This window comes from Hibiscus syriacus, unplaced genomic scaffold (assembly GCF_006381635.1).
Source record: "Hibiscus syriacus cultivar Baekdansim isolate YM2019G1 unplaced genomic scaffold, ASM638163v2 tig00117056_pilon, whole genome shotgun sequence".
Lineage (NCBI taxonomy): Eukaryota > Viridiplantae > Streptophyta > Magnoliopsida > Malvales > Malvaceae > Hibiscus > Hibiscus syriacus.
The window spans coordinates 5,823,055-5,967,233 of record NW_024063539.1 but is presented as its reverse complement, the minus strand read 5'-3'; the positions used below and the strand labels follow the sequence as shown (position 1 = coordinate 5,967,233).

General features: G+C 35.0%; 5 protein-coding genes and 1 pseudogene across 10 annotated transcripts; 4 read left to right on the top strand and 2 right to left on the bottom strand.

Moving 5' to 3' along the window:
• Nucleotides 1-2,370: 2,370 nt before the first annotated feature.
• On the bottom strand, nucleotides 2,371-59,836 carry LOC120198301 (nuclear-pore anchor-like). 3 transcript variants are annotated; one of them, XM_039199637.1, is made up of 48 exons: nucleotides 59,404-59,836; nucleotides 59,138-59,284; nucleotides 58,939-59,037; nucleotides 58,682-58,810; nucleotides 58,508-58,600; nucleotides 58,345-58,410; nucleotides 57,543-57,632; nucleotides 57,379-57,456; nucleotides 57,034-57,143; nucleotides 56,310-56,430; nucleotides 56,132-56,224; nucleotides 40,724-40,772; nucleotides 40,222-40,325; nucleotides 40,070-40,138; nucleotides 38,849-38,986; nucleotides 38,613-38,717; nucleotides 38,082-38,195; nucleotides 37,899-37,977; nucleotides 36,880-36,923; nucleotides 36,061-36,134; nucleotides 34,872-34,974; nucleotides 32,051-32,185; nucleotides 31,834-31,932; nucleotides 23,822-23,871; nucleotides 23,673-23,718; nucleotides 23,315-23,494; nucleotides 22,900-22,941; nucleotides 22,290-22,337; nucleotides 19,183-19,263; nucleotides 19,025-19,099; nucleotides 18,724-18,908; nucleotides 18,534-18,636; nucleotides 18,201-18,317; nucleotides 17,570-17,662; nucleotides 16,856-16,990; nucleotides 16,720-16,773; nucleotides 16,155-16,268; nucleotides 15,836-15,913; nucleotides 15,542-15,691; nucleotides 15,397-15,468; nucleotides 5,910-6,065; nucleotides 5,763-5,816; nucleotides 5,543-5,630; nucleotides 5,397-5,473; nucleotides 5,185-5,313; nucleotides 4,752-4,856; nucleotides 3,946-4,120; nucleotides 2,371-3,869 (listed from the first exon to the last, which is right to left on the bottom strand). In XM_039199637.1, exons 1-48 carry the CDS (start codon nucleotides 59,707-59,709, stop codon nucleotides 2,491-2,493), a joined length of 6,231 nt encoding a protein of 2,076 aa, XP_039055568.1. In that variant the 5' UTR covers nucleotides 59,710-59,836; the 3' UTR covers nucleotides 2,371-2,490. The 3 variants fall into 3 exon arrangements, with proteins under 3 accessions (XP_039055568.1, XP_039055567.1, XP_039055569.1); XM_039199636.1 differs by having other exon boundaries at nucleotides 23,673-23,726; nucleotides 23,830-23,871; XM_039199638.1 differs by having other exon boundaries at nucleotides 5,397-5,470; nucleotides 23,673-23,726; nucleotides 23,830-23,871; nucleotides 59,404-59,835.
• Nucleotides 59,837-82,710: 22,874 nt separating this feature from the next.
• Nucleotides 82,711-83,569, top strand: LOC120198450 (annotated as a pseudogene).
• Nucleotides 83,570-85,912: 2,343 nt separating this feature from the next.
• LOC120197973 lies at nucleotides 85,913-87,675 on the top strand. The gene is made up of 5 exons (XM_039199374.1): nucleotides 85,913-86,632; nucleotides 86,711-86,852; nucleotides 86,947-87,082; nucleotides 87,169-87,441; nucleotides 87,477-87,675. Exons 1-5 carry the CDS (start codon nucleotides 85,975-85,977, stop codon nucleotides 87,573-87,575), a joined length of 1,308 nt encoding a protein of 435 aa, XP_039055305.1. The 5' UTR covers nucleotides 85,913-85,974; the 3' UTR covers nucleotides 87,576-87,675.
• A 1,714-nt stretch (nucleotides 87,676-89,389) lies between these two features.
• On the top strand, nucleotides 89,390-93,678 carry LOC120197974 (THO complex subunit 4D-like). The gene is made up of 6 exons (XM_039199376.1): nucleotides 89,390-89,606; nucleotides 90,170-90,313; nucleotides 90,391-90,459; nucleotides 91,368-91,555; nucleotides 92,295-92,345; nucleotides 93,505-93,678. The coding sequence occupies exons 1-6, from the start codon at nucleotides 89,391-89,393 to the stop codon at nucleotides 93,650-93,652; spliced, it is 816 nt and encodes a 271-aa protein (XP_039055307.1). The 5' UTR covers nucleotide 89,390; the 3' UTR covers nucleotides 93,653-93,678.
• Nucleotides 93,679-94,750: 1,072 nt separating this feature from the next.
• On the top strand, nucleotides 94,751-98,246 carry LOC120197972 (uncharacterized protein At1g76660-like). 2 transcript variants are annotated; one of them, XM_039199372.1, is made up of 3 exons: nucleotides 94,751-95,020; nucleotides 96,198-97,380; nucleotides 97,754-98,246. In XM_039199372.1, the coding sequence occupies exons 1-3, from the start codon at nucleotides 94,982-94,984 to the stop codon at nucleotides 97,966-97,968; spliced, it is 1,437 nt and encodes a 478-aa protein (XP_039055303.1). In that variant the 5' UTR covers nucleotides 94,751-94,981; the 3' UTR covers nucleotides 97,969-98,246. The 2 variants fall into 2 exon arrangements, with proteins under 2 accessions (XP_039055303.1, XP_039055304.1); XM_039199373.1 differs by lacking the exon at nucleotides 94,751-95,020 and adding an exon at nucleotides 95,244-95,273.
• A 12,207-nt stretch (nucleotides 98,247-110,453) lies between these two features.
• LOC120197971 (stromal processing peptidase, chloroplastic-like) lies at nucleotides 110,454-122,542 on the bottom strand. Of its 3 annotated transcripts, none has more exons than XM_039199370.1 (24): nucleotides 122,187-122,540; nucleotides 121,729-122,023; nucleotides 121,368-121,609; nucleotides 120,741-120,939; nucleotides 120,365-120,412; nucleotides 120,061-120,168; nucleotides 119,780-119,968; nucleotides 119,378-119,677; nucleotides 118,715-118,816; nucleotides 117,532-117,666; nucleotides 117,068-117,292; nucleotides 116,298-116,501; nucleotides 116,015-116,185; nucleotides 115,329-115,478; nucleotides 114,827-114,964; nucleotides 114,415-114,642; nucleotides 114,168-114,320; nucleotides 113,888-113,999; nucleotides 112,466-112,583; nucleotides 112,031-112,151; nucleotides 111,851-111,931; nucleotides 111,586-111,687; nucleotides 111,243-111,393; nucleotides 110,454-110,894 (listed from the first exon to the last, which is right to left on the bottom strand). In XM_039199370.1, the coding sequence occupies exons 1-24, from the start codon at nucleotides 122,363-122,365 to the stop codon at nucleotides 110,803-110,805; spliced, it is 3,843 nt and encodes a 1,280-aa protein (XP_039055301.1). In that variant the 5' UTR covers nucleotides 122,366-122,540; the 3' UTR covers nucleotides 110,454-110,802. The 3 variants fall into 3 exon arrangements, with proteins under 3 accessions (XP_039055301.1, XP_039055300.1, XP_039055302.1); XM_039199369.1 differs by having other exon boundaries at nucleotides 112,466-112,585; nucleotides 113,872-113,999; nucleotides 122,187-122,365; XM_039199371.1 differs by lacking the exons at nucleotides 110,454-110,894; nucleotides 111,243-111,393; nucleotides 111,586-111,687; nucleotides 111,851-111,931 and having other exon boundaries at nucleotides 112,466-112,597; nucleotides 113,963-113,999; nucleotides 122,187-122,542.
• Between the last annotated feature and the right edge of the window lie 21,637 nt (nucleotides 122,543-144,179).

Below are 144,179 nucleotides of genomic sequence, written 5' to 3'. Positions count from 1 at the left end.
CTTCCTATGAAAAGCTTTTTGGTCTTTGACGAATCAAATATGCCAAGTTTAACAACGGAAGCAATTACTCTTTCACACTTGGACCTACCTGATCACACATCATTCGAATCATAATAGAATTAGGATCAAACATTGTTATATTGGTTTTATAAAGAAAACAACGATTTATTAATATCTAGGTTTAAAATTTAGGATGAACAAAGATATTATTTTATTAATATTTAAATTAAATATACCTAAAAATATCAGAAGATTCATGCATATGAGGATTAAATTAAATTATAATTGTTTGAGCTTATGATTATATAGCTTTTTAATAGGATTAAAATAGAATTCTAACATCTATTAGGGAGAGACAAGACAATTTTGTCATTGCTTTAATTTTACAACTTAATATTTTAAAGGGACTAAAAAGGGGATTCTACCTTTGAATTGTACACATGGATGACTAGTAAGTGATGACAAATACGACAGGATAAAGCCAAAACGTCATCAACTACATGTACTTCATTAAAATATATTTTGGGGTATTGATTTTAGGTTTTTTTAATTGAAATAACGAGTATTATACATTATCCCTCACTTTGGTTACATGTTGCACCCTTGATGATGATGTCGTTTTATAGGGTTGGGCTGTTTTTTGCTTTTGGTAGTTGGGACTTGGAAAGGTCAGTTACCTGCAGTTTAAAATATAAAAAAAAAGAAAGTAAAATTAAAATCACTAAATTCTAATGCCAATCTTAAAACCCTAACCATAAATCTCAATGGACCCCCATAGCACTGAACCCTCAAAGACCACCCAAACCTTAAACCTCAAACCTACATCATTATTTCCATCACAAACCTTAAAATCCTTGATGAAAACCCTAGCCTTAAAGTTTCCTAGATCTAGTACATCCAAATCTACAGTCGTAATTTTCAAAGGTCAAAACAAGATATGTCCAATAAAGAGTAATATATCTCAACCATATAACAATCAGATGATGAAAGAGGAATAAATTGAGATGTTTTGATTTGAACTTTAATTTAGTTTTCATGACTTTTGAGTTGATTTCACGGAGATCCAAACTGAAGGATTGAAAAGGGAGAGAAAAATGTTTTCATTTAGTATGGGTATCAACGTAAATGGTATACAGAGTATGACCACAAACGACAACAATAATATCAATGCTAGACTTGTGGTATTCAGGTTGCTTCCCAAAACGAATAATATATTTATGTTTAGAAGGTTCAAATGAGTTTAATAGAATAGTTGGAGATTTATCAACTTTTGTCCTCTAATAACAATGATCGACGTTAGCTAGAACGACAACCAACACGATAACCAGATTCTGAGTTGATTTAGGTTGAGAGAGAGAAAAAGGAGGAATGAGAAGGAGAAGAAGAAATAATAAAATAAGATTTTATAGAAACTTGTTTTAAACTAATTGAATTTTATGTAAGGATCTAAAATGATCTAACCTTAATTAGGTTATCATGTAATAAAAACGTTATTTTTTTTAATGGTGAGAAGGCAAAAAATAAAACTTTTAAAGTTCGGTAATTCAATTGAAAATTTTTAAACTTCAATTATAAAAGTAAAAGTGAAATAATTGAAATGAAAAATAGAAAAATAATTGAATGATGAAAAGTAAATTAGTAGAGAGCATTGAATAAGTTTTACGATAATGAAATCAACTTCAGTGCTACAACAGTTTATACGTTAAATGAGCTTCAATCTATATGCATAACATATCTTAGTACTTTACAATTTGCTTTTTTCTTTTTTCAACAACAGATTAAGAAATTAAGTGATTTGAATAGTTAGAACAAAAATCTTCTCTGTTCGGAAAGCTTTTTCTAGTATAACAGAGATGAACAATGGATATGGCTTTTTCTGGCCCATTAAAATTCTCTTTTATATTTTAAAATTATTGTATTTAAAATGTCTTATTAAAAAATTAACAAATAATAATACTTATATTTTTTTTACTCTTATATGTCAAATTTTTATATAATATCAAAACAAATCTATCGATCATTTTTTAAAAATAATTTTATCACTCCTCTCATATTATATTAACTTAAGATATCCTCAAATTTATTTCCTAAAACTACGTACAAGATCAAGAGGCAAAATCAATGGGGCGAAAGAAGTAATTCGCTTCGTACCAACTACCGGTATAATATCCGTCAAAACATAACATAAAGCATCTTATGACGTCCCACGGAGGGCATTTCATAATTTGGAGGTCTCCTACGGAAGCTGCTCTCAACCTGATGTTGGGGGCAGCCTACTATCTTACCTCCCCCTTACCCCATACATATGGGAAAAAAGGGACAGCCATTTATGACGTTAAAAACTTTTACGAGAACACATCTCCCAACGTCTTTCCCCCAAAAAAAATATTTTTAAAAGATTCAAAAAGGGAAGAATAAAAAAGCAGAGTGCATTCTCTAATCTCATTCTCCCTTTCTCACCTCTCCAGTCTCCAGCATAATAAAAATAGTTCACTGTTGATCAGGATTTTGTGTCCCTGCTCCGCCCACCCGTCCACCACGCACACTTCGTCCCCTGGTACCTCCTCGACCACGAACTGCAACCCTTCCACGACCTCTACTTGAAGTGGTAGAAGAACCGACTACTCCTGCCTGTCTTAGCATGGCTCTTTCCCTGGCTCTCTCTTGAAGATTTACCAATGTTGAGGCTCCACTAGTTGCACTCCCACTCCCACTTATAGGAGACGTCTGTTTCACATCCTCTGCTTCGGCTGCAGCTGTACCGCTTGAACTACCTGTGTTTTTTGAGACCTCACCCTCTGGTGGCCCGCTTGTTGCACCACTCTCATTAGTGCCAGAGGTAACAACAGCAGCAGTGGCAGCTTCAGGCGTTGGATCTGTCTCTCCTGCACTCTGCTCATTACCATCATTGGACTTTTCAAATCCTTCACTAATAGTCTCTTCACCTATGTCACCTTCATCATTCTTATCATAAGTTACAGCGTCAGGAGAGTTATCGCATTCTGCTGCAGTCACTAGAGATTCATCTTCAACCCTTGAAGGTGAAGCCAGAGGAGATGAAACTAGCTCTGTCCCACCAACCTCAGAGGATCCAACTACATTATGAACATCAGTACCTCCTTCAGTATCAGCTGCTACCCCAGGGTCCAGTTCGCCTTCTTCCTTCTCACTCTCAATTTCTAGCATGGGCTGTTGGCTTTCTTGCACAGCTAGATTCTTTGGTTCTTCATCAGTTATCATCTCGTTTCCGCTTGGCTTATCCAAGACCTCGTCTGACAAGTTTTTATTTTCCTGCAATCCAGCTTCACTCGTCCCATCTACCTGGGGTTCTTTTGACTCTTCTAAGTTTTCTTCCATTGTGTCAGCCTCTTCCTTCTCCACATCAACAACCTCTTCATTTGAACCTAGAGTTATATCACCAACAGTCTCGTCAGGTTCTTCGGTTACTTGAGGAGCACCAAGATTTTCAGAGTGTGCGGCAGCTTGACCTTCAGCAGCCTCTTGTCCAGAATCTGGACCCTTCGATTTTTTAAGAACAGGTGCAACAACATCCACGCTAGTCTCCCCAGGAACTGGTAAATCCTCACTCAACTCAGTTGTGGCAGAAGCCTGACGTTTGCGAGCTGATTGTTGAGTCCCTTGAGCATCAACATCATGTGACGTAGCTTCTGACATCTCCACATCACCTTTCCGTTCTTCAGCTTTCACAAAACGTGGGCGGACAAGCTTCCTCCCCGTTTTACGAGTTTCAATATTGGTTTTAGGTACAATAGATCTCCTCTCTTCAAATGCTTTAGCTAGTTGATGCTGACTTGTTACAGGTAGAGTTGAGGATGTAGTAACAGGACCGTGATCCGGAACTGTTGTGCCTGAGAAAGAAACGAGCTTATCACACCAAGGGAAGAAAGAAAGAAAGAAGAAAAGCCATGATTTCAGAAGAGACACCTGTTAAGACGGCAGCAGAACTGTCTACTGAAGGAACATCTCCAGAACTGGCGCCAGTTCCAAGCTCATTTAGAATTGAACGTGCTACTCTCTCAAAATCCTCTGCAGCAGACAGATACGGGGAAGCATGATCATCAGAGATGGTGCCAGAAAGAAGCTGAACCACCGAGGTACCCTGTAAAATATAAATCCAGTAAGAAACATGAATTATAATTCACAAGATCAATGCCGGAAAGTACTTAATACAAGTAGGCATGAAAGAGGTGGTATTCGTCCCTATTTCTTTTTCTAAACCAACTTCAAGACACGAAAATACCAGTCATACAAAAGTGCTAATATCATAGGAGCAAGGGAAAGATAGGTTTTTGCCTTTACCTCTTTTTAAAAAGCAATTAACAGATTGACACGAGCAAAGAAAAACAAATAACAGATGAATCTCTAATTTGAAATTAATAATGGGGGAAATGGGGAAGAAAAAGAAAAGTACTGATAATTAGTGATAAATCTCTTGCTTCTGTGTGTATGCGAGTTATCTTTCCTCTTGACAAAAGAAAGTACTTTTTTTCATTTTTGCGATGTTAGGAAATAAAAGTACATGGAGTAAAATTGACATGTCAAAATGACCAACAGAAGGAACCAGACCCTTTTACTTTTTTTTTTATAAGAATAGGAGGTCTCATTAAAAACACCCTTCATAATTGTCAATATACCATAAAGGTAGACCGACAAAAAGCGGAAGGAAGACCCTTTTACTCAGAAACAAATTGAGAAAACTAATAATTGATAAACCCTGCAACTTCTATTACCTGAGGAAGATTGCCCTCGGCATGTTTGAGCTTTTCTAGTTCTTCTGAGATACGCTTCAAAGCCAGTTGGTACTTCTCAAGCTCACCTAAAACTGTTGCTTTTCCCTGTAAAACATTAAGAGGAAACCACACAGAAAACAACATAAACAAGAACGAAATTAAGGGCAAAAGTATGTTACTAATCTTAAAACGGTGAAATTCACAGCACAATACTTTCTGCTTAGGGGAACATAGCTCAAACTAATATTTTTCTAGCTTCTGTTCAACTCAAGAAAGGACATGTTTTCTTATCTCATTCAATTATGCTCGGTAGCTCAAGCTCAAGCATTGCGTGACAGTGACCAAATTGGCTTCAAATATCTAATAAGTATACTAACCACTGGCAACCCTTGCATTACATGAGGCAAATATGCTCCAAGAAAAATAAACAAACCTTTTCACTTTTCCTGACTGCTTCCATAATAGTCCGTTCACACTTGATACGTTTTGTTTTCTCATTCTGATGTTCATCCTTTTCTTTCTTCAACTCTTCTCTTTGTCTCTCAACAGTTTTCTCCAGAATCTGTGCAAGTATTGTGGAATAAAAATATTAGTCAAACAAGGAAAACAACAGGAGGAAAATAGAAGAAAAATCAGCTTAAGCACCTGTATTCTAGTGTCTTTCTCCTCTTTTTCCTTCATGACTTGATCACCAGTAATATCACTACCAGGCTTTCTACCTACTTCGAAGAATTCAAATGTTAACAACAAGATGCCTAGATAATATTAAATAATTGTAGGAGAACTTCTACCTTGTTTCAATTCCTCCACCAGTTTCGAAAGAGCTTGATTTTCTTTGCTCATTTGATCCTTTTCTTTTGCGAAATTCTCAGCTCTCCTCTGGGAGAATTAAAAAAAACTGTTAGGCAAAACTACTAACCAGAATCCAAAATGTGAAATTCAAAACTCTAGTTTTTAAAGCATTGTAGTCAGAATCAGCAAGAAGATGCATATAAGTAATGCTTTAACCACCTTAAATTGAAGAACAAGCTTCTTCTGCTTCTCCATATCCGACTTTAGATTAGCCTACACAAGACATAATACAGTGAAATACTTTCTACACCTAAAATGAAGCCCAAAATCTGATGGCTTAAAATACAGAGAAGAGGACAATTGTACCTCAAACTGCAAAATATCATTCAACTTTTTATCCTTCTCATTGAGCTCCGACTTGCTGATTGCAAGATCTTGTTCCAATTTTGATATTATATCCTGCTTCTTAGACAGAAGGTTTGTTATCTCTTCTATCTGAGCATCCTTTTCTTTCAGCTTTTCCTGGAGGAAAATAATATACACATCTGAAATCAAATATAAAAATCGACATGGGCTACTAGAAAATTACAACCACTGTCTATTACAGATCAATAGATTAGCTGATAAAAAAGAAACCTTAAAATCAACATACCAGTTCCAATATCGTTCACTTTTTAACATAGAATTGAATTCTTAGAGCATGTTGTTTTCAGCATAAATTTCCAGTGCTGTCGAAAGCACAAAACGCTCTCTAAGTGCTAAAATCCTTTATATTGCTAGATATACAAGATGAAAAGAAAAGATTTGCCTAAGTGAAGGAACAATAGCTGTATGTGTTTCTGTATAAAATAAGCTTAAGATATATAATTTTGATAATGATACCAAACACTTCCCTATTTTAGAACAAGATGAGTGAGAGAGAGAAAAACGTAGAGAGAGAGAATTTGAAAGGAAAGTCAGTTCCGGTTGAGTGTTGGTCGGTGTTTATCGATAATCTTAGTAAAAGGGTCTCCCATCGTACGCTTAGGGAATTATTCTTAGTTCATGGTCCTGTTACGAGAGTTTTTATTCCCAGTCAGACTAGAAATCCAAAATACAGGTTCTCTACTTTTGCCTTTGTTCATTTTAAGAGGGAGGAGGATCTGAAGAGGGCTGTTGAGGAGTTAAACGGGATTGTGATTGATGGAAGGAAGATCTCAGTTAGTCCTGCCAGATTTAAGGATGAACGTTCAAGGTCAAGGGTGTTGCTTTCTTCTTCAAACAATGATGTTGGTCAGTTTAGTGCAGAATCTTCAAAATCAAGAGATAGAGATAATATTAATAGAAGTAGGAGGGATGATAGATCTTATAGGGATGCTCTGTTGTCTAATGGGAATAGAAGGGGGAACAATGGTCTAATGTCTGAGGATATCCAGAGGAGGACTGTCAAGGGAAATATATTTGAGATGCATATCCCAACAGACAGCGCCAACTGGGTGAAGAGGTCGTTAACAGGGATTATCAAATACTCCTTTCAAGCGGAGTTCATTCGGACGGCATTATTAAAAGAAGGCCACGATGTTCAAATTGCGAGATGGGGCTATGTCTGGAATTCTTGTGTGATAATCCTCAAATCTCATGAGGAGATGCTGGAGTTATGGAGTAAGAAGGAAGAAGTTTTAAAACAGTGGTTCGAGCGGGTGGAACCTCTACTGAATGAAGCTGGGAAACCAATTGCCTTCTGCATGGTGGAATTAAAAGGTGTTCCTTTGCTGTGTTGGAATGAACCCTTCTTCGAGAAGTTGGCTGGTAGATGGGGCAGTGTGGTAGATATCCATGATAGTACAAGGAAAAGAGAAGATCTCACCATGGCAAGAATCTTATTGAAGGTGGAAAGTCCTTTTGATGTTCCAGAGGTTATTACTCTTGGATCGTATGGAAGATCATACAAAGTAAGTATCAAGATTGGATCAGCAAGTGAATACTCTAGTTCGTTTTTCAGTAATTTTCCGGTGGAGGATTCCGGTGAGATATTTTTGAAGAGAGGATGTCTGAGAAGGATGAAGACAGATTGTTGTCAGTTCATGGGGAAGGTGAGACTTGCGCAGCAGGGGAAAATCGTTTGTCAGTGGACAATTGGGTTGACCAGGGAGTGTTTCATGTTTCTGGAGGAGCTAGTGAGGACAGACAGCTAGCAAGACTTTCCTTAGATAGGAAAGATATTAAATGTGGTCTGTCAGAAAGTCAGACTGTTGGAAAGTTTAAAGTTGGTGAGTATGCAGGTTTGGGGATTAGAAGTCAAAATTTTTCGGCTGATGGATCTCAGGCCCATTCTGAAGAATCTGGGCAGACTGGGTCAAAATACTTTTCGGGTTTTATTTCTGGGCCAGCATATACAATTAATAAGTTTGGGGAATTTATTGAAAACATCCATTTATCAGGAAAATGCAGGGGAGTGTCCAAGGGAATGGAATCGAGTCCAATTGTAGAGAAGCCATTCAGTGTGGAGATAGACCCCGAAGAAGAAAACTTAAGACCATCGGAACAGGTTTTAAATAACAACTCTAGGGGGAGGCAGTTAATTCGGTCTAGAAGGGAGTTTACAACAGAGAGTAATGTGCTGGAAACTAGAAGTCTGAGCAATTGTAAAAGGGTTTACAACAGGTCGAGGGAAAGAAGATACTGGTATGGGGATTTGTTGAACATCTCGTCTGAAACAGGGGATGCCGTAGTTAAGCAGAGGGAGTTAGATGTTGATTCCAGTACGAATATTCAGCTCTGTTTATCAGCAGAGAACATTGCTGAGGGGAGTCTTGATCCTTATCTTGACAAAGGATATGGGGGTGGGAGTGTAGGAAGGGAGATTGAAGGTTACTTTTCAGAAGGTGGTGGCCTAAAGTCCAAATCTGGTTTGCTGATTAGAAGGAAGAGAAGAACTAAAAGGATCCTGTATCGTGAAGCCCTTGACAAGGTGAGCATTGATACAGCATCCTCCTCAGCTTTTTCGATTCTGTTGAAAGAAGCGGTGGAAACTTGGGAGGTTAGCAAGCTTTTGGGTGTGTCTTTTAAGGAAGGGAAAGAAGCCTTTTTGGATAAAATCATAGCTTTAGAGAAAGGCGTAAATGGGGTTAATAAAGGATTGGTTGTTTGAGGAGTGTGTCTGCACCTATTTCCTTTTTGATGATGACAAAGCTAGTAATATGTTCATGGAATGTTAGGGGTTTGGGGAAAAACGAGAAAAGGAGGGCTGTTCAGAATTTAGTCTCCAACTTTAACCCTACTTTTCTTTGGCTGCAAGAAACTAAGACTGAGAAATTTAGGAAGTCTTTTTTTAGGAGAAGTGGAATTTATAAACTTAAAGGAATTTTGGAATCTCCTTCAGTTGGATCAGCGGGGGGCCTGTTGTGTTGTTGGGATGATAATGTTTTTGAGCTGGAGAATCAGTTTGTTAGCAGGAGATTCATTGCTACTTTCGGTAAATTTCGGAGTATTGATTCCGGGTGTGGTTTCATCAATGTCTACGGTCCATCAGTGGAGGAGGAGAAATCTGGTTTTTTTGAAGAATTAAGCAGTTTTCTTAGTGGGCAGACTTATCCCATTTGTGTCGGAGGGGATTTCAATGTATATTTACAAGAAGATGAGAAATTGGGAAGGGGTCAAAGTAGGAGTTCAATGGAGATCTTTAATGAGTTCATTCTCCATACGGGTCTGATTGATCTTCCTTTGAACGGGGGTAGGTTCACTTGGTGTAACAACCAAGATAATCCCACTTTTGTTAGATTGGACCGTTTTTTGGTTGATTGTCGCTTCCTAGAGCTGTTTCCGGGCGTTGTGCAGTCGCTTCTACCAAGATCCTTGTCAGATCATAATGCTATAGTTCTGGAGAATAAAGGGGTGGACTGGGGCAGAAAACCCTTTAGATTATTCAATTATTTGATGGATGAGGAGGGTTTTGAGGATCTGGTTGTTTCTTCTTTTCAGAGTGGTAAGGGTAGTCAGAACGAGGCAGGCGTTTTTAGTCTGATGAGGAACACCAAACATGCAATTAAGAAGTGGTCTGGGAACAGAGTGAAATATCCAGGTGCTTTGATTTCTGAGTTAGAGAAGAAAATTTCGTTGATAGAGGATGATATTCAACAGAAGCAAGGAACGGTTGACAGTGAGGTATTAGTTGAATTGAAGAATCTAAGAGCAGAATTGTGGAAGCTTTACAGGATTCAGGAGCAGATCTGGTTTCAGTACTCGAGAACTAAATGGATTGTTGATGGGGATCGCAATACTAAATACTTCCACACTTGTGCTACGATTAGGAATAAAAGGAATGCTCTACTTGCTTTAAACTTCAAAGGGGAAACAGTGGAAGACCCAAAGGCAATTAAGGCCATAGTTAAAGAGTATTTTTTAAGATCTATAATGAACGAACTACTCTAGAGCTTGATGATTTGAATCTGGATTTTCCCAGAATTTTTTTGGAGCAGAAGCAGTTCTTAGAACAGGAGTTTTCTGAGGAGGAAGTGTGGGAAGTGGTGAAATCTTGTGGCAGCAACAAAGCTCCGGGTCCTGATGGCTTTAATTTGGGATTTTTTAAGAGGTTTTGGCAGGTCCTGAAGGTAGATATTATGAAATTCTTTCATGATTTTTACTTGGGGAAGGAATGGGAACATGGTGTAAATCACACTTTCATCACTCTTATTCCTAAGATTTCTAACATTGGTGGACTGGACGATTTTAGACCTATAAGCCTTGTTGGTGGATTGTATAAGATACTATCGAAATGTCTGTCAAGAAGACTTAGGAGCTGCATTTCAGATTTGATCAGTCCAAGTCAATTCGCTTTTATCCCCGGTCGGCAAATCCTGGACTGTTCTCTTATAGCAAATGAAGGGATTGACTTTTGGAGGAAGAATGGTTTGAAAGGTGTGTTTTTAAGGCTGATTTCAAGAAGGCATATGATACTCTTGACTGGCCTATTTTGTTCAGAATAATGAAGGAAATGGGCTTTGGTTCTAGATGGATAGGTTGGATTTCGAAATGTGTCACTTCAGCGACTGTTTCAGTTTTGGTGAACGGAGTCCCAACTGAGGAAATTCCTATGGCGAGGGGTCTTCGGCAGGGCTGTTCCTTGTCTCCATTGTTGTTCAATATAGTTGGGGAACTATTGAATCTTTTAATAGCGAAGGCTGTTTCACGAGGGCTCTTTTCGGGTCTGGTCATTAGAAAGGAGGAGAGGAATTTTAATTTAACCCATTTGCAATTTGCTGACGACCTTATTATGTTCTGTGGGGCGTCGAAAAAACAGATCTTGAATGTAAAGAGGGTTCTTCGGGTGTTTGAGATTATTTCTGGTCTACAGCTGAATTTAAAGAAGTGTAAATTATTTGGAGTGAACTTAAAGGAAGAGGAAATTAAGGGTTGGGCATCTATGATTGGATGTTCAGTGGGCTCTTTTCCCTCAGAATATTTGGGACTCCCTCTAGGTCCACATAGGAACTCCAACATCCTATGGGATCCAGTGGTTCAAAGCTTTAATAAGAGGCTGGCGGGATGGAAAGGCTCCTCTCTGTCACTGGCAGGCAGGCTAGTTCTAATTAAATCAGTGCTATGCTCACTCCCTATTTACTTTTTGTCAATGTTCAAGGTTCCAGCATCAGTTTACAAGACTCTAAATTCTATCATGTCAAATTTTTTGTGGGGAGGTGGTGATGGGAGAAAGAGGATACATTGGGTAAGCTGGTCCGATGTTTGTAAACCTAAAATTGAAGGAGGATTGGGGGTTCCTAATTTAAAGGTGGTGAATAGGGCACTCATGGAAAAATGGGCTTGGAGGTTTGCTATTGAGAGGGAGGCGGTTTGGAGGGAATTGCTCTGCATCAAATATAAATTGGATCCTTCCTTGATGCAGTTTGACAGTAAAGTCTCTCCTAAACTATCCTGGATGTGGAGAGATATGGTGAGAAACCATTATAATGCTGATTCGTTGGGCTGTAGTATCAGAGGTAAATATAGCTTTAAAATTGGCAATGGGAGGAGCATTCGGTTTTGGCAAGACAATTGGACTATGGATCATCCGTTGATGGTATTGTTCCCTAGAATATTTTCTATTGCAGTAAATAAAGAAGGAAGATTAACTCAGTTTGGGGAGTTCAGTTCAAGGGGTTGGATTTGGAACGTTCAGTTGAGGAGAGAGTTGAATGACTGGGAATTTGAGCAATGGGCAAATTTGATGGTTGTGATCTCTGATTTCTCTATTTCTGCTGATGCCACTGATGGATTGTTTTGGAAGGGGAATGGGGAAGGGGTTTATACAGTGAAATCATGTGTCAACCTATCTTATTCGGGTTCTCCCGATTCAGAGGAAGCTAAATTTTGGAAGTCTAATGTTTGGAGGGGTCTGTTGCCTCCAAGAGTTGAGACTTTTCTTTGGCAAGTTATATTAAAGAAGTTGGCGGTCAAGACAGCTCTGGTTAAGAGAGGTGTTCAGGGCATAAATGATACTTTGTGTTCTTTCTGTAATCTTGAAGAGGAGTCTTCATCGCATTTATTTTTTTCATGTTCGTTTGTTTGGCCAATTTGGATGAAATTCTTGGGATATTGGAATTTTCAATCGGTTTTTCATACAGAGGCTAAAAGATTCCTATTGGCTTGGAATGACTTGAAGTCCAACTCTCTTATCTGGCCATTCATTCCTGGAGCTGTTCTATGGACAATTTGGAAGACCAGGAATTTTATTGTGTTTGAAGGAGGGAAGCTTGATCGAGCAGAGATTTTCTTTCTTGCAAGGTGCAGGCTTGCTTCATGGTTTCTAGCTAAGGAAACTCATGTTAGTATTTCCAAGGATGATATTATTGCTGACCCGTCCATAGTGGATTCCTACTCATCCCATTCTTATCGGGTTTCAACCGTGTTTCCTTGGTCCCCACCTCCAAAAGGTTTTGTTAAACTTAATGTGGATGCGGCTACCTCGAGTGATTGGAAGAGGAGTGGCTTAGGTGGTATTTTGAAAGACATGTCTAGTTCGATTCTTGGTTCCTTCAAAGAGCCGGCTGGTCCGGGGCCCCCAACTTTAATGGAATTGAAGGCTATCCTAAAGGGTTTAGATTTTTTTGAATCTATTCGTCATAGGGTTAAAGATAGACTGATTATTGAGAGTGATAGTCAGGTGGCAGTTGACTGGATTAAGGATGTGGTCTCTTGTCCTGTTGTTTATGTTCAAATAGTTAAAGACATTATTCAAAAGCTTAGTGTTTTTGAAGGTTTTATTAGGTGGGTTAGTAGGACAGCCAATATAGAGGCGGATGTCCTAGCTAAGGCGGGTATTGGGTGATTTATGCTCTGTTAAGGACTGTTTCTTTTTGGTTTTATCTCTCTTGAGGGAGATGGGTTGTATACTTTGTTTTATTTGAATTTATTGAATCCTAGGGCACTCCTTTCCTCCTTGTGTGGGTCAAGGAACTATTTTTAAGTTCCGTTAACCACCAAGGGGGTTTTTTGGAGGCCTTTTATTCCTATCAAAAAAAAATATAATTTTGATAATGAACCCTAAAATTGTCCATTTATTTCTTACAAAACATGCAAAATCTTGTTTTTCATACACATACATACGAAAACACATATAGATAAAAAACCTAAAGTTTTTTTTATGAGAAGAGGAGGCCTAGTTAAAAACACCCTTCATGATTAATGGAAATAATAAACCTAAAGTTGTCCATTTCTTTCTGATAAAACATGCAAAATTATAAAGGGGTTATCAATAATTGTGTGAAGAACAATAATTTTGGGGAGTGTTTCCGAAACCACCTCCAAATTCGAGTTGGGAATGGAAATATGTTTCCTTTTGGAATGACATATGGCTGGGCGAATCTCTTCTCATTTCCTAGGTTGTTTGTTCTTACAGACAACAATGAGGGCAAGATTGCTGAGTTCGGCAGATATGGGTTGGAGGGATGGTCATGGTTTGTCTTACTGAGAAGGAATCTATGCGATTGGGAACTTGCGCAATGGGTCAAGTTAATGTCTATCCTCAACAATGTCTATGCGATTGGGCAAGATTGCTGAGTTCGGCAGTTATGGGTTGGAGGGATGGTCATGGTTTGTCTTAATGAGAAGGAATCTATGCAATTGGGAACTTGCGCAATGGATCGAGTTAATGTCTATGCTCAATGCAGCAGAGACTGATAATTTAGTATGGACGGAGAATGGGGATGGCTACTATTCGGGAAAATCATGTAGAAGACTATTGTCACGATCGGAGGAAGAAATTAGTACTTGAGCAGATTGTGCCTGGATGAGGCTGGTTCCTCCTAGGATTGAAACTTTCTTATGGCAAGTTGACCATCAGAAGTTAGCTGTTAGGGTGGAACTAATTAAACGTGGAGTCCCGGGGGTGGTTGAGGCTATGTGTCCTATGTGCAATGAAGATCCGGAAACCATGGCACACCTTTTTCTACATTGCAGGTTTATTTGGACACTATAGAATCAGTTTCTGCAGGTTTGGAAATTATCTGCTGCTATTCCCCCTCTTCTGAGTTCTATGCTACATGGCTGGGCTGATCTTATGCCCTTCTTCTCAATGTGGAGGTTTATTCCGGGGGTTGTGTTATGGACAATTTGGAAGGTTAGGAATTCTGTTGTCTTCGAAGGAATGAAGCCTGACTCCATTCAATTGTTCTTCCTTACCAGATTCATGCTGGCCTCGTGGTTCATGGCTTGTGGTTCATGTGACAGTATCATTAGGAGAAAACCAGCCTCTTTTGGCTGGTCTCCTTCCCCTGAAGGCTATTTTAAGCTAAATGTGGATGGAGCGGTTAATAAAGATTGGAAAGCGGGTGGCATTGGGGGTTTATTGAGGGATTCAAGCAGCAAGAAGTTAGGGTCATTCTCACTGCCTTGTGGTTCAGGACCTCCTGCTCTGGCTGAATTAAAGGCAATCAGAGAGGGTCTTCGGTTTTTCTACTCGTCAGCTTGGGGGTCCATAGGTTGATTAATCTTGGAAACTGACTGCAGTGAGTGGATTAAGAATTCTGATTCGTGTCCATCCTGTTTTGAAGCTATTGTTAAGGATTGTGTCCTATGTTACTTCTAGAGAGGTGCTGGTGAGACGCAAATCGGGAGGCGGATGAGTTAGCTAAGGGGATTGGGTGATGTAGGGGTCCTTAGAGACTGTTTGGACTGTTGTCTTGTTTTGGTTGTATTGCTTGGCTGTTTTGGTTGTACTAAACTGGGTTATTTTATATTTCTACTTAATAAAACTTGAGGTACTCTTTTCCTCCTGCTGCTGGTTGCTAGGACTTCATCCCGACACATAAAGGTTCCATTTCCAGAAAGAGCATTCTACATGTTTTTTGTAAGCAGGACCAATCATGTTGTTCAATATTCTGGCCTTATAACAAACAACATATAGTGAAACCTTTACAACATAAATGACTCAAAAGGGTTAAAAATAGACCAACTGTTAATAGCAATAAGCAAAAGGCGAAAAAAGGAATAACTCATGATTAACTCAGAATTAAAAGAACGTGCTAGTACCCTTTTAGTCTACCAACGTTTTACTCAGGAAAATAAAAGAAAGTGCTAGTACCCTATTTCCATGTTTTCTAGTTAGGAGGTCATGCCACCAATATCCCATTCCAGCAGATTAGGAGGACATGCCTCAACTTTTTCCTGTCATTCCTTGTTTTAAGGGTGGTTTACCCACCAACCAGTATTTAAGGTTATTTGAATTCAATAAAAGTTACGCAGAAAAATATTCCAGATTTTGGATACTTCAACTCAAAAGACTGGAAGGTTCTCTGTTAACAAATCGACATAGGTCTGTTAACAAATTGCATTTCAATTATTTATAACAAAGTTATGTGTTCATAAAAGTTCATCTTACCTCATTCTGCTGAACATCATTTTTCAGACGATCATACTCTTCCACATCAATGTTTCTACATCTCTCAAGTAACTTCACAGAAGAAGTAAATGTTAAAATGGTGCAAGAAAGAAAAAAATAGCCATCTACGCTTTTAACCTCTTACCTCAGAGACCCTCTTTTCCAAGATCTCTCTCTCTGCCTGATGCTTTTCAAATTCCCTTTTACAAGTTTCAAGCTCAAATTGCTTCTCCATCAGCCGACTCTCTAGAGCTTCTGATTCAATCTTACTTTTATGAGCCACCTCACGTAATTTCTATGAGCAAAAAAGGTAAGCTTGTAAAATGAAAAATATAATAAATAAATATAAAATGCTTTGCTTATTTCATAAAGCAGCTAAATTAATTTTTCCCCAAAATGATCCTAGGTCTAGCGTGCCAGGTTTCCTCCGAAGACATACTTGGCATTCCTCAAAATTGTGCTTGTTCTCCTCTCTAAGCTGCATGTTGCTTTCCCGGAGTAAATTCATTTCCCTAATCTGCAAAGATTACATAACCATCAGGTCTTTTGGAACAAAACTATTACATAAGGGCAATATTAAAAGAAATAGGGAACATTATTATACCAGGATAAACTAATAAATGCTAGGTCTCTGAAAGGGTACTAAAATTGACATGATATCAACAAATTTTGGAGGAAAAGAAAACTATATAAAGGGGGGAAAGCATGGGAAAAAAGCCGAATGACCCTAACGTCACTGTTTTGGCTAGAAGACGAACCTGGTGTTGTAAAGACTTGATCTCATCCTCAGTCATCAAAACTGCTCTTGAATTGGAACGCTCAGCATTAAGTGTGGCTTTGGCATTTGCTTCTGCCTTAAGAGCATTCTCAAGCTACAAAATAAATGCAAGGAAACTTGGCACATTTAGACAATTCCATGATAAAACAGAACTGCTACTCTGTTATGAAACCAACACTATATTATATACAAAGTCGTCGCACAAACCTCTTTTGAGCAAACAATAAATTTGAACCAACCACATCTACATTGTAGTTGTGATCAAAGGCAATTAAACTAGAGTTTTCAAGTAAAAAATAAAATAAAACAAATTTGTTATGCCGTCAAGTAGGGGAGAATATCTTTTTTTGATAGAATAAGGCCTCATTAAGTAGGGGAGAATATCTTTAAAAGAATAATTGGAAAACAACCTGAAAATTTCTTTGCTGCCGAACCAAGGACAAAAACACAATAGGAAGATAGGAAACTAAAATTGACTAAAACATAACATGCCACAGAACATCGAATATGCAATTCAGTTAATATTATGGAAAGGAATTACTAACTTGTGATTGCAACCGTAACTTCTCCTGCTTCAATAAAGATATCTCAGTCTCTGCCTAAATCACAGAAAATCAGAAAATAAAAGGCAGCAAGAGAAAGACAAAAAGAGGAAGTCCAAAAAAGAAGAAGATAACTTACTATTTCTTTCGTCCGTCTGAGGTAATTAATTACATTCTGCAAACCATAATCACCATGTGAATCCGGAATAGAACCGCGATCTTTCTCAGCCAACTGAATATGCATAGCTTCAATTCGACTGTGCAATATTTTGTTCTGAAGAACACAAGATAGAGGATCATATCAACAGACACACAACATCATTTTCTAGCCTTTTGCATTAAAATGAAAATACAAAATATATTCTAGAGTAGGAAAAAAGAGAGGATGTATTCAAATATATTATTTTATTTTGGGCAAAATAATAGCATAAAACTAAAATACACATCTCATGGTTGAATTTTTTTTACTAGAATGACCTATGCTCAAGGAAAAATAAATTCCAAGTGCCAAACAATGCCACTCACAATCTCACATTGATTACAACAATCGAACAGATAATTCGAGGTAGTACACAACAACATTAGAAACCAATGATTAGAATCTGAATTAACATCTGAGAGCCTAACATGCAATTGGTGTGACTGTATTAACATATTGTTCAAATTAGAACAAAAAAATTATTATACTAAACGCATTATGCTCTAATATATAATGTTGGGAATAATGATTAATGAGGAAAAGAACTATGTTTCATGAGTTGAATTATACAACCTGGTGAAAGGAATAAGTACAGAGAAAGGACTAAGGACCAAGAACAAAACGAAATAAACAATTGATCAGACCAACACTGACCTGTTCATTAAGTTCATCATATTTCTTCTCAGCTTCTTTCCTGGATTCCTCAAGAATTGATTTCTCCATCTCCCACTTAGCCTTAAGTTCAGTCTGGAAAGAGCATATTCAAGTAATCAAGTCATATCAATGAATTTAGCAACATATAATTTTCAACCAAAAAATAGAAAACTCTAAATCATAAAACCACTTCATGAAGCTTAAAATCTGTATGTTAGTGAACTGTACATGTAACATGAAAACGGAAGGAAAATAATTTCAAATCCCAAACTTAAAAGACTACATTAAATCATTAAAATTTGAAATACATGTTTACAAGTATATGCAGCATCTTTCAATGGTGTGCAAAAAGCTTCATGTTAAGCGTGGATTCATTATACAAAGTCATGGTTTTTGCATTTAACTCATGGGCTTTTCTGTTTCTGTTTCAGTTGAGCTTGAACTAAACATTCAAACCACTTAAACCCAAACAAGTTCAAGCTCTAGCCTCTAACTACTAAGACAGCATGAGCCACAACAGTCAATCTTAACAAAGGTGCGCTCATTTCCAACCCAAAAAAAAGCAGGCAAAAATTTTCAACATGCAAAAAGAAAAGGAAAAAACGGAAAGAACGGAAGACACATAACATACATTTTCACTTCTATGGACATCAGCCACTTTACGCAACTCAGATGCTTCCTCTTTCAGTAAAGCCAATTCTTGTGAAGTTTTAGTCAACTCCTGAATGGTCTCTGATTGTAGAATAACCTGTTCAAAAAGGATATCATCAACGCAAGAAAGATCCTTCATTTCAAGCACATGATTCAATACGAGGTCCTTTATTACTCGGCTCAAAAAATTAGCTATGACAGAGCTTGAGTAAAGGAAAATTAGGCTTGACCCAATTCTTTTACACCCCTACAACACGAGTTCGATTAACAAAGTAGATATTAGCGTAGCCAATTTTGTGTGCATTGAGCAAACCTGTCTTTCATAATTGGCTTGAGCTGCACGCCACTTTTCATGTTCATTATCCAGGTTTTCTTTGATAGAAGAAATTTGAGTCTCCAGAGCCATAATTTGAGAACTATATGCAAAGCTCAAAATATCAGAAATCAATTCATAGATATAACTAAAATAAGTAACCATGTAACGTACAGCAGAAAATTTCGACCTTTTAGCTGCAGTTTCCTCGTTTAAACTTGTAATTTCTGCTAATGCAGAAGAAAGAACTTCTTCCTTTCCTGCAGTTGCAGAGGCTACTTCCTCTGATTTCAAAGAAGATTCATTCTCAAGTTCAGAAACCCTCTGTCTAAGTGAAACAAGCTCTGCTTCTAAAGATTTCTTCAACTTTTCAGCCTGCAAATTAATTAAAACGAATATTTAATATTATAGTCACATATATATAGCATACTGCATACCAGCTAACCAGTCTCAAAGCATTCATCTGCAAAACGATAAAATACTGCAAATACCTCAATCTTAAAATTTTCATGTGCCAGTTCAATTTGCTTCAACGCATCTTCATTGGCTTGTGCTATGTTCTTATACTGCAAGTGCAAGCAACATGTCATGCTATGACATAAATTCTACCACACACTAAAAACTGAAATACTAAAATTTAGACAAAAACCTGCAACATGTGACCCCTGTTAGCTTTTGCCTCCTCCTTTAGTTTCTGCATCTCTTCTTTTGTCATTGGCAAGTCTGCCACCTGCAGACATTTATCCAAACCAGGGAAACCAACATTAGAACAAAATATTCAATTCATCAGCATAAAAACTCGGGAGAAAAAGTGAACAGAACTGCAAATCACACAAGACTTAATCAAATGCAGTCACAATTTAAATGAAAAAAAAATTAACACAGAATTCAGATGAACTCAATCTGTTTCTTAGAAACAGAAAAGTATATTCTATATAACTGTGAAACAATATTTAACGCAGTCAAGTGAATAAGCATGCACTCTTCCAGATTTTATCAATGAAGTCCAGATTCCATGAATAAATTCACGCAAAGTTTTGAGTAGCTTTTGTTTGGTATTAGTTCTTCAAGTTTCAGATTGCATCAGAGGCATGAATCAACCTTCAGCTTTTTTCATCTCAAGTTCTATGTAACATACTTGGTTGTAACATGGCAACACTTAAATATGCAATCCATAAAAAGAACTGAGGTGGAAAGCTTCTTGTCTTTCGTTGGCTGACAGGACAGTTTTATTGAAGTCTGTGTTATCTGCCCTGCCAATTTTTTTCCTATCATTCTTTAAAATGCCTTGCAAAGTTGGGAAGAAATTAAATTCTTTAATGGCCAGATTTTTGTGGGGAGACTGTGGAAAAGGGGAAGATTCACTGGGTTAGCTGGAGTACAGTTTGTAAACCTTTGAACAGCGGTGGCCTTGGGGTTCTTGACTTGAATCTTTCTAATCGAGCATTATTGGGGAAATGGGTGTGGAAGTTTGCAAACGAAAAGAATTCCCTATGGAAAAGAGAGTTATGTAGCAAACAAAATGTTAGTTGCAACACTATGTCTATTAGTAAGGTCATCTCTCCAAAATCTTCTTGGAATTTTAGAAGTATTGCTAATAATTTTTTGAAGAATGATTCGGGGGTGAGTGTCTTAGATCATTTTCGAAGTTGCAAGTAGGCAATGGAAAGTCCATATCATTTTGGATTGATCAATGGGTGGATGAGGTTCCTTTAAAAAATCTTTTCCCTAGAATTTTTGCACTCTCTACTAACAAATGGGGTAAGGTTGCTGAATTTGGAAGTTTTGAGTTGAGTGGTTGGGTGTGGAACATTCTTGCTAGGAGGAATTTGTAGGATTGGGAATTGGATCAATGGATGGATTTGATGTGAAATTAAAGGATATAAAACTCACAGATTCGGTTGAAGATTTTCTCTCTTGGTCTGCAAGTGGTGATGGGTTATTCTCAGTAAAATCGCGCAGGAAAGCTCTTGGAAGGGAATCTGGGGGTAACGATTTGTGGTCAAAAGGGGTGTGGTTGGGTTTGTCTCCGCCTCGTGTTGAAGCTTTCCTTTGGCAGTTAGCTCATCAGAAAGTTGCAGTTAAAGTGGAGTTAGCGAAAAGAGGAATGTCCTTAGAAGAAGATATCCTTTGTTCGTTTTGCAAGGAACTTGAGGAATCAGTGCAACACTTGTTTATTACGTGTTTTGTAGTGTGGGAATTATGGAATAAAGTGGTAAGATTCTGGGATTTATCTATAGTGTTACCACAAGACCCTGCTTCTTTACTTAACTCGTGGGGGAGTTTGAGGGTGAATTCATTGATTTGGAAGTATATTGCGGGAGTCGTTTTTTGGTCTATTTGGAAAACAAGGAATGCGATTGTGTTTGAAGGATTAAACCTTGATAGGTTGTCTCTCTTTTTCCTTGTGAGATTTAGGCTATCTAAATGGTTCCTAGCAAAGTATCCTAAATTCCACTTACAGGAGGATCTGCTTATTGGGGATCCATCACTTGCTGATGGTATTTCCGTTCCTAAACCTAAGGATTATTTTGTGATTTGCTGGCTCCCTCCCACTGTTGATTTCTTGAAGATGAATGTTGATGGAGCTGTGAGGTTAAATGACTCGATTGGAGGTATTGGAGGCATTTTAAGGGACTGGAATAACTGCACTCTTCTGACTTTTTCAGAGAATATTGGTCAAGGTCCCCCACCAGTTGCTAAATTAAAGGCTATTAAAAGAGGCATTGAAATTTTTTTGGCATCACGTTGGTCTGCTGTCAGTAGGTTGGTAGTTGAGAGCGATTGTAAGTCAGCAGTGGAGTGGATCCATTCCCCGTCTTTGGCTCCAATTTTCATCTTGCCTCTAGTTAAAGAAATTTTGTTGATCATGTCTGAAAAGGTGGTGTTAATTAGGATGATTCCAAGGGCTTGTAATGGGGAGGCAGATAGTTTAGCAAAGAAGGGAATTGGTTGATTATATGATTTTAGTTGTATGTTTCATTCTATGGTCAGTAGGATTTTGAAGTAGGTGAAGTTGTTAAGTCTTATGTAATCTCTTCTGGTGTAATTGTTAAGGCTTATGTAATTCCGGTATAGTAATAAAATGAGGCACTCTTTTCCTCCCTCCACTACTTGATCCTTTCTGTTAGGAAAGGGTTATCTATGAGGGAGGTTTTTAACGAGGCCTCCTATTTCTATAAAAAAAAAGAAGAATTGAGGCTCTACAATATGGAAGCTTTAAGCAAAATGAGTCAGATTTTAAATCCAAAAATGACAATGCTACATGGAATGCATATTTCAAAAGTTTAAGTGGACATGAGAAGGCACAAGAATATGTCTCAAGAATGAAAACTTCTCCCATATTGTTTCGATTTAAGAAAAACTTGATAACAAACTATATGACACCGGAATCTTAGCCTTGTTTTACTGAGAAAAAGAATCTGCAATTCATTTTGGTTCCGAGGAGAGGCATGCAACTAAGTCCAAAGTAGCATGCACAAAGAGAGTCAAAACCATTCACGAAATAGTTTCATGAGTTGCCCATAAATAGTTGTACTTCCTTTCAATTTGTTCCCTTAATTTTCCTCTGGACTACCAAAGCTTGGTTATTCTAACAATTCACAAAATACTGCAAAGAGTGTCTGGAAAATATCAAATGCCAGAATGGCCATACTAAACGTTGCAAGCAGGGAGCACTGAAGACAAAACATAATACTTACACTTTTAGTGAGAGTATCATTAAAGGCAATCAAACTGACAACTGAAAATACTAACCGCATCTGTTGAAATAGTGGATGGTGTACCACCATCTATTGTCAAACTCTGCATCAGAGTACCAGAAAATAGTCGACAAGAAATCCAAATCAGATATGAAGGGAAAATACTAAATAATGCAAAAAGGTAAAAAAGAGGATGAAGCAAAAGCAGCAAAAAACAGTGAGGGGAAGAATAAAAAAGTAACCCTTTATACCAATATCCAAATAATGTACATTAACAATGAGAGATCAAGATTATATTGCAGAGGAATTTAAAACTAATTAGAGTTAATTTCCATGGCCTCATTTGAGTTCATGTCCTAGCAACAAGAGAGTTTTATCTCAACATTATAAATTTGAAATCTATATTAGGTCATAATGATATGAATAGAAAGAGACTTTACCCAACATTATAAAGATATGGAAGGCCAATTTCGGTAAACGGTCAAAGCAAAGTGTTTGGAGGCTAAAAACCCTAAAGATATCTCTAAACAACAATGCTACCGACGGGAAAAAACCCTACCAATGGGAAATTTATAAATACACGGAAGAAAGAATATAAAAGAAATTCTTCATAGGAAAAAGTGATAAATGGTGCTAAACTAACAAAAGAGTATAGTGAACATTACCTCAGAAGATTTAAGCTTTTTCTCCATATCAGCAAGTTTGGCCTGATAAAAATATTTTAACGTCAGAGATTAGTTACCTAAGTTAAGAAGATTGAGTTGGATTTGTAAATATTCTATTTAGTTAGTATCCCTAAATCTAAGGGATTCTTTTTATTACTAGAATTAGTCTCTTACCTCGTTTAGAAGTTACCTAAGATAAGGCCTAGGCTTGTATATATAATTGTAAGTTTCATACACGTTTAATAAGAGCGAATTACAGTAAAATTCATGGTTTTTGTAATTTAATAAAAACATTATATTAAAAACTCTACTAGAAAAAAATTCCAATGACTGCAAAAGTAAAGTACATATAACTCGGTGTAAATAAGAACATAGGAGTTAAGTAATTCAAATTGAGTTTAAAAGATGATCTTACCTCAGAAACGGCCGCCCTCACCTCCGCAGAGGCACAAGCATGCAAAGCATTAGCCAATTCTTTTCCCATATCTTCAACTTGTTTCATGGCATTTTTCAGAGTCTGCTCACGGTCAGATATGAGAGTACGAACGTTATCCCTCTCTTCTTGTACCTGTTTCTTAGCTTCAGCCCATTCTTTCTACAAATTTTGGATGTCCCAAAAAGTTGGTCATGAAAAGCAGTGTGTCATCATTTATTTCAAAGTAGAAAAGATTTCATAAAACAGAAAAATGGTAGTTGACCATTCATCAAATGATGCATCCGCGGCCCAATTTTTCACAAGATATCTTTAATAATGCAAAATAAACCAGACACACCTCTATTTGTTTAACATACTCCTCTTGCTTTCTTCTCTCCAAAACTCTCGTTTTCTAGAAAGCGATTAGACAAGGAGATAAAATCAAAATACTTGTATAGTACGTTCCAATGAAGGAACAAATGTATACTCATAATAATACTATTAAACCTTGTTACCTCACGAACTTCCTCTGCACTCTGTATAGTGTCCAAACTAGCCTGCATATAATTATAGAACTTTTGTTGGTACCAACCAAATGTGAAAGAAAAGAAACTTTGGGTTTTCGATTTTGGAAGCAAAAACAAAAATCCTGTTCTAATAGAAAACACAAACAATACATAATTTTCCGGGGGGGTCACGATTTGACTTCTGTGTAGAACCATTATTAGTGGTGTTCAGTTTTCGGTTTTAACCGAATTAACCGACCCAACCAAATTAGTTCGGTTAATTTGGTCGGCCACCGAATTAGTTCGGTTGGGGAACGGTTAATAAATTTTTTAGAATTCGGTTAATGATTAATTCGGTTCCAAATCGATTAATTAACCAAATTAACCGAAATTAAATTTTAAATATTAAATATATTATATATAACATATGGGTTCAGCCCAAACCATTTAAAACCCAATTAATAATTTAAGATCCAATAACTTTTAAACCTAAATCAATATTAATTAATTATTTTTTTTGATAGGAATAGTAGGACTCCTTAGGAACCTCCCTCATAGTTTACATTTGATGTAAACTGATTGAGGGAGGAAAAGAGCACCTCATTTTATTGAAAAACCAGAATTACATAAGATACACAAAACATCCTGATCCTGAGAAACACAGGATAAACATAACACTCTAACCCTCGAAAATACACCATGACCTTAATACAAAAAGCGATGGGAAAAAAACACCCATCGGCCTAACCCCACACCAACACTATCGTAACGAACAACACTAAGCCTTCAACACTCATCCGATTCCCTGCTTAGCTAACCTATCTGCCTCCATATTGCAACTCCTAGAAACCCATCTCAGAACAACACCCTTTGTAGAAACAAGAACTCCTATTTCCTCCACCAACTCACTGAAAATAGTAGGGGAAGGACTCCGTTTTAAAATCCAATCTACTGCATATTTGTTATCACTTTCCAAAATAAGTCTTCCCTTGTTAGCCCAATCGGATGAAAAGAAGAAGAGCAATCCTTTCTTAATCGCTTTCAGTTCAGATAGAATAGGGGGACCAGGGCCCACTGCGGAAGAAAAACTAGCTAAAGTGCAGCTGCAGGAGTCTCTCAAAACCCCACCAATACCACCCTGCATCCCATCTCCAGTCACTGCCCCGTCGACATTGAGTTTGAACATATCAGATGGAGGAGGAGTCCAGCAACTAATCTTCTTAGAACTCGAATTAGAGGGAAATAAATCCGCCCGCGTAGGATCCCCTACTAGAAGGTCTGTCAGAATCCGAACCCCCGGGTATTTAGCCAAGAACCATTTAGCCAATCTAAATCTAGTAATGAAGAACAGAACAGTAGAGTCACATATGCCATTTTCAAATACAATCTCGTTTCTGGCCTTCCAAATAGACCAAAATATGACAGCCGGAATAAACCTCCAAATAAGGGAATTATTCCTAAGGTTCGACCACGAACACAAAATTGAAGGGTCTTGAGGCATCACCGTAGAGATATTCCATAACCTTAGAAATTTACTCCACAATTCCGAGGCAATAGGGCACGTTAGGAACAGGTGTGCAACAGTTTCATCCTGATCATGACACATAGGACAAAGAACATCCGAAATCTGAAGTCCTCTTCTCTTCAATTCCACTCTCACTGCCACTTTCTGATGACAGATCTGCCATAATAAAGTTTGAACTCTTGGAGGCGCCAATCCATCCCAAACCCACTTCTTCCATACAAAACTCCCTTCAGACCTATCTTGTAACGATAATCGACAAGATTTGACCGAGAAAATGCCATCCCCCTTTCCTGACCAGCCCAAAAAATCATCCACACATCGTGACAGCGACGACTTGTCAATCAAAGACATAAATGCAATCCACTGGTCCAATTCCCAATCACACAACATTCTTCTAAGTTGTATATTCCACACCCAAACCTCATCTTCATACTCACCAAACTCAGAGATCATCCCCCATTTGTTTGTCGACAAAGCATAAATTCTTGGGAATTGTCTTTTTAAAGGCAGATTAGTAATCCAAATATCATTCCAAAAAGCAATCGACCGCCCATTCCCTACAATGACCTTTGAATTATTTCTCAAACATCCACCAATCTTATCATTCTTATTATAGTTACTGAGAATACCTCTCCATATCCAGGAATCAAAAGGTGTAGACGCTTCTGAAATTGAGAGAGACAAAGTGCTAACGTTGGATTTGCTGCAAATCAGATTCTTCCACTGACTATATTTTTCATTAGCAAATTTCCAAACCCATTTACCTAGAAGGACCCTATTAATCACCCTTAAATCCAGTATACCCAGACCACCCTCTTCGATTGGTTGACAAACCGACTTCCAATTCACCCAGTGGATTCGTTTTTTCTCAAGATCATATCCCCAAAGGAAGTTGGCCATCAGCGAGTTCAACTTCTGAGACACTTTGTGTGGAATCTTGAAAATCGATAGGTAAAAAATTGGCAAAGATGAAAGCACCGATTTAACCAAAACAAGCCTGCCCGCCAACGACAGTGAATTTACTTTCCACCCAGCTAACTTCTTATTAAAATTCTGGACAACCGGTTCCCACAAACCCACTGAATTTTTCCTAGATCCAATCGGTAAACCAAGATAAGACATTGGAAAATACCCCACTCCACATCTTGCTTTCCTAGCACAATCCTGAACCCTATCAGCATCCATATTAACCCCAAATACAGTACACTTTGACAGATTTAAATGCACCCCAGACATCACACCGAAGACCCTCAACACTCTTCTCAAGTTTAGAAATTGCATTGTTGAATCGCTGCAGAAGAGTATTAAATCATCAGCAAACTGCAGATGAGTCAACTGGAAGGAATTGCCAATCCTACCAATGCTAAACCCTTGAAACAGCCCTTTATCAACTGCCTTAATCAACATAAGATTTAATAATTCCCCCACTAAATTGAATAGGAGAGGGGAAAGGCTGCACCCTTGTCTCAACCCTTTACTAATATTGAATTCCTCGGTAGGGGAACCATTAACTAACACCGAAATAGATGCCGTTGAAACACAACATTTAATCCATGAGATCCATTTATCCCCAAAACCCATGTCCTTCAATATCCTGAATAAGATAGGCCACTCAACCGAATCATAGGCCCTACGGAAGTCAGCTTTAAAGACAATTCCTTTCCTCCCTTGTTTTCTCCAATATTCGATTCCTTCATTTGCCAAAAGTGCACAATCTAGCAACTGCCTACCCGGAATAAATGAGAATTGTGAAGGGCTAACCAAACCTTGAATAACAGAGACTAGTCTTTTCGAGAGTATTTTAGAAATAATCTTGTAGAGACTGCCAACGAGACTAATGGGTCTGAAATCTTCAATTCCCTGTGGGTTAACCTTCTTTGGAATTAACGTAATGAAGGAATGATTCACTCCCTTTTCCCATAATTTCCCTCTTTGAAAATCTTGAACAAACTGCATGACAAGGTCTTTCAATATAGTCCAGTATTTTTTAAAGAAACCCATAGTAAATCCATCCGGACCAGGTGCCTTAGCACTGTCCGCCTTAAAAACAGCATCCCACACTTCCTGTTCAGTGATAGTAACCTCTAATCCAGCCTTTTGTTCCACGGTCAATTTGGCAAAATTCAGATTACATTCCTCCACCTCCAGAGATGATATCTCATTGTAATTTACTTTAAAGTAATCAAAAATAGCCGATTTAATCATGTTGGGATCAGAAATATCAATCCCAGCCACTTTCAAAGACGAAATAGCATTCATTCTGCTCCTATTCAGAGCGCAAATGTGATAAAATCTGGTATTTCTATCCCCATCCTTGATCCATTTATTACGTGATTTTTGGAACCAAATACTCTCCTCCTTCCTATGCAGACCCCACAATTCATTCCTCCAAGCTACTAGTTGACCCCATTCTTGTGTTGAAATTCCCCGACCCTGAGACTTTAATTCCAAGTCGTTTATCCTATTTTCGAGCTCTGAAATCTTTTCTGACATCCCCATATTATTGTTGTATGGCCACTTCTTAATGGCTTTCTTCGTTCCATGAAGAATACTCAACATACCCCTTCCTGCATTCTCCCTCTTTAAATCACCCACAGCATCATGAACCAACCCATCAAACCCTTCATCCTCTAGTAAATAGTTAAAAAACCGGAAAGGTTTAGGGCCCCAATTGTTGTGGTCATCTTCCAGCATTATAGGGTTATGATCATATAAGGATTTCGGCAACAATTTCTGGATAACTTTTGGAAATATCTGGAAAAAAGCACCACTTAATAGAAACCGATCTAATCTAATCCACGTTGAAGCTTCTCTATTGTTGCACCAAGTAAATCTCCCTCCAACTAAAGGAAGATCCATAAGGTTAAGATTAAATACAAAGTTGGAAAATAACTCCATAGAATGCCAATTCTGTTGGACTCCAATTTTCTCCTCGAGATCTAGATAAGCATTGAAATCCCCCCCTAAGCATACAGGCAAATCAAGCTGTTGTGTAAAACACATTAGCTCACTTAAAAACTCCTCTTTATCAGACTCAACCGACGGCCCATACACATTAATAACCACACAATCAAAGTTAACAGTCTTAACCTTTCCTGATAAAGCAAGGAACCTATTATGCTTAAACTCCCTGCTCACTTCAAACAGATTTTCGTTCCACAGACAGATTAGACCCCCTGCAGAACCAGTAGATGGCTGAAAGCTAGACCCTTTTAGGAAATTTCCCCCTATTTTCCTCAACAATCCCTTTCGACATTTGTTCAACTTAGTTTCCTGGAGAAACAGAATCATCGGTTTGATTTTTGAAACTAATCTAGCAACAGCTCTTGATTTTTCCTTTTTTCCAAGCCCTCTCACATTCCATGAAATCAATTTGATTTGTGACATAATTAATAAAAGCAACAACCTTTACTATCATGAAAAAATCAGTCAATAGCTTCTACTATTCTCACTAAGCTCCATCTTCAAGATCTCCTTTTCCAGAATTTGATTACCCCCTTTGAAAGAGATCCCCAACATATCACAAACATCTCTAGAAGCAGCAGCCTCCAGTCTTGCTTCAATACATTTGTTTGGGGGCGCTGAATTAACACTGGTTCGATCCAAACTTTCCCTATCCAGACCTCTATCAAGTCTTTCATAAACTCGATCATGAAAACTAAATGACACTTCACCCTCCAAACCAGAACTATCAGACCTCGTTGGAGCAATCCTTAACTTCTTTTTCTTTATAATCCGCCCCTGGAAACCAGTTAGTATAACTGGATTCTCAACCCTTTCCACCTCTGTTCCGTCCGCATTACCCCCTCCTTTATCCCGAATTACTCTTTCCTCCATCAAGACCTCATTAGAAACAATATTCTGTAAACTGACTTTCGTACCATCCTTAAGCAAAAATGGTACGCAAAGCGGCGTAGCTCTATCCCGACCCTGCCTATTTGAGTAATCCATCTCCTTTTGCTGTAAGTCTCCAAGTTCCACCACCCCAGATTCTATTAGATTACCACAGCCCAGCTGCTTTAAAATAACAACTGGACCAGCCGTTGAAAGTCTAATGGGCTCACTCAAGTCCTCTGATTGGGCCTTATCATTTTCATTAGAAAAAATATTCCTAATCCCAATACCCTGATAATTCCCTCTCAAATTCAAATCCTCTGCTGGAAAGTCTGACACCTTTACTCCACTAGATTGACCTTCTCCCTCCTTCCACAGTAAATTCTGACCTGCTTCATCGCCTACTAAAGCTGAACTTCCATCCCCTACTAACCATCTGTCTACTCTGTCCCTAGTATCCTCAACTGGCAGGTCTGGTCTACCACCCCCAACAGCGCACTGTTCTTCTTCATCCTCTGAAAATTCATCATCTCTGAACGATCTCCCATACGAGCCCAGCGTAACAGACTCCTGAACATCATAGGGACTGGCCACCCTCAGTAAGGCCCTGGCCACCGCCATGTCCTCTCTTTTCACCGTCGAATCGTGGATACAGACTAGCTTCCCCCACTTTGAGACAAGTTTCTCCATAAAGAGGACATTCCAGCATAATAACGGGATACCAATTAACTCTACTGAACAGAAAGCCATCGGTACCCCGTCATCATTCAGAAGGATATCAATCCAATCAAGCCAGAAGGACAATTCCACTAATCTGCTCGACCACGCCTCCTTAAAATCTTCCTCCGAATCAAAGGTTAATATGCAAGAGTTCCACGCATAACCCCAACTAGCTCCCTTAACCTTGAACCCATCACTTGCCAATCCCTTCAGCACTAACTCCAGATCAAAGTGAGGTTTGATAATCCCTGTCAATGCTCTCTTCACCCAATCCCTTTCATCAGAGGGAATTTGCATCTCCCAAAGATTTCTAATTCCATTATCTTTACAAGGGTGACCCTCCCTACCCTTTACATCAACCGGGACTTTCCTCATCCCATCAGACGAGGTTAAAGCAACCATATATGACCTCTCATCCCTAAACCGACTAAAAGACTCAGATCCCGCTCTACTCCTCTGTTTCGCATCCTTAGTCGACTTATCTTCATCTTTTCTGGACTTACTTCCACCAACTTGCAAGGACCTCTGCCTCCGATATTTAGCTACACATACCGAAACTCTCTTCCTGTCAATCCAAGTACCATTGACCTTCTCTATCGCCTCCAGCATTTCTTTTTCCTTCGCAAACTGAACAAACGCAAATGAATGATCTCTATAATTTGGTTTGTTAGAACTATTCGGGATATAAACTCTCAAAACACTCCCATGGTGACTAAAAATTTCCTTTAATGATTTCCAAGTGACTCTTTTGCTAAGATAATCAACAAACACTGTCCACTCCTCGCCAGAGTGCGGACCTCCTAAGACTCTCTCTCTCATTCTGCTTTTTTGTTTCTTGATGAATTTCTGTCACTCTTGAATAATATGTTCTGTAATATTAATTAATTATAAAAATCCATATAAAATTTTTATTTTATAATTATATATTATTTAAATTAATTGTAAATTGTTTTTCTTTTAATTAAAAGAATGTTGATGGGGCTGTCAACTTTGACTGGAAAAAGAGTGGTATTGGTGGAGTTCTTAAAGATGCTGGTAATAACAAGTTGGTTTCCTTCTCTACAGCCTTAGGACCTTGTTCTCCTATTCTTGCAGAGATTTATGCAATCAAAACCGGGGTAGATGTGTTTTTTGATTCAGTTTGGAGGGACAAAGGAAATCTTATTTTAGAAAGTGACTCGCTTCTTGCAGTTAAGTGGATCAACAGCCCGGATCTTTGCCCGGTTCACCTTGTTGATTTTATTTCAGAAATTCAGAAGTCAGTGGTGCTTTATAATGTTATTATTAAGCATATCAGCAGAGGTATGAATGTGGAAGCTGATTGTCTAGCTAAGTCAGGAATTGGTTAGTGACTGTGGAGGATATTGTTAGGAGCTGTGCTTTTGGTTTCTTTGGTTGTTTCTTTGAATTGGCAATTATTTGTAATGTTTGGTTCTTATGTAATTGTTGGTTATTAATATACTAAGGCACTCTTTTCCTCCTTCTGCTACTTGTCTCCTTAATAGAGACAACTATGAGGGAGGTTTTTAATGAGGCCTTCTATTCCTATCAAAAAACAAATATATATAAATTAGAAAATTTTAAAAAATTTCGGTTAATTCGAAAATTAACCGAATTAACCAAAATTTATTCAATTCGGTTAATATTTTCAAAAAAAAAGTTCTATTCAGTTAACGGTTAAAGGGAAAAAAAGTTCGGTTAATTCGGTTAATGGTAATTCGGTTCATGGTAATTCGGTTCGGTCGGCCACTGTTTTAACCGAATGAACACCCCTAGCCATTATGTAAAACTTGGTATTTCATTTTAGTCATTTGTTCTTTCTTAGTCAATTATGTTGTTTTCTATCATTTGCTTTAGCTTTATAGCAATTTTTAAAGTGAAATCCAGTTTAAAAGCAACAAGGAAATAAAGCCCAAATCAGACACACTATAAACCTGCAGACGATAAACTCTCTCTGACAAGCTGCGAACTTCATCACATGCTCTCTTTTCGGCATTTGCTAACATCTCTTTTTCTTGTTTCAATATAGATACCTATTAAGAACAAAATGGTATAAACAGCAACATCCACAACAGTCAGAACAAAGCTTGCCAAACACAAAATATAAATCAGCAAGACATAATGACAAAGGTTGTCAAACAGAACAGTTACCTCCATTGTCAATTTCCGAGAACACTCCTCAGCAACATTTAAAGATTCAGAACTTTCGCGTAGCTTCTTTTGGTAGTTAATAATCAATTGTGAGAACTCCACATTTCTTGCCAGAACACCATTGATTTTATCCCTCTATGATGTTCCAAATGTAATAAAGAAACAGAACATCAAATTTTTTTTTTTTGATAGGAATAGGAGGTCTCATTAAAAACCTCCCTCATAGTTGACTCTTGATAAGTGGCAACTAATTGAGGGAGGAAAAGAGTACCTCAATTTATTAATAGACCAGAATTACATAATATACACAATACATTCTAACCCTGAATAACATAAGATAGACATAACACTCTAACCCTCGATAATAAAACATAACATTAATACAAATAGCAATGGGAAACAAAGACCCCTCAGCCTAACCCATCCTCAGCTAGTTCATCAGACTCAACAGAAAGCCTGCAACACTCAACTGATCCCCTGCTTAGCTAACCTGTCAGCCTCCATATTGCAACTCCTAGGAACCCATCTAAGAACGAAGCCCTTAGCAGTAACAAGAACTCCAATTTCCTCCACCAAATCACTGAAAAAAGTAGGAGCAGGTTGTAGCTTTAAAATCCATTCCACTGCACATTTGCTATCACTTTCCAAAATATGTCTACCCTTGTTAGCCCAATTGGAAGAAAAGAAAAAGACCAATCCATTCTTAATAGCTATTAGTTCAGTCACTATAGGGAGACCCGGCCCTACTGCAGAAGAAAAATTAGCTAAAGAGCAACTAAAGGAGTCTCCCAAAACACCACCAATACCACCCTGCATCCCATCTCCAGTTACTGCCCCATCAACATTAAGTTTGAACATATCCGATAGTGGAGGAGTCCAGCCAATAACCTTCTTAGTATTCGAACTAGGGAGGAGTTTATCAGCCCACGTAGGATCCCCTACTAGAAGGTCAGTCTGAATCCGAACCCCAGGGTATTTAGCTAAGAACCATTTCGCCAATCTAAATCTAGTGATAAAGAACCGAACATTAGAGTCACACTTGCCGTTTTCAAAAACAACCAAATTTCTTGCCTTCCAAATAGACCAGAAGATGACAGCCGGAATAAACCTCCAAATAAGTGAATTATGCCTTAGGTTCGACCACGAGCACAGAATAGCAGAAGGGTCTTGAGGCAACACCGAAGAGATATTCCATAACCTTAGGAATTTGCTCCACAAATCCGAGGCAACAGTGCACGATAGGAATAGGTGTGCAATAGACTCATCCTTAGAAAGACATAATGGACACAAAACCTCCGAAATCTGAATCCCTCTTTTCTTCAATTCCACTCTAACTACTAATTTCTGATGACAGATCTGCCATAAAAAAGTTTGTACTCTAGGAGGTGCCAATCCATCCCAAACCCACTTCTTCCACTCATAACTCTCTTCCAACCCACCTTGTAACAACTGTCTACAGGATTTGACCAAAAACATGCCATCCCCCTTTCCTGACCATCCCATGAAGTCATCCACAGATTGTTCCAACGAAATTTTGTCGATCAATGACATTAAAGCGATCCACTGGTCCAATTCCCAATCACACAAATTTCTTCTAAGTTGAATGTTCCAAACCCAGACATCATCTTCATACTCCCCAAACTCAGAAACCATCCCCCATTTATTCGTCGACAAAGCAAATATTCTGGGGAAATGGTTTTTTAAAGGCAGATTAGTAATCCAAACAACACTCCAAAAAGCAATCGACCGACCATTTCCCAGATTCATCTTTGAATTCTGTCTCAAACAATCACCAATCTGATCATTCTTAGCATAGTTACTGAGGATACCTCTCCATATCCAGGAGTCTAAAGGTGAAGCCGCATTTGAAATTGAAAGAGACATACTGCTAACGTTGTTTTTGTAGCAAATCATATTCTTCCACACTATTTTTCATTAGCAAATTTCCAAACCCAATTCCCAAGTAGGACCCTATTAATCAACCTTAAGTCAAGAATTCCCAGACCACCCTCTTCGATTGGTTTACTAACCGATTTCCAATTCACCCAGTGAATTCGTTTTTTATCAAGATCTTCACCCCAAAGGAAGTTAGCCATCAACGAGTTCAACTTTTGAGTCACTTTTAGAGGGATCTTGAAAATAGATAGAAAAAAGATTGGCAAGGATGATAATACGGATTTAACCAAAACAAGTTTGCCCGCCAGCGACAACGATTTAGCTTTCCACCCAGCTAATCTCTTATTAAAATTCTGGACAACCGATTCCCACATACCCTCTGAATTTTTCCTAGTTCCAATCGGTAAACCAAGATAAGACATTGGAAAAGACCCCACTCCACAGCTCGCTTTCATAGCCCAATCTTTAGCCCTGTCAGCTTCCATATTAACCCCAAATAATGAACACTTAGACAAGTTTAAGTGTAACCCAGACATAGCACTGAAAACCCTCAATGCTCTCCTAATATTTAGAATTTGCATTGAAGAATCTCTGTAAAAAAGGATTAAATCATCTGCAAACTGTAGGTGTGACAACTGAAAGGAATTACCAACCCTACCAATGCTGAACCCTTGAAATAGACCTATATCAGCAGCCTTAATCAACATAAGATTTAATAATTCCCCCACTAAATTGAACAGGAGAGGGGAAAGACTGCACCCTTGTCTCAACCCTTTGCTAATATTTAATTCCTCAGTAGGTGAACCATTAACTAACACCGAAATAGAGGCAGTAGACATAAACTAAAGAAATACTAAAACAGAATTACAAATAGTAGAAATGTTTCATTAAATGGGGAAATAAAGGGCATGCTGAAACTAATCACCTCATGCGCAGCTTCTTTCATGACGCTTTCAAGTTTTTCTTTTGCAAAATTTGCTTCAAGAGCCAACTTGTCACGCTCTGACCGTAAACATATAATCTCACCCCTATCAGTCAAAGACAACACAGAAGTTAACAATCAGACGTTTCAACAAGAAAAAAGGGAATTAGAAAAGGATACTTTTGCAGTATATTCAATCAAAAGTTTACAACCTAAATAACCTAACACTGAATTTTGCTACAAGAATTTGCAGCAATTCTGTAACACTACAATGATGCAAAGGTACAGAAGTTGCCATAGACAAGCAGCTATTAAACTTACTAGCTGCAAAAGAAAGAGTATGGTCCAATGCGATTCCATTAATACCATAGCAAAGAAAGGATAGGAACTTCAAGAGAGAGCCTTTCAAAATTAAGCAATCCAAAAGAATGTATTTAGCTGATACATTTAATAGGAACTTCAAGAGAATAACCTTTCAAAACTAATTAAATCAAATAATGTATTTTACTGATACGTTTAAACAAGATAATTAGCTTTATACTAAAGTTAAAAGAAAATGAATTGTCTGCTTCTTTGAACTAACACAAAATTTACATTACACGAGTGCAATAATGCCATAGACTAACATACATACTGATCCCCCACTTCAAGAGAGTAACAAATATCAAACAAATTAAGAGGCCAATTGACACATGATAACTAGGATGCTATGATTTGTGGCTATTCTAATATGGATACGCAATGAAGTAGGAATTAAGATACAGAAAAGGGGAAAAGACAAATATAAATTCTAAGCTTCAACCTAGGGTTCTCTAGGACTCACATCTAAGGTTAATTGTTTGTGTCGTACAATCATAAAGAAATATGCTGGAAATTATCTACTGTAGTTAACTATATCTTGGTAAGAAAATCTAGTCCCGAAAAAATATAACAATAAAGTACCTGGCTAAGTCAGGAATTGGTTAGTGACTGTGGAGGATATTGTTAGGAGCTGTGCTTTTGGTTTCTTTGGTTGTTTCTTTGAATTGGCAATTATTTGTAATGTTTGGTTCTTATGTAATTGTTGGTTATTAATATACTAAGGCACTCTTTTCTTCCTTCCGCTACTTGTCTCCTTAATAGAGACAACTATGAGGGAGGTTTTTAATGAGGCCTTTTATTCCTATAAAAAAAAAATATAACAATAACGTACCTGGCCTTAGCTAGATCCTCTTCAAGGCATCTTAAACGTTCAGTAGCTTTCTCTTGAGCTTTCTTACTAGCTTCCTGTTTTATGAAACATGATACAAAATGTGAGCGACTTAACAGAAACTAAAAACAAAAAAGGCATACTCATCCTCCCAACAAGACGGGTAGGTTAGGAAGCATGGACAAAGAAACGGGACACAGGTATGACAAAACAAATATGAAAGATTAATTTTTTAAAAGGCCTAAGCATGAGGCGGAAATTTTATTATTTTTGAATAAAAATTATCAATATATATTAAAATACATATAATTTACTTTTAACAATACTTTTAATTAAAATTTCCAGGTAATTTTATACTTGTATTGGATATTATCACCCAGTAATCTAATAAACTCAAAGGTTGTTACCAATAAACAGAAAGACCATCCAATCAAAAACCCATCTCACCCAACCCATGTTATAATCAAATTCCATCCACTTCATAAACATTGTCTTCCCAAGGCTGAAATTTCTTGATGGAGTCTCACACACCTAACCGCCCTCCCCCTCTCTTCTATGATAATATTGGAAAACAGAAAGAACCAGATACGGGCTTTGTATGTTGGAGACCAAGCCCAGACCATATTTTGATTGAGCTTAATTTTTTTTTCCGAGCCTAATATTTTTGTTCAAACCCTCTTAGATGTCAGGAAAGACTTCGGACTTGGGCAGATAGCCCAGCCCTTGGATGGGTCTATGTCACACATATCCGACACAAATACACAAGGTATGAAGCTGTATCCATTCTTTGCAGCACGGCAGAAATAGAGCCAAGACTGATACCTGAGAACCTTCAAGAAGAAGCAAGAGATCCCTCCTTCCAGTATCTGCAATAATGTATTTATTTCTAAATGTTATGTATAAAAAAACAAATCTTCAAAGAGAAGAAAAACAGTCGAGCATTTGACCATTGAAAAATAGTGCAAAGTAAAAAAGAATGCAAAAAAAAAAGCAAAACAATAACTCTACCAAGTCAATCTGACCATTAGATTATTATATAAGCAAACAAGTTTGCCACAGTAAAAGCATATATCCTTCAATTTTATTATTTCTCCTCTTGCTACAAGCCTAACAATTAATTTAAGATGCTGCATGTTTAGCATGTGCAATAGAAACATAATAGAAACCACTGATTCTAGATTTCAATAAATTCAAGTGTACCTTGTACACACAGTCCAGTAATATAACCCTCAAATGGCAGAATATGAAAGTTTTTTTTTTTTTGATAGGAATTGTAGGCCTCATTAAAAACCCCCTTCTTGAATAAGGAACTTATAATGAGTTCCTTCATCAGAGGAAGGAGGAAAAGAGTGCCTTAAACTTCATTAATGAAAGTTGTATAGCAGTTTTGTCATATTAACCACTGCAGCAAGTTATACCTACAGAAGATACTACATACAAATTCAAAATCCAAGTCTATAGACAGGCCACAAGCCCCTTCTACAAGAGAATGCATCACTGAGGGTTTTTTGTTTCCAATGAAGAAAAATGAAAATTAACAACAAAAGAGAACTAAGTTTAACCAATTAACCAAGTTCTGATTAGGGAAACTAATACCACTAGCAAGCATATAACCAACTTGTTCATCTACAAAGTTAACAGATATCCATCATCCATAACATAAACTCCTCTTAGGCAATTGAGATTAACTGAAACATCAACTACTAGATAAACCGCCATCATTCTGACTACAAATCTCCTATTATTGTTCACTCACGCACTAAATACAATTCAAACAGCAATCTCAGTCAAAAAATAGCCCAACTGTATAAAAAACATTAAAAGATGGACAGAAACAGAACCTGGAGCTGCTTCTGCAGCAGGGAAATAAGAATGATGAAGCTTATGTTCCTCCTCATATAGCTTCTTGTACATTGCAACCTATGCAATAGAAAAATGATTGAAAAACAAGCAGTAAAAAGAAAAACTAGAGATACTCTCAAGAAGAAAAGGATCAGAGAATAAAAGGCCATAAAGAGACTCACAGAAGTATGCAGTGATTCAATCATGCACCCCTGCTCTTCAGCTCTCTGCAACACTGCTGCAACTTTAGATGCAGCTTCATCAGCTTGTTTTTTGAGCTCCAATTCCAGTTTTTCCTGCAGTCCCATATATTCAACCACAGCTACTTATCAAATAGTTGTTTTTTGTCTGTGAACCAAAGATGGATAATAACTTTTGACTTATTATCTTTTTTAGGGTTATTTTGGTATTCATGTAATTTTAGGTTCTAAATACAGCTTACCAGTACAATGATATTCAAGGTTTTGATTAGGACCTCGATGGTGGATATTTGACCAAGAAACATTTAAGTACCATTATTTTTCTATATCTATCACTTCTTTCTCATTTCTCCCCTATGCCTTCTCTTATTCTATTTTTTCCTTGATTCAGTCTAATTCCTTCTATCTCTGATGTCCCCTTGAAACTTTCATATTATATCTCTCTTTACCCGACCACTGTGTATCAACTAAACAAACCGATATCTCTGCAGAATGATAAGAAAATTTAATTACCTTGAACTCCATCTCTTTACTTTCTATCTGGTCAGAAAGATCGCGGACAAGGCTCCTAAGTTGGGCATTCTGCTCGACTAACCCATTTATATCCTTGAATGTCAACTATAAAAGAAAAAAACAAATAGATAGATATAAGATAGCACAATTTTTTGGTTTGGGGAGAGCATATTGAGGAGGAGAAGATATTCTAAAATAGGAAGAGAATTCAGCTAAAGTTTCAAGTTGATATTCACTTCTGATATAACTTTGTCAGCATTGGGCTGCAGTCTCATATCAGAAGAAGCAACAGTTGCATCATCACCAGGAAAATCATGTCCAACAGGTCCACATCGTAGTTGTATGTCACGACATTCCTTAAGAAGAACTGTCACCTAGAGTATTATCATCCAGTAAAAAGGAGATTAGTAGGTCAAGAGATCCATATTGACATCCCTAGACCTTTCTTGACACAACTACATGTCACATACACAAACAAAGATTGCATCTTTCATCATAGACATAATCCCAAGCCGACATTGTGTTTTGAAAATTTAGACACAAAAAATGCTGTGTGCGTCGAACAGACAGCCAACACTGAATACACACATCAAGAATGTGTAAAAATTTATAACACATCAAACACACAATCAATCCAAAAATATATAGTAGTTGCAAATTTTCAACCTCTAGAATATAGTTTTGTAGACAAATAGAAGTGAATACTGGGAATAAAATATCAAGAAAGAAAAGAAAACAGAGGAAAAATAGGTGTGGAAGAGGTGATAGAAGAGAAAAAAAGAAAAGAAAACTCGGGACAAAAGAGAGAAAAAGAAAACAGGTGTTATGAATAAGACTTCAATCCTATTAGTAAGTACTCCCTCCGTCCCACTAAATGTCTCTCTTTTTGCTTTTAAAATTGTCCCATTCAAAATGTCCTATTAGAAAAGTCAACAAACAACAACACTTATATTTCCTTTTTTACCCTTGTATGTCCCACTCTTTTACACCTATCAAAATAAATCTATCAATCACTTTTTAAGGATAATTTTGTCATTTCCATTGGTCAAATATATCTCCTAAAACAATGTGCATAGTCAATATAAGACAAATTATGGGATGGAGGGAGTATGAGATTTCGTTATAGGGTTTATATAGACCTAGGCTCACCCAACCTAATAGACATTTGCAGTATAATTGTCCAAAGGTCCATATTCAATAGGGGAAAATAAAAGATAATTTAAAAAAAAAGACGGAAGAAATCCCCTTTATCATATAGAAATTTCATCTTAACTGTTGCAAAGAAGATCAATTGCCAGTTAGGCATTAAAAAATGGACACTTTTCCCTTAAAGAGGGGAAAACCATTTTTTGGAGAAGAGAATAAATCCTCCTTATGAATACTAATTTCCATCTTAAATGTTGAAGAGAAAATTAACTGCAGCTTAAGCTTCAAAATAAGGGCATTTTTTCCTTTACCTGCCTTTGAAGATCAGCAATCTCCTTTTGAGCCAGGGAATTGTCTCTTTCACGCCTCCTCAAATCAGCCTGAACATGCCATCTATAATAATGACAAAAACAGGCAAAAAATGAAGGCATATATGTCCTTGGAAGGGGGGAAATTCACATACCTTTAGTTCCTGTATTGTTTTCTCTAGATTTGAGCGTTCTGATGTAAAATTCTGCAATTTCTGGTTGATTAAAGTATATGCCTCAAGCATTCTTTCATGTTCCGCTACACAAAAAATCAACGCAAATCAACTCCTTTATGGAAATGACATTTAAAAACTTTTATCATAGATTGCAGGATGTTGCCATGACTCATCCATAGACTGCATGCATTGTCATGACTTAGCTTGAAAAAATATATTAGCCTAGACTCATCCATAGACTGCATGTATTGTAAGTAACATGTGGCCCAGAAACAACATTAGCTACGTGCAAGGAGAGATTCAAATCTAGAATGCAGAATTTTATATTTCAGTGCTACCATCTCCATCTTCATAACTAACCTAGATAATCCAGCACATTGCCAAATGAAAAGGGAACAGCTAGAGCAAATTCCATAATCTGATAGAACCGCTCATTGCCAAATTATAAATACTAATCATCAACCAAGAATTAGCATTTTACCTCTTTCATCCATAATGACAACTGCTTTCTCTTCTATTTCACGTAGCACCTGTAATAGCATCGTGAAAATTGTTATTACATTTCTGTTCAAAGAAAATTGAAGCAAAACATAAAAGAAAACATCCAAAAGTAAAGCTTATCCATCTCCAACAATTTTCCAAACAAAAAAACAATTTTTTTTTATAGGAATTGAAGGCCTCGTTAAAAACCTCATTCATGATTAAAGGAGTTTATAGAGAAGCTCCTTAATCAGCGGAAGAAGGAAAAGAGTGCCTTAGGATTTTATTAACCATAGAAAATACACGATACAACCAGGGAGCCACCCCCAATATAAACAAAACACCAAAAACAGCCACAAACAATCCTACCAGAACCAGCTTAATCCAACAAAGCAACAACAACAGCCTAAAAAACAGACTGGCCAAACTAAAAACCTAAACGTGGCCCGATAGACTCCCAATCAAACAAAACAACCATAATAAAAGCCAAGGGACATCTGACTAAACCCATATAAGCCAACTTATAACTCAAAAGCCACGGGGCTTTCACATGATAAAAATACAAAAAAACACGCACATAGCCACCTTTCCACCACATCAACTCGTCTTGTCGGCTAAGACCATCCGAACTTCCAGCTCCAAACAAAAAGCATTATGCAGATCACCTGAAACTTCTACTCCTTCCCCCGCCATAGTCTTCCGACATCATATACACTACTGAGCCATTAGACTCACAACCCAATTCTTTCCCAAAAGGCAAGGAATTGATCATATCCTTCTGTTGAGACTGCCCCAATGCTGGAAAATCAGATTCATATATGAATGTGCCATCAATAACAGACACCTCTTCCTCCCACTGCACCTTACTCTGATGGCTCTTACTTCGGTAACCCCTAAACTTTCTTTTGGGAGCTGTAAAATTCCCTTGAAAAAATTGTTTAGATCTATATTTGTTGCCAAAACCCACCTTAGGTCTCATGTACTGCCTTGCGTTACCCTTTGGATTTATGTATGCGCAGTTGTAAGAAAAACCCTCGTGTATCCCATCCTCCACCTCCCTTGACTCAACCCGACCATCCAACATGGGGAAATCATTAAAATAATCCTTTGAGCCTACAAAAGCACATGCAGGCTCACTACTTTTCCTGAAGGCAACTTCTTTCTCCCTCTCCTCGTGAACCAACAGATCCACTTTATCCTTTAGGCTCACATCTTCCAATTCCCTTGACACTAAGAGACCATCCAGGATGGGAGAATTAATTAAAAAATCCTTACTCCCTTCATAACCATGTGCAGGCAAGCAAGTGTCCTTAAAGACATCCACTACTTCTCTCTCCGCATGCACCAGCAATGTCTCGTGTTCCCCCACTCCCTCCAGTTGCGAAAGAATCATCCTCTGACCCACAACGGCACTCCTCGGACCCATCATCAATGCCTCGCCTATGTTCCTGTCCTCCACACCCTCACCCGACAAGAGGCTGCCTCTAGCACTAGTCCCCAAACAGCAGAAAATTTTTTCTTCTTTCTCAGAACATCTCTCGACCGACTGCACCTCCGAAGAGTGCACGGATCTTCCTGCTTCTTCAGAACCCCCTTCCAGCTCTGGAAACTTAACTGGAGAGACACCAACGAGCTCCCTCACCTTGGATAACGGGGATGCGACTGCCTCTTCAAAAGAAGACGACTCTACCCACTTAATAAAAATTCTACACCATCCTACCAAGCTGTCTTTGAGAGTTGAGAGCTTACTCTCGTCAACAGAACCAACAATGGGAGCCTCCGTATGACTAACATCCTTCACTACACTGTTTCCCTCGACTGAATAAGGACCAGAGAACTTCTTCCTCCAGAAAACATCACGAGGATGATATCTCGCCATGAAGACTCTAACTTTGTTACCTTGAATACAAGATCTATCAACACAATTGATAGCCTTCCTCGCATCCTCCAGTCTGGTGAAACGAACAAAACCAAACCTACTTCTTCCCTTGCTTCTTTTATTAGGGATGAAAGAATCAACCACCTCGTCATATTTATCGAAAAATAACCAAAGCCCTTGGTGATGAAAACTCTCTGGAATGTTGAAAATGATCACTGTGACATAGTTTTTCCTAACTGGAACTCTCATCTTACTCGCCATCAAGAGAAATGAAAAGGAATAAAAACAGAAAAACTTACCTAAAACACCTGATTTTTAGAGAGAATGAGGAGCTTCTCTCAAACAAAAAAACAATCAACTTACATCCTTTAAAAATGGAAGGCAGCTGTGTGGGTGGATAAATCAAGCCTAGCTAACATAACTGACTAAGATGAGGCATCTTATTAAAGATTTATCACAGGGTAGCCACGCTAACAACCCCATCACAATCAAAGGGGAATCTGGCATGATCTTTTAGATTTACTAATGGCTAGACTAAGAATGAAACTAAATAACAAGAAAACTAAAGTCCTTTGCCTATTGCAGAACTAAGAAACTTGATATCCGCAATGGATAGGACAAACAATTGCCACAAGCCACGGACTAGTATGCAATTGAAGAGCCGAAAGAAATCGTTTGACAACTAAAGCAATAATATTACTGTCTAAGAAGTTCATAAGGAAGGTGACAACAATATAATGAAAATCAAGCAACCTAAAAGCCTGCATTTCAAAATATTGTAAAGAAAAGATGAGGAAGTAATTTACGTAGGCTGACTGAAGAATGGAACAGAACCAAAATTTTCATTCACTAAAAACAAAATAACACATCATTTAGTAGTACATATCTTTTTTTTATAGGAATAGGATGAGGTTTCATTAAAAACCTCCCTCATAGTTGCCTCTTGATAAGAGACGACTAGCGGAAGGAGGAAAAGAGTACATATCTAACTTAACCTTCATACTAGTGTTGGTTTAAAAAGATACATAAATTGTTAACTTCATGCCATCTTTTAGGTTTTAGTCACTTGGTTAGAGATCAATGGGAGTAAACTAGTCATTAACCTGTAAGATGATTAACACTAACAATGACCTAACAGTTGGGATATAAGGTCAAGGAGGCACTAGATCTGGAAAGGCAAGCAGAGAGAGTGACAAGGGGAAGAATGCAACAACTTATGCAGCACAAGTTATGGTTCCGGTATTTTTTCATGCTGGTAGCAAGACAAATTCAGTGGTTTCGCTACGGTGGAATAGAGTATTACTCGCATGCCTGACTGTAGAAACAAGAGGAAGTTGTCTGATTTGAAGAACCCTTATGTGGCACCAACTAATTGTAATAGTTCTTCGAAGGTCTTGGCAGTAGTTCCTTTCTCTGCTGTAGGGTCAGGAAGGTCTAAAAGAAGGGAGAGAAGAGTTTTAACAAGGGAAGCAGTTGATATGGTTAATTCTCCTTTTGTTTTTACTCCTCAGTTCTCGAAGGCGGTTGAGGAAGCGATGGTTACATGGGAAGTATGTAAAGTTCTAGGAATTTCTTTCAAAGATGGGAAGAAGGCTTTTTTGGACAAAATTATCAACCTTGAAGAGGGTTCGGCTGAGAGTAGGGAACATGGGAAGTCAGGGGTTTAGTCTCTATTTCTCTGTTGACTAGCTATAAGGATTTGGTGTAGATCTTCTTGTTATGATAAATGTCAACATTATTTCTTGGAATGTAAGGGGTCTTGGAAAAAAGGAAAAGTCAAGAGTTGTAGCTAATTTGGTGAAGAAGAATAAGCCGAACTTGATTCTAATTCAAGAAACAAAACTAGAAACTGTTTCTTTGGCTCTTAGAAGAAGGATAGGGGGGAGATTCCTTAGAGGAGGGATTGTTGCGCCAGCAGTGGGATCTGCTGGTGGATTGATGATTATGTGGAATGAAAATGATTTTGAAGTTTCGAACAGCCATCTTAATGGCAGATTCATAGCAGTCTTTGGGAAGTTCAGAAATTCAAGTGAAGAGTGTCTGATTATCAATGTATACGGTCCATCAATTGAAGCAGAAAAGGAAGATTTTTTCAGGGAATTGTTGGAGTTTGTTTCGACTCAAAATATGTTAGTGTGTATTGGGGGAGATTTTAATGTGTATCTTGATCCGGACGAGAAGTTGGGAAAATCACAAAACTGGCATTCTATTGATTTATTTAGAAACTTCTTACAGCAATCACATTTAATTGATCTACCTTTGGTGGGAGGAAGGTATACTTGGTGCAATAATAGAGAAGACTCGACTTGGGAAAGACTAGACAGGTTCTTAATCTCTGGGACGTTTATGTCATGTTTTCCAAATGTAGTGCAAAGTCTCTTGCCTAAATCCCTATCTGATCATAATCCAGTCTCATTAGAGGACAAAGCTGTTAATTGGGGACCGAAACCATTCAGGTTTTTTAATTATTTACTAGAGGATGAAGGATTTGAGGAATTGGTTAAATCTTCAATGCTTGCTATGAGGGGGAGAAATAATAAAAGGGGTATTTTCAGTATCTTAAAAGGTACTAAAAATTCAATCAGAAATTGGTCCAGCAGTAAATTTATTGGGATCCCTGAGTCGATTTCTGATTTAGAGAGGAATATTAATGAATTGGATCTTAAAGCTCAAGGTGGAATTCTTTCGAAGCAGGAGTGGGATCAGTTGAGGCTGTGTAGGACAAATCTATGGAGGTTGTATAGGACAGAAGAAAGCATCTGGTTTCAGAAGTCAAGGGCGAGATGGATCAAGGAGGGGGATAGGAACACAAGGTTTTTTCATCTGTCTGCTCTGAACAGAAGCAAAAGAAATGAAATCTTAAGCTTGAAGATAAATGGGAGTGTGGTTTCAGATCCTCAACAATTAAAGGTACATATTTCAGAATTTTTCAAGGCAGCCTATAATTCCAATTCAACATTGGAAACGGAGGATTTACTACTGGATTTTGCTAAGCTATCAGGGGATCAGTCTAAGAAGCTTGAAGAGCACTTCTTAGAACAGGAAATTTGGCAAGCTATAGTTTCATCAGACAGCTCTAAAGCTCCAGGACCAGATGGTTTCACCATGAGTTTCTTTAAAAACTGCTGGCCGATTTTAAAGGAGCACGTGTTGAAATTTTTTGAAGATTTCTATTTTGGAAGGAAATGGGAGCACGGTATAAACCATGCTTTTATCACACTTATTCCGAAGAAGCTTAATCCGGACAGTGTAGAGGAATTTAGACCAATCAGCCTTGTAGGCAGCTTATACAAGATACTTTCTAAAGTTCTATCGAAGAGACTGAGTTGTTGTGTTGGTGATATTATTAGTCACTCTCAGTTTGCGTTTATACCAGGGAGACAGTTGCTGGATTGTGCTTTTATAGCAAACGAAGGGATTGATTACTGGAGGAAAAAAGGGTTAAAAGGGGTTGCCTTCAAAGTAGATTTTTGTAGAGCTTATGATTCCGTGGAATGGCCAATTTTAATCAGAGTAATGTCAGAGATGGGTTTTGGTAAGAGATGGTTGTCGTGGATATCTCAGTGTATTTCAACAGCTTCAATCTCAGTTCTCGTAAACGGGTCTCCATCGGAAGAGTTCCACATGGCTAAAGGACTTAGGCAAGGGTGCAGTTTATCTCCGCTACTGTTTAACATTGTAGGTGAGCTGCTTAATTTGATGATATCTAAAGCAGTGGAGAGGGGTCTGTTTCAAGGCTTTGTTATTGGGGAATCTGAAAATTCTGTTCGATTGACACATCTACAATTTGCAGATGACTTGATCATCTTCTGTCAAGCATCTCTCTCCCAGATTAAAAATGTCAAGAGAGTATTGAGGATTTTTAGTGTTATGACAGGGTTGCATCTTAATCTAGCTAAGAGTAAGCTATTTGGTATTAATGTGGAAGAGGAAGTTTTATCAGAATGGGCATCTTCGGTGGGCTGTTCTATTGATTCTCTTCCAACAGATTACTTGGGACTTCCTCTAGGTGCTAAGAAAAACTCAGAAGCCTTATGGGATCCAGTTTTCAAGAATTTTAGTTCCAAACTAGCCGGCTGGAAAGCTAATTGTCTCTCATTGGCGGGCAGGACAGTTTTATTAAAGTCGGTGTTAACATCCCTACCAATATTCTTTTTATTTCTTTTTAGAATGCCTTGTAAAATTGGTAAGAAGCTTAATTCTTTAATGGCCAGTTTCCTATGGGGGGATAATGAGGACAAAAGGAAGATACACTGGGTTAATTGGAAATCAGTCTGCACGCCTCTATATTGTGGTGGCCTTGGTGTTCTTGATGTGAACCTATCTAATCGGGCTCTTTTGGGAAAATGGGTGTGGAAGTTCGCCAATGAAAAAAATACTTTGTGGAAAAGTGTGTTATGTTGCAGGCACAAGGTAAGTAGTAATTCCATGTCTATTTGTAAGGTTTTTTCGCCCAAATCTTCTTGGATTTGGAGAGGGATTGCCAACAATTTCTTGAAGAACGACTCGGAGGGTGAACGTATCAGATCTAACTCCAAGTTGAAACTGGGAAATGGAAAGTCTATTGCATTTTGGACGGATTCATGGGCTGATGAGTCTCCTTTAAAAAATCTTTTCCCTAGAATGTATGCGTTGTCAACAAATAAATGGGGTATGGTCGCTAAGTTTGGAAGTTCAGATTCGAACGGTTGGGTGTGGAACATCGATACCAGAAGGAATTTGTGTGACTGGGAGTTGGATCAGTGGCTGGATTTAATGACAAAACTGAAGGACTTTAAACTGACTGATTCAGTTGAAGACTTTCTTTCTTGGTCTGCAAGCGGGGGATGGACTGTTTTCAGTGAAATCTTGTAGAAAGGAACTCGGCAAGGTGTCTGGGGAGTCTGATTTATGGGTAAAAGGGGTGTGGCAGGGTTTATCTCCTCCTCGTGTTGAAGTCTTCCTGTGACAGCTAGCTCATCAGAAAGTGGCAGTGAGAGAGGAGTTGGTGAAAAGAGGTTTGCAGCTAGGGGATGAAATTCTTTGTCCGTTTTGTAAAAAACAGGTGGAATCAGTTCAGCATTTATTTATTTCGTGTGATGTTGTTTGGGAACTTTGGAACAAGATAGCAAGCTATTGGGATATAGCCTTAGTCCTTCCAAAGGATCCACCTTCTTTGCTATGTTCTTGGGGTGAGCTGAGGGGGAAATCGTTGATTTGGAAATTTATCCCGGGAGTAGTATTTTGGTCGATATGGAAAGCTAGGAATGCAATGGTGTTCGAAGGTTCCCCCTTGGATAGGATGTCTCTGTTTTTTATTGCTAGATTCAGGTTATCTAAATGGTTTCTAGCCAAGTATCCTAAGTGTCCTATTCAGGAGGATGTGCTGATTGGTGATCCATCTCTTGCATATGGTATTAAAGCTCTCAACATTTACAATTTTCAGGTTTCTCGCTGGATTCCACCCCCTATGGATTTTTTGAAGATGAATGTCGATGGAGCTGTTAGACTTGATGGCTCAAATGGAGGTATAGGAGGTATTTTGAGAGATTGGAATAGCAACTCCCTTCTGACTTTTTCAGAAAATGTAGGTCAGGGTCCTCCACCGGTTGCTGAGTTAAAGGCTATTAAGAGAGGCATTGAAATCTATATGTCTCCTTGTTGGGTTAAGGTTGGAAGGTTGATTGTGGAAAGTGACTGTAAGTCGGCTGTGGAATGGGTCTATACCCCAGCTTTGGCCCCTGTTTTTATCCTCCCATTAGTTAAAGAGATTTCATCTTTTATCTCGGATAGGGTGCACTCAATTAGACTGATTCCAAGGGTGTGCAATGGGGAGGCTGATAGTTTAGCAAAGATGGGAATTGGTTGATGTTTAGTCGTTTCCAGTGCGTTTTATCGTTTGAGTTTAGGTTTTTGGTTCTGTTGAGTAGCTTAGTCTGTTGTGTTTTTTCAGTATGGTGTTTATGTTAAATCTTATGTAATTTCGGAGGAGTAATAAAGTTTCTAAGGCACTCTTTTCCTCCTCTTTTGATCAAGAAGGAGGTTTTTAAGGAGGCCTGTCATTCTTATCAAAAAAAAAGAAGGGGAATATACAAACATGTTTATTCAAGATCTAGGTCGAGGGGAACTAGGAGCTGTTTAGGTACAAGCTCGGATTATGTATATAGCAATGAGGAGGAGGAGGGGACAGAGGCTTTAGAGAGCTGGAATGTTAGTAAATTGTTGGGGGTCACATTTAGAGGGGGGAAAAAAGCTTTTATGAACAGAGCAATTCCATTGATTAAGGAGAGAGAAGTACATGGGGGAAATTAACGGGTGATGGTTTACAAGGTTTTGATAGGATATAGATGATTAGTTGGAATTTACTGACTTGGAATGTTAGAGGTTTGGGTAGGAGGATAAAGGCTAGAGCTGTAAGGAGGATTGTTGATAAGATAAAGCCTTTAATTTTTTTCATTCAGGAATCGAAAAAGGAAGTGTTGACCCCGTTGGTTGTGAGGAAAATGGGAGGTAATTTGTTGACAGCATAGGTAATTTCAGCATCTGAAGGTTCTGCTGGAGGTTTGATTACTTTGTGGAATGAGGTAGAGTGTAAGGTTATAGAGGAGGTCATCCATAGGAGATATGTAGCAGTTAAGGGTATTATTGATGAGGCACAAGGAGCATGTTGGTTCATAAATGTGTATGGTCCTAGTGTTGATTCAGAAAAGGAGGCGTTTTTTGGGGAGCTTTTATCATTCTTAGAGAATATAGACTGTCCAATGTGTCTCGGAGGAGATTTCAATGTGGTAATGTCACAGGAAGAGAAGATCGGAGGTGCAGTTAACTTAGCTACAATGTTTGCTTTTAAAGATTTTGTGAGCAAAGCTAATCTTCTGGATTTGCCTATGGTTGGAGGCAGATCTACATGGTGCAACAATAGAGATATCCCAACTTATGAGCGGCTAGATCGATTCCTAGTGGACCAAAGATTTTTATCTTTGTTTCCTATGATCTCTCAAAGACTCCTAGAAAGGTCTGTTTCTGACCATAACAGCATCTTGCTGGAAAATAGGGGCTGGAATTGGGGCCCTAAACCGTTCAAATTGTTTAATTATGTCTTGGAAGAGGATGGGTTTTGTAAGATGATGGAAGGAGAACTTGTCAAGCTTTGTGATGTGGAGAATAGGCAACCAATCTCTAGTGTACTAAAAGGAGTGCAGGGAGCAGTGAAGAAATGGTCTGGGAAGGGCTATCTTGAGATTCCTGGGAAAATAAATAGGTTGGAAAAAGAAATACAGGTGATGGAACTTAATTTGCAACAAGGTATCTCCATGGTGTCTATGAAGAACCTAGTGGTAGCAAAGAAAGAGCTGTGGGACTTGTATAAAAAAGATGAACTGATTTGGTTTCAAAAGTCAAGGTTGAAGTGGAATTTGAATGGGGATAAAAACACCAGATTTTTCCATCAGTGTGCAAGAGGTAGAGGGAGGAGAAACAACATCAAATCCATCAAAGTTGATAACGAAGACATTTCAAATCCAAAACTAATTAAAGATTCAGTGGTTCACTTTTTCAAGGGGCTGTTAAACCAGGACAATACATTGGAAGTTGAAGAACTGGACTTGGATTTTTTAAAGCTTTCGGAACAGCAGAGTATGGCCCTCGAGAAGCCTTTCTCTGAAGAGGAAATTTGGGGTGTAATAGCTAATTCGGATAGTAACAAAGCACCTGGTCCTGATGGACTGAATTTAGGCTTTTTTAAGAAGTTTTGGCCAAATCTGAAGGAAGTTTTGCTGCTGTTTTTTAAGGAATTTTATGACGGTAAAGAATGGGACATGGAAACAAACCACTCTTTCCTCTCTCTTATTCCAAAGAGGGACAATCCGGAGGGGCTTGAAGACTTTAGGCCTATTAGTCTTGTTGGGGGTTTCTACAAAATTCTTTCAAAAGTTCTAGCTAGAAGGTTAAGCTTGTGTATTAATGATGTTATTAGTCCATCACAATTCGCATTTATTCCGGGGAGACATATTTTAGATTGTGCGTTTATAGCAAATGAAGGCATTGATTGTTGGAGGAAAAAAGGATTGAAGGGAGTTGTCTTTAAGGTGGACTTCAAAAGAGCTTTTGATTCGGTTGATTGGAAGATCTTGTTGAAAATAATGAGAAATGGGATTTGGAGCTAGATGGAGTTCTTGGATGTATAAATGTGTTTCAACAGCTTCCATTTCAGTCCTGGTAAATGGCACTCCTACGGAGAAAATCAACATTACTAGAGGTCTAAGGCAGGGCTGCTCGTTATCCCCTTTGTTGTTTAATTTGGGAGGGGAATTGCTACATTTAATGCTGGTGAAAGCAGTGAACAAGGGGCTTTTCTCGGGTTTTGAATTAGGCTCTAATGACCGTTCTTTCATGTTATCTCATTTGCAATTCGCGGATGACTTAATAATTTTTAGTAAGGCTTCTAGTCATGATTTGGTGAATATTAGGAGGGTGCTTCTAATTTATGAACTGCTGGTGGGTTTGAAGTTGAATTTGTCCAAGAGTAGAATTTTTGGAATTAACGTGGGAGAGGAGGAGTTAGTTACATGGGCAAAGGAAATAGGGTGTGTAAAGGGAGTTTTTCCATCGGAGTATTTAGGTCTTCCATTGGGGGCCAAGAGGAATTCCTTTTCCATTTGAGAACCGGTAGTTCAAAAATTTTATAAGAGTTTGGCTGGTTGGAAGGCCAAGTCTTTATCTCTGGCTGGAAGGGCTATCTTGGTCAAATCCGTTTTGTGCTCTCTTCCAATATACTACCTTTCTATTTTTCGGATCCCTAGTAGCGTTCTCAACAAATTAAACTCTATCATGGCATCGTTTTTATGGGGGGGAGCATCAGAGAAAAAGAACATTCATTGGATTAAGTGGGATTTGGTGTGTAAGCCTAAGAAGTTGGGGGGTTTAGGGATCCCGAATCTGTTGTTATTAAACAGGGCTCTTTTGGGGAAATGGGTGTGGAAATTTGCTGCAGAGAAAAACTCTTGGTGGAAATCTGTTTTGTGCTGTGTCTACAATTTGGATCCTAATTCTTTGATGATTCGGAATTTTTGGACAGCTCGTACTTCTTGGATTTGGAGAGGAGTTGTTAAGAATTTCTTTTCATGTGATGCATTTGGGGACTGTTTTTGGAGAAATTTGTGTGTTAGAGCAGGAAATGGAGAAACAGTTAAGTTTTGGCATGATGTTTGGTTGGGTTCGGTTCCTCTTAAAGATAGGTTTCCAAGGTTATTTGCTCTCTCGAATAATAAAGAGGGTAAGGTTGCAGAATTCAGATTGCATTCTGATGCGGGTTGGGTTTGGGATATTCAAACGAGAAGGAATTTGGTAGATTGGGAGGTTGAACAGTGGCTGCAAATTATTTCTCTGTTGAACAACTCTTCTTTGTCCCTAGTTGAGGAAGATTGTTGGATTTGGTTGGGAAATGGAGAGGGCTGTTTTACAGCAAAATCATGTGTGAATGCTTATTTTGATAGAGAGGGTAATGTTGAATTAGAAAGCAATTGGGAAAGATATGTTTGGAAAGGAGTAGCTCCACCACGTGTGGAATCTTTCGTTTGGCAACTTGCTCATCATAGAGTTGCGGTGAAAGAGGAACTGCTGAAGAGAGGAGTTACTGGGGTTGAAGACTCTGTCTGCCCTATGTGCAGGAAGTATAATGAGTCGGTCGCTCATCTGTTTCTTCACTGCGAAGTGGTATGGGTCTTGTGGGCTAAGTTTTTAAAATTATGGAATGTTTTCTTTGTGGTTCTTGGTTCGTTGATGGATTTCTTTATGGCCTGGGATGATCTAGTGCCACGATCTCTCATATGGAAGTTTATTCCAAGAGCGGTATTGTGGTCTGTTTGGAAATGTAGGAATGAGGTGATTTTTCAGAATGGGAAGGTTGATCCGGTGTTGTTGTTCTTCATTACACGTTTCAGAACTGTTTCTTGGTTCGAAACATCAGTTAAGGATGTTCACTTTCATTTCGATTCTTTGATGGGTGATTTAAAACTTGCAGATCAACTTGGCAATTCGCATAAGAAGAATCTTCCTTCTTCCAGGTGGAGTCCTCCTCCGGAAGGGTTTTTAAAAGTAAACGTTGATGGTGCAATGGTTAAAGATTGGGATAAGGGTGGTATAGGTGGCTTGATTAGGGATGGCAGCGGGTTGGTGCTTGGGTCATTTTCAGAGAAGGTTGGGGGAGGTCCTCTTTTACTCGCGGAGCTTTTGGCTATTAATAGAGGGTTGATTCTTATTGAGGAAGTTGAAACCGATTTCTTTTCAAAACAGAGGATTATTTTGGAATCAGACTCTTCTAATGCTCTGAAGTGGATTAATAATCCGATCCTTAGTCCTACTTTGTTCCAATCCTTGATAACGGATATAGCTTCTACTGTGGAGAGGAAGGGTATTATCATAAGGCACATCTCGAGAGCAACTAATTGGGAAGCTGATGAATTAGCTAAAGCTGGCATAGGCTGATTTTAGTTGTGTAACTGTTAAGGTGTTGTCTTGGTTGTTACTATTAAAAGTGTATTAGGGTGTTTTATGCTTTCAGAATTATGGTTGTTTTGTTGTGTAAGAAGTTGTAGAGATGTGGAGGTGTATTATTGTTCCTATTAATAAAAGTTAGAGGCACTCTTTCCCTCCTTCCAATGTCCTTCATGTTATGTTTGTAACATGGAGGATAAGAAGGGGGGTTTTAATGAGGCCTTATTCTATCAAAAAAAAAAAATTGGTGGAAGAAAGGTCATACAAATGTTAGGAATGGGTACAAAAGTGGATGTTTCACGTTATTCATTGAAAACTTACCAAAGAAGATCCATTGAAAGAGACTTGGATCTTTATTCTATGATCACGGTCATGTAATTGATGCCTTCATTCCTAACAAAAGGAATTCCATAGGGGCTCGTTTTGGGTTCATTCGCTTCGCAACAATTGAAGAAACAAGAAAGGCGATTTCAAATATGAATGGTTCTCATTTATGGCAACAAAATTAGGGTCTGTTTGGCCAAATATAATCCTCGACAATCTTATTGGAGAAAGTCCTCGACAGTTGTTCAACGTAAGTCTGGGATGGAAGTTGCTTCCTAGGATTAATCACTGTGAAGTTGAGGGTGTTGTGAACGAAGATAAACTTCAAGTGTTGAGTAACTGTATGGCAGGTTGATACAAGAGCTTTATCAAAATTGGTGATCTTGCTAGCCAAATTCAAACCAAAGGACTCGCTGGTTTCACGTTAATGAGAGCTGCTGGAAATGTACTTCTAATGGTTTTTGAAGACTATGCTTCGTTGAGAGTCATGAATAATGAAAAATTAGAGACTCTTGCACAATGATTTTCCAGAGTTGAAGCTTGGTCAGAGAGTCTGGTGATGGAGTGTCGTCGAATGTGGTTAGTTTGCTAAGGGATTCTTTTTCACGCTTGGAATTGGGATACTTTCAAAAACATTGCAGCTAAGTGGGGCAAATTATTAGCAATCGACGACAGTTGCGAGTTTCCATCATCTTTTGATCGGGCTAAAATTCAATTACTCACAAAGTCTCAGGTGAGAATTGATGAGTCGTTGGAGTTGAAGGTCAGTCCTATTTCCTTCAGAATCAGGGTGCATGAAATTGATCCTTCCTTCAAACCAAATTCTTGGGTCCCTGAAGTTCGCGATGATTCATTAGAACTGGTTCCTTCAATTGGATCGTAACTTTTCAAAGCTCTATGCAGAGGCGTTTAGTTCAGTTTTCATTGTTGACAGTGTTGGTTTTCTATTATGATATGATCTTTTGCGTTGGTTTTTTCATTTTGTTTGAGGTGTATTTTAGAAATAGGATTATTGTCTTTGGGGCTTTGTGGTTGACGATGGTAGATTCTTAGGTGATATGGTTTTTGTAATGGTGTATATCCCCGTATGTGGGTATTTGGTGTTTTCACATGTAATGGGTGTTATATTTAATAAAATATGAGGTACTCTTTTCTTCCTTCCAATGTTCTTCAACAGACTTCTTAGAATACGAAGGGAGTTTTTAACGAGACCTCCAACTTTTATAAAAAAAAAGATAAATACATCAACTTATTTTCATATTGTCTAAAGGTAGTCAATTGGTCTCCTCCTCCAATTGGTTATGTTAAATTGAATGTAGACGGTGCTATGGACAGGTGGTGGTCGAAGGGAGGAATTGGTGGCCTTATCATAGATGAGAAAGGAGTGATGTTGGGTTCATTCTCAAAATAAGTAGGATTCGGTCCTCTGGTCCTCCTATTATGGCAGAATTGATAGCAGTTAGAAGAGGCTTGAACCTATTCCTGGATTCGGATTTGTTGGGAAATCGAAGGCTTATTTTGGTGTCCGATAGTGCGATGGCAGTGAAGTGGATAAAAAATCCACCAAGCTCCACTCCAATGTTTTTATCAATTGTTAAAGATATAGAAGACATTGTGGTCAATAAAGGGGTTATTGTCCGTCATGTGCCTAAAGCAGCTAATTGTGAAGCAGATGAATTTGCCAAACAAGGGATTGGTTAAATGATGGGGAGTTAATTAGGTTGTTGTTTGTCTATTAGTGGTATATCGGGAGCTTTAGGGAATGATATTTGTTTGTAATTGGTTGATTAACCTATGAGGTTGTTTTGTTGTAGGGTATAAACTTATTTATGTAGGTAGTGTTGTTTTGCACTGTGTTAAGTGGACTACCATTGTTTTTGGGTGGTTGTGTGATCTTATTGTACTTGGTTATTATGCAATAAAACTTCAAAGGCATTCTTTTCCTCCTTCCAATGCCTGTTGAATCTTTGTTGCTCGACGGTTACAAAGGGGGTTTTTAACGAGGCCTTCCTTTTTATCAAAAAAAATATTGTCTAAACATTCTTATCAAAAAAAATATTATCTAAACATAATTGTTTGATGTTATGTAAACATAAAATGGTGCTACGTTCATATTGGCAAAAGAGGACTGAAAATTTAAACAAATCAAAATTTCATTGATAGAATTGAACAAAAGTTGAAGTCCATGTATCAAATTGCACGGTGGTCAAAAGTTCACATGTAGTTTAGAGATTTATCCCCAAAAAAATGAGCGTAATGTTTACCATATCACAAAGAGTCAAAAGTTGACCAAAAAGTATTGAAAACTATAGAACAGGAAGATTGGAGGTGTGGCTCTTTGAGAACTCATGTTCATTGTCACAACAAAGTGCTTGACACAATGAACTCAAAAGCTGCCTATATGCCTTCTATTCCTTCTTGCCATCAAAGAATCAAAGAGGCTACTGTTTCTAAACAAGTTTACAGACTCCAATCATGCAGCAAGATGCTAATGAATATCTATTCAAAAAGCAAGTGAAGTTAGAGCATGCAGGAGAATTTGGGGTCAAGTGGTTGGCTAAAGCAGCAATTATTGGATTGTTTGAGTTAAAAACCCTTATTATAAATAGTAGATATGGCAAAACCTTTTTTAAGGAATAGAACACCGTGTGCCAAAGCATAACCATACAAAAAAGACACAGAAAAAACACAAGTATCTTCTAAATAAAATCATAAAAGGTAAGGTAACAGTACCCTTTGCAATATGGATTCAGATTCCTTTCTTCCCAATTGCTCATGTCGAAGAGCATCAACGGCCTCTTGATATTTTGCGTACATTTTGGCCAGCTAAAGACTCAAAGGAACAAAAGATAAACAAAACAAGCAAAGAAGAAATGAACAAGCGAAATATTAGAAGTACAAGGAAACTCACACTCCAGCCATCACGGAGAAGAAAAGCAGCTAATGCCGTTCCAGAAACCCCAGCCGGGATCTTTGGGACAAGTGCATGATTATCCTCAACCAAGTCATTAGCCTCATTTGAATTAATCCATCTGCATTTTAGGAATATTTTTAATCAGTAATTTAAGTAAAACGGCAACTGTAAATTCAAGTGAATTCCAGCAACAGTCATATGATTCAAAGTTCAAACCAAATTACCATTTAGTCTAACAACAATCACAGTAATCTTTATTAGTTCATTCCTAAACCCTGATAAAAAAAAAAGCTAACATCTATTCTAGTTTAATTTACACCTCAGTCCATTATTACACTCAGAAACCATAATTTCAAGTAAATTCCAACAGGATGTATGGTTCAAACAAAATTACCATTTAGGCAAATAAACAATAACAAAAGTCTTTGTTAGTTCATTCCTAAAACCCTGATAAATAGATCAGACTTAAATATTTTTATCTCCATTATTGCACGTAGAAACCATAATTTACCCACTATTTATCACTTGATGTAACTTCCTGCCTTGCTCTCAACAAAAAGAATCCAATCATCTATGACCTCGGTTTCCATACTCCTGTAGTAGTATCTAGGAGTATTCTCTGATTCAATCAAGTACGCATGCATTACTACACTAATGCTCCTGTAGTTTAAGTCTTCCTTTTCACTGAATAATAATAACAACAAAAATAATAATAACATACGTTTTTGTTGTAAAAGTGCCAAATGGAAGCAGATTCAACTCATTCTCTTTCCTACCAGCTTCAATTTCAGCTTTGCACTTCTCAAGTTCCTCTTTCAGATCAACCATCTCCTATAAGTGTCAATAGAAAACGGTACTTAGAACCGAATAGAAGAAAATGATTGATTACCAAATAAACCTAGTATTACGTCTCAGCCGAAAGGAAGAAATAGATGGCTAAATATTGATTCATGTGCAGAAACCATAAATATGTAGCATTGTTCTGAGATGCTTTTATAGGTCAAAAAATGGTTATAGCTAAACACACAGATATAGATCACCAGAAAATGACAAAAAAGTAGCATACCTTTTCAACCTGTTTCTTTGCAGATGCTTCCTTCTCAAGTCTATCTTTGTATTCATCTTGAACTTGGCCAAGGTGCATCTGTTTTGTGATAACAATAAACTAAAAAATGGAACAACAAAACCCTATATGTGAATATTAATATACTAAATTTACAGAAATCTTACTTCTAAAGCTTTTATGGCTCCCTCGAGCTCCCCAGCCTTTTTGGACCATTCCCCTGAACTTTCTTTATATAAGTCAACTAGCTTATTTGCCTACAAAGCATTTTATATTAGAATAAGCAAATTAGTGCCAACAAAGACAACAAAAGAGAAAATATTGTAGATATACCCTTGGAATATTTATAAAGCAAAATACAAGCTAAGCAATCACCGTCTCCTTTACAATAATCAAAGAACTAGAGAGAAAAAAGAAATAAAACCCTAAAGAAAGCTTAACCAGCTGAAGTCATTTAATTTGCTTGAATATATTTAAAATAGAACTTAAAACCTCATAATAACATATGAATTTCACCAAAGATTAAACTAATAATTAAGCAATTGGAAAGATAAATAAGCACTGTCTCCTAGGGAGTCATCCAGATGAATTTCTAACAGCTGGAGTTCCCTAATCAGTTTCAACTTACCTTCTAGACCAATTACATGTTAGCAGATTGTCAATAGTTATGGGAATCCAGTAATAGCTACTAACACCTTGGCTCAACAGTCACAGTCTAAACATAATAAAACTAGAATGCTTTTACGCACTAGTCAATAACTATCTACCCAAAATCAAAAATCATAACCTCGCTGGAAAATATAAGTTGTTCATATCATGATTAAACATCAAGTTAGAGAATAAATTAGAAATGAAGTATCCTCGGCAAAAACAAAGTTCTCCATATCATGAATAATATCATGTTAGATTTTCAATAGTCATATGTTGCAGGTGATTCAAGTATAAAAATATAAATCTTGTGGTACTCACAATTGATAGTTCAGAAGAGAATCTTTCCTCATTGGATGTGGCAACCTCTTTTGATGAACACAATTCCTTCACAAGTTTAAAAAAATAGGGTCATTATCAGCTCATACTAGAGATATGATATGAATAACAATTTAGAAGGCAAATAAAACATAGTCTAAAAGACCTCCTGTAGAGATGTCAGCTTAGTTTCTAGTTCCTTTGTTCTTTCCTTGTACCAATTTAGGGAGCTGGAGCATTCATTGTATTGCTTTTCAACCTGAAAGAATTAAAAGAACAAGTAAGTAGAAAGATGAAGAGCAGAAAACATTTTTTGAATGACGTTCTTATAAACAATTACATCAGCAAGCTTAGCAGACATATCGGCATCAAGTTCAGCATGTGTTCTACGAATCTCAATAAGATTGTCGACTTTGGTAGTTAACTCCTCGTTAAGCCATGTATTGTGCCTCTCAATAAGCTCCTTTTCCTGTTCACATCCAAATTTTATTTTTCATTTCCCCTCGAATCACAGGAAAAATGGAAAGAAAAAAAGACACCCTTGAATGTATATAAAACTTGCAAAGGAAAATCCAATCGGAAGTTTTCTTTAAGGACCTGAGAAAGACGTGTGCAAGTAGTCTGTACTCTAACCAACTCAGCCTCAGTTTCACTTAATCGAGACTCCTTTTGGGAAGCATTGTCGGTCAAGTTAACCTTTGATATTGTTATTGAAATCACAAAAGCCAGCCATTAGTTTTCTAGCAAAACTAAATTGATTCAGATGCAAAAGTTTCAAATAGAAATAGAAAATTACAATCTTATCGAGATAGGCCTTAATAGTAGCGTTCTTGTCAGCAATCTCCGAATCTTTCTGCTCGATCATCTCCAGCAACTGCCTCTTCGACTTATGTAGCTCCGACACCTCCGTTGTTAACCTCTCAATCTCTCCATCTTTTCCAATCTAATAAAAAATACAATTTTTTACTTCATTTAATATTTCTAGAAAAGAAAAAAGGAGGGAAATCCATCTATAACTTATACAAATAATACAAAACTCGGGACTAGAAGTAAAATTCTTACGGATTGGAGGTGGAGCTGATGCTTCTCGGCTTGAACCTGGGCTAGCTCGGCGAGTTTGACATCCCGAGATGATTGAAGTTGTGCGTTCTGAGACTGGAGGTCCGACAACTCACCGGAGATGGAGAGGAACTTCTGCTCGAGAAGAGAGCAGTTTTGCTCGGCAGTGATGACGGCGGCATCAGCCTTGGCCTTCGCCGTCTCCAGCTCTCGGTTTAGCTCCCTAATGAAGGCATCGGCCCTCTCCGCCACCGCGGCGCCATCGTCGGAGAGCAGCGACAGTTCATCGAGGGAAATGAAAAGGGGCATATCAAGGCGAGATTGCTGAGGTCAATGAGGTGATGGAATGGGTGATGAGAGAAAATTAGTTCTGATGCTTATGGAAAGAAGAAGAAATGGGGAGTTTCTTTTGAATTTTGGGGAACCCTATGTCTTTCTTCGATTTTATTTTTCACCGTCTAGTTCTTAATGTATTGCCGCTCGATCAAAGTACTAAATAAAATTGGTAACATTTTTAATATTAGTCTTTATACTTTATGTAATTTATGAATTTAGTCTCATTTTTTATATTTTTAAATTGTGGTCCTAACTTAAACTATAATTATAAAAGTTTGGGTGATTTTGATAACAAACAGGTCATATTGTTGGGATTGTCTAAGGAAAGGCGGGTTAATATACGGCTAATATACGGCGTTACCGGATACATTGAAAGATATTTAACAAATTTGGTTTAGCGCTACCGGAAATGTTGACTAATAATAATGTAGTAGGTCTAAGTCATGAAGAAATATTAAAAAATTGTGCAACCGGCAAACTTAACTTGTCGGTTCGTGTCGATCCAAATTAAAAATGTGTCGATCCAAAACAATATAACATGTAAAACTATGATAAAACCGGTAAAGCGCTACCGGATACATTTAAAGTGTCGGTACTTTAATAAAAGAATCGACACTTCGTGAATTTAAAAGAGAAGCAGTTTTAAATCCTATAAAGTGTCGATACTTTTAAAAAATGTATCGATCCAAAACGATATACCAAGTAAAAATATGATAAAACCAGTATCAAAATGATAAAATCGGTAAAACGTTACCGGATATATTGAAAGTGTCGATACTTTATATAAGGATCGACACTTTGTGATTTTAAAAGAGAAGTAGTTTTAGCGCCTATAATGTGTCGATACTTTAAAAAAATATATCGATCCACAACGATATAACAGGTAAAAATATGATAAAACCGGTATCAAAATGATAAAACCGGTAAAACGATATCGGATATATTGAAAGTGTCGATACTTTCGTAAGTACGTGTAATAAATTATCGACACTTTCAAAGAAATAGGTAATTATCCTTTCGAAAATATCGACACCTGACATAAAAGTAGCGACACTTTTGTTTTTGTATCGATTAAATATAAATAACATATCCGATGAAAATATAAATGCCATATCTAAATATCCTCTGAAAATCGATAGAACAGACGAGTTTTTGAAATCGAAGCGTAATTGTTGCTGCATTTCAGAAGGCGTTTCTAAAGCGATGTTTGTTTGTTTGTTGATGCAGTCGAATCGAAAAGTATATTATCGAAACCCTAGTTTTTTATTATTACAGTAATCGCGAATAGGGTTTTTATGTGTTGTTTGGGGTTTTGGAGTAAAGAAGCATTTGGGACCGATTGCAGGTAGAAAGTGATATTGAAGGTAAAATATAAATGTCGATACTTTTATTAAATATTTTAGGTAGAAAATGATATTATAGGTTGTATAAATGTGCCGACACATTTTGTAGTGGCCATTCAAATTCTTTTGAAGAAAACCGTTTTACCACAAGAGTAGTTATCTATATTTGTATATTGAATAAAGTGTATGTAAAAAAATAATTTGATTTGCGTAAACTGATATATGAAGGAAAAATGGAGTCAATGGGTTGGAAAATTTTTGGTGGCGCAGATGACTTTGAAATTGAGGCCGAGACTCGAAAGCAACCAAAGGGTGGATATATGTACTTCTAGTAAGTATCAATGTCTTTTTGTTATTATTGTTGAAATGGTAATTGGATTAAAGTATCGATAAACTTTAAATTGATTACAAATTTTAAATGTTGACAGTATGGCCGAATGCAAAAGGATGAAGGAAGATGGCACACAGAGCGGTTCGGTATGTAAAATGAAATTGACATTGAGTAGTATTTAGTGTTAATGTATTGATTAAGAAACGTTTATGTTTAATATTAGGTGACAAAAGATGTGAGGTCACTACAGCAATATTGACCTATTGCGGCGTTTTTTTAGTCCTATAGCGGCGTTTTTAAGCGCCGCTAAAAACACTCGCGGCGATAGTAAAAACGTCGCAAGAAGCGCCGGCGAAACCAGTGCCGCTAAAGTTAACGGCGTTTGTGAACAAAAAATGCCGCAATAGGTCGAGATCTATAACGGCGTTTTTAGGACAAACGCCGCAATAGGTCGAGATCTATAGCGGCGTTTTTGGGACAAACGCCGCAATAGGTCGAGATCTATAGCAGCGTTTTTGGGACAAACGCCTCAATAGGTCGAGATCTATAGCAGCGTTTTTGGGACAAACGCCTCAATAGGTCGAGATCTATAGCGGCGTTTTTGGGACAAACGCCTCAATAGGTCGAGATCTATAGCGGCGTTTTTGGGACAAACACCGCAATAGGTCGAGATCTATAGCGACGTTTTTGGAACAAACGCCACAAAAGGTTAGATCTATAGCGCCGTTTTTTGATACAAACGCCGCTAATGACCGTTCTTTAGGTAATATTAATTGATTTTGCATATTCCATTTTTGCTATACATCACCTAAATTTAATATCATGTAATCCAATTAACAACGACCATCAATTTTAATTAAGATACAAATTATGCCGAAAAATACTTAACAACAAAATAAATTAAAATTTATAAACACTAAAATTAAATGTAATGTAGTTTGACATTGTTCTCTAGAATTTAATCAAGGTTCTTTCACTTTAAATTAAAAAAACAGTTTTCCTTGTTTGATGAAGCATCGTTAGGTTTTTCCTCCCTGTAAACTGTATATGGAGAACATCTTCATCCATTTCACCAAATAAATCCCCTAGCTCCGGTTCACCAAGAAGACTCCTTGCACGCTTAAATGCTTCACTTGAAACAGATAACGACCTTCCACCTACAATATGTAACTTGATTGGATGTGGCTTGGGAATTGAATCAAACAGTAAACAAAAAAATCAAAGTAAAAAAGAGAAGTGTTTACTTGGAGTAACAGTAGAGGCACCGTCTTCTTCATCGAGGATAGTTAATGCTTTTGCAATTGAAGATTCTTTCAACGCCATAGATTTCCCCAATCCGGTTCTAAACATCGGGTATTTATCCACTTCTCTATCATCGTTCTCAATAATCTTTGAACATCCTGCGTACGATCTATAAAATTTGAGAGTACAAAATAAAAATATAGCGGCGGAAAAATTCAGAGATTATTACCTTGAAGTAGGAGATCGACCATGGAAGGGTATGGAGCAATAGGAGTTCCTTTCGGGTCATCATAGGGTTTCGACGGCAAGAACATACTGGAATCCTCCCAACGATAATTTGATCCGGCGTCAGAGCAAATACGCCACGTGGACATTCTGACGATTTTGCTTAGGGATTTTGGATTAAATTTTCTAAAGTTTTATCCACAATCAATTTCTCTTACTCTGTCCATACATATGGGTGATCGAGTTTATAAATCTTCTCTTATATACCTCATTGTTTCAGTTAAAGAGCAGCACAAAAAACGCGCATTTCAAATGAAGTAAACAAAGGAAATAAAGTAACTCAGAGGATATATATCCTTAGTTAAGGCTACTTTAACTAATCACTTAAAGTAACAAGTAATATTGGTAGTATAAAAAAAAACAAATTTGATGTTAAGAAACATAAATAGACTAATGATCTCACTTAGACTCCAAGTCTTAACATTGCGGAAAACCAACAAGATGGAGAGATGCAAATAAAATATCCTGTTTTCAAGGAATAATAATTCTGTTTGACAGGAAAAGTGAGTGCAGCGTACCTTGGTGCCTGCTAATTGTTCTTTAAAACTGTATGTGAATTGAAAGACCACTTTGCAGGCTGAAATATAAAGAATGCAAAATACAAAATAAAGGGGGATTATTAATAAAATATTGCAAAGAGAAATAATTTCCTTCTATCAATATGTTCAAATTGACCTTCCATTTTATGAAACAACGTAAAACAAGTCTATGAAACTCGAACATACATGCTTAAGTTACATTTCACATCAAGTTGCGAATATAAATGGTTGATCATAATACATACAGGTGCCAAATAAAGATTCAAACATTGTATGTCATACTCAGGTGAATAGGGACTGTTTGCGATATCCCTCAGAGTTTTGACCAAACCTTCAATACAATTCTGCATTGATGATAAAAGAAGCTATTATCTTTTCACATGTATAGAAAATAATAATATAATATTATCAGGAAGCGAGGAAATCAATATTCAAAAGAAATTCTACTCATTACAGCTTCTTTTCATAGTCACAACTCTTGTTAGGTAGAGAGTTACATTGAACTGAAAAAAATGTTAAAAAAGCCATAAACAATTACCTCTCTAAAATATTCAAGGGCTTCAGAACTGACTTTGCAAAGATTTGTACAAAGTTGAACTCCAGTTACTAGGACTCCATGATGTTTTTCTTTAAGTAGTGAAGTAGATATATAAAGTTTTCAGCCAGGTCCGAAACTTTCTTTATGATCCGTATGGAAAAAAGTGCTGCCTACAGAGAACAGTTAGTCAAATATTGCAGTCAGAGTGCTAAGAAATTAGAGAACCAAAAACCTAGGTGCATACTGAGAATCCATAAAAAAAGGCCAATTGACAGGAGGGAGAGAGAAAAGAACAGTATGAAACCTGCTTAATCAAACCAATACAACAACAGAAATGTGAGTAATTTTAGATGAACCAATTTAGTACGTTATAAAAATGACTTCACAAAATGGCTGGCACCAAGCAATAAATGTATTTCCCTCAAATCATTAAACAAGAAAGAGTTTAGACTCACGGGTTATCATATGTTGCCTTTTTTCCCTTGAGTGATTACATGCAGTAAAATCTTCTAGATAAGATAAATGGTCAAAAAAATATCCAGATTTCATAAAAGTGCAAGCCATTCGAAAATCGAGGAACATCATTAAATAAAATATCACACATTCATGAATTTGGAAAATAATTACATGTTACAACTCAGGTCTCAGTCATGAGACATGCAGTACATCCATAATGGGTTCACGAGGTGATTTTAACTTTTGTATTGACAAATTAAAAGGCACTATCAATTTCTATAAACAAAACTGAGTGCTCAAAACCCATATAATGCTCCATCAAATTATCAGAATCTAACGACTGATATCCTTTTCAAAAGACGGTGAAAGTTTGGTCAGGATTCAAGAAATGTTCCACAAAAAGCACATCTTATTCGAAGTAATTATGATGAAGTTATTGTAAGCTGTTATAACTAAATTCTGATTTCATTCCAAAAACTGAGTGTGGTGAAACTCATCGTGATAGGTACTGAAACCTGTATGAATTAGAAAACCATCATTCTTTAGTTTCAGAAGGTACAACACTTCTAACATGATGAAATACTCTCACAAACAGTAAGAAGAACACAGTCCAAACAGTATGATCCCCAAATTCCAATGTGTAGATGCCAATAATAAAAACTAGAAAACACAACATAATCACTCACAAATCATAATGATTCATTATGATTACTTTTCTGCAAAACTAAAGGCATAAACCAATTATATAGGAATAGTGGAAATACAAGGAAAACAAACATATCATAGAAACATAACACTAAGAACATAATAACTGTGAAAAAAAGGGGGGGAAACAATTTGAATGAACATTGTCAGCTATATGTAAAATAATTATAAACTAAGAAAAAAAACATTCTGCAACACACAGAACAGATGCAGAAAATAACTGGGATTTGTACTGTAACAATAAAAATATACCCAAAAAAGAAAGGAAGCTCTGTAAACCAGATTGAAGAAAAAAATAGATTGAACGACCAAAAACCAAATTGAAACAGAAAGCAAAAACCAGAAATCGCAGATATTGACAATGCTTTTGGTAATAATGACATTAGGAAAGATTATAAGATATTGCCGATGGTTAAAAGATTATAAAAATGAATTAAACTAAACCTATTATATTATATAAAATAATAAGGTATGTGCATGTCATGGATTAGATGGAGCACCGCTAAAAACGCCGCTACATGTCAGTTTTGCTGTAGTGAGTAAACAAAATTTCTTAGTCAATAAATTTTATCATGCTATTAATAATGAAATATTAACTAAATTTCAAATGGAAGTCCTTTATATTTATAACTAGTGTTAACTCCTTTATATTTTGAAAGTACTAGTGTTAACTCCTTTATAACTAATGTTAACTGCAGAAATTTTTACCACTAAAAACCACATTATAGAATAACAATAACGTAAAAGATGAAGCTGAGACATTAACAAGAGTAAGAGGAACTTGGAATTTTAACTACGGATATATTCGATAAACAAACGATCAATGTCTTAAAGGATAGCAATAATTCATAATCAGATATCAAAGATGGAATTATATAACACTTGCAGAAAAACCTAAAAATTTACCACGTTTAGCTGAACTTAATAGAAAACGGAATAGAGTGATAGAACAGCTCCTTTTGGTCCAAAAGCTGCATTTCTTTATCAATGAAACATTCTAGTGATGCCTAACAGTTAGGAAAACAACATAAAAATTGCATATTTTTATCACGAAAAGGAATAGCATGAGGCACAAGTAAAAAGAGGGCAAACTCGTACCAGAATTCAACATTTGGTTGGCCTTTGTTAAAATGACATTGCAACATGTTTCAAAGCAAGAAAATTATCTCTATATGGTTATCCCTACTTCACGATTAATTGAGAATAGAAATAGGACTTTAACAGCATTGAGAAAGTGATGAGAATTACAATAAAAACATTTGTTCAGAAACCATCCTTAGAAAATATTAAAGCATTTGAAAGCCTACTTATTAATCAAAGATATATCTTTTGGGAAGACAAATCAGAACAGGACATTACATTTCATGGAGCTATACAGTTTGGTCCTCAAGATACCAAAATAATTAACTTTACCAGGTTTTTCAAGAACTAGATAACATAAGACTAAATATATGGATGAAATACGTGAAACCCATAAGAATGGGTCAAAATGAGCAAAACCATAATGGATAAAATTCCTATATGCTCCTATATATAAGCAATCAAAACTGTTCAAAATAAAACACCATAACAGGAAAATGTCTGCTTTCATTCCTGCATCATTTAGTTCAATATTCTAAAAAATTAAACCATTACCATAATTGTAAACACTAATGCTATGTTTGGTGACATAAGTAAGAATACAAGGAACAGTTTAACTATTTCATGAGTTGTTAAAATAGCAGTTTTCAGTAATTACCTCGGAAAGGGCTCATACGGTTCCAAATTCTCAAACAATTTAATAAAGCACGACAATGAAGAAATTGAAAAATAGTATAAAAACCATAAAATATCTTGAATTTAGATTCCAACACACCCTAATAACATTCGGTACGACGGCGGTTGATTAACAGAAGAGTACGACGGCAGCGAGATGCTACGCTGATGGTGGATTTTGGGCTATGGTGGTTGTGCGGGGCTAGGGTTTGGAGATTTGGGTGAAATGAGAGCTGAATGAACGAGATGTTACGTTGAAGGTCGAGGCTTGCGTGTTGCGTTTTGGGTAAAGCAGAAGGTAAGAACAAAAGTTCCCAAAACACATCGTTTTGAATGGATCAAGACGACCTTTAGCGGCGTTTTTTAAAAATGCCACTAAAGTACGTGTAATTAGCGGCGTTTGTGCATAAAATGCCACAAAATTACGTGTAATTAGTGGCATTTGTGCTTAAAACGCCACTAAAGTGCGACCATTAGCGGCGTTTTTATAAAAACGCCACTAAAGTATAGTATTTCTCGGCATTTATATAAAAATGCAACTAGAGTATGTGTAATTAGTGGCGTTTGTGTATAAAACGCCACTAAAGAACATGTAATTAGCGGCGTTTTTGCTTAAAACGGCACTAAAGTACGACCTTTAGCGGCGTTTGTATAAAATCACCACTAAAGTACAGTATTTATCAGTGTTTATATAAAAACGCCATTATAGTGCGTGTAATTAGCAGCGTTTGTGCGTAAAATACCACTAAAATACGTGTAATTAGCGGCGTTTGTGCTTAAAACGCCACTAAAGTACGACCTTTAGCGGCGTTTGTATAAAAATGCCACTAAAGTACATTATTTTCCGGCGTTTTCTCATAAAACGCTGCTAAATATGCCGCTAAAACCCCATTTTGCTGTAGTGGGTCCAAATGGAATTCAATGAAAGATGCTGAAAAGGAACCTTACATCACACAGTCAAGGAATGATAGTAAAGAATACAAAGAACGGAGGAAAGCACATGAAAATAAGGTATTCATTAAACTTGTAAATACGTTGATACAAAATATATAAGAACTATAACATTATATATTGTTAAAAAATGTAGGAAGTGTCGACAAGATGCAGCATTAAAAGGGTGAATTCATTAATTAAACACCTTAAGGAGAAGGGTCAGTTGAATGTGCTGGGAGAAATAGGTTTTGGATCGTTGGTAGGAGTAAGGGATCGACCTATTCGGAGGAAATTGTGTCGATCCTTGATGACGCAATTTGATGTCAGACAATGTATTGCTAAGTATGGTGATTTTTCATTTCCTCTCGGGATCCCATGTGCTGCAGCCGTATTGGGGGTAGAAAATGAAGGCAAAAGTGTTGTAGAAGTATGTAAGAGTAAGGACTGGAAAGCACTTGCCTCCAAATATGGTTTGAAGCAGAAGGTGACATATGCTGAAATTGAAGAGGAAATAAAAAGTGGATCTTACGTTGAGCATGAGCTGAAGGCCAGAGTTCTATTATACATTGTCGGTATCTTTCTTTGTCCAACGGGTCATACGTCAACGAACAAGGAACATATGAAGCTCATTTGCGATGAAGGCTTGAAGGGTGAATTCAATTGGGCTGAATATATCCATTCGATATTGATTGAATCAATAATCACCTTTAAAAAGGGCAGCCAGAGATACCTCAAAGGGTGCATAGCAATCTTAGAGGTAAATGAGTTGAAGAACTTTTTTGTGTTTTTATATAAAAATATAAATTTTATTATAAATACAGGTTGCACTGTTCGATTTTTGGTCGGGCTGTGAGGCAGTGCCGGCTTATGAAAGAACCGGAGTGGCACACATCCGTGCATGGGGAAAGGAAGAGGTGGTTAGAGTGATGGTGAAGTTGAAGTTGGATAGAGCGAAGAAGCAAGAAAGGGTAATAAATGTAATTAAATAATATTAAGAATATAATCAATGTCTTAATATTGTAATTTAATTTTGAAGGTTATTTGCAAGGATGTAGAGGAGGCAGTGGAGGCAGAGGAGAAGAAATGAGAGATGGTTGTATTGGGGGATGACGGTGAATGGGACGACTGTGAGGGAAAACATAGTAACTTCGACATTTTGATGTCTGAATTGGCTGATATCAAAAAAATCCAATTTGATATCATGCAAAGACAATCAAGAGTCAAAGAGAAACTTGATAGAGTCGAAGAGAAACTTGAGAGAGTCGAAGATACACTTGAGAGACACAAGGGGGTAGTGGAAGGAAAAATAGATGGAGTGGTGAAAGAAGTAGAGGTGTTGAGGGGTGAAGTGGTGAAAGAAGTTGGGGTGTTAAGGGGTGATATTAAGATGGTGACGGGTGAAAAATTTGAGGGAGTGGTGAAGGAGGTTGTGGAATTGAGGAGTGAACTTACGGGGGTGAAGGGGGTGGTTGATAAATACTTGGATGAAGGAGATCAATTGAAGGGTGAAATAAAAGAGATGAAGAGCTATGTAGAAAAAAAATACGATGAACTGAAAAAATATGAAGAAGAAAAGAGGGAGGAGGAAGAAGAAGAGATGGAAGAAATGAGGAGGAAGGAAGTCGATGTCATTTATACACCGGAGAGTGTTATAGCAGCATATTTGGATTCGGAATGTCCTGCACCCCAGAAGAAGAAGCAGAAGGTAAGTTGAATAAAAGAAAACTTAATTTGATTTTTATTATGTTGTTGTGACAAAAATTTGTATGCAAAATTGTAGGTTGAAAAAGCGGATATTCCAAGCGGAATTGATGACATCGAAGCTGCAATTTGTGATTATTTATGGAATAGTGAGTTAGAATCGGAGTAAGTGAAATATATGGCTTTGTGAGTTATATTTAAATATTTAATGACAACAAATTAATCCTAATGATTCATACAGATATTCTGTAATCTCAATGGGAAATCAATTCGCTAGCGTATACGACGTTGCAACGTTGAAGCCTACGGAATGGGTTGGCGGTGTGGTAAGTAGAAAGTAGAAAATGTTAAAACTTATTGAATATGTTCTGATTGTGTAATTAATTTTGTTAGGTTATTGATTTGCTCGCCTGGACAGTATGCTACGATTCTCAGAAGTCACTCCGGAGGATTGGCTACCTTCCATACCACTTAGCGGTGAGTTAAATTAATAAATGGAGATAAGTAGTGTTATAGACGGTAAATTAATAATGTTTGTTGCGTAATTGCAGCAGCAGGAGTTGGATTCCAACAGCAAAGAAAGTGTTGAGAGTATTGCTACCTTCTGGGGTTCCATATTGAATAACTATGTGAAATTCACCGACTGTGAGAAGGTAAGACACCATACCAATTGCAAATGATGTTTTCGGATATAGAATGTTGAATTTTGTCAAATTGGGTGTGAAATTTGTTGCAGATCATGATCACAATAAACTACCATAATTCACATTGGTATCTATTGGTGTTGGATATGGTAGATCGTGTTGCAACAATATATGATAGTATGTTTACAACTGAAGCAGCTAAACAGAGAGTGAAAGATGCTAAGAGATTGGTATGTATGTATGTATGAAAGGACATTATGTAAATTATAATGCATAATTTTTTTGGATCATAACTTCTTCTATTTTAATGCAGATTAAAATATTAGATTTTTATAATAAGAAACACATTTCGGTTGAATCCTGTGGATCTCTAGGAAAGTATCCCTTGAAAAATTTCAAATTTGTGGAGCATAAGAAGAATAAACAATTGAATGGGTATGAGATGTTATCACAAATAGAAAGCTTAATTTATGCAATATTCATCATAATTGACATGTGTGGTTTTCAAATTTTGTAACAGACATGATTGCGGCATGTATGTGATGATGTGGATGGAATCGATCGGTTCTACAGGGGCAACTGGTGATTTTGTAAGTGGAAAGAAAAATTTGTTTGTGGTAAAATTGTTAAAAGTCGTAGATTGAATGTTGTAGTTTACAATACTTAACGTTCTGACAATTTGAATATAGGTTGTTGGAGAGTGGGATCGATCGCGAATATTAAACGATCTCGTAAGCCACAATCAAAATCAACGAAGACAGGAGATAACAAAAGCTGCCATGATACATAAGAATAACAAAAGGATGCAATGATGTAAATGTAGGGTTAATTTTGTATAAGATTTATAATTTTGTATACGATTTATAATTTTGTATGTGAATATAATTATGAATGAGATGAGAAAAGTTAGTAGTATGTTGTTGTACATGTTTCTTATACACATTAAGGGTCATGTTGATACTTACGATATATGGAGATTATTGTTTGTATTATACCAAATGTCATCATAATTGTCATCATGTGCGAGAATGAATGGCCATTCCATATATATTGAGGGTATGTACAATAACTACAAAATTCACTTTAAAGTAAAAGGCAAATTTACAATATGACAAACAGGGTGCAACCATAAAGTGTCGATCCATATATAAAAAGTATCGATCTCATAAACATCGAAACTCAAAAGTATAATGTAATAGGCAATTTTTCAATCTAATTGGTACAAGTATACCGGTTTTATGAGAGAATAGGTCTAAATAATGTATCGACAATTTTGTAGTTTATTTTTGGTCCAGAATGAATGGCAAACAGGGTGCAACAATAAAGTGTCGATCCGATAAACATCGAAACCTAAAAGTATAATGTAATAGGTAATTTGTCAATCTAATCGGTACAAGTATACCGGTTTTATGAGAGAATAGGTCTAAATAATGTATCGACACTTCTGTAGTTTGTGTCGATATTTTTGGTCCAGAATGAATGGCAAACAGAGTGCAACAATAAAGTGTCGATCCATATATAAAAAGTGTCGATCCCATAAATATCGAAACCCATAAGTATAATGTAATAGGTAATTTTTCAATCTAACTGGTACAAGTATACCGGTTTTATGAGAGAATAGGTCTAAATAATGTGTCGACACTTTTGTAGTTTGTGTCGATATTTTTGGTCCATAATGAATGGCAAACAGGGTGCAACCATAAAGTGTCGATCCATATATAAAAAGTGTCGATCCCATAAACATCAAAACCCAAAAGTATAATGTAATAGGTAATTTTTCAATCTAATCGGTACAAGTATACCGGTTTTATGAGAGAATAGGTCTAAATAATGTATCGACACTTTTGTAGTTTGTGTCGATATTTTTGGTCCAGAATGAATGGCAAACAGGGTTCAACAATAAAGTGTCGATCCATATATAAAAAGTGTTGATCCGATAAATATCGAAACCCATAAGTATAATGTAATAGGTAATTTTTCAATCTAACCGGTACAAGTATACCGGTTTTATGAGAGAATAGGTCTAAATAATGTATCGATACTTTTGTAGTTTGTGTCGATATTTTTGGTCCAGAATGAATGGCAAACAGGGTGCAACAATAAAGTGTCGATCCATATATAAAAAGTGTCGATCCCATAAACATCGAAACCCATAAGTATAATATAATAGGTAATTTTTTCAATCTAACTGGTACAAGTATACCGGTTTTATGAGAGAATAGGTCTAAATAATGTGTCGACACTTTTGTAGTCTGTGTCGATATTTTTGGTCCAGAATGAATGGCAAACAGGGTGCAACCATAAAGTGTCGATCCATATATAAAAAGTGTCGATCCCATAAACATCGAAACCCAAAAGTATAATGTATTAGGTAATTTTTCAATCTAACCGGTATAAGTATACCGGTTTTATGGAAGAATTGGTATATAATATGTATCGACATTGTTTAATGTTTTGTCGATACTAATTTAAATATCAAGTGCTTTTCCACCGTTCATTATATATAGTACTCTAAATCGAAAAACCCTAAACATAAAGGCAAGCAGGCAGAAGACTCTTCATCTCCGAAGAATACTAGCGTTATCATAACAGTGACGATCAGATATTCAGGTAAATTTATCGATATTTTATGGGTTTGATTGATTTCTATATTGGAGTTTTTTTCCTGAATGTGTTTGTGTTCTATTGTAATAACATCCAACCAAAATGGCTCCAAAACGTCAGCGTCAGAAGCGCGGTCTTTCTCAAAGCTCTTCTCAACCCAGTTTTTCTCAACCACAACCTCCTTTTGAAACAAACGATTCTTCTGAGGAAATCAGGTCCTTCGAAACTCTGAACTTTAGATCCGATATGGAGAAACAAAGATGGCAGACGAGTTTTAAAGTAAGGAAGATTCGTCCCGAACGTGTCATTGACCTGGGTTTCTTGTTTGATGATAAATATGCATTTAGTTTTAAATCCACATTTACATCTTGGGGTTGGCTTGAATTCCTTGGTGTAGAACCAAGATATTATCCCAACCTAGTTAGAGTCTTCTACAACAATGCTTCCTTACAGCACGAGCCTAATAAGACTAATATAATAGGAATTAATACACATGTCATGGGGAAGGATATATATATATATCTCCGGAAACTATTGTGGAGGGTTTAGGTGTAGCGAATAAAGCGGATTCATATGAAAATGGTGTAGATTGGTCTACAATTAAACGGGTTGCTAGAAATAGCCCAATTCACCTCGATGTAGAGTCGAGAGTGTTTCACAAAATGCTCACGTGGTATATCCGGCCTAGTGGGGGAAAACATTCAACGCTTCGAGACAGCGATTATTGGTGGATAACAAAGTATAAATCCAAATCCAAAATGGCTCCAAACATTGCAAAACTCATATTTAATACAATTGTATATATGGTCACAAAGGGAGCAACAATTTCAACTACACTACCATATGGATGTGTCATCACCCATCTGTTGAAGAATAAGGAAGTTGATTTTTCGTATGACGCCCCTGTTCGATTAACCCGCAAGATTGACATGGTATTTATTAAAAAAGCGGGATATGATTTTGTATTTGTTGTTGTAACTACGACTCTAGCCTTACATCATGTTCTTGTGACTGGCGTATGAGCACATTGACGATCAACAGTATTGACTTTTGATACTCGAAACCCTTCTTTGGAACAACACAATTCTTGTGTCTTCACATTCCCTTCCACGTCAAGCCGTGTTGTTCCCTTACGTGCACTAAACCCATGTTCCCCTACGAATCCCTTGTAAAAGTACCAAGCTTGATCACGTGAACAGAAGAGCTGACCAACCAATCTGTCAGATTCATCAACATTATGTACTTCATGGCATTCCTCGGTTGGCTTAACATTGTCTACATCAATATTATCCATGACAAAAATTTTGTTGTGCAAGTTCAGTGGTCCAGGAGTTTATGGAGATGTAAGCAAAGGTTCATTTTGAACATGTTTCAGTCGTGTTGCTTTCAATAGGATGTGTTATTGGTAGTGGTAGTTAAAGGGTGGGTACAACATTAAATTCGCAGTACATATTTAGGTATGTACAATAACTACAAGTATCGACCCAAAAAACATCAAAACTAATAATTATAATGTAATAGGTAGTGCTTATATTGTAAAATATCTATCCTTTTTATAAAAGTGTCCATACTTTTTTCACTGTGGAAAACATTAATTTAAGGTTATCTTTTGAGTGAGTTTTAAGATATTAATTTAGTAATTATAGGCGTCTAATGATTTATTTTTTACTTTACATTATATATTATTATTAAATTAAAAACAATAAACATATATATTACATATTTATTATTATCTTTGGTTAATATTGTTAAATTTAAATTCTAAATAATATTTTATAAAATATCAAAACAATCAAATAATTTTTTATGTAAATGAAATTATTAAATTAATATTGTAGGTGGAAAACATGAAACACTATTAAAAAAAATTGAAACATAAATTACATAACTTTAAAAAAAGTATCGATCATTTTTATAAAAAGTATGGACACTTTCAATATAATAGGTAAAAATATGATGTAATAGGTAGCGTTTATATAATGTAATAGGTATCGTTTATATAATGTAATAGGTAGTGCTTATATTGTAAAGTATCTATCATTTTTATAAAAGTGTCCATACTTTTTTCACTGTGGAAAACATTAATTTAAGGTTATCTTTTGAGTGAGTTTTAAGATATTAATTTAGTAATTACAGACGTCTAATGATTTATTTTTTACGTTACGATATATATTATTATTAAATTAAAAACAATAAACATATATATTACATATTTATTATTATCTTTGGTTAATATTGTTAAATTTAAATTCTAAATATTATTTTATAAAATATCAAAACAATCAAATAATTTTTTGTGCAAATGAAATTATTAAATTAATATTGTAGGTGGAAAACATGAAACACTATTAAAAAAATTGAAACATAAATTACATAACTTTAAAAAAAGTATCGATCATTTTTATAAAAAGTATGGACACTTTCAATATAATAGGTAAAAATATGATGTAATAGGTAACACTTATATAATGTAATAGGTAGCGTTTATATAATGTAATAGGTAGTGCTTATATTGTAAAGTATCTATCCTTTTTATAAAAGTGTCCATACTTTTTTCACTGTGGAAAATGTTAATTTAAGGTTATCTTTTGAGTGAGTTTTAAGATATTAATTTAGTAATTATAGGCGTCTAATGATTTATTTTTTACGTTACGATATATATTATTATTAAATTAAAAACAATAAACATATATATTACATATTTATTATTATCTTTGGTTAATATTGTTAAATTTAAATTCTAAATAATATTTTATAAAATATCAAAACAATCAAATAATTTTTTGTGCAAATGAAATTATTAAATTAATATTGTAGGTGGAAAACATGAAACATTATTAAAAAAAATTGAAACATAAATTACATAACTTTAAAAAAAGTATCGATCATTTTTATAAAAAGTATGGACACTTTCAATATAATAGGTAAAAATATGATGTAATAGGTAGCACTTATATAATGTAATAGGTAGCGTTTATATAATGTAATAGATAGTGCTTATATTGTAAAGTATCTATCCTTTTTATAAAAGTGTCCATACTTTTTTCACTGTGGAAAACATTAATTTAAGGTTATCTTTTGAGTGAGTTTTAAGATATTAATTTAGTAATTATAGGCGTCTAATGATTTATTTTTTACGTTAGGATATATATTATTATTAAATTAAAAACAATAAACATATATATTACATATTTATTATTATCTTTGGTTAATATTGTTAAATTTAAATTCTAAATATTATTTTATAAAATATCAAAACAATCAAATATTTTTTTGTATACATGAAATTATTAAATTAATATTGTAGGTGGAAAACATGAAACACTATTAAAAAAAATTGAAACATAAATTACATAACTTTAAAAAAAGTATCGATCCTTTTTATAAAAAGTATGGACACTTTCAATATAATAGGTAAAAATATGATGTAATATGTAGCACTTATATAATATAATAGGTAGCGTTTATATAATGTAATAGGTAGTGCTTATATTGTAAATTATCTATCCTTTTTATAAAAGTGTCCATACTTTTTTCACTGTGGAAAATGTTAATTTAAGGTTATCTTTTGAGTGAGTTTTAAGATATTAATTTAGTAATTATAGGCATCTAATGATTTATTTTTTACGTTACGATATATATTATTATTAAATTAAAAACAATAAACATATATATTACATATTTATTATTATCTTTGGTTAATATTGTTAAATTTAAATTCTAAATAATATTTTATAAAATATCAAAACAATCAAATAATTTTTTGTGCAAATGAAATTATTAAATTAATATTGTAGGTGGAAAACATGAAACACTATTAAAAAAATTGAAACATAAATTACATAACTTTAAAAAAGTATCGATCATTTTTATAAAAAGTATGGACACTTTCAATATAATAGGTAAAAATATGATGTAATAGGTAGCACTTATATAATGTAATAGGTAGCGTTTATATAATGTAATAGGTAGTGCTTATATTGTAAAGTATCTATCATTTTTATAAAAGTGTCCATACTTTTTTCACTGTGGAAAACATTAATTTAAGGTTATCTTTTGAGTGAGTTTTAAGATATTAATTTAGTAATTACAGACGTCTAATGATTTATTTTTTACTTTACGATATATATTATTATTAAATTAAAAACAATAAATATATATATTACATATTTATTATTATATTTGGTTAATATTGTTAAATTTAAATTCTAAATATTATTTTATAAAATATCAAAACAATCAAATAATTTTTTGTGCAAATGAAATTATTAAATTAATATTGTAGGTGGAAAACATGAAACACTATTAAAAAAAATTGAAACATATATTACATAACTTTAAAAAAAGTATCGATCATTTTTATAAAAAGTATGGACACTTTCAATATAATAGGTAAAAATATGATGTAATAGGTAGCACTTATATAATGTAATAGGTAGCGTTTATATAATGTAATAGGTAGTGCTTATATTGTAAAGTATCTATCCTTTTTATAAAAGTGTCCATACTTTTTTCACTGTAGAAAATGTTAATTTAAGGTTATCTTTTGAGTGAGTTTTAAGATATTAATTTAGTAATTATAGGCGTCTAATGATTTATTTTTTACGTTACGATATATATTATTATTAAATTAAAAACAATAAACATATATATTACATATTTATTATTATCTTTGGTTAATATTGTTAAATTTAAATTCTAAATAATATTTTATAAAATATCAAAACAATCAAATAATTTTTTGTGCAAATGAAATTATTAAATTAATATTGTAGGTGGAAAACATGAAACATTATTAAAAAAATTGAAACATAAATTACATAACTTTAAAAAAAGTATCGATCATTTTTATAAAAAGTATGGACACTTTCAATATAATAGGTAAAAATATGATGTAATAGGTAGCACTTATATAATGTAATAGGTAGCGTTTATATAATGTAATAGATAGTGCTTATATTGTAAAGTATCTATCCTTTTTATAAAAGTGTCCATACTTTTTTCACTGTGGAAAACATTAATTTAAGGTTATCTTTTGAGTGAGTTTTAAGATATTAATTTAGTAATTATAGGCGTCTAATGATTTATTTTTTACGTTAGGATATATATTATTATTAAATTAAAAACAATAAACATATATATTACATATTTATTATTATCTTTGGTTAATATTGTTAAATTTAAATTCTAAATATTATTTTATAAAATATCAAAACAATCAAATAATTTTTTGTACAAATGAAATTATTAAATTAATATTGTAGGTGGAAAACATGAAACACTATTAAAAAAAATTGAAACATAAATTACATAACTTTAAAAAAAGTATCGATCATTTTTATAAAAAGTATGGACACTTTCAATATAATAGGTAAAAATATGATGTAATAGGTAGCACTTATATAATATAATAGGTAGCGTTTATATAATGTAATAGGTAGTGCTTATATTGTAAAGTATCTATCATTTTTATAAAAGTGTCCATAATTTTTTCACTGTAGAAAACGTTAATTTAAGGTTATCATTTGAGTGAGTTTTAATATATTAATTTAGTAATTATAGGTGTCTAATGATTTATTTTTTACGTTACGGTATATATTATTATTAAATTAAAAACAATAAACATATATATTACATGTTTATTATTATCTTTGGTTAATATTGTTAAATTTAAATTTTAAATAATATTTTATAAAATATCAAAACAATCAAATAATTTTTTGTGTAAATGAAATTATTAAATTAATATTGTAGGTGGAAAACGTGAAACACTATTAAAAAAATTTGAAACATAAATTACATAACTTTAAAAAAAGTATCGATCCTTTTTATAAAAAGGATCGATACTTTACAATATATCAGGTAAAAATATGATGTAATAGGTAGCGCTTATATAATGTAATAGGTAGCGCTTATATAATGTAATAGGTAGCGCTTATATTATAAAGTATCTATCCTTTTTATAGAAGTGTCAATACTTATTTCACTGTAGAAAACATTAATTTAAGGTTATCTTTTGAGTGAGTTTTAAGATATCATTTTAGTAATTATATGTATCTAATGATTTATATTTTATGTTACGGTATATATTATCATTAAATTAAAAACAATAAACATATATATTACATATTTATTATTATCTTTGGTTAATATTGTTAAATTTAAAATCTAAATATTATTTTATAAAATATCAAAACAATCAAATAATTTTTTGTGCAAATGAAATTATTAAATTAATATTGTAGGTGGAAAACATGAAACACTATTAAAAAATTGAAACATAAATTACATAACTTTAAAAAAAGTATCGATCTTTTTATAAAAAAGTATGGTCACTTTCAATATATTATAATATAATAGGTAAATTTGTAATGTTATCGGTATAAATATACCGGTTTACTTATAAAATAGGTCAATATAAGCGCTACCTATTACATTATATAAGCGCTACCTAATATGTTATTGTACTTTATAATATTTCCGGTTAAATAATATAACATAACCGGTCTAAATTTTAACCGGTCACTTGTTTAACCGGTCACGCCGTATATTAACCGTTTTTTAAGCACCGTACCGCATAATTACCCCCATATTGTTCTAAAAGTTACAAATAGACTTTTGATAGTCCGAATAGTCGAATGTGTTATACTTAAAGACTTTATTAAAAAAAAAGAAGTCATCATTGATTATTAAATGAGAAAATAAATTACTACACTCAATGAGAAATGAATCCTTATTGGATTATCAATTGTAAGTACCACGAGATTTATATTTTTATACTTGAATCACATGGAAAATATGATTACTGAAATTCTAACGTGATATTTAAACATGATGTGGAGAACTTTGTTTTTGCCGATGGTACTTCGTTAGTTTAGCCTCTAACATATGTTTAATCATAATAGATTGTTGATCTAATCGTGTCAAATTAAAAATTTTTGGTTATTTAAGTTAATGAACTTTTTTTTGCAAGTTAAATTTATCAAATTTGAATTGTACTAGTTTCTATTTAAAATTAATTATAAATAATTATGATATTATGGTACTAATTGATTCTAATTTAAATGATTTTCTATAATTATATACGATATACATATTTATTTCTTCATATTTTTTACATGTGATATGTATACACTATATAAAGTTGAGGGAATATACTCGAACATAAAAATCAATTCACAAATTACTATAAATTTTAAGGTATTCGAGTCATATTTTATAACTCGAGTCAAATATTTTAATATCAAATCAAAAAAATATACTTTTCAAGTTTAATCAAATTTTGCGCACTCGTATATAGTTGACTCCACCTATTATGTTATTTTAGATAATGGACTGGGCATGTAGATAACACAATACCAGGGTAAAGCTTAGCCCCAATGACTGGATAACTGTTAAAGGGAAACCTGGCTACAAGCCTGGCCTCGCTAATGGAAGTTCGTTCCAAATATTACACTCATTGAATTGGGTTATATGTTTAGTTGTACTTGTTTCACCTACGGCTTGATATTGATTAAACAATAACAATGTCTCATTTTTATGTTCAATTTGAACATGTAAGTGAAGTTGTTCAACCAATTGATATCAGATTAATTCAAAATTTTAAAAATTTAAATAATTTCGGATTTGGATAATTTTAGTTTATGATACTTTGGGTTTGGTTTAATTTTCAAGGTTATAGTTTAATTCGTTTTAGTTTTTGGTTCTTTTTGTCCATATCATCCATATTTGATATTCAAAATTCTCAAATTATATTACAAACATTCGGGTGTTAAATACCAATATTTTCAGCCGTAGGGAGGGGATAGACATGCACTTCATATAATCTTTAAATAAAACAATTAAAACTGTATAATTAAGGATTAAATTCTTGTTTAATATAATAGATATATAATAATTATTGTTGAATAAATTTTTTTAATAGTCTAAGATGATTATAATTAAGGTTGTATATGTTTAAAATCTTTATTAATCAATAACAACTCACACATACCCTGCAGACACAGCAACTGTTCGAACAACACTTACACTACTAAAGTGACTTAATAGATTCATCGTCGAAAAAGCTTAAAAATATTTTTTCCATCCATGTAGTAAATGTGACAAAATCTGATATTTATTATTTAGATAATACATCTACTTAAATAATTTTATATTTAGGATTTTTTTTAAATTTCTATGCATAAGTGAATTATATAGGCATAATGCAAACAAATACCCCTAACGTTTGACACTATATGCATTTGTGCCCAAATCGTTTTTTTTTTTGCAACAGTTGTACCCACAACGTTTAAATCTGATTCAAAAGTCACCCCGTTAGATGGAAACCGTCAGTCAACTGACGGTCAACGGTTCTAGCTAACTAAGCAAGCACAATTTGACAGCGATTATGACGTGACATGTCCACGTCACTAATATATGCTGACGTGGAATTGACACGTCAGCAATTTTTTTGTTTAAAAATTTAATTTCAATTAGAATTTTGCACCAATAAGAGAGTGACACGTGTCACTCTCCCATTGGCGCGTATTGGCAAGAACGAATAAAATGTTACTATGTGTATGGAAGAGGACTTGAACCTGAGGCAAGGGCATGAAATGGAATGGCCCTTCTCACCAGGCCAAGTATATTACTTGGTTATTTTGTGTAATAAAATCTTATTTAACTTTTAAAAATTAGTACTATAATTATAATACTTTTAAATTAAAAGCATTTTTATTTTAATAAAAGTATATTAATAAAATAAAATTTAAAGATCGACCTGTTGTGAGATATTCCATAAGATTTTAATAACAAGTATTTTTTTTTTGAATTCGAATCAAATTAAATTTTGTGATAATAGAACCAAATAAAGTTAAAATAATGTTTTATTTCATCCAGTCATATTATCAACCCTGATTTAAACCAACATCAATTTAGAACCTAACTCATAATTTGAAACTATTTTATACAATAAATTCTTAAAATAAAAAACAAAAGATTTTCAATGGAAGTAAGTAATCAAATTATTTGGTTTAAATTAAATATTTTTCAATTAAATTAACAAAATTGTGAACTAAATATATAAAAGAAATTGATTAAAAACACAAGATATCGAAATTAATATTAGGACTTTTTCAAAACTAAACTGCAAGAGTTAGGGCTCTATACCTGTTACCTATACCCTATGGGTGCGTTTGGTTCACGGAATGTAAGATTACCAGTGGGAATAAAAGATTACCAGGGAATAGGATTACTGGGAATGTTGTATTTTGTGTTTGGTTGGTTTAGCAGGAATATAAGATTACCGTGTTTGGTTAAAGGAATAAAAGATTATTGAAATGTATATTTGACCAAATTGTCCTTATTATATATTTGTATAATATTACAAATTGTAAAATATTTATATATTTTCTTTAAAAAAATTAAATTCATAATATTTATATAATTTTTTTACAAAATTAAAAATATAAAAAAGGTTTATTGAAAGGGTAAAAAAACTTTTAATCCCTGAATTTCATATAAAATTTTAATTATAGATTTTTTTTTGTAAATCTAAAATAATTTAAGGATAAATTTGTAATTTAACCTTCGTAGAATTTTTATTATTCAATGACAGAAGAATGATATTTTTGAAAAAAAATAAAAATTTAAGGGCATTTTAGTCCAAAACGCTGGTAATGTTACAATACCTAAGGGAAGGGAGGTAATGACATTCCCGGTAATATACCCAAAAAAATCTACTATTGGTAATAAAACATTACCGGGAATGAGATTTCCGACCAACCAAACATGGGAACGTGGGATTCCCATCCCATGGGAATCCCACAATCCTTGAACCAAACACCCCCTATAAGTAAGCAAAAATGACCAAGTGAATGCATGAAAGTGAACATGCTTTTGATGCTACAACAGATTGATGGAAAATTTCTTCATACTATCATCATTCATCGTCGTTTCACTCCCCCTTGTAATTTCAAAAAGCTGAATCACAATCACGCCTGATCGACCACCTCCTCGTCTTTCAATCCTAATCGGAATCGGGGGTTATCCATTTGGACGATCAATATGTATTCAAATTCTTAACGTCGCCGGAAACCCCAAGCCCTTACTATCTGCTCATCTTCTTCGACGCCATTCAACTCTGCGATAAATCCGACCTCAGCCTCCGTGATCTCAGCCAATAGTTCGCCGTCTTCGCCTCTTCCGTCATCGCCACAACCCGGCCAGCCCCAAGCTCTTCTTCTGCGACATCGAGTTCCGCGAATCCAAATCTTCTTTCAACCTCCTCGGCGTCAATTCCCTTCCCAACCTCCACCTCGTCAGCCCCGCCGCCAAATCATTGAAAGACGACTTGGAACGAATGCAGTAGGTTGGTTTCACTCGATTCACTGAATCACTCATCGATTTCATCGAGTCTAAAACTAAACTCACCTTGGGTCCCATCCATCTTCCTCCCATCATTTCGAAAACTCAAACCGGCATCATCCTCGGGTTTTTACTGATCTGGTTCGGCCGCTAGAAAGATGTTCGACGGCAAAACCGTGCTACACAATCCTAGGATTTGGCTTTCGAGATCCATTTTTGTTTATTTTTTCAGCGTTTCGGGGGCAATGCATACCATATTAATAAGGATGTTGATGTTCTTGATGGACAGGGACAATCTAGACAAATTGATATTCTTCTACCGAGGAACAACAGTACAACTTGGGTTTAGGGGGAAAATCGGTTTGAAGATGCCTATAAGATATTTGAAACACGTGTTTTATTTTGTTTAATTACACTGAACATTTATTATGGGTTAAATAAGATTTTGTTACATAAAATAACAAAGTAGCATGTTTGGCTTGGTGGCAAGGGCCATCACATTTTATGTCCTTGCCCCAGGTTTGAGTCCTCTTCCATGCAAATAAGAGTCTTTTATTCGTTCTTGCCAATACGCCCCAAAGGTAAAGTGACACGTGTCATTCTCTTATTGGTGCAAAATTCTAATTGAAATTAAATTTTTAAACAAAAAAAATTGTTGACGTGTCAATTCCACGTCAGCATATATTAGTGACGTGGACACACCACGTCATCATCATTGTCCACCTGTGCTTGCTTAGTCAGCTGGAGCTGTTAACCGTCAGTTGACTGACGGTTTCCATCCAACGGGGGTGTCTTTTGAATCAGATTTAAACGTTGTGGGTACAACTGTTCCAAAAAAACGATTTGGGCACAAATACATATAATATCAAACGTTAGGGATATTTGTTTGCATTATACCAATTATATAATATAATAGTGTTAAGAGATTTCTGACTTTTTTTTTAAAAGGTCATAAAGTGTTGTTGATCGATCAATCTCTTCAAAAGTCTAATAATATATCAAGACATAAATTTAGCTTTTGAACTCTAACTTAAGACATGAGTTTGAAGTCTAAAATTATTTTTTAATTAGATCAAATATTTTTCATCATAAATTTAAATTTGATTCGACTAAACTTATCCTCTAAAAACATAATTCGACCTGACTTGATCTGAATTATTTTTATTAAATAATCGATTTAATAAGATCGGATCAAAATCCATTGAGTTCTAAACTCGTGCTCATCCCCTATTTTGAATCTGTTTATACAAATTCCTTGTTTTTATACGAGTTTATCCTCTTAAAACATCTATTCATATATCTAAAATGTTTTTGAATAAATGGACCCTCTATTTGGAACACTGATGAACCCTCTATCTTTGTTCACCTAATTAACTCCTCGAATGATAATAATTTTTAAACTAATCAATTTTTGCTAACATATTTATATGTGATAATTTACGCGAATTGTATTATTGGTGTGATGTTATTTTATTTTATATGTTAATATATTTAATAACTATTTAAAAGATTTAAAAAAAATAGAAGTTATACAAATTTCCGGATACCTTCTACAACATCTAGCACTACACATCACCCATCAACCAAACCATGCCTTCACATTCAATCAACAGCATCAATACCCAAGATGAAACCAGAAGTATTAGCAAATAATGCATGTTCGAAGAGATTGAAATAACCAATACCCAAACCCGAAAGCACAAACACATATGAATTTCTTAAATAACTAAACAATCAAAATTGTTCACAGATAATACAATCTAAATATAAAAGTCATAGAATTTTCACATGCGGATCTATGAAGACTCGAAATTCAACTGTTCTAACTTTCACAAGTTAATTAATCAATTTATGACCTTGTTTGCTTCATGTGGAAATGACAAATGGAAAAAATAAAATACTTATGTGATTTTTTTTAAAAAAAATTGACATGATACTTGGATCTATTTAAAAAAATAAAAATTTATTTTATATTTTATTTATAAAGTAAAAAAATAATTGTCAGTACTTTATTCTTTGATGGCTTATTAACAAATGAAGAATACCAGCCATATTATTCCTCTGAAAAGTCCGTGGAATTCTCTGAAATGGCTCTCACTCCATGAGGAGATTCCCTTGCTCTGCAACTTCAGCTCCAGCTATAAAGAATACCCACAATCATTCTTATCCAATACTCCACCTCAATTCCCTTCACACCCAAACACAATTACCATGGTATCCACTGGTTTCGTCTCGTATTCTATATTTAAACATAACTCACATGTGATCAGAAAGAAAGAAGGGAAGCTTCACAAGGTTAACTAAACCCAGACAAAAGAAGGGAAGCTTCACAAGGTTAACTAAACCCAGACAGACAACGCCAACAAAACAAGAACAGAGCACAAGAGGCCACCACCATCCAACAAATATCCTCCCTTGCCTACTGTATCACTGTCTATGTATCTTTCCATGGTTCACCCCCCCTTTATTCTAACTTGTATCAGTTCACGATTTGCGTTAATTATTAATAATTATGTGTTAAACCAATGCCAAGTGGCTAAGAACAAAAGTAATAATAAAATAAAGGGTGTCAAGGTCACCCCTCGTGGTGTAGTTACCAAAAAGTAATGCCCTTCACAAGAGGTTGTATGGCAGACCCCAACCTCCCCATGTTCCCTTCCCCCTCCTTCGTCCCCACTTTCCTCCCTTTTATATAGCCCCCACCATTCTCCCTTCCCCTTCATTCCTTGTTTCATCACTCTTTTCTCTTCCATCATTACTCCTTGTTGCTGCATTGCACCCCTACAGAAAAGAACAAAAAGAAAGAAAAATAATTATGTGTTCGTCTAAGGCTAAGGTGACCACAGGTGGTACTACTACTACAACAACTCCTCTTGAGAGGACGCCTTCTGTGGCTAGGATTAATGGTCGTCCGGTTCTTCAGCCTACTTGTAACCGTGTTCCTAGCCTCGACCGTCGTAATTCGTTGAAGAAAATACCGCCCATTTCTCCTCCACAGACTCAACCGTTAACGTCGACATCGCCGCCTACCACTAGTGTTGCCAATGGTAGCAGGGCTAAGGCGTCGTTGACGCCGCCTTTATCCCCGAGCTCGAAGTTCCCTACCCCGGTTAAGCGAGGGAGTGATCCGAATGGATTGAACATGAGTACCGAAAAGGTTGTCATTCCCAGAAGCACTAACAGAACCTTAGAGAGGAAGAAATCGAAAAGTTTCAAAGAGGGTATGGGGAATGGATTATCTACTTGTGTCGATCCGTCTTCATTGAGCTACTCATCGGCTTTGCTCGTCGATTCTCCCGGAAGTATCGCCGCTGTCAGGAGGGAACAAGTGGCTCTACAACAAGCACAAAGAAAGATGAGAATCGCACACTATGGGAGATCAAAATCAGCCAAATTCGAATCTCAGATGGTTCCTCTCGATAACACCAAGTCCGCCGAGGAAAAGAAGTGTAGCTTTATCACCCCCAACTCAGGTATTTGTTCTTGCAATTCTTCACTTTAAAACTTCGACAATTTCATGGAAATTTGAATGATTTGTAATCCAATTTTAGATCCTATCTATGTGGCATACCATGACGAAGAATGGGGAGTTCCCATTCATGATGACAACATGCTGTTCGAATTGTTGGTTCTAAGTGGTGCTCAAGTCGGATCGGATTGGACTTCAATCTTGAAGAAACGTCAAGATTCCAGGTCACTATTTTTTCGTTGTCGTCGTCATTGTCATCCATGTGATCATAGTTTTAAGGCTAACATAATTTCATGTTTTTTCTTAAACGTTCAACAGGTACGCATTCTCAGGGTTTGATGCAGAGACCGTAGCCAAATTCACTGAAAAACAAATTACCACAACCAGCACTAAATACGGCATCGACATCAGCAGAGTTCGAGGTGTCGTCGACAACTCCAACCGTATTCTCGAGGTACTGCCATGGCCCATTTCCTTTATATTAATCACCGATCGGTACATCAATTCACATGGTTTTGTGTTTATGTCATACGAATGCAGGTCAAGAGGGAGTTCGGGTCGTTTGACAAATATATATGGGGTTTCGTGAATCACAAGACATTGTCGACACAATACAAATTCGATCACAAGATCCCGGTCAAGACATCGAAGTCGGAGACAATAAGCAAGGACATGGTTAGAAGGGGGTTTAGGTATGTCGGACCAACCGTCGTCCACTCCTTCATGCAAGCCGCCGGTTTAACCAACGACCACCTCATCACATGCCATAGACACCTCCCTTGCACCCTGTTAGCCATCCAGAGGCCACCGGCAGCAGTCCACGCACTCCCCAACAACGATCTATAAAGAACTATGAATTAAAATTTAGATATACGTATCCAAGCAACAATAATGCATTTCATGGGGACAGGCATCAAACCAGTACCCCCCCAGATGCATATGCATAACTAAAAAAGTACCCAAAACTCCAATTTCTAACTAATTAAACCCTTTTTTCTCCCTCTTCTTTTGTGTGATTATCATCTATGACTTGTCACTCAAGAAATGCTATAAATGAAAAGAAAAAAAGATGATTAGAGATAAGATAGGATGTGGAGCAGAGTGCATGTGCAAGTTTCAAGGTTCAAAGCTTAAATGCAGATGGAGGCAAGAGCATGTGTGGGATGTCAGTTGCTTTTGGGAATACATGTGGCACAGCCTGTGGTGGACTTACTGCTCACAATGGCATCAGATCCTATACTTATAATGGACCACCTGCTTTTTTCCCTTTTTCATTTAGGGGCTTGAGTTGTAATTAAGTTTTTTTTGGGTGTGTTTTTGCCTAATTTGTTGTGTGGAATTTGGCTTTGGGGGAATATTAATACCTCGAATGGGTCTTGGTGTTGGATTTCGTGTGGATTTTTTTTCTACTTTTTTCGAGTGATGCTTGTTTCCGTGTGACTTTGAAGTATTTGCTTAGTAAATACACTTTGATTAAGTTGACAGGATAAGTATATATGTTCACATGCCATGTGCCTGCTGTCCTTTTCCAGCCTCATTGTTTCTATCAATTATGTGTGGTGGGATGGCAATAATAACAACCTGCAATATTTCCCAAGTCAATGATTAGTCCATGCCATATTAGTTATGACCAGCACACAATTCTTTTACATCTTTTTAATCAAAATGAAATAAAGTATGAACAAACAGGTTAATCATTTTATTTTGGGTTTGAATTTTATCCATATTAAAAAAATTAAGATTATAAAATTCATGGAATAATAATAAAAAATATTTTATTAAAAAAATGAGTTTAAATAGTTATGTTTATAGAGTTTGTACATTGTCAATAACTAAATTATCATCCCTACTAATGAAAATATAAATAAGAACAGAAAATATTATCCATCTTCCTTTCGTTCTAGAAAAAAATCTATCATGTTATTGTTAAGATTAAATATATTTAACATCTGTAATTGTCTGAAATACTTAAAACGAGTTAAACAAATTAGAAAAGGACACTGCCAGCCTGGTGTTTATTTAACATCTAAATGTTTAAAACATCTAAAGTGACTTGAACAAGTTTATAAAAAGAGGACGTTGTTGACATGGTGATAAAACCACGAATAAAAAGGGTAAACTACAAAAAATGATCATTTTTATTTCATTTGTGTTTACTTATGGTCATTATTTTATTAAAAATAACATTTCGATCACTTATGCATTGATTTATATTATTTTGATTATATGGACATTAAATATTACTAGTTTGATGATGTGTTACATTAGTAAAAAGGGTTAATTTTTAATTCAACCTTAAAACTATATATAAAATATTAGTTTGACTCTTAAATTTCAGATAAAATATTAATTTAACTCTTAGATCAGACCAAAGTCCCCTGTCGCTCAACCTCATTGTCGATTACTACCGACCGTTGTACCCAATTTTTAACCTCCTGAAATCGAATCCAATATTTGTTTCATCGAAAAATATCCTAAATTCTATAAATCTAATATAAAATCATTGACTTCCTTTAAAATTAAACTATAATAATAAGTTTATCATTAATATTACTCCACGGAAAGAGGGCAAGTGAAGCCAACAAGTTGATAGAACACAATGAGTTGCGGTTTGAGTAAGACTTTGGAGTTGATTTTCCGGGGTTATTACAATGGCTTAGTAATGTTGTTGTTCAGGGGCACTTGGACCTTTTCTTTTAAGTAGTAACTTTTCTGATGTTCTTTAACTAGAAGTTTCTTATGCAATGCAGGCCGAGGAGAAGATGCAGATAGAATATGACCGAAAATGCTGTAAGTTGAAAGGACTGGATGAAAAGGGTGCTAAAGCTAATACAGTTGTTTCAACCTGCAATATAATCATTACAAAATTAAGAACTGCAATTCAAGTTGTTGACAATATATCCGTGACTATACCTCCCTCTTATCGTCGGGGCCCCATCGGTCTTAATACCCGCCCATCCCAGCATTCCATTGCAAAGGCAAGTTCAAAACCTGTGCTTATTGGACATTACTGGGGATCATTTTATCTTTTTTTGCTTAGCTCCTTAGGTTGGTTTAGATATTAGGGTTTCTTATCTGGGGGCCTCCTTGATATTTCTCAAAGTTTAGGTGGTGTCAGTTCTAACATTTTTTGTGCATTGCTGCTAAGTTAAACAAATTTAATGGATTTCTGATAAGTTGATGGCTTTAGCTTTTCTTGGGGTCTTCCGTCTTGTTAACCATATCATATGCTTAGATTGCGTTTATGATGGATTTGTGGGTACTCTTGCTATTCTTGGAGCAATTTTGGATACTCACCTATAGTCATGGTGTAGCAGTGATTTAAATGTAGTGATTCTAATCCTCAACTCCTGTCTCTACTCTGTAGCTGCACATACTGATATATTGGTTGATTGCTTTAGCATTTGACTGAACTGGATTCCACTGCTACAACCTTTGTTTTAATGTAGTTGCAGTGGAATATAGTTGAATCATCATTCATATTGAAGACAGTGATTTGCTTTCAAGTAATAAGCTGACACATTATGTTTTCTTTCACTAGTCTTCCCACAAAACCAGGAGCTTGCCATGGAAGCATGATTTGTTTGAAGACAGCCTTAGAGCTGCAGGGATATCTGGAGTAGAAGTTGGCACCAAGTTATATGTTTCCAACTTGGACCCTGAAGTCACAAATGAAGATATCAAGGTAAAGTGGCACCTTTATTACAACTTTAAGGCTATAGTACTTTTTGGAGAAATACCCTGAAGCTTTCTACATCACAGGAACTTTTCTCTGAGATTGGAGAGCTGAAAAGACACTCGGTACATTATGATAAAAACGGTCGGTCAAGTGTAAGTACTTTCTTTTATGCTAATTGATTCTGACATTCTATTGTAGTGATGGTTCTTTTTCCCTTGAATCTGACTTAAAAGGTTTTGGCATGTTGAGTTTTGAAAGGAATAGATGTTTGTTTTCTTAAAGCGGTGATGGAAATCTTTGAAAAAGTTAAAGGATATTTCTACTGTATGAATTATGCACTTCAATGGAGGAAGAGTTGGCTTAATTCTTAAGTTGACGCTTGTAGCAACTACTGGTTGTAAAAACTTCTGCAATTCTACTACATGAATTGTACGGATTAGTTGGTAAATAATTGTGTTATTTTGTATTTGAAGAAGAGCTTTTAGCAACTGTTTGTTGCAATCATGCTTTCTATTGGATTCTTTTTAAATTCTTTTCTAATGCATTTACATTTTCATGCCATTTTTAATATTAACTGAGTTATGCTGCTATCTTTCTGTTCTAGATGTAGAAATTGGTGAAAATTCATTTGGAATCATCACTCCCAGGAGTCTGGCATGTTTTGTGAGAAGTTTATATTGATGAATAATTGAAGGCTGCTAAGCCTTTAAATTTTTTTGATGCATGTAAGGGTTTTTCTGGAATATATGAATTTCATATTAAGATTACACCATTTGAATCTTTGAGTTTTTGATACAATATTTTGTTGGGACATCTCTCTTCTGGCTGAAAATGATCCCATTCTTTGGATGTGTAAAGATGTGCTTAAAGCTTGAGGGTGGTTTGATGCTTTGCTTGTTTGATGATGAAATATTCTTCTGACTAGTCCTTTTGTCTTTGTATTCTAATAAATATTCTCCTAGATATTTTACCCATTCATATGTACCTTATATTTTAATGGTGTTTCTTATTTCGGTATCAAATGTTTGTTTCTTGGATGGTGCTTGATATATGATTTCAGGGCTCAGCTGAAGTTGTTTATCTTAGAAGGAGTGATGCATTTGCTGCTCTTAAGCGGTACAACAATGTAATGTTGGATGGAAAACCCATGATAATTGAAATTGTTGGTGCCAATGCAGACGTCCCTATTTCTGCTCGTGTTAAGGTAACTGGAACAAAGGGAAGGAAGAAGAGGACTGTTGTTATGATGTATGTGGTTCTATGTTCTTTCTTGTCATATTTGATTGTCGTTTTGACTCCTATCTCTAATTTGTTTCCAATATTTCCTTATTTCTTTCTATCTTCTATTTTACCAATAAGTTTTTCTGTTCATGTTTTGAATTCATTTCCTGGAATGCATATTTATTTCTAGTCAAATATTAGTTTCTCCTTTTAAGCCATGATCATCGTTGAAATGAAACCTGAACCCTCTTTCAGAGTATGTTTCTCGGCATCCATTCATTTTTTGTTTTTTTGAGCTCTATTACATGGATTCATCATTTAAGGTGCCAGGATACAGATATGAAATATGCATTTAATATCGTATTAGGCATACAGTTTTGGATTTTTGACACAAGGCAACTAAAACCAAATGAATCCGGGAAATACAAGGGACTATGGAGAGATGGCTGGATGTGAAAAACCTAGGCCTAAAAAACCCCTTAAAAATACTCAGCCACCTCAAAACAGTAAGATGATGCATAAGAAGAATGATTGTAGAGAGAGAGTTACGAAAGGGAAATAATAAATAGAAATGAATTTATGTTGATATGTATATATGTTGTTTATGGAGCTTGAGCTGTGAACATACTTATATTTGTAAGTTTTAAAGTCGCTGGTAGTTCCTTTCTAGTCCTATCTCTTTGTCTATTCCTTGCTGATTAATTTACCTTTTTGTATATTCTTTTTTACCATTTTACTAGAACTACCCTGATATGTAAATATGCAGGCCAGAAGCAGGTCAATTGAGAAGATCTGCTGGAATTAGTCGTGGTCCTGAGTAAGTTGCAATTAATTCCGACACCTGTATGATATAGATTTCCATCTCTTAGCATACTCATGGAAATTACAATTGACATGATTTGAATTAATTCAACATATGATAAATAAGATGCTAAGGTTTGTGTAAAGCTTTCCACTTTCATTTCTACCAAACTCATTGCCCAATAGCTTGTGAGTTGAGCATTTTTTCAAGTTATCTGGGCTCACTCTACTAGATGACTTCTCTAGATTCTAGGGTTTAATCTAATTGGTTCACCCACATTTCTTTTTTTTGATAGAAGTTGGAGGTCTCATTAAAAACTCCCTTAGTATTCGTCCACATACTAAGAAGTATGTTAACGAACATAGGAAGGAAGAAAAGAGTACCTCATATTTAATTGAATAAAACGCCTCATTACATATGAAAACACGAAATACCCTCAAACGAGGATAAACACCATTACAAAAAACATAATCACCTAAAGCTCTCACCTTCTCGACCACAAAAATCAAAAGGCAATCACCCTATACCTAAGATAAACCTCCATCAATAGGAAAACAACCCAACATTTAATGACATAACATACATAAAAACAACACCTAAAACCATTAAACCAAAAACATCCGCCTTTGAAGGGAACTCCACAAAAATACCAACATGTATCAAAATCACCCACATTTCTTCGGAGGTAACTTATTGCAAGGTTGGGGTTCAATACTTGGCATTTGCTCCTTCTGCAGTTCCTTGGGGGCCTTGGCCTCCTTTGTATCAATAAATAAATAATGTCTTTAGCCCTTATCTTAACACACTCTATTCTGCCTAAAGCCCGTCATTTCATACAATTCAAAAACTAAAACAAAATCACAGAGATTAAATCTTACATCCTTCAAAATTTTCAGTTGGTGTGCCAGTATTGTCATAGTTTTTAGGTTGGTTTACCGTTACCATATACCTGCCGCAAGGCGGTCTGCAGTGGTGAAGATTGTAGATGGAACAATTATCCGTGCATTGTATTTGTCTTATAATGCATTCTTTATGAATTTTAGGTGGCGGTTGAGTATGAACTGATTGAAAGCTTTTTAAAATTCCATCTTTCTTAAGATAATTTGTTAACGGTGATGAGTGGTTGTATTTTGGTATCTGTTGTTAATTCACCATTTGCTGGATATTGTTGCAGCCGTCGTGGGGGTATGACTATGAGGAGTGGCCGTGGTGGAGGTGGTCGTGGTAGGGGCCGTGGAAAAAGGAAGCCTGTAGAGAAGTCAGCAGATGACCTTGACAAGGAGCTTGAGAACTATCATGCTGAATCCATGAATGTTTCCTGAAGTTTCAAACCAATATGGAATTTTAACAGTATTTTTGCTCAACTCTCTGTACAAAATTGGCGGTTTTAGTGCCGCCCTGTACTTTGCCTGTTGAATGGTTTACTAATTAGATTTTTCAAGCCTTGAAGGGTTTATTTTGTCATTTAAATTGGAAGAATTAAATATTTTCATTAAAGTTTTAATTATTAATTTTATTTTAACTTTAAAAAAAATAATATTTTTTAAATATTAATTGTATATTTTATACATAAAATACTAATTTTTGAGGAGTAAGATTATCATCGTTGCATATATAAAGACTATTAAGATATAATTTAACGATCTATATTGATATGTAAAAAATAAAATTATGTAAATATAATAAAATTAGTGTGGAAAGAGATATATCTATCTAGTGTAAAATAAATCTAAATCTCAACTTGAATTAAAAAAAAGTTTAAACTTGAAACGACCAACCTTGAAAAATATAAATATAGAAAACTTAAACTAAAAAAAAATTAAACCTTAAAAAGTTGAAAATAAAAAAAATTGAACCTTTGACTCAAAAGTTTAAGAATAAGATTAACTTCTTGTTTTTTTTCTTAATGAATATATTTTCATTTATTACTCTTAATCTTAGTCATTTATTTTCACTCATTCAACGGTTATAAATCTATGTAAAATTAAAAAAATTTATATTGTGTAACTGAATTTTATCTGATATATATATATATATATCAATTGTGTACTATTGCTTTTATCTTTTTTATCTTTTTCATATTTTTTATATAGTTGTTAAACAAAATGTTTAAACTATGAGATTCAAACATAAAATTAACAAGTTCAGAAATAGATTTCTTACCATTCATTATTTTCTATAAATATATATTTTGATATAAAACTATTTTTATTTACCCACATTTTAAAGGTAATAAATCTAATGTATATTTCCTTTTTCTTTTCATCCAATAACAATTTAATAATAATAGATTAGAAAAAAGAAAAAAAAGGGGAAAAAAGTAAGCAAGTAGCTGGGCAGGCCAGGCCAGGCCTAGAGCGGAGTAAAGGAGCAAAGGAGTAAAGAGTAAAGAGTAAAGAGTAAAGAGGAAAGAGGAAAAGAGTGTTTGTCTTCCCTCATCTGCCTGCTCTATCTTTTCCAAACGTTATGAAACAAATAAAGAAGAAAAAGATGAATTTTTCTGGGTTCATCAACTTCCTCCAGTTAATTTAACTTTATCGCAATCATTTCACATGTATTCTTCTGATAGTACTACAACTAGTATATAAATAAACAAAAAAGTTGTTAATTCTGAGCAAAAGAGAACAAAAAGAAAGAAACCTCCACCCAAAATGGGTTCCGAGCAGAACAGATTCCCACAGCAAGAACGGGTACCTTTTATTTTTTCCCGTACCTTTTTTAGATCTTTTCATTTTGCTTCTAATTTTGTCGCAGATCTGATTTCATGCTACTACTTGTTTCTCTGTTGTAATCAGATTTGCTTGCAAGTTGTAATAAGTTATTGTTTATTTTTTTTTAAAAAACAAGTGAAAATCAATTGAAGAAGGAGAAGGAGAAAAACATACCTGAGCTGCGCCCATTTGATTGATTGATACCTTCATAGATGAAATGCTGGATTCCTTGGTGTGATTAATTTTGGCTTTGTGCTTTGTTTTTGTTGAATTGTCATCAGTCAGATTTTTTTTTCTTTTTTCTCTTTAATCGTACATATATATGTACTTGGTCTCTTGAACTCTTTGTTTGTCTATAGATCCAGCTACTTCACCACTTATTCAGTTCAAAATCTGTGTACCAAATATTTTTTTGTTGATGATGAACTGTTTAAGTCTTTAAGATACATAGATCCCTTCTCTTTGAGTCTACACGTAATTTATCTTATCTGCCTTTTTCGTTACCTGGCAAACGAAAACCTAAAATCCCAAACATTGAACTGCATTTCAGCTCTGATTGTAAATCTAACGCTAACAAAAGCTCAAACTTGCAAATAAACTTGCAAATACGACATTGCAAATTTACTCAACCATGCCTAAGGTTAGGCTTTAAGGCTGCATTCTTCTAGCCATGTTCTCACTTTCTTTTACTTCTACTTAAAGTTCTTGTTCTTCACCACGGAACTTGAGTTTTCTGTTCTGGGTTATTAGTTAGAAACACCTGGGTTTGGATTGTATTATGATTGAATGGTGCTCTCTTGTGCATTTTTAGAAGGAATTTCATATGTTTTCTGTTTGTAATTAAGTATAACATGAATCATTATGATTGAATAGTGCTCTCTTGTGCATTTTTTAGAAAGAAATATTGTTTCCCAAGCATATTTTCACTTCTTGATTACTTGTACCGGGATTCTGAAAAATCTGGGTATTTGTTATATGCATTGTCTTTTAATGTTGCAGTAGATGTAGAGATATTTGTAGCGCTGTTTATCTGTTGCTGAATTTGTCAGACTCTTGAGAAAATTATGAGGGCTAATGGTTGTAAAATGTTTAATTTGGATTTTTTATTTTCTATTATATGACATAATCTTTCGATGTTTAATCTTGTTGCTAGCAGAAGAGATGGGGAGGATGTTGGGGGGCATTTTCCTGTTTTAGTTCACAGAAAGGTGGAAAGCGTATTGTACCTGCATCTCGTATGCCTGAGGGCAATGCATCAGCTGCCCAGCCAAATGGTTCTCAAGCTGTTGCTGGGTTGACCAATCAAGCTACTACATTAGCTCCCTCGCTTCTAGCACCGCCTTCTTCACCAGCGTCATTTTCTAATTCTGCCCTCCCTTCAACTGCTCAATCACCTAGTTGCTTGTCATTATCAGCTAACTCACCCGGAGGGCCGTCGTCCATAATGTTTGCCACTGGACCATATGCCCATGAGACACAACTAGTTTCTCCTCCTGTTTTCTCAACCTTCACAACTGAGCCTTCCACTGCTCCTCTCACTCCTCCACCTGAGTTGGCCCACTTAACTACCCCCTCTTCACCTGATGTTCCTTTTGCTCGGTTCTTGACCTCTTCTGCGGATCTTGAAAGTGCGAATAAGAATCATTATATTGCTGCAAATGATCTTCAATCTACATATTCCCTTTACCCAGGCAGTCCTGCCAGTAGCCTCAGATCACCAATCTCTAGGACTTCAGCTGACTGTTTGTCGTCATCCTTTCCTGAACGGGAGTTTCCTCCACAATGGGATCCTTCAAATTCTCCCCAGAATGGCAAACATTCCAGGAGTGGTTCTGGCAGACTATTTGTGCATGATGTAACTGGTTCCTCCATAGGGTCTCAAGATACTAATTTCTTTTGTCCTGATACATTTGCACGATTCTATCTGGATCAGAACCCACTTCCTCATCCTGGTGGGAGATTAAGTGTTTCGAAGGATTCGGATGTTTACCCTATCAGTAGCAGTGCACATCAAAATAAGCAGAGTAAAAGTCCTAAGCAAGATGTAGAAGAACTGGAAGCTTATAGAGCTTCCTTTGGATTTAGTGCAGATGAAATAATCACTACTACTCAATATGTGGAGATTATTGATGTTACAGATGATTCGTTTACAATGACACCTTTTCCCATAGATAAACCTACTTTTGAAGAAAGTACGGAACTTGCATCTGGTGACGAAGGACCGAAGGCAGAGAGGTTACAGGAAAACTCTCTGGGTGATATGAAACGAAAATCAAAACCCAGTCTTGTCAATTGGGCTGGACACCATGACGTGCAAGTGTCATGCAATGGATATGAAGGTAAAGTGTCCTTTAGTTGATCTAAAGTTCATTTATTGCTCTGGCTGTTATTGGTTGTCAAGACAAGTGGGACCACAATTTTACTGAAAATCCTTGGCATCTTCACATTTAACCTTCTAAGCATTTTGGATATAATCTATTGCATAATTTCTAAATAGTAAATAGGGCATAGATATATATTTTCAAATTCTGAGTGATGATTTGTGGCATTGGTGTTCCTACTTTATCATATGCAAAAGACAATAGACATGCTCAGCATTGTGTTATAGAATTGGAGGTCGTGATGAATCAAAAACAATAGGAGCTGCACGCATTAACGTAATTGTGCCCTGTTACATGAAAATCAGTAACGTTCTCTCTTAATATGGTGCAGATCACAAATCAAGGAGACAGGTGGCTGATGTCTCTGGATCGAGTATGCCTATCAACCATCCCTTGACCGATGAAGAGGATGTTGTACTTTTGAAGAAGAGTTCGTCGAGGAGCAGGAAACATCAACTGGGCTTGTCATGCTCTGATGCAGAGATCGACTATAGGAGAGGAAGAAGCTTAAGAGAACGTAAAGGAGATTTTGAATTCCATGACTAAGAAACAACCAACTTGAGAAACATGCAAGTTATCAGCTGCTTCCAGATGTAGTAAAACTGCAGTTTAGTTATAACTTGTGTTAATGGTTCGTTCTTTCATTTCTTTTTTTGTCCATCTCCGGGTCAGGTGTCCGACCTGATGTCTCTGATTATGAGTGTAATTCTGTTATATTAACCCTACCTTCCTGCTTCACTATGATTTACATGTTTTGTGATGCATGTAATTATATCTATATTATACTCTTGTAAAATGCAATTTACAGCTCAGTTTACATTTTCTGTGGCGCATGTATTAAGTCGGTTCGATTAAATCGATTACGACCATAACAATTGTTCGATTCGATTATTGTATGTGATATGCGGCATGGCATTACTATTGATTTTCAACACAGTCCCCTCAGGCGTATATCAATGCATCAGCATTGGGTCGTGGAGGCAAAAGTGGGTTGCGCCTCAAATTATGGATTCTAAATTCACCATGCAAACTTTTCGCATCATGTGAGGACCAAAGTTTCCCCATCAAAACAACGTTAAAAGAATACAAAAAAGCAGTAAAACATTCAAAAGATACAAAAAATCTATTTCGTTTTTATTTTTAGTCCTATACATAAAAATATTTTTTATTATATTACATATAAAATAATTATTTATATAATAAATAATAATTTTTTTTATCAAGACATGTTATCTTAAGGCGTAAATATTGTCTCATCAAAATAATCTTATTCGTAATATCTAATCATACTTAAAAAATTTATTTATATTTAATTTAAAATGATTTTGAATCATGTAATATGTGTCAACCTTATCTGTAATATCTTTAATTCTATCCCTTATGTGTCGTTTACGACATTTTGATTTTATTTAAATTGTCATAAACATTTTGAATTTGAATTTTATTTAATTTATTAATCAAATATCTTATTCAATTATGTCTTACCTGGTCGAAGACCAAGTTTAACACATTATGTGTAATATATTAAGTTCTAAATATGCTGACTAAAGATTTATTCAACCTATAATGTCTTAAAGTAAGAAATGTTGGTCACTGTGAATGTTTTGTGTGTCTGTTTGAGGGGGAGGGAGTGCGTACAAAGTTAGAAAGAGGAAAAAGAGGGAGAAAGGGGAAAAAGAGAAAAAAGAAAAGAAAAGAAGGAAAAAAGAGGAAAGAGAGGAAAAGGAAAATTAAATTTAGTATAAATTTAGTATTTTAATTTTTTTATATTTAAAATATTATTATATGTTCATTTTATGATCTATGGTCGAAGGTAAAGAATTCTTTTTAATAATCTCTTCTCTAATATTTAAATTTTAGATTTAACAACGTACTGTGTCCAATGACAGATCCAGGAATACTTTTCAGGGTGGTCACATGTATACTAATAATATAAATTTTTCGTACGGGACAAACATAAAATTTTTTTAGGGTGAGCACCCTCAATCAAATGAACTATTAATATAAAAAAAATCTAAATTTCAAGGTACACACATATCCACCTTAAACAAAGGCTGCATCCGTAGCTGAACGTGTCTTATCATTGTATCGAACACTTATTTATAAATTTATATATACATTTATATATCGTATCTATTTTATTATTTATATTGTACTTTTGTCGTGTATCATATTTAAGTTATTTATAATAATTCAATTTACAAAAGGATGCGTTTTATGGCGTTTTTATTGAAAAATCACTTTTTTCATTTAATATTTTCGATCGACACCGTTCAGATTATATTTTCCGATCTAACACCCTTTGCAGAAAGGTATATCCCCTGTAGCGCGCTTAACGCTGATTTGGCACCACGTGGGGTAAGACGCGCCCCGTGAGGCGTGCCTTATGCTGACATGGGATACACGTGTGTATAGCGCGGCTCTTAGGGCACGCCTTAGGCCACGTAGGGTATAACGCGGGCCAAGGGCTGCACCTTACCTGTGAATCTGTCACGCGTCAGTAAGACGTGCCCCCTACGGCGCGCCTTAGGTTTAATTACCCACCTACCCCGACGCTTCACACCCCAATCCCTCCCTGTAAATACCCATTCCTCAATCACTTTCATCACACCAAATTCTCTCAGTTACTCTTAACTTCTCTCAAATACTCTTATATTCTCTGTTTAAGGTATATTTTATATATTTTTAATATTTTGTATTTAATTTATTTAATATTTTACATATATACTTTTTTTTACAGATATATAATGGAAGGCGGTTTACTTCGCTTGGATGAAAATCATATATCTCGACACTTTGCTGATACGGTAACATTTTAACGTTTTAATTTAATTTAAATTATTAGTAATAATTTGTTGATTTATTTAATGCATGATTATTAGATTAAGAATTAATTTTTGTAATTATTTAATTTTAGGAGAAGGACCGTGTATTAGATCATTTTATTAAGAACCTTAAGTTAGTGATACCTAGCCGTGTCTTGCCGTATTTAGTAGACGCTGGATTCGGTTACATAGGTAGATATCAGAGTCACTGTAAGATAGAACCAGACCTTATTTCTGCCTTAGTAGAGCGGTGGAGGCCGGAAACCCACACATTCCATCTTCTGTGCGGAGAGTGCACGATTACACTTGAGGATATTGCTATGTACCTGGGGCTTTCGGTGGATGGAGATGTGATATCAGGGATCGCGCAGGGTTCCTGGACTACTTTGTGCCGGGAAAATCTATGACGTGTCTCAGAAAATTTTAACGGTGGTCGGATACCGTTAAATTGATTAGATACCAATTTTTGGAAGTTGAGCGAGGATGCCTCTGATGATGAAGTTAAAATATATGCACGGGGATGCATACTGCAGCTGGTAGGAGGGTTGCTGATGCCAGACAAATCGCGTAACCAAGTTCACTGCATGTGGTTACGACATCTTAGCGACTTTCATCTGGTCGGATCACTCAGTTGGGGCTCGACAGTTTTGGCTTTCTTGTACAGGGAGATGTGTCGAGCCATTGACTACAGGAGAAATGCTATCGACAGATGTCTCCTGCTGCTGCAGTCTTGGGCATGGTATCGATTGCCCTTTTTATGTCCCGTTGTCAATAACCAATTCATATTTCCACTATTATTGAGGTAATTGTAAAACTGATTTCTTATATTAATCATTTGATACAACGTATAAGAATTTTTTTTCCTTGAATAGGTGGTTTACTAATAGGAAAAATCATCAGGAGCTACCTGATGATTTAGAAAAAATTAGGGTGTTAATCAATTAGAAGGCTGTCACACATGTATGAATTTTAATGTTTAAAAATCGATTTTAGATTATAGTTATATAATTAGATTATTATTTTGAAAAAAATTATATATATTTGTTTTAGTTTGAATGGGTGCCATATTCTACTGATGATGTGAGGACGGTGATCCCACGACCCGACAAAATTAGTTTTTCACCCGACCTGACCTGATAGATAGTTTAAAAAATCCGACCCGACCTGAAATAATAAAAAAATTATTTTTATTCAATAAAAGCAGTGACTAAATTGAAAAAAATAATATATAGAGGGGTATTATTGTAATTATTCCTAAATATATAGGGTAAAATTATATATTTTTCCCGGGTCCGGTCGAGTCGGATTTTTTTCACCCTAAACCCGACCCGACCCGACCCAAACACCACATAAAAAAAATCCAACCCGACCCTGATTTTTTTTAGAAAAATTAGACCCGACCCGATCGGGTCGGGTCGGGTTGGAACCCGTCAGGTTCGGGTTAGATGCCCATCCCTAGGCCCATCAGATATTTGGATGGCGATGATCCCTTTGATCTGTTATGCGACTGTCGAGTGGCACTCCACTGATCGCGTGCTCCGGCAATTTGGTTGTTTTCAACCAATTCCGGAAGCACCTCGCAATATGGACAAGTTACATAGCACAAATAGACGCGGCAAGACAGATATAAATTGGCTAGTGAGGCATCATGAGTGGGCCATGCTGTGGGAGGATCGACATCGACGCCTTCCCCGTAGAGAGCCCATTTTACTTGACCTCTTGATGGTTGCTGACGGTTATTATAAGTGGTTCAACATTAATGAGAAACTGTTTCTGCTTCTCGAGGATGCACGAGGGCAGACATTTCCACGACGTCAACAAAGACGTTCACCGACACAACACCATCGTCCCCCGACTCGTGGACGGAGAGCAGGTGCTTCCGGTTCATCCTCAGTTGCACCAGTAGAACCTTCACAGCAGCCACCATATCTATCGACTTACATACCGCAGCCATATATGATGCCACCACCACCTTTGCATTACCAGATGCCACCGCCTTCACCTGGTTTTATGATCCCGCCCCCGCCACCGCCACAGAGTTTTATGACCCATCTTGAAGGATATTATGGGTCTATGTTTACAGATCCGACTTGGGGTTCATATGCTGAATATTTGGTAGGTTCAGCCTCATCACCCATGGCCGCAACACAGACACATCATGTACAGTTTTCACACTCAGCGATGTCTGGGTTTTATGAGTTTTCCCAGTTTTCGCAGGCCGATGGGATAATCAGTCATACACCTCGAGGGTCCTTATTCTATAGAGGTGCTTCATCGTCATCGGCTCCTCATCAACAAAATGTAGCTGCTCAAGACGACGACGACGATGATGATGGCGATGATGATGACATTGAGGAGTCACAACCAGTGATACGAAGAAATCCTCCTCGAGACCGACAGCCACCGCCCTGTGGAATACTTTCGTGTCGCAGGCATCGATAAATTTTGTTTTTTTTATTATATTTGTATTTAATACTTTTTTATTGTAGTTGTTTATTGGACTTTTTTATTGTAATTTTTTTATCATTTAATACTTACTTTAATTCGTTAATATGGTTGGATTGATTTTAATTAAGTTTGTTAAATTTGTTGGACTTTTTGTTAATTTATTTTGCTTAATTTTGTTTAGTACCATTTAATATAAGTTATTTTAATTTGATTATCATTTACCATTTAATACTTATTGTATCGTTAATATCAATTATTCGTTAATATAACGCTAACGTCCAATCTCGTATAATTGTATCATTTTTTTAATCTTCATCAGATGTTATCGAATAACATTAACTTGAAGTAAATGCAAATTAAAGTACAAGAATTATTATTTGATAAATAACTACATCATTTCCTCATCAATTGTTACTTGATGACAACAGAAGTGGACATGTTTTTCTAGTATGTCCTGGGTTTCTACAATGCCCACATCTTCTGTCTTGTCTAGATCTTTCTCGAATATCCATATTGCAATGAATTCGATTGGATTTTGGATGACCACGCTCCCTCAATAAACTCGGATTTGGTACAATCGGAAGCTAATCTTGAACCTCATCAGGGTCTTTGTCATTACCTATGGGGGGAACTCAAATTCGTATACCTTAAAAACTTCATATAGTAGGTATATGGGATCCACAAAATGGTTATAGTCTTGACGTGTATGCGAGCAAGCTGCTATCACATGAGAGCATGGATACTTCAGAGCTTGAAAAAACCCGCAGTCGCACGTTCTGTCCCTTAGATTTACTCTCAACGACACAACTTCAATCCCTTGAAGAGGTCGCGACAACTCTGTGACACGAAACATTTCATGTCTTCTAGAGAAGCTTGTTACAGACATTCCATTTGATGCATAATTTTTTTTTCTGTAGATCTGCAACTAATCTAGGGTGATAGATATGACCGCCTTGCATCTAGGTTTGAGCTTATCCCTCGAGCTTCGCAAAAAGCGCCCCCAAACAAAAATATGTAGTCTTTACCAAAGCCGCTACTAGTAAGTGATGTGTACCCTTTAAGGTTGAATTTATTGCCTATGCCAAGTTGGTCGTCATGTGTCCATATCAATATCCACCATCATATGTGTTCGTCCACATTTCTTTATCGATGAGGCTGATGTAATTGTATCCTTCCTTGTTCTTCGCTCGCAAATCTTAAAGCATTGATTCAAACATTCGAGGAAGTAGTTCGTAACCTGATAAACAAATGTATAACTTACTAACTTGCTTTCTTTGCAAAATTAAAAGGATCGAAATAAAACAAACTACATCAGTTTCACTTACCCATGCGCACAATTAATTGACGCTCATCATTCTTCTTGTACCTTCCATGGTAGTTCGCAATAATGTGTCGGAGACAATACCTATGTTGGAAAAAGGGTGGTTGCCACATTAGACCCAAAGACTCCATTGCTTCTTTGATCCCAGCTCCACGATCTGAAATGACACAGATGTTTTCCCTCGTGATAACATGTGCACGTAAATTTAGGAGGAAAAAACCCAATAATCTGTATCTTCTCCTTCAACAAAAGCAAAAGCAACTGGAAGAATGTTGCGATTTCCATCTTGGACAACTGCTAATAATAAAACTTGCTTGTATTTTCCATACAAGAAAGTCCCGTCGATATGGACCACAGGCTTGCTGTATTTGACAACATTAATGCACTGTGGGTAAGTCCAAAAAACTCGGTAGAATTGGCATCGATCGCGAAGAACTCGATCATTGTGGTATGCATAGGAGGTTTCGAAGTCCACAATTGTCCCAGGATTCAACCTCCACACCAGCCTAAACCAACTTGGAAGTTCGTTGTAATATGCATCCCATTCGCCATGAAGTTTGACAATGGCATTTTGTTTTGCCAACCAAGCTTTTTTGTAGGAGACAATATACCCATACTGCGATTGTATAGCTGAAATCAACACAACAATAGCTATATGAGAGCTTACTTTTACCATGGGTGTAACACCCCCAACCCGTACCCGATCCGGCTACGAGTCCGAGATGTCACATTGAATTTTCAAAACCTTTACTTGAACAAAATAGTAAATAATTTTAAAACTTTTACTAAATACAATTGACTAATTTACTTAAATTAGTATCATATGATTTTACAAACCAATTAGAGCATATCAAATCCCAAAACTTTATTTACATGCCAACTACCTCTATATACCAATTACATATATTTTCTTATATGGACTTTGTAAAGGAGATACTGACCTGTCTAGCTCCACATTGCTCTCTATATTCTTTTCGAACCTACGTGTGAAACAATCACACGCTAAGTCGATGACTTAGTGAGACAAATAAAACATATAATAAAAATCATAAAACATTCCATATAACAAAACACATGAACATTTAATACTAACTTATCATACAAAATCACACATCTTTTTATATAACAAATACACTCATGTACATATATCATCATCTACTTTCTTAGCATTATCATATATATTATTATCATTATTTATATCATTATCATCAAATTATTTATCACATGATCTTGTATTTATCATTTCTGCATATCATATAAAACATATATCATTTCACCTAGAACACCCATAACATCATACAATTCATATAACGCATTTCGTATAATCAAAAACATATCCATCATATATATATATATATAGTATTTGTTATAGTTTCTTTAGTAGCCCATGATACACTAGTGAGAACTAAAGATATTTGAGTCCATTGAGGTTGTGCACAAATGTTGTCACCACAGCTCGTATAAATACACCGAAGTGCCGCGTAGAATTGCATCGTAGTGCCACGTAGAATTGCACCGTAGTGCCATATAATAATGTCTATAAGGACCACATATCATTCCTTAAGAACCATATACATATTCCAAGGATCACATAGGTGTCTCAACAGACCCCATACATGTTTCAAAGAATACATATATGTCCCGAAGGACCGCGTAGACCCTCGACTCTTGGCATGCCAACTATACCCCTAGCTCTCATGACACATAACATGAGCATTATCATTTATTTCATTTCATATTCACACATTCATATTACTTATCTCTTATCGCATGTCTGATCTCTTATAATCATGTAATCACATAGCTCATGTCATTTCTTGTGAAATCACACATATCATGTAATACATATAACTCCTATACTTTCTCATATATTCACATAGGTAATATCATAGGACTTATATCTTTTCATATGGTTTATGTTCTATTCTCTTATATTCACATACATGTAATACATATCAAACATGTTTACATAAATCATTTCTATATAATTCACATGTACTTATATTCTTTTTCATATACTCACATAGTCATATAATATAATATTTCATATGACCTCATATATCACATCACTTATATACATATCCAAATATTCATAGATACATATCACTTAAATTATTCATATTTACATAATTTATGATCATATAGTTCCTATCACAAGTCACTTATCTTATCTCTTCTTCTCATATGTTCATATTTATCATACAACACATAAGTTTTATTACATATTTATATCACATTCATATATCACTAATTCATAATATAATTTAAATCGCATCATCTATCTTATTCTTTATTTCTTAGTATGCACATATATTACATAACCTATATTATACTGATAAACATATATATTACTTATTATTTCTTTTATATACAAATTAATCAATTTACTTAATTTAATTTCATATAACTCCTATAATTTTCTCATATCACTCCATATTCAAGTTTCCTAATTGATACATTATTCTCATTTCATTCTATAACTCAATCTTATTTAGTTTCTTTCAATTCATATTAAATCATATAACGCTATTATATTAAATTCTCATAATTAATTATACCACTATGTACACTCATAATCCCATTATTCATATAACTTTTCCACATAATTACCTAGTTTCTATCGTTTCTCGTGGATTCACTTTCATCATATTCTTTTATTTTTACATATTTTATTTCATAATCCTATACTCCCTTTATCATATGATTTATGTAGGTTCTCTTATATCTCTTCATAAACATATATTTTCTATTCTATATATTACGTAGATCTTATCATAGGACTTATTCTTTATACTTACATAAATTATAACACATACAAGAACATATCAGCTCATATAATCAATCATACATACATTTCATGTCATTCGCCTACTTATAATCAACACTTCATGCATAATAAAACAACTATCAGAAATATACTTATCACAAGTCCAATTTCCTTATAATCCTATAAAATAAGATGCACTCACCTGGGCCTCACCAAGTTAATACCGATCTCTCATATTTCCCTTGATCGATCTTATTTTCCAAATGTTCCGAAACTGATTTATGCTCGGTATCTACACAAATATACAATTTAAGGCAATCTATCAAAATCTAACCTTATAACTTGATACTAATAGCTTAAACGACTTTAAGAAAATTAACATTTCCATTTTCCTTTAGGGGGTATCGATACCCTACTAGGGGTATCCTCATGACATTCTGGAATTCTGCTCGTTTGAGAGGGTATCGGTACCCCTTTGAACGGGTACCGATTCTCCCTAGGCCAGAAATCATTTTTAAGCTCAAAAATCCACTTGATTCAATTCAAACGCTTCATCTTTCATCCCCTTTCATATTCCTAACTTACATATACATACTTAAACTCATTAATATTCATTTATCTCATCTTTAACCTCAAAATTTCATCTTTCTTATGGAAATCAATAATCATACCAAAGTTTCCATGTTATCCAAACTTAATTATAACACTTCTAACTTCTTATTCTTATAGATGACAAGTCAAATTCATCCTCCAAATTCGTTTAAACCTTCTTATTCAAAATTTCACTTAAAACCCCATATTCTTTAATCTCTTCTAACATCTTCATCTTTGAGTTTTTACTTATCTTTAGATTTCCTTAAGCTTTCTTACTTTCCAAAGAATCAAAACCAACTTAGAATTCAAATAATAATCAACTAATAAAAATTCTCACCTTAGCTCTTGGCTTCCATGCGTGAAGAAGAAAGGAGAAGAAGAAAACTCTGGAAACTCATTTCCCCTCATTCCCACGTTTTTATATCCCTTAAAAGAGAAATAAAAAACATTCTCTTAGAAAAAACCATAATACCCTTATTACTTTCAAACTTTACTATTAAATCCAATCTCAAAATTCTCCAATTAAAATTCTGAACTTTTTAACTTATTTCGAAATTGAACACAATACTTTCAAAATTCACCTTTAAGTCACTAGCCCGATATTGAGGATGTTACAATGGGCATGATGACTTGGCATATCATTTCAGAGTCCAAGTTGGGATGATCTTGGTTGACCCCTCCAGCACAACATGTGTGAGGACCGTTGTATACTGTTAGTTCCCATATGTTGTTTTTCCTCTTCCTCTTCGATACGCGAACCATCCAATTGCATCCGTTTTCGCATTGGGCACAATGACATACATATTTTTCTGTCGTAGAGCGATCGACTCTGGATTGAACAGAATTACAAATATTATAATTTTTTATATCCATCATCACTTCTTCTTTGCTTGAAAACTCTATGCCTAAAGATAACTCACCATTATTTATTGATGAGTAATATCCATAGTCACCAAGATGAGGCATATCCGCAAATTCTGGCCCGTACATTGCACCATAATCATCTTCATACATGTGTGCTAGAGGGTCAGTTTGTGCCACATTTCCTGGAACTTCATCTACATCATCATCATCATCGGAGTTGAATTGCGGTGATTCTGGGTGAATGAATAGTCCAGTCTCAGCACCATCCGCACCAGGCTCATGAAGCGGTTCTTCTGGTGGAGATGATGGTTCCTCCATGCTCTCCACATTTAGGTCGAAGAACCTACTACTTGCACGCCTTCCCCTTGAACTGGAAGATATATCGACATTGAGATCGAAAAAGCTCGCAGTCGAATGCCTTCCCCTGGAGCTTGAAGTCATCGTGTCAAATGGAAACTGCACAGATTGTTGCGTCGATGGCATCTCCATATTAAGGTCAAAGGGATTTGCAGATGAATGTCTTCCCCTTAAACTGGACACGATGTTGCCATACGGATTATTCGTCGACCCACCTAGGTACATATCGTAAGGAGTTGCGGATGAATGTCTCCCCATTATGACATTAAAATCATTACACATTACTGTCGTCGGGCTGTCAACTTGATCAACTTGTTCAACCAACCCATAGTGGGAGCTTAATGATTGACCCCGAACAGCACACACTTAAACAAAATTTACATACATCTCAATATCGGCGTTTGAATAATTACTTTGAGTTTCATCCATCATTTCAACATCATCATTGTTCAAAAGTTCGAACGTTGTATAAGTTAATGACAACAATGATGTTGGAAATCTGTACTGCAACGACGACATTCTTCTACTACTTCCAATATGAATCTTTCTCGAAATCTTCGTTATCAGTTCCTCAATAGTTATGTTTCTCTTGAATGATATTTTAACATGCTCATTTGATACGAAAACAACCCCGATTTCATCTTTTCGAATTTCACCATCATAATAAACAATAGTTGAAAGTCGCGCCATTCTTTAAGTTTAAAAATGCGGCAATATTATATCTGCAAAAAAAAATCTGAAACAAACATGATTAAATAAATAATATATGAATGAAAATATAACACAATAAAATTTTTATACATAAACGTAAATAATTTAAATAATATAATTTTATATTATTACCTGCACCGCAAAACTATTTCGACGTATGCTCCCGCTTTCCAATTTTACAAACACATAAATTAATTGACAACAATTATTATAATATTTTTTCATATAATCATAATAAACAATAAGTATAATAAAAAATTATAACAAAATTATCTTATAACGAAAAATCGAACGAACTTCTGAATCAAATATGAGAAGATTGACGGATTGTTGTATTAATTTTTTTCTGTTGAGAGGAGATGTGAGGAGTTCCAGGGGGAAGGGTATTTATAACCGAGAAAAGTTATTATAATTATACAAGGCGCGATACCTGCACCGCGCCTTACATAATTATATTAGATAAAGCTAAGACGCGACCCCTGCCCCGCGCTATACCCTACGTGGCCTAAGGTGCGCCCCAGGGGCCGCGCTATACACACGTGTATCCAATGTCAGTATAAGGCGCGCCACGGGAGACGCCTTACTCCACGTGACGCCAAATCAACGTTAAGCGCGCTGCAGGAGTGCTCCTTTCTGCAAAGGATGTTAGATCGGAAATATAATCTGAACGGTGTTTGATCAAAAATATTAAATGAAAAATTTGATTTTTCGGGATAAACGCCGTGTTATATCATAATTTCTTTTAAAATTTTAATATATAGTTCTCGATTGTATATAGAGTCGGTCCGCATGTTACCTTGTTGATCTAGTTAGGATTTGCGTACGATCATCTAATAATAACATTCTTTAAATATTTTATTCTTCGTTTAAATGATATATTTGAAGGAATGGAACCTGCAAATCATTATATGTAGCGTCCATTGAGTCAACTGTGTTGCAAGAGGAATGGAAACCCACACCATAAAAACCTTATACTTGCAGAAAACAGATGAATTGAGCTCTGAAGAGTGATTTTAATGATAAAAATTGACATGTTCGAATAAGTAATTCAGGTTCGATCAGAATATTATCTATAAGACGTGTATGAATTTATTCAAACAAAAGATAAAACAAATATTATCATGAAACCATAACAAAATGGCTAAAAAAATGTACGATATCTACTGATTAGGGGCTTTATTCAATCAAGATTCCCACTACCGTACACTGAATCTCTTAATTTTCCAAAGAATACAAAGTCTGTTGGTGTCAAAAATCATGTAAATTACATAAACCTGCTTTTTTTTTTCTTCTTTTCAACGGATTGTATTTAGTATGACATTTGACATTCAAAGCATCTTCATAATTGCTTGATTTAATACCAATTTGTTGTGCCGATCCCCTGCTGAGCACTTCCACCATATCGCGACCTTGAGAAGAAGGGACGGGAGAGATTTCCCAGTTTACTTCAAACCAACTTTTCCCACCACAACGACGAATAACATCAACGTGGTTCACGTCGTTGGCCTTGTCATGGTAGATAAACCACGCCCCACAGGAATGACTCCTTGAAAGCTTTCACTTGATTCTTCCCCTTCTAGGGAATCTGCACGCAATTTTATAAAAGCAAAATAAGTAAAGATGAATGGAAAAATAATAAAAATAATATTAAGAAAAGCGAAGACGCAACACAGGTCACGTTGTCTATGCTGTTATCGGAAAAAAAATGATCACATTATTATATCTTTTTATATTTATTTTAATCCCCATTCCATGTCCTACCTACTAAAATATTGTCCATAGGATCTCATACCGTTTCCCATGGTCCATATATATGCTTCCTAGGGTCATTCTACGGTACAAACTTGCAAATAACCCAATTTTGAGAAACTAACTAATTGGTTTAGAATTTGACTACTGCTTTCAGATTTATAAGGTTCAAGGCAGTCCTCACCCGTAGTATCGTCACCGGCATTAGACCCTGCAATTCCAATACATGAGTATAAAGAATCTTCGTCCACTTTCAGCTGGTCATAAGCAAGGTAGATGTCTTCAATAGAAGCTGCCTCATAGAGGGAAGTAAGCTCTTTGATGCATGATATGTCCTGAATTCCAAAGAAAATAAAAATAAATTTGGAATGTATTACCATGACCATGAGACTAGTAAGAATTGAAAAGTATTGTTACATCTTTTTCACATTAAAATAAGTTTCAAACATATAGAGTAATAAAAAAAAGAAAAGAAAATAATAACATAACATAAAAACTGAACTATCAACTATCTAATTCCATTTCACCTTTCTAGGAATAGAAGAAGCTTGTAGGTGAGCCAACAATCCAAGCCAATACGCATTTGACTTTATTTCTGCTTCATGCCTCATTAAAAGAGTCCGTTTCGCCTGCAGATTTAAGGATTGCATTTATAAACTTAAACAAATGAAAGCTAGCTTGTCTAAATTCTGTTTTTCTTTTACCCATGAACCACATTCTTTCGCAACAATTTCGAATTACATTGTAACATGAAATAACACATTAAGTCATAATACTTGTATAAGAACTAACCCTCTCCAGTTCCCTTGGAGAAATCTTGTTGGAGTGTAAACCTCTAAGAACATTCTTGCAAGCATCAACAGCTTTGTATACCTGGAAGTTAATCCCAAAAATTGGGGATGAGGCCAAAAAGACAATAGTACCCACAAAAACAGAAAAAAGAAAGTAGATGTATCTGGATTAATTGCCCACCTTGCTTGGAGTGGATGTTACAGATACCACATACCATCCAAGCTTAAGTCGATCAAACAAGTTCAACTCAAATGATACATCATATGTTAACCCAAGGGAATCCCGGACTGTTGTAAAAAGCCTGTGTCAAGTTGGGTAGAATTTGCATTAGATGATTTCCAAAGCCATGTACGGATTTGTAAAGGATACCCCATAGGGTAAAAACTTAAAACATAAACAAATATTCTATTTTAACTAACAATTGCAGATGATTAACCTAACACTCCTGATAGCAATTTCACAACTTGGGTCTTATCTCATCTAACAGTGAAACGTGGTACAAGTTACTGCAGCAACCAAATAATTGAACACTTGCACACCATAAAAAAAATGCATTTTCTATCCATTCAGCATCACTTGCTCAATATATGCATGCAATTGGCTAAGAAGAATTACCTAGAATTTATAACCTCGGCTAATAGCCCCATTGTTATGCCATAGAAAAGTGGATGACTGCGAAGCTTTCTTTGCAGATCCTTCTGAGCATCGTTCCTCTCATCATAATGGAGTTGTGCTGCAAAGTAAACAGCCAGCCATAAGAGAAAAATATATATTTGTTTGAATTTCAAGGAAAACACACCTAACTTCACATGAATATCACACAAAAGTATTTGAGAATATATATTTTATATCATTTTTTCATTTAAAGATCATTTGAATGATTTAACTTGTATTCTGCTATAGTAACAAATCCGTCGACTCAGACAATAAATGAGCACCCTTTTGGCTCACAAGGAAACCTAAATCATGGCTCATAACAGTATCTATAGTTGGCTGTGGCACTTCACAGCTCCAAAATACAATCCGTCTCCATTTAAAAGAAGCTTCACAAAATACACTCAGTTTACTACTTCTCTCTATGGAACCAAGTTGAATACTCAACTACATTATAATAGGAAAGGGTAGACAACGCAAAGGCAAATTGAAAGATAGACTAAATCTCTATGCTCAAGCTGCTATAAAATGGAATTGCTCTGTTAGAAAAATTAGCAAATTGTTAAAGACCCGAGTCAGAACAACAGTGGCCAAATGATTCTCAACAGCTTAAGCTCAAGTGTTATTACTGATCAACCAGAACTGTTGCATAGGTCTGATCATTTACATTCATACCCATTGTGGGACGGAATATCACATATCATTACCATGATATGGGAACCAAGAACCAAGTTCTACACGTGCACTGTTAAAGCCCACATTAGTTAGATACACTGATATCAACTGTAATGATCTGGCTCTAAGCAACAACTTTTTCAGGCTTATGTGGCTCTCCAAACCTAGAACTCAAGTTACAACTTACAAGTAAGTGACTATGACACTCATTTGAGTCTCAATATTCAGATTTACATTCAAATGCGATGGGATATCAAAATCCCATCAACTCAAATCCTCGATGACCTCACCAAGACCTCACATCTTAATCACAATTAAGCTCCAGGCTGGGCAGGCAAGTGCTCTAACACTGACTTAACAACCCAAGTTCAACCACCACTGACCTAACAAGTTAAAAACCCTAAACCATGTTACCCTCCAAAGACTAAGCCCAAGTTATTCTGAATGATCGGCTAGAAGATTTACAAGGTATCATGGTTCACATTCATACCCAATATTCAGTTGGTTGCCACAATTCATACAGCTACATTTTAATCCACTCAACAGCAAACTTGATGGCATGGCTTTAAAGTTAAGAACTCTTCAAACCTTCTAGATGTTCTTATCTTGTATTTAAGATTGGACACTATGCAACCTTGCAGTCCAAGGAGCTAAAGAATTGAGATGGAAAAAATAATATCCAACTCTATGCATCATTAGAGAACTCACCATCAGCAACTGACTCAAATAGGTCTTTTCCATCAATTGTAAAACCCCATCGGTTAGGTGCAGGGCCTGCGATATATGCACATGCCCTTTCATCGGTGTCCTTCAAGAATACCTATTTGAAAAAAATAAACACATCCGTTGGAAGAAAAAATATGTAAAGATCTAGGAAGAAACAAACAGGGTGCAAGATAAATGCGTAGATTGTAAAATATGAATTCCAGAAAAGTTTCCCAAATATTGCATGCACATGACGAGACTATAACTTGAGCAAAGGTCTTACTTGTTGAAACTGCAAGTCAGATGGAGAAGGTCGAAACAAGATTGGACTAAATTCATGCTCACTTTCAGAGTTTTTTGATGCTCTAACTGTTCCCAGGTAATCAAGAATACAAGACTCAATCTCCTCCTCTGAGAAGTCCCCAACAATACTTACCTGAAAAATGAAGACAAACAGATTTAGATTTTAAGAAAAAGAGGCTCATTTGGAATGCCAACTTCAGGGAGAAGATTTGAGAGTGAATATTTACCTCCATATTATCACCTATAAACTGATTCATGACAGCATCTTTCACAGATTTGAGCGTTAAATTTTGTAATGATTTTGGAGTAGGTTCAACAAAGCGCTCATCATCATTCATCATCGCTAACATGAGTTTGTGAGCAGTTGAGCGTTCCAAACTCTTTGGAATAGACCGATAGTAGGACAAATACAATTGTCTTGCTCTATCAAATGCATCCTCGACCCAGACACTATGCTGCAAATCAGAAGCCATCTTTTATTAGAACACAGTAAATATCATTGTATCATAACTTTATGATTAAAATCAAGTATTCATAAGAACGACTCCTTCCCGGAATTAATATGTTTCTTAATCCTAAATAACTTCTAAACAAAAAGAAAGATCAACACATATAGTTATAGTTATCAACATGTGATACCTCGAGCACCATATGAAGTAACTGGAAAGCAGCACACATCCCGTTGTCTCTCAAAGTAAAACGGAACTCCATTGCAATAAATTCCTCGGTGGACTCCAAGGAGCAATTTATCAGGTGGTTCACACAAAAGAGTTCTACCTGGGAATCACGTTAAAATGCACATAAGATAAATAATAAGTGGGAAAAAGAAGGCTGAGAATTTTTAGCGAGATTATAACAGTGTGAAATAGCAATGTGGATCAAGTAAACTAGTTCACATTCGTAGAGATGAGAGAATAGAACATATGATCATCACACAAATAAGAGGGCAATAGGAAGTTATCCTCAATTTTTCATTTTAGTAAAAGGACCAAATATTTTATCATCAATCATCATGCATTTCCATACTTTTTCCACAGTGAACCACTATTTAAAATAGATAACCCAAAGAAAGGTACTAACCCTGGAAAATAATCAAATATCCATTTAAGAAGTGATAAGAACAGCAAAAAGAAAAAAATACCTGTTCCCTGGAGAAGTTGCCAACTCGACCACCCTCACTGAGAGTTCGGACACCTACAACTATAGCTCCCTTTGAATCGGAAGATTCAGCAGCTCTTCCCCCACCAACTACGAGCCGCATTACCCCTCCCTTGGCTTCATTTTCTGAGATCTGAACAAATATAAAGGTTTCATATGGATAAGACGATAAGTTCATAAACAATTCCATGCGAGTGTAAGACATGTCGAATTGACCAGAAATATTGTTGTTTCAAGATATGTTTAATAAATCCATAATCAATGTAATCAGATATCAAATTCATAAGCCAATTAAAAAGTACCTAGTTAAGGTCGTCATACAAAGCTACATACATACTGAATTTGTAAATAAATATAGTCTACATTTAGTAGTTGAGAAGATCTACCTGCCTTGACAATAAATTACTGTCAAGGGAAAAAGAAAACTCGAGGAATAACCAAGGAAAAGACATCTCAACAAATAAATTCAAACACACACACAACTTACAAACCTTGAGCAGAAACTTAAGATTTATTTGGTAGACCGGGGCTCAACCTTCAGAAAACTACTACGTAGGAGAACAAAATACTCAAATCCAGTCATATCAGATAGCACTATTAGACACAAATAACCATTATTCCTTTTTAATTAGTCCAAAAGTAACTAAAAGCAACAAATGCAAGGCATACCTTATAATTTACAGGAATGCCATTAGAAAGACGGAGTTGAGTAATCCCTGTTTCCCTGTCTTGCAATTTTGTGACACCTATTTCAGGACTAAGAGGAATAAAAGAAGGCCTCTGCTGCATCCTTAACTCTTGCAACTGCTGTGGAGATATTAATTCTTTTGGCACTTCAAGCTGCAGAAAAGAAAAAGAAGTTTAGCAGTGACCCTCCTTGAATAAACTTCTGCAAAGATAATATAAGCAAACACAATACGAAGTGGCACTTAATATAGATAAAAAAGAAGACCTCAGGCTCAGCTTCAATAGGTTCTATCAATCCTGACTTTATTGCAGATGTGATCTCGGTTGAGGTTATCTTGAATTCAGTCTCACCAATGCCATCAACATGGACTTTCTTTGGAACACACGCAACAACTGCTGCTGGAAGGGGTGCAGTAGGTTTTCCAAAATCAGAGATAAATTCTAATACCTGTGCTCCAATAGAGTTGACCTACATGACAAAACAGTAAAAAAATGTTCGCAAGGAATTTGTTTTAATTTAAAATTGTGATATCAAGTGCCAAGAGGAGAAAAATCACATATTTCAAACAACTGCTTAAAGTTACACCAGCCTTATGCTGAAGTACCACATGGAAAACCCACATCTATAAATCAACTTGTACTTCTTTCCCAAGAATGAATTAAAACTTCCACCCAAATCATGATTGGGAAAATGCAAAGAATAAAGGAATTTATGAACTACTTCCATTAAATCATAGCAACCGGCTCAGTTGTATTTCGGGGACACAAAAATACAGCATTACAGGAAATAACAAGTAAAAACCATGGTGAAATTGTCAGAATATGTCCAAGATGCATACATTTCACAAAAATTGTGTAGGATTATTCCCAAAACATCCTATTAACACGCATCAACCAACATTAGTTTCACTGCCCCAGCTCATTCGCTCAACTATATGATGCAAATATGCCTTATTAAAACAGAAAATGAAAAATGCTCATGTAGAGAGCAAAAAGCATGAAGAAAACTTGCAGAGGTTAGGATCGTTAACTTACTTCTTCAAGAGTAACTGTTCCAGCAACAGCCATCAAACACTCATGTCCTTGTGTCTGATCCATAACCATATGGCCCAGTGCATCGCTTTCCATAATAAAATCCAAATTGTCAACTGACGATACATTGTCAATCATTGCTGCCAAGTGTTCACTATCTTTTAACAGTGCATCCATATAGCGCGTCAATTCACCCTTAGTAACACCAAATTCCTTGAGCCTTCGAACCTGTGACCACCACAATATATTAGGATTTAAAGCCATTTGATGTGAATCAATCAAAAACAATATTCTACCATCAACCCCATAGTAAATAAATAAAGAAGTAAAAGTTGACGGTAACAACAGAAGAACACCCGTAGTTATTCCAGAGAATAATTACTCATCCGCACCAATAACCGACAAAGAAAAAAGGTAAAATCAACAGAAGAAAATAGAAGACTGTAAATGATGAAGGAAACACAAACCTCTTGAACAGCAACCCTAATTGCATTCTGCCAATTCTTGGGCTCTGCTGTGACTGTAAGAGTTGTGACAGTGCATCCTTCCCTTCCCGAATCACTATGGTCCAACTCAACTGAAGTAAATGGTGGATTTGAACTCTGGCAATTTCATAAATTAGTCCCAAATTTCAAAAGAAATGTTTACGTTATTTTTGTGACTTGGAAGTGGGGATGCAAGGGGGTGGCAATAAACAAAATGGGCAATTTGGAGGCAGACAAGCTAGCTAAGGAAGGGATAGGCTGATGGTTTTTCTTATTCCTGTTGTTATTGTAGTTATGTTCTGTTTAATCAAGGAGGGTTATAGTGTAATGTGTATCTTATGTATTTCAGGGTTAGAGTGTAATGTGTATCTTATGTAATTCAGGGTTTGAGTGCATTTTGTATCTTATGGAATTCAGGTTAATTAATAAATTGAGGTCTCTTTTCATCCTCCAATTAGTTGTCTCTTCATAAGAGCCAACTTTGAGGGAGGTTGTTATTGAGACCTCCTATTCCTATAAAAAAAAATGTTATACTGCTTTAGGAAATGAACTTGAATTCAGCTGTAATGATTCACCATTCACAATCACTTGCAAAATAAGATAACAGAAACAAAAGGTTGACATTATAGAAAAACCACAGATTTATTTTTGCACTATATGACATTTTAAAGTTTTGCACTATACTTATAGTTCAAACAACAAGATTTATTTTTTTTGAAATACACTGTTTCACTTAAATATTTATTTTTTAAACCCCTGAAAGACGTGGCTGACCAAGTCCACTTTTCACGTAAATCGGGACATCTGCTGACTGGGATGCCATGTAGGCAAAGAAGCACCCTGTCAAATGTGCCTTTGCCCTACGTGGCAAAAATGGGTTTTATTTCCGTAAATAATCTTGAGAGGGTGCTATTTTCATAAATAATGTTAAAATTAGTATATTTAGGTAATAAAGCCACGAATTTGTTCTCACACGCAAAAGCACGTAGGGAACAACAACTGCATGCGAAATTGGGACTATATAAAGCTCTACTTCGACAGCATGAAAGAAGTATGATAAAGTGAAATTTCAAAATTAATCAGATATCAAGGCAGTCATAATAAACGGTAAGTTCTCTGGGTAATAAAGGCTGTAAGGGTGAAAAGGAGTGGAGAATTAGCACACCTTGTATCTTGAATTAATACGAAAATGCAAGGCAGACAGAAATATCCTTTTCATCAGAACATTTCTCAAGTCTCTGAAAGTTCGAACCTTGGCCACAGGAATCTGCAGGAAGATTTACAAGACAATATCTGAGACAAATGCCACACCTAGGTCTAGTCGTTGAAGTTTCATTGAAATGAGTAACAAAACAATTTAATAATAGAGAAAATAGACTATTATGCATAAATTAAGTAATGAACAACGTACCACGAGAAAAACTGTACAACTACTACTGAATTAGGAAAACTTTTTTTTTTTTGTGTGTGTATATTGGGGGGTAGTATATTATGAGATAATGAGAGCATGGATGTTGGTACAATTAAATTCTACATGAACAGAAACTAAAAGCATCTGATTGATAAATAATAAACTGCCTACTTACTGCGTATCTATAATGCTCTATAATAATCAACATATTTACATGCCAAATCATACATTAAGGATCAGTACGAGCACCTCTGATAAAGCAGATTACTAATTAGAGCAAAACAGCAGGGAGTTTTTAATTCAAAGTCTTAGCACAACATAGACAGTATTCATATGAAAATACAACAAGGAGACTATGAAAATTTAACTGTAGAAAAACTAATAAAAAATTCACTAAACAAGCATCATTTTCCCAACCTTGCAGAACATGTTAATTGAAAAATTCTGAAGCAACTCATGCTGAAATATTTGGGGAGGCTTCATGTCAGTTTTATGTCCAGGAAGAGACCAGTTGTGCTTTATAGAAGGACGAACGGCATGCCTTTCCTTCTTAAGAATTTTAGATTGATCTGCAGCATTAGATGATCTTTCATGAGATGAACTTCCAGCGAACCCAGCTGAGAGTTTAGGAACTAGAAAATTAGCCATGGCACCAAATGCACTAGAAGTAGGTGGTGAGGCCATTTCATTTTCAAGGCCAATTTGTTCTAAAACAGTCTGCATAGAACCAAAAGGTTGCAGTCAAGAACATTGATGCTAATTATTACGACAACAGATGCAATAAATGATAACAAAACAACTTGTGCCGTTATGCCATACTTCAATCTGGTTTATTGTCTTTGAGATATTATTGATGTCCCCCACAATGTACAAAGTTGCATTAGCTGGAAAATACCACCGTTCATGAAATTTTCTTATTTTATCTGCATCCCACTTCTTGATCTGCTCTTCTAATCCAATTGGAAATCTTTTGCTTAGCTTGTTCTCAGAATGCAAATGTTGTAATAACTGTATGCAAAAGAAAGCAATAATGACATATTAGAATTTGAGCAAACTTAGAAAAATAAGCAGCCAAACCATAGTATCAGCCTCATTAGCACCTGACAGTCAACACGGTACTCTATTGTATTCATCATCTGTAATTCTGAAAGTATAGCACGCCTCTCTTTTTCAACCCGAGAAGAAAGGAACTTTGGATGGAAAGCTATCTGTATGCATGAAATAGGAATGATGAGCTGAAACTTTTTTACTGTGCTTAATAGATTTCATTTTAGTAATAGGTGAGAGGGGGTGGGAAATGGGAAAAGAGAAGAAGTCCAGCTGCAATCACATCAGCATTAAGTCCTTATCATTCAAATGAGAAATTATATTTTAAAGAAAGACTGATGTAATTGAGTTTCATACCTCATTCAATGCATCCAAAACAAGTGGAAGTAAATCTTCATCAGCATCCTGAAACAAGCCATTCATCATCAAATATACAATAAGCATATCGTAGAAAGGTATCATAGCTATGTTGAAGCAAACCTTATACTTGTTTAGCTTCTTTAGTTGACCCATGCCAAAGAAAAATAATGAATAGAAAAAAAAATCACAGTAGAAATATATAAACCAAGATAAAGCACATTACAAAGATTAAAATGCTACACACACGCGTGCACTTTCTCACACATAAAAAGTGACAAATACAATAACTTTAATCCCTGAAGCAAGCAAAGAAGCAAAGGTGATACGTTTGAGCCAAAAGACAATGTTGAAGAGTAAATGTATTGAAATAAACCTTGGTATAAGTTGGTGAATGGATGTGAAAAACTGTATGGTGGAAATCAGTGTAAGCATTTGAGCGAGCCCCAGTCCCAAGAAGTTTCTCACGTTTCTTGCTTCCAAGGAATGCAACATGTTCAATCATATGTGCCATCCCTTGCTCGTCATCTTCCTCATCAATCGATCCCACATGAACCTCCATATGTGCTTCAAACCTAAAGTTATTTTAAAATATTACTACCTAAATGCAAGAAATAGGGAATATTGTCTCGTCTGCATGAAACAGGTCTGTTGATGAACACCTCCTATTTCAGATATGTTATATTATTCAAGATTCAACTTTGAAGTTTCTGGATAGTAACACATCACAGACTGTGCTTTCAGCATCATAAAAACTGTTACCGTGTAAAAGAAGCTGATTTTGAAATTCAAGGTAGTTATCAATTGTGATTAATAATTTTATGCTCAAAGTGTTTAATAATTTTATGCTCAAATTTTTTAATAATTTTAACACCAAATAAGAAAGGGGGAAAAAATTCAAGCATGCACTTCTAATGTTAGTCAAGATGGAGTATGACTTTAACTCAGAATTCTTTTACATCCTTGAAAACAAGAAGCTGCTAATACTGAGACGGAATTGTACCTGTTTGCTGGAACTTTATTTGGCAAAATAAGGTACCGAAGGCCATTTTTCAATTGTCCTCGATGTAGCTTTGGGTGGGAAGGAAGTTCACCAGACAAAAACCCCTCTAGTTCAGCTGTTTGTAATTGAGGATATAATGAATCAAAGTCTTGCTTTTCAAGAAGACCATCTGGCAAGGAAGTACTGGCTGCATGTGGTTCATCTGGACCAACAGTAGCACATAGAGGACGCATGTGATTGCCCTGAAACAATTGCTTAATAAGATTAATGAATCAAGTAAAAATAGCACTCAAGGATCCTTATTTTTTTCTTCTGCAATACACTGAAGCAGTTGAAAACAGCTTAAGAAATAAATACTTACATGAGTTTTGAATGTGTGGGAAGAGAGAGGAAAGCAAGATTTCTGGCGAAAGAACGGTGACAACGATGTTGAGGTAGGAAAGGGTGTAGTCTTTCCGTAGCAGTTGTGGCTAAGGGAGGAACAGCAGGGAACCCAAGTTTTCAACTGTTGTGAGCGTGAGACAGAGGCACTCCCTTTCCATGCCTTGGAAGCATCGCTTGTCTTCTTCTTCTTCATCCTCAACTTCCTAACCCAATTATTATTTCGACTCTGGTATAATTCAATAGAATTCCTATCTCTAGCGTCACCCAGCCACCTTCATGCACCACAATATCCCCATTTTAAATAAGGGTTTACTCTCTTAAAAATTGAAAAACAATAAATTCGATAAATCTGAATACTTTAAAACGAAAACCAATACACGAAGCATAATAACACCCAATACAAAAAAACAAGAATAAGAAAAAAGAAGAGTTTACCGGGCAGCTGCAGGGGCCGGAACTGATGATAAATGGAAACGGGTCAAAGGAAATGAAGCGGCGGGAACAGGAATGTTAACCCTAACCATGCTCCTTCGCCCTTTGGAAACGGAAGAATCCAATCGGCTTTGAGGGACTTGGATTCCAGCCATCACCGATGAACTTGACGATGTTGCCATGGCTCGCTACCCAGCTGCGGACACTGAACGGAACCGCTTATGAGCTTTATTTTGTATTATCTAGTAGTTGAAGATGATAACTAACTAATTATTTATGAGGGATTTTGCTGCTTTTCTCCCCCAAAACTAGAGTAAAAAAGGGCTAGTTGAATTTATAAATTTCATTTGCTTGATGATTGGGCCATCATGGTCTTGGCTTGCCTCCAGTAGTTAAACCGAATAGCTACCAAGAGGTTTTGAATCTAGATTTCTCGTTTATCAACCAATAAAAGGGAAAATAATCTTCGCAGCAGAGTCGGCCAGTGCCACACGTATTTTGGCCAAAACGAAACTTGGAACGAAAAATCAAGCCTCGAGTCACAATCGGCGTGGTCCTTTTCGATTCACAACTAGTGTCGTGTTATAATAATAGGATAAATTACTGATTTAATAATTAAATTTTATTCTCTTACTTATTTTATTTATTATACTTTTAATTTTTTAATTTAATTATTGAATTTTATATATTAATTTTTATCACTTAATAGTGATATAGATTATTTTATTATTATTTTTATATAATGTATCATATTTTATTAATATTTTAATATCACGTAGGATTATAATAAAAAATAAAATTTTAAATTATATCTATAAAATTTAGATCCAAACCCTAAACCCCAAATTATACTTCAAACTTTATTACTCAAATTACAAGCTTCATCCCGTCCTCACCCTTATAACCTCATCCTCTTATTTGCAGACGATAGGCTGTAAAAAGCTGACTCGATCTGCAAAACTGACTGAAACCAACTCGAGTTAAAATTGTTTTTGAGGTGATCCGAAATCGACTCGAGTCGGAATTGGTGTTGACCTGAACCTGATTTGGACCTGGAAATTGTGGATCCGAACTCGACCTGCATCCGACCTGAGAACGACCTGAACCCGAATTGAACCGAAAATATGATACCCGAACCCGAACTGCATCCGACTGATATGAACCCGAACCCGAGATTGACCTGGTAAATAACTGGTATTACCCGACCTGTTTTCAACCTGACATGTTTTTAATCTAACATGTTTTTAACCTGACATGTAAATGATCAGACTTGTTAATGATCTGATCTGATATTTACCTGACTTATATATTACCATGGACGAAATTATAAGATTTTAATAAATTTTTGACTTTTTTAGTTTATGATGTAATTAAAAAATTAATATGATTACTTTTTAAATGTTATAATAAAAATATTTATTATTATAATTAAATTAATAAATAGACCTATTATATAAAATTATTCAATAAAATTAATAAATTTATTTAAATGTAAATTAGATAAAACATGATTAATAATGCAAAGGAAAATTAATATACTTTAATTTATATAAATTATATAGTTTAATTTATACAAAAAATAATATTAATAATGAAAGTATTTATTATGTAATATATATTAACGTTTTACATTATTAATATAAATAATTTTGGCAATACATTAGTTTACATTGGCCCAATACATAAGCTCACTCTTTTATTACAAATATATATGCATTAGTGCTAGTCAATTTATATTATGGTTTATGGTTTAGTGTTTATGGTTTAAAGTTTATGCTTATGATTTAGGGTTTAGAGTTTCTATAAACTATATACTTTATTACTTTATATAGTTTATGCATAGTATTTTTATAAACTAGATAAGTAATTTATTTTATATAGTTTATATTATTAGATCAATAAACGAGTTAAATGTAAAATCTGAACAATAATTTCCCATTGGATAAATAAATTGTAACTAAACAAATGATTTTAGTTTATAATATACAGTTTCCCTTTCACATGGTTCGTGAACAATTTTATATTTATATAATTTCAAAGATTGTTATGCACAAGGAGGCAAGGAGCTTCGAGGTTTGAAATTCGTTTCCTAAAGGTGTGTTTGGTTGGGGGAATGTGATATTTTCATTGGAATGAAATCCACATTCCCCCGTTTGGTTGGCCGGGAATGTCATTTCCGGTAATCTTACATTACCAATAGTGAATTTTTTGGGGTATATTATCAAGAATGTCATTACCTCCATTTCCTTAGGTATTATTGGATTACCAGCGTTTTGGACTAAAATGGCCTTAAAAAAAATTTCTTCCAAAAATATCATTTATTCTGTCACTAAATAATAAAAATTTTACGAAGGTTAAATTATAAATTTATCCTTAAATTATTTTAGATTTATAAAAAAAAATCTATAATTAAAATTTTATATGAAGTTCAAGGGTTAAAATAAAATTTTACCCTTTCATTAAACCTTTTTATATTTTCAATTTTGTAAAAAAATATATATAAATTTTATGAATTTAAATTTTTTAAAGAAAATATATAAATATTTTACAAATTGTTAAAAAAATAAATATATAATAGGACAATTTGGTCAAATATACATTCATTAATCTTTTATTCCTTTAACCAAATACGATAATCTTACATTTCTGCTGAACCAACCAAACACAAAATACAACATTCCCAGTAATCATATTCCCTGGTAATATTTTATTCCCACTGATAATCTTACATTCCGTGAACTAAACGTACCCTAAAAGACAGGCAAAAAACATATAACACTCTTTTGTCTGGCTTTATTTTAATTCTGCTGTTAAATTATTTTTTATTAGGTGAATCTTCTATATTATAGTCAAATTTAAGAGTCCGATAATGAATAACTACATACACTAATAAAATATTACGTTTTAAAGATAAATATTTTATTTAATTATAAATTATTATTTTTCTCAAATTCCAAATAAAATAATGAATTAAATAATAATTTTTAGAAAAATATTTGATGTACTAACTAAATGAATTAAAATTTAAGACTTAATGTTTGAATTCAATATCTTACTTGGGGTTTATAGTTTAGGGTTTAATATTTAGGGTTTAGGTTTTATGATTTAGGGTTTAGGGTGTATGGTTTCTATAAACTATATAAGTAATTTACTTTATATAGTATATATATACTATACATGGTTTATACATACATATTATATAAAATTATTTACTAAAGTAATAAAATTATTTAAATGTGAATTATATAAAACATGATTAATTAGGTGTTAAATAATTAGCATGTCACATTGCATATTATATGATTCATAAATAGTAGTACATGTCATATTAATTTTATTTGCATAATTAGTATTTTAGTTGCATGTTAGGTTAATTCACATTAATAGCCCATTTATTTTGTTGTTATGAATAAGTAATAATAAAACTAAAAAATAAGTCCATTTGCATTAGTGATAGTCCATTTACATTAGTTTACATAGGCCCAATACATAAACCCACTCTTTTATTACAAATATACATGCATTAGTGCTAGTTTATTTATATTAGGGTTTATAGTTTAGTGTTTATGGTTTAAAGTTTATGGTTTAAAGTTTATGGTTTATAGTTTAGGGTTTCTATAAACCTATATAATTTATTACTTTATATAGTTTATTCATAGTGTTTCTATAAACTATATAAGTAATTTACTTTATATTGTTTATATATATAGGTTATATATGTATATGTAGTTTATATATACTATACATGATTTATACATACATGTAATATAAGTTACATATATAGTTCAAGGGCTAGGGTTCACAATTTAGTATTTAAGGTTTGTTGTTTTTATAAACTATAATTTTATTACTTTATATAGTTTATGCATAGTATTTTCTATATAATATATATATATATATATATAATCTATAGATTACTTATATTAGTTATACATACATATATATACTATATTAATATAAATTATAATTTATAAACTATATATTTTATATAGTTTACACACGCACACGCATACACGCACGCACGCACGCACACACGCACACACACACGCACACACACACACACATATATATAGAGAAAATTAAAAGTAATTAAAATGTATACATGATTAAATTTCATCGAATTGAAAATTCAAGAAGATATTACAATTAAACCATGACTAAAATGAAAGAAATCAAAAATCAAATACAAGTGGAAAAATGATGATTGTTGGAGGAGCATGAGCCTAATTAACCCAAAATATATTTCCAAATAAAATCTCAATTCTCAATTTCCCTCCAAAATTTTACATTCCCTCTAAATTTCCCAATTCCGCTCCAAATTTCCAAATAAAATCAAAAAATTTCACACAAAAAAAATCTTTATTTTAAAAAGTTTTATCCCACCACTCACTTTGAATATATATATATATATATATATATATATATATATATATACACACACACTATATTAATATAAATTATAGTTTATAAACTATATATTTTTATAGTTTATACATATATAGTTTATAATATAAATATAGTTTATATATATAGTTTATATATAAACTTATATTATTTAGATATATATTATATTTTTTTTGAATTTTTTAAATGAATGTAATTTACTATATTTTTCATTATTTTTTTCACATTTTGTATTTATTTTGATTTAATCTTTTTATTTATTTATTTTAATTTCAAGTCTTTTACTTTTATATGTATTTAATTTAGTCCTTAAATTTATATTTGCATCTTCATTTGGCCCATTGTTAGTTGTTATTTATATTTTTGTAATTGGCCCATAATTTTTTAAATATGTTTAATTTAGTCCCTTTTTATATTAATTTAAACCTCACATTTTAAATTTATTTTAATTTAGTCCCTTACCTATGTGTGTTGTTTAATTTATATTTTAAAATTTTATTTGTTATTTTACATTTCTTCAATTTTGTCCTTAAATTTATATTTTTTACAAAATTGATCCATGTATATTTATTTTTCTCTTAATTTACTCGAAATCATATACAATTACAACTTGCAATTCAACAATCATCAAAGATGACAAAATAATTAATCCAAAAATAAAAATGACTTGACCTGAACTCAATCTGTATCTGGTAAACATCCGACCTGAATTTTATCTGTCAATGATGTGACCCGATTTGAACGAGATCCGACTGAAGTCCACCCGAACCTGAATTAACATGGTCTTTATCTGCTTCAGACCTGAACTGACAACGATCCGAACTGAAAATGACCTGACCTGAACCCAATCTGGATATGGTGTCAAATCAACCCGAAAATAACCCGAACTGATTTGACCTGACCTGAACCCGATCTGGATCTGGTGTCAAATCAACCTAAGTTGACATGTATCCGATTTTACCTGACCTGCCAAGATCCGACTGAAACCTGTCCGATTACCTGATTTTACAGCCTTAGTCTCACTTGTGTGATGGGTACCGATGGACAATGTATTGTGCTCCTTGTTCGGGCTTCATCCTCTTCTTCTTCTTTCCTTTCTCAATTCGGTGCTTTTGATTACTCTCCTTGATTGCTTCCTTGATTACTGCACTGTTTCATATTTTGAAATATTTAAATTCAACATGTATTTTTAATGCTAAAAAATGAATGCCCTTTGAATTATAATGTCGTTGCTATGTGAATTCAACATGCATTTCTGATGTAAACATAATTCCATTCGCTGGCCAAATCTTTGATCTGGTTCAAGTTCATAGACATCCTCAGCATATGGTTAGCTCGTTCTTGAACCATGGTAAGTCACCGTTCGCCGGTGGGAGGGTGAGTTTGTCAAGGATGGGATTATAATTTGGAGTTTAACATTTAAGGTATAATTTAGGGGTCTAGAATTTGAATCTAAATTTTAAGGGTATAATTTGAAAATTTTAAATTTATTTTTATTATAATCATATGTGATATTAAAATATTAATAAAACATGACATGTTATGTAAATAATAATAGAATAATCCATATCACCGTAGAGTGATAAAAAATCAATGTATAAAGTTCAATTATTAAATTGAAAATTTTGAAAATAAAATAATTAAAATAAAAGTGAGAAGATAATTCAGTAGCTAATTTTGTAATTTACCCTAAAAATAAAGACATGTATCATTGTGATTTTAATTTCGGTTAATTTGATTGGTACATATTAATATATACGATATGAAATCAATTATATTATTATGCATAATTTCAAAATATATGTATTATTAGGTACGGATTTAAATAATTTGGATAATAATATTTAATAATTTTAAAATAAAATATAATTACATTTTTAATTTTTAATTTTAATAATTTAAAAATTACATATATTTAACTCTCAGGCCAACCATATCATAAACCCTAAAGCCAAATACTTTCTAAAAAAGTAATATTTTTGAAATTTAGGAAAATAATTTATTAATGTATAAAAAATGAAAAAAATTGCCAATGGGCGAAATAAGGTTATGTTATGATAGTTTATCTCTTTTGATATAGATAGAGAGTCGCGACGATGATTTTATGAAAGATAGAGTAAATAAATTGGAGAAGAAAATAAACTGTCAGAAACATAAGAAAAAGATTAAGAGAACTCTTTTTTTAACCTTGCCTATCCTTATATATTGGCATTTAATGTTTGTGTAAGGATTAGGGTGATTATGACTTCGAGGAACTCTAGAAGAATAAACGAAAAGATATAGTCTAATATGACATGTTAAAAAAATCTTTTGCGGAAGAGATCCGAAAAAGATATAATATGATTAACTATTTACACGATGACTATATAAAAAATTGTAAAGAGAGTTAAGACAGATTGGTTGTTGAGGAGAGGGTTTGTTAGTGTTTATATATAAAGGATGTGTCTTGGTCCTTGTGGGTGAAGTAGCGAGAGATTTATAGAGCTCAAGAGTCAATGAGACACAAAAAATTGCTATAAGATGTAAATGGAAGCGATGGCGGGTTTTATCCATCTTGGTGTTGAAAATCTTTAGTTGTAGGACAATTGGACCTGATAGACCTGATGATGTACAATTGTTGTCAGGGAGGCATATGCTATTATATCATGAAGAGATTATATGACTATGAGTGGGTCATGACGATCTCTATTGAGAATACTTTGTAAACAAGCAGGGGTTGTTGTATGAACCGATAAAGTATCAAAGGGAAATAGGAGTCTTTGGTGATTCTGTCGGTTGCTTCGTTGGTTTCACGTCGGATGAGGATAATGTCAACGATTCATGCCTTATTTATTAGAGCATTTAGGATGGACCTAGAGGGGCAGGTAGGGGAGGCCGCCACCCCTAAAAGTTTTAAATTCCTATATATTTTAGATATTTTTTTATTGAAAATATGTTTTCGTCCCCTAAAATTTTATAAATGTTCTCATGTTTAAAATTTTAGAAGCTTTAAAATGTTGCCTATTTTTTGCAATGATGTTAATAGAAATGGTGTGTAAGAAAATGGAAAAGGAACATATTTTGGATACTGTCTATTTGCTTCTGTCTTTGCACAGTAAAGATGGTGGTTATGTAGCTTAGGAGCTAGCAGGAGGCAGTTTTTGGTTGGAGTGGCGGAATCCTGTTGTGTTTCTTGAGGATCTAATCGTTGAAAATAAGCATACTGAGTATACTTCATGGGAAGAAGTACAATAATTGCTTAACAATTTGTAAAGGGGTTGATATTTTTTAATTCGACTGTATGGTGGCTGATTGCAAGGGGAACAATCTGGTTCGAGATGATCACTAGAAATGGTCGACCAAATTGAAGTTTTAATGTCAATGGGGCTGCCAAAGAGGTTGTTGCTGACTGTAGGGGAGTTATTAGAACATAATCGAGTCTTGATATAACTATGTTTTTGGGACCTACTCCTTACTTAGGGTGGTTAGTCTATACGAAAGTTGTAACACCCCAACCCGGATCCGACCCGGATCCGAGTCCGAAGTGTCACCTTGACTTTTCAAAAACCTTTACTTGTATAAAATAGTGAGTAATTTAAAATTTATTATTACATATAACTTATTCAAAACCTTTATCGAACTATTCAGAGCTTATACAATACATTATCTTGAATACATGCCAACTAGACTTTTATGTATTAAAATACATATTATTCACCATTCTTCTGACCTTTGGTAAGGAGAACTAACATGTCTTGCTCCACAATGCTCTTTACTCTTCTCACTTCGGTAACCTACGTGTGAAACAATCACACGCTAAGTCGATGACTTAGTGAGGCATTAAACACATTAAAGTAACTCTAACTACTTAATCATGCATGATCATATCATATCATGCTATCTGATCAAAACAATATAACATTTGTACACATATACACATCATCATATCAATCATATAATACAATTCATATTACAAAAACATATACTTTATATGTAATATATATGTTTACTATTATCTCTTTGGTAGCCCATGTACAACTGTGAGAATTGTAGATATGTGAGTCTATTGAGGTTGTGCACTATGCTATCACCACAGCTCGTATAAATGCCCCGAAGTGCCACATAGAATTGCACCGTAGTGCCGCGTAGAAATGCACTAAAGTGCCATATAAGGTTGTCCCTAAGGACCACATATCATTCCTTAAGAATCATATACATATGCCAAGGATCAAGTATGTGTCTCAAAAGACCTCACACATGTTCCAAAGAATACATATATGTCCCGAATGACCGCGTAGGCCCTCGACTCTTGGCATGCCAACTATACCCTAGCTCTCATGACACATAACATGGGCATCATCATTTATGTCATTTCACATTTTCACATAAACACGTAGTTCACTTTCATATAGCACATAGATTATGTCACATAAGTTGAATCACATATACGTATAAACACGTAAATCACTTTCACATATCACGTAGCTCATATCCATTTTTCATACTATTTCACATTTCTTGTCACATTGCTTATATCTTATTTTTATATCTTATCCTATATATATATATATATATAGATAGATAGTCACATGTTCATATAATCCATCATTTCCTCATCTAAATGTGTATTCATATAATTCATCTTCCTATATATATATATATATCATTTTTCCTATACTTGTATTCACATCCTTTATATTCTTCTTCTCATAATCTCATATGTCCTGATTAATAGCTTATATCATATTTGTATAAAATAACTTATCTCATATCATATAGCTTATTCCTCATTCTATGATATTCACCTAGATCATATTACATCTGTCATACTCATAAACATATGTCACTTCTATTATTTCATTTATATACTAATCTAATCTATTTACCTAGTTCAATTCATATAGTACCTATAACTTTCTAATATGACTACGTAGATTTCCATTATACAACCCATATATCATAATTTTATTTAAGCATATGTATCTTTCCCATCAAACTCGTCTTATATGTTCCTATTATCACTTATGTTCAAGTCTAATATCATCATATAGGTCAATATTATCTATCTCGTTTCAATTCTCATTCAATGATATAATTCTATTTTACTATTTCACATAAATGTTCATACCACTATTCACTTACCCAACTCACATTCTTATTGTTTATATAACCTTTACACTTGAGTACTTCATTCCCATCATTTCTTCTAAACTCGCTTTTTACCATATTCCCATATTATTACTTAATTTATCTCCTATCATGTATTCACGCAATCTTATATTCCATTTCTATATATCTCAACAATCTTATCACATAACTTCTCTTTTATATTCATATAATTTCTTATCATATCATCATACCATAACATATATTCACATCAACCATGAAATACATATATAATAGCATGTCAACACATACCATAACATATAGCTCAGACACTCATAACAAACACATGTTCATGTTCATGCGTCATGCACAATACTATAGAAATTAGACTTGTCGCAAGTCTTATTTCCCATTAAACATCATATATAAAATAATACGCACTCACCTTGGCCTCACTAAGTTCCAATCCATTTTTATAATTTCCTCTCTTGCGATCGAATCATAACTTGATAATCGTTTCGGGACTTGTTCGTGCTCGATATCTATATAATCATACATTGATACATATTAGTTTCCAATTGATATACTCCAATCTATCATTTCTTAGACCAAAAGAAATGTATAATTCTATTTCCCTTGAAGTGCATCGATGCATTCTACAGTGTATCGATGCATCCCTTAACATGTGCATCGATGCACTCCTTATGCATCGATGCATTAATTGCATTCGATGTTTCCATTTTTAATGGGTGCATCGATGCACTTCTTGTGCATCGATACACAATGAACAATTTCTGGAAATTTACCCTTGATGCATCGGTGCACCTTGAATGTGCATCGATGCACATAGCCCAGAAATCTAATTTATGCCCGAAAATCCCCTCTTTTCAACTTAATTACTTCATATATCATTCCATTTCGTATTCTTAACTTACTTACTCCTATTCAAACTCATTTATATTCATTTATCTCGTCTTGAACCTTAATATCCTCTCCTCTTTATTAACTTCAAGAATTATACCAGATTTTCAACATGTTTTAAAACTCATTTTATCACTTTATATCTCTTAATCTTCCAATTTGAGTAATGAACTCTATTCCAAGATTTTATTTGTAAACTCTAAATCTTTAATCTCTCCTAACTCCACCATCCTTTGCTTTTAAGATGATTTAAGATTTCTTTAAGCTTAATTATCATCTAATAATCAAAACTCAAATCTTAAATTTAACCAAGAACTCACTAATCAGAAAACTCACCTTTGGCTCTTGGCTTTCACGCGTGAAGGAAGAAGAAAGATAAAGAGAATTCTGGAAACTACTTTGTTTCCTCTTCCCTTCCACGTGTTTAATATATAACCATATTTAAATATTTTCCTTGCAAATGACCCTTTTGCCCTTCAATTCACCTTATAATTACTAACATCTTTCAAGTAATATTTCAAAATAAATCATTGAACTATTTCATTCTTTTACTTTAGTCACCAAATTCTGAAACTTTACAATCTGATCACTAACCCAATATTGAGGATGTTACAAAAGTATTAGCGATTAAAATCTCTTTGTGTTATTCGTGAAAGCGAATTGGACCAGAAAAACTGAGTTTATTATAGAGTTTGATTCTCTTTTAACTTTGATCTGGATCTCGACTAGTACTCTTCGACCTTGGAAGTGGTGGTTTCTTTCTAGGGTTATTGTTCGATTGGTGATTAAAATTATGAGAGTTCAGTTTGTCTATGCTCCAAGAACAACAAATGCCATGGCAGATCACCTTGCTAAAGCGGGAATGTGTTAGGTTTTATTAAAGAAGTAGTGGTAATGGTAAGCTTTTAAGTTTGAAGGTCGTTAAGGAAGCTTTTGAAGTAGCAAAGTTGACCGAATTTGAGCTCCGTGAAAAATTGAAGAGAATTAAATGGGTAATCGTTTCTTCTAGCTTAGATTTGGATTTTTTTCTGTCTAGTATGAGGCTGCATTGTTTTGTTGATTTTGTTTTATGTATTCGTGTTAGTTCCTTTTCTGAACGCGGTGTACTTTTTTCCTCCGACTAGGATTAGGGAGATTTTTAACAAGGCTCACATTTCGAGTTAATTGATTTATTATATTAATGAATAAAATCAAATTTGCTGAGAAAAAAAGTGTGATGATGGTCATAAGAAAATGAATTGGAGAAGAAAATGAACTGTTAGAAGCATAAGAAGAGATTAAGGGAGCCCTTTTTTCAACCTTGTCTGTGACCTATATATTGACCTTTAATGTTATTCAAATGATTAGGGTGATGATGGCTTCGAGGAACTCTGGAAGAATAAAAGCAAAGATGCAATCTAAGAATAACACGAGAAAAAGATCTTTTGCGGAAGAGACCCGAAAGAGAAATAATAAGATTGACTATTTACACGGTGACCATGTAAAGAGTTGCAAAGAGAGGAAAAGTAGATTGTTGTTGAGGAGAGGATTTGTTAGTGTTTATAAATAAAGGATGTGTCTTGTTCCTTGTGAGTGAAGTAGCGAGAGATTTATATAGATCACGACTCAATGAGACTCAAGGAGTTGCTATCAGATGTAAATGGAAGCTATGGCGGGTTTTATCCTTTTTGGTGTTGATAGTCTTTAATTGTCGGACAATTGGACCTGATGGATCTGATGATGTACAATAGTTGCGAGGGAGGAATAAACCATTATATCATGAATAAATTATACGACTATAAGGGGGTCATGACGATCTCTATTGAGAATACTTTGTAAATAAGCAGGGGTTGTGTTATGAACCGATAAAGTATCAAAAGGGGAATAGGAGTCTTTGGCGATTCTGTCGGTTGCTTCGTTGGTTTCACGTCGGATGAGGATAATGTCAACGATTCATGCCTTATTGATTAGAGCAGTCAAGATGGACCTAGAGGGGGACAGGTGGGGTCGGTCGCTACCCCTAAAATTTTATAAATTTTCTCATACTTAAAATTTTATAAGTTCAGTCGCGTAACATGAAATCTTGTGTCCGTCATTGAGAGAAATAGATGACTCAAACTAGGGAGTAGGAGCTAAAGATAAGAGCTTGTGACTTGTGAGCATCGATGCTATCTATTTGAAGTGAGACTTTCTCAAAGCCATGGGATCATACTAGCTTTAAACCTACATAGACTCCCTAAAGCTCATATCGAAGTACGAATGAGACCCCGAGCTGCTTGCTGAATCCTTGAATAAAGTTACCGTCATGATTTCGGAAGATTCTGCCTGCTGCACCGAAGCCATCTCTTGGAGAAACAGCACCATCCGTGTTGAGTCTAATCCAACCTTGTTGTGGAGGCTGCCACTGAATGCTCTCCATTATAGCAACCCTCGGCAAAGACTTCAAGGTAAGCTTGCTATGGTAAGCTTTAAGATACAATCAGAAATGACAATAGATAGTGCATATTTAAATATTTATAAATTATTTTTCTAACAGATTTAGATTTTCAACATAAAAACAAATGACAGAACAACAGAGCAAACATTGCAATATATGAGTACACCATCAGCAGGAGATTGGTGACTTATTTATTTGAAGAAATAAAGTGTTGATTACAGAAAGTGAGAGTGACTAAGAATTCCAAGGATAACAAAGATCAAACTCGTTAGTTTCTTTATTAAGCCTGCATGGTGCCCTGGGTCTTATGTTCCACTCGCATCGTGTACAAAGATGACCATCCCTGTACTGATCGTAAATGTCGAACCAAAGCAACGTTCCGTTCCATTGCATGCCACAGAAAAACAAGGTGCTTCGGAAGAAGTGTTTGCGGAACCTGAACTCGAAGAACTGGCGGTAGTGAAGAACGTGGACGCCGAGGTCATCGTTCTTTGATTTGCAATGGATGGTGAGATCTGTCCCGGCTTTTATATCATTATAGATTAACACATTCGTTTTTTCAGTCCAGAAACCTGCGGCGCTCGAAACAGAAAGTAGGATTAGTGAAAGGAGAAACCAGTTGATGGGAGAAGGATTCATGTTTGCTTCTGATGCTCAACGGAATGGCACATGCATGATTTTAAAGTGGAAACGGGCTGCTCCCATTTGGAAACAGGAGATCAGCAATATCAATTAAGATAATTTTAGAACAAAATTTCAGAATTGAAATGATGATCAGGGACAAGGAGATACTCATGTAATTAACAAGTCTGATTTATTTCTTTAACAAGTCTGATTTATTTCTTTAACAAGTCCGATTTACTGTCCTTAATATTTTCCTAAAGTAATAACTTTTATAATATATTTTAAAAACATTTTTTATTAAATCTATTTTTTCAACAATTTGAATTCATTAGTATTGTAACACTCCAACCTGTACCCGTACCCGACCCGAATACGAGTTCGAGATGTCACATTGACATTTCAAAACCCTTATTCTTGCAAAATATCAAAACATTTGAACTCATTTTAAGAAAATATGATCATATGTTGTTCAATGGTGTTTGTTATAAAATTTCGAGTCAAAAACGTATTTATAAACCGTAAAATATGGTATGAACAGTGATGAACAATACTATGAACAGTACTGAATTCTAAATTTTTTCCAGGTTGCTTAAGGGGTATCGATTCCCCTGCTACAGGGAACCGATTCCTCTGCTACAATAACTTCGGCAAAATACGTATAAATTCGTAAAAATCCAAGTTTTCATTCGTATAAAATCTCCATTTACATATACACATTTAAAACATTACAAAACTCGATCAGAGCGTATCCGATACAAATCTTTTATATTATTACTACATGCCAACTAAATTCTTTTTAACAAAATACATGTAATTTAATTAAATTTCTGATCTGATCTTCGGTAAGGAGAACTGACCTGTCTTGTTCCTCTTTACTTCTCTTTCCGCTTTCCAAACCTACGTGTGAAACAATCACACGCTAAGTCAATGACTTAGTGAGGCATATAAACATATAATAAAAATCATAAAACATCTGTTGAAAACATTTTTGTGTTTCAATATAACAAATTAAGTTTAAATGAATTTTAAGATTTTACAAATGATTTTCTAAGTATATGCGATTTAATTAATCGAATATCAAATTATTACTCAAAGTCTTTCAAGTTCAAATTCAAACCTTACTAAATGTGTAAAATTGTGTTTTATACTTAAACTATTTTTGAAACAATTTTCATAAAGTATTTTGAACCAAAATCAAGCCTCAAATCAATTTATCAAAGTGATACACCGATGCACCAATCCATGCATCGATGCACCATGAATTAAATTGAACATCGAATGCATTTCATGCATCGATGCACATACCATGCATCGATGCACTGAGGATTTTATGAAAACATCGAATGCATTTGATACATCGAATGCATTTGATACATCGATGCACCAGCCATGCATCGAGTCACTCTGGCTATTTTGAAACATCGAATGCACTTGATGCATCGATGCACTCTTAGTTCACCGATGCACTAAGGGTCCAACTATCAAAATATTTGAATTTTACACTGATGCACCAATGCACCATGGGTATGCATCGATGCACTGACGGTCCCAACTGCTTTAATTAATTGTTTTCACACTTAAACGACTCTATTGACTCCACTAAGCATCCCCAACGTTCAGAATCATTTGAAGGTGTATTTAAATTAGAAGCCATTGATCAAAAACAAGAAACAACAATCAACAAGAATCAAGAGGGAATCAAAGAGAAAGCATCAAACCTCAAGTTTGAGCATTTCAAGCCTATTTTTCATTCAATATTCATTTTGCTTTCAAGAACACTACTTGTACTCAATTGTATTCATTTTTAGTGTTCTTTTCTTTGTTCTAGAATTGTGAAAACAGTCTACCTTGTGAGGATTTCCTTGTAAGTTTGCAAATTTGTAATATTCTCTTTGAGAAAGAGTGTTCTCAAGAATTGGGGTATATTTTTGAGGGAGTTGTAAGGTTATCTCTTTGGCCTCAAAAGAAAGAACAAATTAGTGAATTTGTTGGAAAATCCTTAGTGTGGATAGCTAAGGTAATGGACGTAGACTTTGATTGAGAAAGTCGAACCACTCTAAATCGCTGTGCAATTACTTTCAATTTTCTGCAAAAGCTTCCACCAAAATTTTAATTTCCAATTCACCCCCTCTTGGCCAATTTCGTCGATCGATTAACTCAACAATTGGTATTAGAGCCTAACTCATTTGAAGGTTTAATCGCCTCTTGAGTCGATTCGGGAAGAGTTACATCAATTATCAAGTCATCAATGACCTCTACTTCAAATGTCGACTCCGGTCTCGATTCGATGCCCGTCAACAAGCCTCATTTCTTCAATGGAGCTAACTATGACTATTGGAAGAATAGGATGATGTATTTCATTCAAGCAAGTGACATGGGAGGATGAAATGTTGTAGAAGACGGATATATCAAGCCTCTCACTCATCCAAGATTGTGGAGTGAAAGAGAGACAAGAATGTTCCAGCTCAACTCCAAAGCAATCCATATGATATTTTGTGCTCTTGGACCAGATGAATATGGAAGAGTTTCATCTTGTACAACCGCCAAAGAAATATGGGATAAACTACAAGTCACTCTTGAAGGCACCGACAAGGTAAAAGAATCTAAAATTAGTCTTCTAACACATAGCTATGAAAATTTTAGGATGAAACCAAATGAAGATATCAAAGCTATGACAGATAGATTCTCAACGATTGTCAATGGTCTCAAATCATATGGAGAGATCATTCCAAACGAAAAGCTTGTGAGGAAGTTAGTTTACCCACTTCCAAAATCGTGGCAATCCAAGAAGACGACAATCATCGAGGCTAAGAACCTAAAATCCTTAACTCTTGAAGAGCTAATTGGTTCTCTCCTCACTCATGAAATGATGCTTGAAGACGAGGTGGACCTCGATAAGATTGATGAGACACCAAAGGAGAAGGAGAAGAAGAAAAACATTGGAGTTACTCTCAAATCCGTAAAAGATGAGAGTGATTCAGATGAAGATGACGATGATGAGGAAATGGCATTGTTTACCAAACGGTTCAGAAAAATGATGAGACCTTACCGAGGAAGAAAATTCAAATGAAATGAAGGTCTAAAAATGAACCAAAAGATAAAGACCCTATCATTTGCTATGAATGCAAAAAGATGGGGCATGTCAAATATGATTGCCCATAATTGAAAAGAAGGGGTCAATCAAAGAATAATCAAAAGGCTCATGTGGCTACATGGAGCGATATGAAGAGGAACAAGAAGTAGCAAACTTGTGCTTGATGACATTCGGGGAAGATTCTAAGGTAACCTCTAACTCATCTGAATTAGATAATTTATCTTAGGATGAATTATTAGATGAATATAATGGGTTGGCTTCGGATAATGAGAAATTATTTTTAAAATATAAAAATGATGTCTCAAAATTGAAAATTAAAAAAATAAATTCATATCCAAGACCAACAATGATTTTGAAAGTAAAATCAAAGATTTGCAAATCAAACTAGAAGAATTTGAAAAGAAAAATTCGGATTTGCAAAATTTACTTTCAAAGGTCAATGATGATCATCAAAAGAAAATTGATGATCTTAAAGCTTCTTTTGATAAAGTTGGAACAAAACGTTTTGAAAATGGGAAAAAATCAAAATCCAACTTTGTTAGAAAAAGTTTTAAAAACTACAATCATAGATGTCCCCGAAGAACCTCTAATGGAAAAATCGTTAGAAGTATATGGGTTCCTAAAGGACTCATTACTACTAAAGATAAAGATATCCTACACAAATGGATACCTAAGGGGACTAGGATTTTGGAAACTCATGAATATGGACCCAAAAGAATTTGGGTACCAAAAATTAGAAATTAATCTATGTTTGTAGGAAACGGAGCATTGCTACAAGGCACGGGAAACAAATTCAAACTCGTGGTACCTTGATAGTGGATGCTCAAGACACATGATCGGAGACAAAAGCCGGTTCATAGAGCTTAACGCCAAAAATGGAGGAGAAGTGACTTTTGGTGATAATTCAAAAGGTCACGTCGAAGGTATAGGTACATAGGTAATACCTCTTCCATACAAATTAAATATGTTTTATATGTGAATGGATTAAAGCATAATCTTTTAAGTATTAGTCAATTATGTGATAAAGGATTCAATGTCATGTTTGAAACTAATGGTTGTAAAGTTATTGACATTGCATCTAATCGGATTATGCTTATTGGTCATAGAATAGGAAACATATACATGGTGCATTTAGACTATATTGATATGACTAATTTATGCCTAGTTGCTAAGGATGAGCATGATAGTTGGTTATGGCATAGGAGACTAGGACATGCTAGTATGAGTTTTTTGCAACGACTAATTCAAGGAAATTTAGTTCGAGGGTTGCCTAAGCTTAAATTTGATAATGATAAAATCTGTGATGCTTGTGCTAAAGGAAAACAAAAGAGAATTTCTTTTAAATCCATTAATGATGTATCAACTAGTAGAGTATTATAATTGATCCACATAGATCTTTTTGGGCCAACTAGGACTACTAGCTTGGGTGGAAAACAATATGCATTTGTCTTGGTAGATGACTATTCTAGATATACTTGGGTTCTATTCTTAAGTACTAAAGATGAAGCATTAGAAAAATTCATCACGTTTTCAAAAGTAATCCAAAACGAAAAAGGTTACTCTATAACTAGTGTTAGGAGTGATTATGGAACTGAATTTGAAAATCTTGGATTTACTGATTTTTGTAATTTTAATGGTATTAGCCATAATTTTTCAGCACCTAGAACCCCTCAACAAAGTGGAGTTGTTGAGAGCAAAAATCGAACTTTAGAAGAAATAGCTAGAACCATGCTTTGTGAAAACAATTTGCCAAAATATTTTTGGGCGGAAGCCACAAATACCGCTTGTTATGTTTTAAATTGAGTAATGATTAGGTCAATCTTAAAGAAAACTCCATATGAAAATTTCAAAAATAAAAAGCCTAACATTAGCTATTTTCATCATTTTGGATGTAAATGATTTGTTTTAAACAACGGTAAAGACAATCTTAGCAAATTTGATGCTAAAAGTGATGAAGGAATTTTTATGGGTTATTCCTTAAATTACAAAGCTTATCGAGTATTTAATAAAAGAACTTTAGTTGTAGAAGAGTCTATACATGTTGTTTTCGATGATAATCCCCTTCCGAGGAAGGATTCTTGTTTGAATGATGATGTAGGTATTATAAATATAAATGGCGTTGAACATGATGTTGGAGAACTATCATCAAAGTAAGACACGAAAGATGAGGAAACTCAAGATCCTCTTGAGAATCCAACCATTGAAGAAAGGGAAATATCTTACCCAAGAGAGTACAACTATGTCAAGGATGGTGAGATTATAGGTGATCCATCCAAAGGGGTAACAACTCGATCTTCTCTTAGAAATATTTGTAATTATGTTGCATTTATCTCATGCATAGAGCCTAAGAATATTAAAGATGCATTAAAAGATGAACATTGGATTATGGCTATGCAAGAAGAGTTAAATCAATTTGAGAGAAGTAAAGTATGGACATTAGTTGAAAGACCTAGTAATAAATCTATTGTACGTACTAGATGGGTATTTAGGAATAAACTTGATGAGAGTGGTAATATAGTGAGAAAAAAGGCTAGACTTGTTGCTCAAGGCTATACTCAAGAAGAAGGCATAGATTATGATGAAACATACTCTCCCGTAGCTAGGATGGAAGCAATTAGAATGTTATTAGCATTTTCATGTTTTCATGAATTTAAATTATATCAAATGGATGTTAAAAGTGCATTTTTAAATGGTTTTATAAAGGAAGAAGTGCATGTGGAACAACCTCCTGGTTTTGAAGATTTAAAGTTTCCAAATCATGTTCTTAAGTTAACAAAAGCACTTTATGGTTTAAAATAAGCTCCTAGAGCTTGGTATGAAAGATTGTCAAACTTTTTAATTGAGAAAGGTTTTTCCAAAGGGAAGGTTGACACTACATTGTTTTTAAAGCATAATGGTAAAGATTTATTAGTAGTTCAAATTTATGTTAATGATATAATATTTGGTTCTACTAATGATGTTCTTTGACAAGAATTTCTAAGCTAATGCAAAGTGAATTCGAGATGAGCATGATGGGGAACTCTCATTTTTCTTGGGACTTCAAATCAAGCAAAGAAAAGATGACATCTTCATCAATCAAGCTAAGTACATCAAAGATATGCTCAAGAAGTTTGGACTGGAAAATGGGAAGCCACATAACACTCCAATGAGCTCATCGACAAAGCTTGACATAGATGAATGAGGTAAATGCGTGGATGTTAAATTATATAGGTCAATGATTGGTTATTTACTTATCTAACTGCAAGTAGACCGAACATTATGTTTAGTGTTTGCTTATGTGCTAGATTTTAATCATGCCCTAAGGAATCACATTTACTAGCTGTTAAGAGGATCTTTAGATACCTTAAGGATACTCATAGTTTAGAACTTTGGTATCCTAGAGACTCTAGCTTTAGCTTGCATGCCTTCTCTGATGCAGATTATGGAGGATGCAAATTAGATAGGAAAAGCACCTCCGATACTTGCCAATTCCTTGGAAATATACTGATTTCTTGGTTTTCAAAGAAACAAAATTGTGTTGCATTATCTACCACTGAAGCGGAATACATTTCAGCCGGTAGTTGTTGTGCACAAGTTTTATGGATGAAACAACAACTTTTTGATTATGAAATTGAAGTAGGTACTATTCCTATCAAGTGTGACAATACTAGTGCTATTTGTCTCACTAAAAATCCCATCCAACACTCTAGAACTAAGCATATTAAAATTAGACATCACTTCATTAGAGACCATGTCACTAAGGAAGATTTAGTTCTAGAATTTGTTGATACTTTGCACCAATTAGCGGATATCTTTACAAAACCTTTAGACAAGGAAAGATTTTGGACACTTTGGAGAGAATTAGGTTTAACAGACCTATCTTCACTTAGTGTTTAAAATAATTTTATCACTTTTAAGTATAAATGAAAAATGCTTGTAATAATAATTTTGATTGCATTCTTTGCTATTAGTTAGGGGGAGTTTTTATTGCTTGATGAAAATTAATTTTATGTTCAAAAGTAGTTTAAGGATTAATTTGATTGATTGAACATGATTAATTTTCAATATATGAGTTGCCAATACCACTAGAGCCAATTAATTTAGCATTTTAAGTGTTTAAAACAGATTTTTGACATTTTTGTGCTTCATGCATCGATACACCTAACAGTGCATCAATACATCCTTGAATGTGCATCGATACACCATGAAGGTGCATCGATACACGCCTTGAATGTGCATCGATGCACAAGGCCATGCATCGATACATCCATCAGGTTTTGGTTAAAAACCCTGATTATCTCATTTGTTTCAAACCCTAAAACTATAAACTCTCAAGTCGTACGCCTCTCTCACTCTCTAAACTCTCCTCTTGCTCAAAATCATCGAAAATTTGTTGGAATCTTCGAGCTTTTCATCTCTATATCCTGCTACTATCATTAAATCGTGCAACACAACATCTCATTCCTCTCAAATCCGAAATTTTCAAGGTATTTTTCTAAAAACCTCTATTTTATCATATTCTAATCTTAGGACTAGTTTTAATTAGTTATAGGATGAACATTTTATCGGGCATTGATTGTTTGATTTTATCGGGCATTGATTGTTTGATGATTACAAACTAGATTTTACAACCAATTTCATCAAAAACTCACAAATTTTCAAAGAATTTTTTGAATTTTCGAAATAAAAAAAATTGAAAATTTGAATTTAATTTTTAAATTTGATGTTTTTGATTTAATTATGTTGTTTTAATAAAAACTATACATATTATGATTTTTCAAAAATTGTTTTCAAATAGCTTTCAAAACCTTGCCCATTAGGATTCAGTTTAGAGAACCTTGAATTATTGAGGACTCAATTGAGTTTTGGGATTGATTATTGTGCATACATGTGTTTCAAATTGCAGGTTACTTTCCTTTTTCGGAATCTTTAAAACATGTCAAATCCCAAACGCCCTAGGACTTCATCGAGTCATTCTCGTTCAAACCAACCTCCTAATCTCGTTCCTTCTCCACCTACATCTCTATTAGGATCTTGTTTTAACATGTTTGAGCGTCGTAGAGACGAATTGTACTCTAGGTACAGAAATTCTTTTCAATCTTATAGAATCGGGAAGAGCGTATTCATTCTCTTCAAGCTATGATAGATATTGACTTTGAATACCTTTCGATTCTTAAAGCTTGGAAATTTGATAAAATGTTTCAGCTCAAACCTATCGTTTATCAACAATTAGTACGCATTTTCTATTCCAATGCGGCATGTATTCAAAACGAAACTCAATGTGGGACTGTAGCCATTAGATCTTATCTTTTAGGCCAATATATTAATATTGGCCCCGAGACTATAGCTTTCCGTTTTGGGTTAGATGATGATGGGTTATTTAATGAGAATGAAAATGTGGAATATCCCTATGTTCCAAATTCTAGTGTTAGTACTCTAAGATCTCATCACGATCGTTTTCTTTATTTGATGA

Bases quoted from the DNA above. Each gene is read 5' to 3' on its own strand.
- LOC120198301 (XM_039199637.1), bottom strand. From the start codon at position 59,709: ATGCCCCTTTTCATTTCCCTCGATGAACTGTCGCTGCTCTCCGACGAT. The intron at 57,633-58,344 runs GTGAGTACCACA...AATGCTTTGTAG, and splicing joins TCTCTTCTGAACTATCAATT to GCAAATAAGCTAGTTGACTT. The intron at 6,066-15,396 runs GTAAGATGAACT...ATTTTCCTCCAG, and splicing joins ATGATGTTCAGCAGAATGAG to GAAAAGCTGAAAGAAAAGGA.
- LOC120197973 (XM_039199374.1), top strand. From the start codon at position 85,975: ATGTGTTCGTCTAAGGCTAAGGTGACCACAGGTGGTACTACTACTACA. The intron at 86,853-86,946 runs GTCACTATTTTT...AACGTTCAACAG, and splicing joins AAGAAACGTCAAGATTCCAG to GTACGCATTCTCAGGGTTTG. The intron at 87,442-87,476 runs GCAGTCCACGCA...CGATCTATAAAG, and splicing joins CCATCCAGAGGCCACCGGCA to AACTATGAATTAAAATTTAG.
- LOC120197974 (XM_039199376.1), top strand. From the start codon at position 89,391: ATGCAGATAGAATATGACCGAAAATGCTGTAAGTTGAAAGGACTGGAT. The intron at 90,314-90,390 runs GTAAAGTGGCAC...TCTACATCACAG, and splicing joins TCACAAATGAAGATATCAAG to GAACTTTTCTCTGAGATTGG. The intron at 92,346-93,504 runs GTAAGTTGCAAT...ATATTGTTGCAG, and splicing joins GGAATTAGTCGTGGTCCTGA to CCGTCGTGGGGGTATGACTA.
- LOC120197972 (XM_039199372.1), top strand. From the start codon at position 94,982: ATGGGTTCCGAGCAGAACAGATTCCCACAGCAAGAACGG. The intron at 95,021-96,197 runs GTACCTTTTATT...TGTTGCTAGCAG, and splicing joins GATTCCCACAGCAAGAACGG to AAGAGATGGGGAGGATGTTG. The intron at 97,381-97,753 runs GTAAAGTGTCCT...AATATGGTGCAG, and splicing joins GTCATGCAATGGATATGAAG to ATCACAAATCAAGGAGACAG.
- LOC120197971 (XM_039199369.1), bottom strand. From the start codon at position 122,365: ATGGCAACATCGTCAAGTTCATCGGTGATGGCTGGAATCCAAGTCCCT. The intron at 117,667-118,714 runs GTGTGCTAATTC...TGAAATTGCCAG, and splicing joins GTATTAATTCAAGATACAAG to AGTTCAAATCCACCATTTAC. The intron at 112,586-113,871 runs TGCATAGAGTTG...TGTTTACTTTGC, and splicing joins GATGGTGAGTTCTCTAATGA to AGCACAACTCCATTATGATG.